This window comes from Nelumbo lutea, chromosome 8 (genome assembly GCF_056320005.1).
Source record: "Nelumbo lutea isolate HS-2025 chromosome 8, American lotus-T2T, whole genome shotgun sequence".
NCBI classification, from domain to species: Eukaryota; Viridiplantae; Streptophyta; class Magnoliopsida; order Proteales; family Nelumbonaceae; genus Nelumbo; species Nelumbo lutea.
The window spans coordinates 21,437,105-21,557,715 of record NC_142691.1 but is presented as its reverse complement, the minus strand read 5'-3'; the positions used below and the strand labels follow the sequence as shown (position 1 = coordinate 21,557,715).

At 40.4% G+C, this 120,611-nt stretch overlaps 1 protein-coding gene, 1 long non-coding RNA gene and 2 pseudogenes across 3 annotated transcripts; 2 read left to right on the top strand and 2 right to left on the bottom strand.

Annotated features, from left to right (window-relative positions):
• Positions 1-19,386: 19,386 nt before the first annotated feature.
• Positions 19,387-75,949, top strand: LOC148843284 (cation-chloride cotransporter 1-like). The gene is made up of 14 exons (XM_088959388.1): positions 19,387-20,019; positions 25,047-25,224; positions 25,527-25,676; positions 26,106-26,193; positions 30,204-30,295; positions 39,070-39,184; positions 40,032-40,132; positions 40,317-40,378; positions 56,613-56,837; positions 63,396-63,426; positions 68,502-68,720; positions 69,447-69,847; positions 71,324-71,485; positions 74,699-75,949. Coding segments are annotated over exons 2-14 (2,739 nt in total). The 5' UTR covers positions 19,387-20,019; positions 25,047-25,222; the 3' UTR covers positions 75,790-75,949.
• Positions 75,950-76,968: 1,019 nt separating this feature from the next.
• On the bottom strand, positions 76,969-78,773 carry LOC148843283 (uncharacterized). The gene is made up of 2 exons (XR_016103485.1): positions 78,457-78,773; positions 76,969-77,567 (listed from the first exon to the last, which is right to left on the bottom strand). It is a non-coding gene; the product is annotated as an uncharacterized LOC148843283 (long non-coding RNA).
• An 18,317-nt stretch (positions 78,774-97,090) lies between these two features.
• On the bottom strand, positions 97,091-103,077 carry LOC148843282 (cinnamoyl-CoA reductase 1-like; annotated as a pseudogene).
• Positions 103,076-106,369, top strand: LOC148843281 (nicotinate N-methyltransferase 1-like; annotated as a pseudogene). Its single transcript, XR_016103844.1, has 2 exons — positions 103,076-103,201; positions 105,670-106,369. The product of XR_016103844.1 is annotated as a nicotinate N-methyltransferase 1-like (transcript).
• The last annotated feature ends 14,242 nt before the right edge of the window (positions 106,370-120,611 follow it).

Here is a 120,611-nt window from a genome sequence, read left to right as displayed (position 1 = left end):
ATTGTCCAATTTGGTTCATATCCGTTCAACCCGATCTGAATCCGACCTAGTTCGATTTACTTCTTTTGGCCTGCTTTAGGCCAATCAGTTCGGCCTTAAACCCGTGCACAAACCTGATATGAGCCGACCCAGGTCAATCCATCATTGATTGAACCAGTCCGGTCCAATCGGATTGACCCGGCTCGATCGGGGTCTGACTCGACCAAACTGAACCAGTACCAGTCCGATCGGGTTTTGTCCGACCATACTGAACCAGTTCAAGCGAGGTCTAATCCAATAGGACTGATCCGGATCTAATAGTTCAACCACTCTTGAACTTGATGTGATTACCTCGAAGACAATCCAATTAGATAGTTCAAGTTGGTTTGACCGGTTTGAACCTATGTGGTTCGTCAAATCCCAAACCCGAACATAGTTAAATGGGTTTGGACGAGCTGGATTGAATTAAAGCGGATTTGGGTTGAATCCAACCCATTTAATTTTATGTAACTGGGATTAACAGGTTGGCGGGTTAAATGGATTGGGTTGAAACTCAACCCAAACCAAAGCCAACCCAACCCAACCCGCCCAATTTCCACGACTAGACATCAGTTTTGACCATTGGGGGGATTTTCCAATAAAAACATTTTCTTGAATTTTCGTTTAAAGAACATGTTTTCATTTAATTGGTTATTTAATATCGTGTTCTATAAATCAAAAAACTTATATAATACAAAATATTTCTTGGTTTTAAAATCCATTATTTTGATGGCTTTAAAAACAGGTTTTTGCTTTTTTTTTCTGATGTGACAATTTAAAAAACAAATGAAAACAATAACGTTCTTGTAGTAGAACACCCCCCTTTGTACAAACATTTTCTAAAAATTACTTCCAGAAAGTGTGGAAACAAAATCCATTTTTTAACTTTTTTCCTAAAAAGTTTTCTTAGGCCTTTAGTCCGCTAAAGGGTTCTCACCAACCTTTAGCTTCAAATTTTCTAGGCCAAAAGAACCCATTAGAAAAGCCTCCCAAACACAGATTAAGAGGTCATTTGGACAATTTTGTTCTTTAACAACTTTATTTATTGACCATAAGCCTCACATAACTTTCCTACACAATATAACAATATAATAAATATCATCATATTTATTATATTCCATTCTATATTATGGAGAACATACAAAATATCTTATACAACACACTCAAATGTCATTTCAATTCTAATTTGAGCACAAATTTTCAAAGAATTTAAATAGAACATTTTACCGATTAAAATATTTGCTTCAAAAAAATGTGCATTTTGTAGAAAAACTATCATCTGTTATTTACATATGCTTTTGTTCCTAAGGGTGTGTTTGTTTGCAATGCAAATTTATTTGCATTGGCTCAGTTCGAAAAGAGTACAAATACAAATATGTAGAGTGCAAAAGCTTGTATTTTGTATATTGTATTATTTGTATGTATTTGCACTGTAAATATTTATATTTGTACTCTTTCCGGACTAAGCTATTAGTACAAATGCATGGGAGTACAAATGAAAAAAATACAATTTCTTGTTTAATTTTGTTTTGGGTTTTGCTTTATTCTGCTTCATGTCGTAATTTACTTTATTTGTACCTCAATCAAACAAAGTAAGCTAAAATTTGAAACAGAAATAAGTTAGAATTTACACTCAAATCATTTGCGCTGCCATGATTTTGCATTAATGCAAATTTATTTGCATTGCAACCACATACAGCCTAAGGATCAATTTGAAAAGAGTACAAATACAAATATGTATAGTGCAAATACATACAAAATACAAGGTTTTACACTATAAATTTGTATCTGTACTCCTTCTAAACTAATCCTAAGGTCAGTTTAGAAGGAGTACAAATACAAAGATGAAGAGTGCAAATTTGCATATTTTGTATTTGTATTTTATATATTTGTATTTGTACTCTTCTCAAGCTGAAGGCTCCATTTACTTGTGGTGCAAATTTTATCTGCACTAGTATAAATGCATGAAAATGCAAATGGACTAAATGTAAATTCTGGTTTACTTTACTTTTGTTTGTGGTGCAAATTTGAGCACTTATTTGCAATTGTGAGAAGTTAAATGATGTGGTCTCTAAGCTAATTTACATGTGAGGGAATTAAGATAGGAATAAAGTGGAGAAAATTTTGCATTAGGTAGGTTGTAGGGGAGAAGATCATAATCACAAACAAATAGATACAAAATTGAACCAGTTCAAAATTTGTGTCCAGTTCAGATTACATTGCAAACAAATAAAACATTAAAACAGTTTATTACAATAATATCTTTATGTAGCATATTTAATAATTTATGAGCATGGACCATTGTGTTAGTGGAATAAATCTAAGGTGCTGTTTGGGTAGACTTCTACTTTGGTACTTTTAGCAGTACCAAAGTATAAAGTACAATTTTTTTTTTTTACTTTGGTGTTTTTGCTTTGAAAACCGTTTGTGTAAAAAAAAATTGTCAAGTATGCTTTCTAGAACAAAAGAACTATTCCTTATTTGGTAAAAGCATGTTTATCCATGCTTCCGGTAATGGTTTTCGATAGTTTGGTGGTTGAGATCGGTGACGGCAGTGTAACTCCAGTAGTGGCAAACGGAGGTAGGGCCTAGAGTTGTATCAGACCACCTATTCGCACGAAAACAAAAGTATTATTTCGCTAAAAATCTGACTTTGTGTTTTTGGCGGGTTTTTGTATTTTTAAAAAGTATAAAAACAGAAACACAAAGTATACAATACAAACACTATATCATACTTTTCGTACTAAAGCACTTTATAAAAGTCTACCCAAACAGGGCCTATTTTTTCTATGCCATTAAGTTGTTGTTGAGATGGTCACTCACTCCTAATCCTTCCCTCCCAAAATATAGGCATGGGATCAAATCGGCAAAACTACAAGTTCACTGGTAAAGTTAATGGACCTCACTTGCACCATATTTTGTCTTCACCCCTAGTTCTCATACTGTTGAGAGAATTACGAAATTAAGCAAATTATAACCAAGTTTCAAAAATAGGGGAAATAATATTTTTCTCCCTCTTTGTGTGAATCCAAAAACGGAGGTACTGTTCGGGGACTCAGATCTCACAAACCAGTGAATCAAATCAGATCTCCATCGTTCAGATTGAAGAACCTTAAGTAACATGCCTGCAAAATTTCAACTCAATCGGACCACAAATGACATTCGATCGGAGCACAAGATGAAAACTGCGCAAACTGGAATTTAAAGAATCCGTTCCTTTTCTCTCTCCGTTTTTGCACGGGATTCTCTTCCTTTTTCTTCTCTTCTTCTCCCAATCTTTTTGGCAACCAACACCACTAAAAGGTTATTTCCTTTTCCTATTTTCATTTGAACAAGAATACCCTCATCCATGGGCTCAAAAATACCACATGGGCTTCTTAGGCCATCCTCCACATAAGAGGGAAACCCAACACATGCAATGTCTATTATGTAATATTAGAAAGAAATTCATTTTTTTTTATTTATTTTTATGTCGTAATGCCCCTTCAATATAGTGAGTATTCAATTAGGCTGGTGAGGGTTCCCAAATACATCCAATGTGCCAAGTCAACTATGGATCTAATGTGGACAAGGTCAACTAACAACATGTGGCAATAAATCCAAAAATGTTCTGATTATTAATGGTCTAGCTTGTCTAATCTCCAACACGCCAAATCAAGGATAGGCCCTTCCAAATTGAAACAAGAGGAGCAGGGTGTGGAAGAGGGTTCTGGATTATCTTGCATAAGTGAGATGGATGCAGTTAATTGCATGAGCAATCATGATTTCTCTAGGAAATTGACAAAGGGCATGAAAGAGCAGCGTATAGAGCTTAATTCATCTTTGAAATATAATGAGTTAATGATCCCGTGACTCCAAGCCTCTTTATTTAGGATTTGTTATTGCCTTTCAATTAAAGCTTAAATCTAAGAAAGGAGTTTAGTAATATTTATCAAATGTCAAACAAAGAAGTAAAGAGTTCAAAGCTTATGGTTGTAGATTATAATCTATACTATCTATAGAAGCGCAATGGAATTTTCATTGGAAAACAAATGCCTCCTCTCTAAATTTTGAATTGGAATACAAATAAAAACAAATTTGGTATTTTCATTTAGTGCTTATTTGATAAAAAGACACAAAAATATTTCTTTTAAAGTCATCAAAATAACATATTATTGGGGAATAAGTGATTAAGTGAGAGGACTCTCTACAAAAAGCAAATTATTTATAGCATAAACAGAGGCATTTCTTAAAAAAATAAAATAAAGGAAAAGAGATAAAGAGAGAAAAGAGTACCAGCTTTACCAATAATGGAGCTAAATGGAAAGTCTCCCTCCTTTAAAAGTCACTTATTTCAATATGAAGCCAATATAAGTGACATAGGTTCAAGAACTACCTCCCCACCAAATGTGTAAATATTAAGAGTTTATGACAAAATCTTTCCCCTCAAACATTACCTATTTCAGTCCAAATGCCAATATAGGTGATATAGGTTCAAAAGCTGCATCTTCACCAAACTCATAAATGTTAAAAGTTTATGACAAAATCGTTTCCCCCCAAAGATCACATATTTCAGTCCAAATACAAAGATAGGTGACACAAGTTAAAGAAGTTCCATGTATTCGATACTGAATAATAAATTATAATGACAAGCAGTCAAAGTTACATCAATCACTTCAATACACTAACTATAAACATAGAAATGAGAGAATCAACAACACTACTCATGATTACTTACTCCATCAAAATTCAAACCCTGTCGCAAAAGAATGCATAGTAAAGCATAGTAAGAGGGAAACTTACTTCAGCTTTCAGTGTTGTTAAGTCAATCCTTCACTACATATTAACAAGGGGAAGATCAATCCCTATTAAAGTGAATCTGTTTTTTGTATATCCTCTCTTACTTACTACTATTGTGTATTTATTGCATGATGCTAAGTTTTACACTCATCCATTTGTCTACACAATGACATGTGTTGGGTCTTAATTTTTTTGACTAGCATAATATTTCATGTTACACCCAGTGAAAATAGAAGGAAATAAGTCATTCCATAACATACACTTAGAATTTTGTGTTGATTTTTTTTTTTTCTGAAGCAGAATAAAGCAAAAGGCTTTAGTTAATGCCAATAAAGCCATGTGTTGATTATCCTATGACCTTTGAACATTGGACAATGGCATCCATTCCAAGAATTCTTGAAATTGCATGGGGATGTACTTACCAAGACATAACAATGAAACAAGAATTTCTTAGCCCCTTTGTTGGGAACACAATGGCAAGATCACTACAAGAGAATTTCAACATACTAATGGTGATAAAAAAAAGGAATCTTAAAGTAAAATGGACATGAGAATGTCACCCTACCAAAAGGCCCTCCTTGGTAATTGCTTGAGAGTCCGAATAAAGGTAATGTGATGGACAGATTAAACAAGAAATCTACCTAACCTACATAAAGGGTAGTTCATAAGAGTCGTAAATATAGTTAAACAACTATTGTGCCCTTTGTAGACCAGGTGTGTATTAAACACCAACGACACTTCAATAGCTACATGATACATGAAGAAAGGATATTATAGACCCATATATGAGACACAATGTCATGGAAGATTGGTCAAGCAAGGAGCATTCCAGGGGCCAAACAAATTATGCATTATTAACTTTATCGGTGTTATTTAGGAAAACAAGGGGGGTTCTTAAGCATAAAAGACAAGTGAATGAAAGGTGGTTCTTGTGTTAATTCACCTTTAAACAAGAAGTCCATGTTTCTCTTATTAACCAATAAGCTCCACACCATTGACGTGTATCATGAATTCATGGAAAAATTCTAGCAATGTTGTGAGAACAACTTTTTCCACTTTTTCGCTTTCTAAAAGTGATGCTATTGTGAGGATTCTATTGTTGAGAGTTCCTAAGTTGGGTTCAGCATTACATTAGTAACATAGATATCTTTTCGTTGTTTAAGGAAAGAAAAAGCAATATTCAAACACTTCCTTTCCTCTCTTTACCAAAAATTAAGATCTTATGGCTTTTCCATACAAGTGCATATCTATGATAAACTTTGGCTAATGTAAATCTGTGATGAACTTTAGATACACACAAATCTATGATAAATTTTAAACACACACATATTTGAAATGAGCTTTAGACACACACGGAGCTGCGATGAGTTCAAAGCCATTATAGAATCTCGACAAATGTAGAATCACTATAGACCAGGAATAAATATTAGTTACATGTGCGTCTTTAAATTATGCGAGTGATAGGATGTCGTCTGGGCCTAGTAAAGGCGTGCCCGCTAAATGATGATGTCACTCATGCCATGTCAGTTAAATGGGTCACAAAAAGAAGTAGCACACACGAATTATGAGAATCCTCGGACGAAAGAAAAGTTCGTCCTAAAGATATCTCGTGAGACATGTGGCGAAACCCAAGCAGTGTTCCCTAACAATTGTCAAAGAATCCATTATTTCCTTTCCTAGTGGGGATCAAACGCTTTTGGCTCATTCATTGTTGGACCTCAGGATCTCTCCTATAAATAGGGGTCCACCTCGTAATGAAGGGATCATCTTATCATACATATGTGCCTTAGCCTCTATCTTACCTCTTCCATCTGGTCTTCCTTTATCCTTCAAGGAGACCCTTGTACGTAGCCTCACCACGACACACACACACATTTAAACTATTTAAATTTTTATATAATAAATAAATTATATAAACAAGTTATATATTTATATACTTTGAATAAATATATTATTTATTAATTACCTAAAATAATCAACTGGTCAAATTCAAACCGAATCAAATATTAAAATATTTAATCGAATTCGAATATTAATTTTCAATATGCATCAAACATCAAATTGAATTCAAATATCGGATTTGAATTCAGATGCCTGATTCGATTCAAATTCAATTCATTTACACTCCTAGTTTTAAAAGGTCAAACATTGGTTTGGGTCGATTAAAGCCCACATCAAACCCGTTTTGTCATTTGATGTCTCACCACTAGGGGTGATCATTTCATCCTAGCCCGGCCTAGCCCGAGCCTGAGCCCACATTAGGCCTGCAAATTTTAGGGTTGGGCTTGTGCTTAATACTTCAAGCTCGGCCCGACCCGCATGTATTAAAACTTACACATTTTGTGTGTGTATATATATATATATATATATATATATATATATATATATATACATGTTATTTTACATTAGATTATATATTATTATAACATGACATATATAATTTATATTATATGTGATGTGGGGTGACCCAACCCAGCCCATTCGAGGCTGGGAGGCCCAGCCCACGAGTGCCAAAATAGGGAACGAGATCCACTACAACAGGGGTTACCTTGCCCTCACCGTACGGAGCCAACCGCGACGCACTCACATGTCCCTACCAAACCCGCTACAGGCCCTCGTACGGCTCCCATCTCAGGTATTCATCCCCACCTACCTCTAGGCAACTCAAGTATAAATAAGGATACCCCCCTCCAAGTAAAGGGGTTACAAACTCAAGAATTACAACCATTGCCATAATTGTCATTGCAATAACTGCTATTGTGACTTTAGTCTAGAACTAGCTACTAGGATCCTGTCCTGGTACTCTTCCTTCGTTCCCTGTACTAACTTGACCGTCGGAGGCTCTGCCTCTGGTTCTCACCCAGGGCCTCTAACGAGTTCTTGCCTTGTAGCAGTTCGGCCATCCACCCTCATTTTCTACCACACTCGGAGTCCACCCCACCTTGGCCTCCGCACCTCAACCTCAGAAGCGACCTCTCTAGGTCCTAAAAGCCTTTAGCCAGCCTTCAGAGTCCAGGGGAAAAATTACTTTGTTGTCCTCGACCATTCCGAGCACCAACAATTGGCACCGTCTATGGGAACGACACTGATATGTTCCCCAAAAGAACTATAGCAAGTTGACAAGTCCCCAAACTCCGACCAATCAACATGGTACGAAGAATGAGAAATACGCAAAATCTTATCACCAGTGAATAGTTCCAGGCCGTGCTTGATCGCCTAGAATATTTCACACAGCGAGTCAAGCAGAACTTCCCCCAGGCAGGAGGTCGCCCCCAAGGCGACTGCCCCGCCAAGGAGTCAGCATAGCTAGACTGGCATGGGTCCACCACCACCTAGTCGGCCCCTAGCTTCGGCCACACGCAGCAGGCCAAGCCCTCAGAGTCTAGCAGTAGTCGCCCAACCGACCCACGCTCCAACACCTTCAGACTTCCCAACCAAAGGGAGGAAGAACCAGAATAGTCAGAGGATAGCCACTGGCCCTTTGAGCAACACCACCGACACTGGAGGACCGACTTAAGGGATGAAAGCAGGCACCATGATCGCCCTAGCACCCACTCAAGGGACAAGGGCCAGCGCCGAGCCTCTTCCCTTCATATCTCGGACCTCTGGAACATCCTGAACAACTGCCGCACTAGGCGTGAAGCATGTGGCCTCAACTTCGAGCACTCTAGCATTCACGCCAAGCATCATCGCATCCACAAAGACTGGGATGGCGCCCAGGCCAAGCCTAACCCCATGTTCGCCAAGCTCAGTGCTGTCAAAGCCGAGCTCAAACAGGTCAAGGAGGGTCGAACCGACACCTCGGCCAGACATAGCTCTTGCCAAGAGAGAATGGATGCCTTCTCCCCTGATATCATCACCTAGCCTCTGCCCCCAAACTTCAAAGCTCTTGCCTTGGAGATGTACGATGGGAACACTAACCCCGGATGACCACCTGGAAAGCTTCAAGGCACTCATGATCCTATATGGGTATTCCGATGCCTTGACATGTCGGACTTTCCAAGCAACATTCAAGGGAGCCGCTCGGCAGTGGTTCTCAAGCCTCCCACCTCGGTCCATCAGCTCATGGGAGTAATTTTCCAACATGTTCCTCGTGTGCTTCATCACCAGCCAGCACCCTTGGAAGAGTGTCATCTCGCTAATGACTGTTAAGCAGAAGTGAGGGGAAAGCTTGCGGTCATACATTGACCGCTTTAAGAAAGAAGAACTTGAGGTCCTCAACCTTGATCCCCTGGTCTCCATGAATGTCGCTATCAACGAGCTTTTCACCGGCTCTACCCTCAAATGCTTCGTGGCCAAAAGCCAACTGAAGACGGAGCTAGAGTTCCTAGAAAGGGCCTAGAAGTATATTGCGAATGAAGAAGCCTCGGCCACGGATGCCCATGAGAGGGGCATAGAGCCCTCGAGAAGAAGAAAAAAATTAGGGACCAAAGTCGGGGCAACCGCAACAAAAGAAAGCCTTTGGCCCCGACCTCGTCTTACAATCAGTATACACCACTCAACTCCACCCGTACGCAGATTTTGATGTAGATCGGGCAGGAAAAATTCATGAAGTGGCCTAAAAAATTGAAGAAGAACCCTGTCGGGGGAATCCCAAAAAGTACTGCAAGTTTCACCAAGGTATGGGAAATGACACTGAGGACTGCTACAATCTCAAAAATGAGATAGAGTCCCTTATTCGTCGGGACCACCTCAAGTAGTATGTCGGAGGTGAGGCTAGCGCCTCGACCTCTCAGCAATAGCAGCAGCACCATCGGCAAGTTGCATGCATCATCGACATCATAGTGGGAGGCACGGCCTTGGGTGGGGCCTCCGCTTTGGCTTGTAAAGCCTATGCCAGGCAATTGAACATCCAGGGGCCGGCCCCCAAGAAGTTGAAACAAGAACCCTCTCCTTCACGGGCGAGGACCTAAAGGGGGTAGCAGTCCCCCATGACGACGCATAGGTGGTTTCGGTCGTCATTGCGAACTTCATAGTCAAGAGGATCCTAGTTGACAGCGGCTCCTCCACTGACATCCTCTTCTAGGAAGCTTTTGAAAAGATGAAGATAGCTCTAGAGCGCCTCCAATCGGTTGATGCCCCACTAGTTGGCTTCTTCATCAACATCATTAAACTAGAGGGCAAGATTTCCCTACCAATCACAGTAGGGGTGGAGCCCCAGCAGGTGACAAGGATAACAAAGTTCTTGGTAGTGAGGATTGGCTCACCCTACAACGCCATCATGGGGAGACCAACCCTTCACGCACTCCGGGCAGCCATCTCCTCCTACCACCTCGCTTTGAAGTTCCCTATCGAGCACGGCGTCGGAGTTGTTCATGGGGACCAAAACGTCGCCTGTCAGTGCTATGTGGCAGCACTGAAGGGAAAGAATAAAAAAACTCTGCCACTAGAAGGGCTCGACTACAAGGAGGAGCCAGCAAGCCGAGGCCAGCTGACTGAGGATCTCATCTCGATCCCCCTAGACAAGGACAATCCCAACAAAACAGTATGCGTCGGGTCCAACCTTTCCCCTGAGAGCCAATCCGAGCTGGTAAGTTTCCTCAAACTTAATGCCGATGTCTTTGCTTGGTCCACCACTGACATGCTTGGAATTGACCCCTCGGTCATTACACACAGGCTCAACGTGACCCGAGCTCTAGTCCAGTTCGGCAGAAGAAGATGAACTTTTCACTAGAACGTTGGAAGGCCATAGAGGAGGAAGTTGAAAAGTTACTCTATGCCGGCTTTATCCGAGAGGTACACTACCCTAACTAGTTGTCAAATGTGGTTATGGTAAAGAAAGCTAATGGGAAATGGCGAATCTGTATTAATTTCATAGACCTTAATCGAGCATGCCCCAATGACAACCTTCCTTTACTGAGGATAGACCACCTCGTTGGCGCCACTGCTGGGTATGAGCTACTCAGCTTCATGGATGCCTTCTTCGGATATAATCAGATAAATATGCACATAGATGATGAAGAAAATACCTCATTCATCACCGAACATGGCACATACTGCTACCGTGTGATGTATTTCGGCCTCAAGTATGCTGGGGCCACCTACCAACGCCTTGTTAACGAGGTGTTCAAAGAATAGAGGGGGAGGAACGTCGAAGCCTATGTGGATGACACCCCTGCGGACGGTGAAGGAGACCCAAAAACTCATTGGCTAAATAGCTGCCCTCAATCGCTTCATGTGAAAATCAGTAGACCGCTGCCTACCCTTCTTCTATGCCATCAAGAAGTTGAAAGAGTTCCATTGGATGGAAGAGTTCCAGCACGCCTTCGGCGAGCTCAAGTCATACCTTACCTCGCCTCCCATCCTCGCCTAGCCAACCAAAGGGGACACTCTATACCTGTACCTCTCGGCCAGGGATGAAGCAGTTAGTTCAGTCCTCATCAAGGATGATGGCGCACAGAAGCCAATTTACTATGCCAACAAGGTCCTCTGCGATGCCGAAACCAGGTACCCAGAGGTGGAAAAGTTATCATTTACCCTCGTAGTTTCAACAAGGAAACTTCGGTTGTACTTCCAGGCCTACACGACAGTGGTCCCAATGAACCAGCCCCTCAAAGTTGTCCTCACGAAGCCCAAGACCTCGAGACACCTGACGAAGTGGACCATCGAGCTATTTGAATTTGACATCCAGTACCAGTCGAGCCCTTCGCCAGCCCCTAGAAAATGTTGAGTGGGATAATGTGGACAACGAGGCTCAACCCTGACGAAAGCTTTTTGTTGACGGTTCCTCTAGCGCTAAAGGAAGCAGAGTGGGCCTCATCCTCCTTACCCTAGACGATGTCGCCCTGGAGTATGTGCTAAGGTTCAACTTTCCAGCATCAAACAACGAAACCGAGTATGAGGCTTTCCTCGCCGGTTTACAACTGGCCAGGGACCTCAATTTCTCATACGTCAATGCCTTCAACGGCTCCCAATTTTTGGTGAATCAGGTGAATGGAAAGTACGAGACTAGGGAACAAAGCATGTGCAAGTACCTTGTCAAGAACGCACTAGCCAACGCCCTTCCCAAGCTGGCAAGTACCTCGAGTGAATCCCCCGACTGGACTGTGCACGTCGAGAAGCTACTTTGGCACTCCATTGAAGAAGTCCAAGTACTCCCCATAGAGGCCGAACCTTCGTGAATGGACCCCATCGTCAACTTCCTATCAACTGGACAGATGTTAGTAGACAGATGACTCAAACAACAGGCAACCCACTATACCCTGCTAGAGGGAAAGCTATACCAAAGATCCTTCACCTTGCCTTACCTCCGGTGCCTTCATCCAGAGGAAGGCAATTGTGCTACAGGAAATTCACAAAGGCATCTATGGTAACCACCTCGGTGAGAAAACCCTATCCCAAAAAGCCTTAAGGCAGGGCTACTTCTATCCTACCCTTCACAAGGATGCAGCTAAATTGGTGCAAAAGTGCGACCCGTGCCAGAGGCACGCCAACCTATGCCACCAAATGGCCACCACTCTCTCGGCCCATAGCAGCTCATGGCCCTTCACCAAATGGGAAATGGACCTCCTCGACCCCTTTCCTCAAGCCATGGGGGAAGAAAGTACCTCGTTGTAGCAATAGACTACTTCACCAAGTGGGTGAAATCCAAGCCCTTAGCCATCATCATGGCGCAATCCATCCAGAACTTCTATCGGAAGAATATCATCTGTCAATTTGGCCTACTCCACATGCTTGTTACTAATAATGGGAAGCAATTCAATGATGCTAGGTTTCGGGAGTGGTGCACCTCCCTTGGCATCGGGCAACATTACACCTTGGTAAGCTATCCCCAAACCAATGGCTTAGTTGAGGTCACTCACGAAACAATATTTGATGGACTGAAGATCAGGTTGGACCGAGCAAAAGGCTTATGGGTCAAAGATCTAAGCAGTGTACTCTAGGATTACTGAACTACACCTCAGACAGCAATAGGAGAAACTCCCTTTGGCTTGACCTACGGCACAGAAATAGTAATCCCAATAGAAATTGGCCAGTCGAGAGCAAGCACAGATAAGGGTAGCTGCCTACCAACAACATGTGGCTTACTACTACAACTCCAGGGTAAAAGAAAGACACTACCAAGAGGGAGACATGGTCCTCAAAAAGGTCATGGTCCCCGAACCCGGAATAGGGAAGTTGGGCCCCAACTGGGAAGGCCACTACAAAATCAAGTGAGTCATTGGCCCTGGCACTTTCCACTTGGAGCACCTAGATGGAAGACCTATACATAGGACATGGAACTCAGAAAACCACCGGATGCACTACAAGTGATTGTAATATCTTTTATAACTGGTAGACAAATGAAGCAAAGTTCCTCTTTACCTCAGTGCTTGGTGCGTGTACCTACTAAGTCCTTACAACTCTTCAGGCTCGCAACCAGCAAGGGCACATGGCCTCCTCTGAGGACCATACCCCCTCGCTAGACTGACACTAGGATTTGATCAATAAGTAGCGAACACCCTAGCTAAAAACTTAACACGACATAATACACCAGGACAACCGAGGCCTCTTGCGCCTCAACACCCTGTCTCGGCAGCGGCTAACCTCCTGGACTTTCACACTTAGTGCTTACCAGCAAAAGAAGCCAACCTCCTTAGAGCGTTGCGCTCGACCTCATCGAAACAATCACATGGGGATATGGGAGCCAGGGGAGCTTTAGCTCTACCGGGGGCCCATGGAGCTAGACGAGCCTTAACTGTGTCTCAGCCATCCCCCAATATGGCAGGCCACCTCGGCCTCATCAAGGTTAATACGTGGGGATATGGGAGCCAGGTGAGCCTCTGTTCGACCTAGGCTCCACAGAGCAAGATGAGCCCCGGCTCTGTCTCAGCAACCTCTTAATACGACAGGCCAATTCAGCCCGCCAAAGCCAACACTTAGAAGATTGGGAGACATGTGAGACCCAGCTCAACCTTGGCCCCACTCTACATTGACAGGTCATCTTGCTATCTACTTAAGTAAAGGGAAGAGAGCCAAGTGAGCCTCACGCCCCGCTTCAGTCTCTCCCCATCACAAGCCTCTTCAGACTTGCCTAAGTAAATGCTTGAAAGGGTGTTAGGCCAAGCAAGCCCTGGCTCAGCCTCGGCCACCCCTTTGCCATGATCCTGACACACAAATGTAGAACAAACTAAAGGGAACCACACTTGTCTTATGCTGCGATTTTACTCTTTGAGGGGCAAGGACCCTTCGGCAACAAAGAAAAAGCATAAGTACAACGAAAATGCAAAAACATAAGGAAAAATAACACAACACACCACAAGTACACAGGAAGCAAACCATAAGTAAAAAAACGCCCACTAATATTCATTCATTATAAAAGTTTTGGCTTTACAAAAAATTATGGCCCCTTAGGCCGAATACATATACAAAAAAACAAAAAAAAAAGGAGAGAGAAAAAGTAGCCTGGCTTAAGCCTCGCCACTAGTTAGAGGAGGAAGTGCAGAGTCAGTAGCCTCTTCGGGAGTATCAGGAATCACCTTTAGGGATTCAAAGTTGAAGTCCAGAAGCATTGCTAGGAGTGCCTTCTTTGTGTCCTTGATCTCGTCCAACTAAGCACTTGAAGCGACGTTGGCCAACTCGTCAACTCACTTCTCTACTTCCTGGACCCTCTTCGAGACACCAACTGCCTTCTACTCGGCCTCGACAGCCCTCTTAGTTGCCTCCTCGGCTCTCTGCTCTACCTCGGTTGCCCACTTGTTTGCCTCATAGATCCCTTCCTTGGCTTGATGGAGACGCCGCTCGGCCTCGGAAACAAGGCTCTCGACCCAAGTCCTCTCAGTTTGCTCCTTGGCAAGGGGGTCTTACATCTTCTTTAGGTTCTCCTTGGCCTCCTTACGGAACTTTTGCTCATCCACAAAGAACTGCTGTATCTCACAGCGCTTCTCCATGGCGTTGGCGGCAGTTTGCTGAAGCTTGTCTTTCTTAGTCTCCAGCTTGTTCATATTGGCCAGTATCAACTTCAGCCGATCCCCTAGACCAATAAAATGAAGGCAGACCTGCAACAAGAAGACGATCACTACCCAACAAAAAGAACAAAAGAAAAAAGAAAAGCAAAGGGGAATAGATTGTTACCTCAGCTAGGCTCTGCAACCCCTGGTTATACAGCTTCTCAGGGGCCATCCCTAACATCTAGAAGCGGTACTGAGACAGTAGGGACCTGCTTACCAACGTCAAGCCAACTCCCGCATTGCAGATAGAGTCCCCCTCGCGGACCTCCCACTAAGGGTGAAAATTTTGATCAGACTGCTAGACAAGCTCCTCCAACAGCGTAGGAGTGGAAAATGGTCCCATTTGCTCCATGTAGGGCCTCCTCGGAGAATCACTGGCATAACTCCTAGTGCGGGCCAACTTCTGTTGCGGTTGACCCCCCATGGCCCACTCAGTCGGTCTCTTCTTCCCTGCCTTAATCCCGTCGATAGGTCCTCTCGGCACCCCGGTTGGATGATACGATACTTGCTCCTCACGCCTTGGTTGGCCCTCCTTGATGGGACCCTTCCCCTTCGCGGGGACATGTGGAGTGGCTCCCTTCGGGGGAGTTGTTGAAGAAGTCCTTTTAGCAGGGACCTGTGCTTTCGTCCCCTTGACAGGGACTGGCGGGAAGACCCCCCTTTTGCAGGGGCCAAGGCCTTCTCCTTCTGAACTGGCACGCCCCTAGTGGGCCTCTGAGGTGTCTATCCGCTAGCCTTCACCCGCTCCTTCTGCATCAGGCGGGCATGGTCCAGTATGGCCTTCCGAGCATCCCTTGGCACTTCTGCAAGCAAGACAACAGTTAGTACCATTACAAAATGACAAAGGTGAGGAAAACAAGGAAACAAATTGCGTGGCCTATCCTATTGAGGGGGGCTGCACTGAGTCCCACAAAAACCAACGGGATTTTCTCCTCCACCAAGGGCTGGGCTCTAACTCCCCCCATGTTGAGCAACCATGTGAGATTGTCACTTTCCTCACTTGTAAGCAAGGGGACACTTTTCTCCGCAGACAAGCTGGCCTCTCCCCACCTCGACCTGAAGGACCAGCCTTCGGGACAAGACAAAAAGAAATATTTACTCTTCCAGTTGTGCACGGAAGATGGGTTATCTACGGGCTTAGACTTGCAGGGCTGGAAGTAGAAGACACCATCTTCGGAAGAGTGCTTCCTCAGCACGAAAATCGCTCGGAAGATATTTGGAATTAGCTCCACTCATTGGAGCTGAGCCACCACCAACATCACCACAATGGTTCCTATCGCATTGGGCGCTAGTTGGCCAAGGGTAATCCCGTACACCCTTAGCAAGTTAGAGATCAACGAATGAAAGGGGAACCAAAGATCGAATTGGAGGAAGTGCTGATAAATGCAGATCTCCCTCTCCTTGAGAGTCCACAACCGATCACCCACCTCGGGCACCCTCACCCCATAGGACAAAGAGATGATGTATTGGCTCGTCAGGGCCTTGACTTGATCTCACTCCAGAGAACCTTTGAACTCTGGGCGAGAAGGATCAGCCTCAACCACAACCTTGACAATACTCTCTATCCTCGCCTCAAGGACGAGGCTCGGGTCTTGCTTCCCCTCGGCCTGGGGGGACCCCATGGCCTCCCTCAGCGTCATAGATGCGACACTCTCACAAGAAGGGTCATCACCTCGGCGGATGCACTTGGCTCCCCCAAGGGCTACCCTATCCTAGAGCGCCTCCACTTCATGCCGAAGGGGTATGAAGAGAGAAGGACTTAGGGGGGAAGGGGAAACATTCAGAAGTTCATAGCACTCAGGTCTAGAATTTGAAAAAGATATAATTGGAAATTACCTAGAAAGGGAGTGGAAGGAAAATGAACAAAGGTAGAGTGTCGAGAACTAGAGAATTTGGGAGCTGAGTTCACTCGAAGACGAAAACACTTGAGGCAAAATGACAAGAATTCTACTGTCGAAGCCACTATTTAAAGAAGAGTGAACGACCTAGATTTCTCAAGATCCAATGGCTGAGAAGCCACCACCTCCACAACCCAATCATGGCACACTACGTTGCACCCACCCACAGAAGACGAAATGACCCGCTGGCAGCAACTTAGATTATTGCAAATCCAATGGATGAGAAACACTTCCACACCTGCGATCCAACCACACTGCACTCCTGAGCGCTCACCCTTGGAAGACGAAACAACGCTCAAGACGGGCCAGCGAGTCCACCCAAAGCAACCTGTTCTAGCGGATGGGCACATCGGTTCGGCCAAAAAGCTATTTTGGTCATGGACCCTCGGGCCCCGTTTTGGGCCCCTTTGGCTCCACAGGCCCCCGACCTAAGCAGCCCTCGTCTCCACAGGTCATTGGCCTAAATAGCCCTCAGCCTCCCCCTGGCCCTCGGCCCAGACGACGACGCCCAAACATCTATGTTGACCGCGCCTTCCGAATCACCTGACCGAAGGAGAAGTGCTGTAGATCACTTGCAACCTCAGCCAGACTCATGAAGATGAACCAATTAGAGACACAAAAGAGGATGCCACTGCGAGGTACACCTCGACTGCTAGGCCCACTAGCACTCACCATTACTACTCCCATTGGCAGAAGCTAAATTCTTCTCCTCGGCCTCGGGAGTGGGGGGCAAGTGATGTGGGGTGATCCAACCTAGCCCATTTGAGGCTGGGAGGCCCAACCTATGAGAGCTAGAACCGGGAACAATATCCACTACAGCAGGGGTTACGCTACCCCCATCGTATAGAGCCAATTGTGATGCGCTCACATGACCCTACCAAACTCATTGCAGGCCCCCGTATGGCTCCCATCTTAGGTGTTCATCCCCACCTACCTCCAGGTAGCTAAAGTATAAATAGGGGTACCCATCTCCAAGTAAAGAGGTTACAAACTCAAGACCTACAATCATTGTCATAATTGTTGATGGAGTGCAATCCAACCGGTCTTAGCTATCAACGAACTCGCCTCTGAGCTAGAGCGTCGGGGAACCTGAAACGGGAAAGATGAGAACTCCGGGGGGAACCCGATGTGACAACTCCGAAGCTCAAGTCAGTAATCTCTCAAAGGCAAAGTGTAGACCAGATAGCGCAAAGTTCACATACCTTGTTCGTTGGGGGCAGGGGGCTCTTATAATCACTTCGCGCACTCGCTCCGAGGCCCTTGTCAGGTCGGGTATGATTACCCTTACGTTTGTCAATTCGGTCGTCGTCCTTTCGCTGGGACAGAACCGTCACTGCCTTACCGTCTCTCTAATTGCAGATGGCGGTGTCAGGTGGCAGTGGCCATTTAGAGTGCGGTCATCAAGCGTTAGATCCCAAGTTAGTCGGGTGCGGCGCCCTCGGGAACAGGCTTCCTCACTGTCAGGCATAGTACGGTTTGTTTGGTTTTGGTGCCCTGAAGGTGATGTGGAGTGGTGAGCGAGGCGAAGTCTTGAGTTCGGAGGTATGTATAGGGCAGGTCAGTTCGGCGAGGGGTATCCCGAGCTGTTACAAGGCAGGCCAGTTCGACGAGGTGTATCCTGAGCTGTTACCAGGTAGGTCAGTTCGGCAAGGTATGCCTCGAACTGTTGCAAGGCAAGCTAGTGGATTACTTTCCGGTTTGGGGCCAAGGGTGAGTTCGGGCCCCTAGTAGGGAGTTCGGTCTGCTGGTTTCTCCCCTTGGTGAAAATGCCTTAGGCTTGCTTTTGTGTCGAGCTATTGCTTTTGTCACGTGTCGCATAACTGTGAGGTTGGGCCAAATCATCTTTCATCAATTGCCATTGCAATAACTGCTATTGCGACTTTAGTTTAGAACTAACTAATAGGATCCTATTTTGGTACTCTCCCGTCGTACCCTGTACTGACTTGATCGTCAGTGGCTCTGCCTCGGGTTCTCACCTGGGGTCTCAGATGAGTTACTGCCTTGCATCACTTCGGCCATCCACACCTCGGCCTCAGCAGCGACCTCTCCGAGTCCTCAAAGCCTTCGGCCAACTTTCAGAGTCCAGGGGCAAAATTACTTTGTTGTCCTCGACCATTCTAAGCACCAACAATATGTAATGTTTTATATTATATAATGTATAAAATAAGTTTATGTGCATGTTATGTCATTTAATATAAAATATTATAGATATATAATGTTTTATATATGAAAGACATTGGCCCAAAATTAGGCTCGGCCTGGGCTTGTATAAAGCTGAGCTAAGGCTTATGTTTAAGGCCCAAAACCCTGAGCCAGGCCAAGCCCGGGCCTAAGCTATAACCCTTATCATGTGTAAAGCCCAGCCTGGCCCAGCCCATGATCACCCCTACTCACCACTCGTATGTTGGCCTTAGATTGATGGGAGTATCTTTGATCTACCTCAAGAAGATGCATCGTATAATTTGCGCCCTACATGATTGAGAGGCAACACGATCACGTGAATCTCGGCCGTCTGATCGTTTCTCGCTTTGAGCTTACTGGTAACATTGGAGTTTGGAATCAGCAAATCCATTACTCTCTTGTTCCGCTCCCGACTCGTAAAAGACGGCGCACGAAATCTAGAAAGCTGGGGATTTCCACGTCCACGGTCCAAAACCAAATTTAACAGAATTCAATTCCACCGAGGAAAGAAAATGCTAACCAAACAAGCTACTCAAATCCGTCCACAAATACGGATACGGGGTTTAACGAAAAAACAAACAGAATTCGGAGAATTCTTTTCCCTTTTGTGATCTGAGGGTTCCGTGGTGCTAGCATCTGCCTCGAAGACATTCAGCGAACTTGGGGCTTCGGGCTTCCTTCCTACTACCATGTGAATATGTGATGATTTATGAAGTCCGAAGTTTTCTTCCGAGTTCCTTCCGACGAAAACCTTTCACCGTTGAAGCTTCTAAGCGTCAAGACACGTCCAAAGATGACTCGCTGAGTTGAATCGGATTCAAAATTTACAGTTTTCCTTTTTTCTTTGGCTTCTTTCCTGACTCGATCATTTCTGTGCAAGATTTGTTTTGGACCTTTTTCTTTCTTTAACTTATCCAGAAGGAAGAAAAAACAGCATTTTTGAAGAGTCAGAGATCAATTTTCTTCAATGCGTCGCTAACTCCAATTTGTTTCCCGCAAGAAGGAAAGCCATTGAAGAATCAGAGATCTGTTCTCTTTTGCTAAGTACGTCCTTTCTACAGTGAGGATACTCTGGAGCTAGAAAGGTTGTCCGGGGTTAAATTGTTAAAGACAAGCAAATAGAGAGGAGTGGCGTTTGGTCTTGTTAATGGAGGTCTTCGCAGAACATGGGATTTCACTGTGTTAGGCGAGATCAGTCTTTGATCATATCACAGGTAACATCTAGTGGAAGCTTTCTTTTATCTTTTCTGTTGGATGTTCGTTCTTGTGGATACATTTGGGGATTGGATATGCAACGATTGAGTTCGGATCGAGTTGGATGTCTGGATTTTAACTCCATTCGAAGTATCCGCTCCGATCTGTTTAGAATCTACGTAAAAAATTATTTGTTCCCCTCAAAAAGTCCATCTATTCTTTTTTTTTTTTTTTTTTTTTTTTTTTTTTGTTCTGGATGCTATAACAAATAAAAAATCGTATCCTTCTCCATAATTTAGTACTCCCAGCGGCTAAAGAACACTGAAGCCAAGAAAGGATGCTCTTACAAATGAATATGAACGTATCCACGCAGAAACGTATGAGAACAAATAAGCACCATACTTTAAAAAATCTCATGGTAATGAAAGAACAAACAATCTGTGGATCCTTCATCTTTAGACATTGTTCGTCAATTAGGAATCTGAGGACTTCCATGCTAGAAGGGAAACGCATTAGAGGGAGTGAGATAGGCTAAGTTTACGGAGGACTCTCCTTTTGGATCCACTTTCCATGAAATCTCATCCATTTGCTTTGGAAGAAAATGGAGATATCTTCCCATTTTGAAGAAGGGAGCATGTGGCACCTTAATTGCCTTAAAAAAATTTGGAACCCAGTAATCCAAGATATTTTGGGTGATCAGTTTAGTGAGTGATGTTCACAAACCATATTTACGCCTTTAAATGTGAGTGACAAAACTAGAAATGATATGGTCAGAATGGGGACTTAGGAGCTCCTTGATGGGTGATGAAATTAGGGAAACTTGATTTAGATGGTTGGTACATGTGGATATAGGACCAATTATTTTACCAATAAAAAGTGGTTAATGCAAATTGAGGGGACTTGTTTCTGTCTGATCTAGACATGGAAGATAAAAAATTGGATATGTCTGTGAATTGTGATAACCCTAGGCCTAGGACGTGTAAGGTCTAGTTGGACTTTGAAATACCTTGGTTTCTCACAGGAACTAATCCTAGAGCTCTGTATCCTTGTTGAGAGAATTCAAAAGCAACTTACTTTGGGAGGAAAAAACTGCACATCCCTTGGTTTCTGAATCACCGTCATAAGGTCTGCCTTTACTAATTGCCCATTTTCTTCATCTTCATGTTTAACATCAAGGCCAAGGTAGTGGAGAGAGTGCAAAAGCTCACTAAGAATTCCTGTAGATCTAGGAAAACCTTAATGGATTCCACTTGGTAAATTAGAAAAAAAAGTGCAACCCAAAGGAGGTGGGAGTTATGGATATTGGTAGGTTCAGAGATAGGAATATCTCTTCCATGGCTGCAAATAGATCAGATTTGAATGGGATATATTCATATCCATTTATTGAGAAGAACCATAAATTCCAGATTTATGGTACAAGTCCTGGGACCAGGCATGCCCCAGTCCAACAAAGTTTTGTTGACTCTATAGTCTCTAGCAAATCTGCTAGACTGTTTTCTTATTTGGGGATCTGTTTGAGCAAGTGGTTCATAGTGGATACTAGAAGCTTGATTTCTCTTGTCAAATGTCTTAGGTTCCATGGACCTTTGATCTTCAGCTGCTACCAAATTAATCACTACTTGGCAGTCCCCTTCTATAGTTGGTTCAGTCCAGCCCATTATACAACTCAACCTGGGACCTTGGAGAAGTACTAACATTTCATCCTTCAAAGAATCCCCTTCTCCAGATGGTCCACAATAACTGAGTTGAAGTTTCCGTTCATGGTTTCTGAGCACTCCTCTGAATCTAGATAGTCCTGGATTGCCTAGGCAGCAACCATTGGAATTGAACTTCAGTTTCTCAATTTCTCTTTGAAAATTACAGATTACACAGTGGATGACATGTTGAGGAAGTGGGGTGAGATTGCAAACTGTACACAGGCCAGATCAGTAATGAGTGTGCCTTGGACCCCACCACCTGCTGGATTCATAAAATTAAACTTTGATGGGAGTAGTGGGGGAATCCCGGACAGTCAGGGATTAGAGGTGTCTTTAGGGATGAGAATGGGGTCATTTCTGCCTTGTTCTCAGGCCCAATTGGAGTGGGTGACTCTCTTAGAGCTGAGATCTCTGCAGTTATGGAAAGGAATTCAGAAAGCTAAGGAGATGAATATCAGAAAGCTTATAATTGAAGGGGATTCAGAGGTGGTGATAGGGTGGCTGAATAAAGATAGCAGTGGCTTATGGAATTACAGCAATGAGTGGAGAAAATTTAAGTAGCTGGTGCGGGAGATGGAAGTGAAGATGAATTTGGGTTAAAAGATCAGCTGATTCTTTAGCTGATGGATTAGCTAAACAAGGGGTAGAAAGGGACTTAATGTTTTGGGCTAAACTGTAACTTTATTGTTTCTTCCTTTCCTTTTCTTTTCTTTTGAAGGCTTAAGTTGTATTTGGGAGATAAGAGTGTTTGTCTTCCTCTTTGTAATTATTTTAATGATGAGTTAATGAATTTGTTATTGATCCAAAAAAAAAAAAAATTCTCTTTGAAAATTCATCGATTTCTCTCTTCCGTATGCCCCAAACAATTGCTGCTTTATTGCATAGCTACATTAGTTTTCCCTTGTGTGTATAGAGGTGGTTGTTGTGATGCAAATAATTCAAGCTTATTATGTGGAGCAACCCAAGTGTAGCAGAATAATTAAAAATAGTGTGTCCAAATTGCTGCTGGAAATGGGAAAGATAAAAAAAATGGTTGACACTCTCTCCATCTTTGAGGCAAAGGACACAAACATGAGGGTTTCTTTCTTTGAAGAATTTCCCTGGTACTGATGATCTTTAAGGATGTTTCCAAGCAGAAAACTTTGACTTTGGGAGGTTATCTATATCCAAATTTGATATTGTATACAATTAATAAATTAAACTAAAAATGATCAAAATATTGTATAATATGAATGAAATGAACAAGAATTGCCTTTGATCTTGTATATCTATATCATGAATAAGGTAATTTTTACGATAGTGAAAAAACTTTGACCAATCAGACCCCCTCCCCCCAACATTGATAAATACCAGTTGATTGGGTTGATTGGTGTTTACCACTTCTGTTATACCAGTTGATTGTTTATCAGCTTTTTAGGCTTCAAGCCTTTTCAGTATCATAGTGTGATTTGATGAATAAAACAACTTCTATGAGACTTGGACTTATGACTGCTTAGTTGGTAAGCATGCAAACATGCAATACTTAAACCAACTTTACTAACAGATGTATCCAATCCAATCATAAACTGATGAAATTGGATAGCCTTATTAGAGCAAGCTTGGGTTCAAATTCAGATGAAGGATACTATTTGCTTATGTTGTAAGACTTGGACCAGACTGGACAGTAGGACTGTGAAAACTGTTTAAAATTGGCTGGCTTTTAACAACCCAGCCAGTTTTGAATGACCCTCCCTGGTCACCTATTTATTAGAAATCATAAAATGGAAATGATGAGAATTGAACCTATGACCTCTCCCTTGCATAAATTAATACGCTACCATTTGTTTATCATGGTATTTGTGTCTATTTTTTCTCTTTAATATCTATATGCCCAAATATGTATATACATCTTTGAAATTTGAATAAATGTGAGTTAGAAGACTTGAAACCTGGTCACCTATATTAAAAACCAAAACAAAAACCATTCGACCACAACTAATACGTATATCATTACATGTATAATACTTTTATATTTTATAAATATGACATCGCAAGTTACTTGGTTGACCTAGCGGTCAGTCGATCTGTCTGACCTGTGACCTGGCAGCCTTTTCGGTTTGTGACTCTGAGTCTTACAACATTGCTATTTGCAGTCCTTGTCTCCTCTAGGAATGCCTTTGGAGATTCTTTTGGGAGCATTAAGTTTATGATAATCATCAGTGGTAGAAAGAGTAGAAAATCTGATAGTTGTGTTTGATATAAACTTTGTGAAGAGAAAAGAAGAAAGAGCTGAAAGGTTTCAGCAAGAAAGGAAGAGAAGAAGCCAAAAAGAATCAGTTATTGGGCCGATGTTAAGTTATTGGCTGCCCCCTTCCTTTTAATTTATATACTTCATAAAAAGAATGTACAAATACAAGAATACCCTTAGTAGGTCGGCTACTTGTAAGTAGCTGAAAAGACAACTTAACATAAACTAATGGGCCTAAGGCCCAATAACTTCCTAACTGAAAAAAGTAAATAAAATAAAACAAAGCTGGGCCCAATAACTCAACAGAAAGCTGGACCTTTTGATAGTGCCACTTTTCAGTGACCCTTGAAGGATTTTAGTTATGTTCTTTCCTTTACTAATTTTAATAGGAAAAGGTAACTTTCAATAGATTAACTTTAAAAACATTACAGAGGTTCAGCCCCATAGCATAGGGTACTAGAACCCCCAAAGACTTCATAATTACGGTTCATCCCTAAACAATTCAACTCTATTTTACCCCTTGTCTGGCTAACCCATCAGCCAAACTATTTGCTGACCTACTAACCCATATAAGAGAAAGGCTTCTGGTCTTCCTTAGGGTCTACCCGTAATTCCGATTCCCATACTGCCTGATTGTAACCATCCTATTACTATCTTTGAATCACCTGATTGTAACCATCCTATTGCTGCATGGGCCAGCCTCCAAATGACTACCTTTGACGTGGGAAAAGACTTTTGTAACTTGCACCAATATCTGACTCTTCTAATCCTTTACTTGTTTGAGGGCACTGATGTTCTTCTTTTTCAGCATCTTAAAAAATAATAATGATGGTGCTTTTGCTTTAAAATAATGTTTGTGAATTAATTCAGAACTGTACTTTTTTACTTAGTTCACATATTTCTCCATATTTTCTCTAAAACATGGGTTTCCAGCATGTCTTTTGTGTTAACAGAGCATATGATGGATCGCTACTCTAAATTTTAGTCAGAAACTATTACCTCACAATGTTTATATTATCGATCACTTTTGTCTAAAGCTCAGAACATCTGTACTATGTCAAATTTTCCTTTTGTGTTTTTATTATAGCTAAAGATGGAACATTTACAGTAATTGTTCATGCAGGGAAAATAAATCTTAAATATTCTTACCTAGTGGCAAAATGAGATCAATGATCTTGAAGTATTAAGCAGGTTCAATAGTCAAACCATTGAAGAGAATTGGCTGACGGAGTATATATTGAGAAAGAGAGAAAGAGCTGACTTTCAAGTTCTCTGGGGGGAAGTTGTGAGGAATTCATTATGTACGTTGATAAATACTTAGGCCTTTGGGTTTATTGTTTATATAGTAAATAAATTTATATTTCTATTTTTGTATATTTTTTTCTGTTTATTTGTAGTGACATATTGGTCTATGAAGTATTATATATAATTGTATGGTACTTGATATTGATTCTTATGCAGGTATATATGTATGTATTTGATTCTGAGCTAACTTTTTTTTTTTTTTTTCTGAAGTTCTACTAAATTATTTTACCTTTAAAAAAAGAGTTCTATCTCTATATGCTGATTGAAGTACTTGATATTGATTCTTGTGTCATGACAGGAAAATTGAAGTAGATTCTCAATCAAACATGGAGTCTGATGCAAGGGAGGAGTCATCTCCAACTCATACAGAAGTAAATGGTTCCCTCAGTGAGTCCAAATTGGAATTGTTTGGCTTTGACTCTCTTGTCAACATCCTTGGTCTTAAGAGGTAATGGTTTCTTGTATTTATTCCTCAACATATGATTCCAAATTTTTGTTTTTCTTTGTTGGCATGAGAAAGGCCATTGCCCAATGTTGGTCCCAGCTATTTGGGGTCTTGGGAGGGGTAGACCAGTTATGGTCCTAACCTTTGGCATTTTTTATTTTTGCAAAATGTGTCCGCCCTCAGACTTGAACCTGTGTTCCCATGCTTGCCAGTCTGAGATTTTACCATTACACCAAGTAATGGCTTCTATTGTTTTTCCTTGTTGGTACCATTCCAATTTTTCAACACCCTTGAACAGATTTTTTTGGGCTCTCCTTTATTTGGTCAAGTATGTAGTTATCCATTCTTGATCGTACAGAATTTATTTCTGTTGGGCAATGGATTTCAACTCTTGTGTAATTACTTAACGTCTTAATTGGATCTCTTTTCCAGTATGATAGGAGAACAAATTCCTGCCCCCTCTAGTCCAAGAGACAGGAGAGATGGGGAAGACGTTTCTATCACTCTTGGACGTCCAAAGGTATGACAATTTTCTTTGGCATGTTAATGTGACCTCCATAAATTTTGCCTCCTAATGTGCCAACACATGGTGGAAAATGATTGCAAGAAACCAATAACCATGGGCATATATATTGTTTTTGTTGTCCATAGAGGCTATTTGTTATTATTTTATAGGAATTCTTCTAAGGCCATTGAATGATAAAATCTTTCTGGAATTCCTTATCTAATTGATTATCTGCTGATTGGTGCTACTATATGACCTTGTAATTCTTTGATCATTGTCTCATGTTTAAGCAAACTAAAGCAGAAGAAAAACAGAAAAGGAGTTATGGTATTTGTTGAAAGTATGTATCTGTACCTTCCCTAGTTAACCCTAGAAATTTCTTAAAATACTCTCTTTGCATGCTTTTTTCTGTATGATAGTTATGACCAATTTACATTAAAGACCTTCAACCTGATCAATCACAGTTGTCAAGGTGATGCCTAGGCGGGCAGTTGGGCACCTAGGCGATACCTAGGCAACAAGGTGCCCTTTGAGGTTTGCCTCTCATAATCTCTAAGCAGTTTTGTATGTTGTGTTATAAATACTTTTACATTCTTTATTTTTTTTGAGATTATAATTATAAAATAGACATTAAATTAAAATACTCATTTTGTGTTTATATAATAATTTATTTTTATTATTTTCTTATTTGTTAGGGTTTAATCAACATAAACATTGCTAACTGCTGTATTGAACCCTCAAAGACTTCAAAACCAGAACCGATAAGAACTTAAAATTTTGTCTACTCAACACATTTTCTTCTTCTGCTTTCACCTTTTCTTTTCTACTTTTCCTATAACAAAAATAGGGGTTCAGCCCCTATTGTTTTTGAATTTTATTTTCTTTCTTCTTTTTCTTATGAATATGTTGATTTTCTATACTTAAACATGAAGTTCATACTTTTCTTATGAAAATTATGGATAATTATTAAGGAAGTATGGTTATGGAACCTGGGGAACTACCCTAGGGTGTATGTTTTTACTTAAAAAATCCATCACCTAGGCGACAAGGCGCCTCCCTATTACCTAGCCTTGCCTTGGCGCCTTGAAAACTATGTGATCAATCAGACTCCAGTACAACTCTCTCCAGTTAACCCCTTGCAACCTTGATTAGCTAGTCCATCGGCCATCACTTTTGCAGATCTAGGAGTCCACCTATGGGCTGTCCCCAAATGTGCTGCTAGATTTGATTTGATAGTTTTCCCATGGCATGTTTAAGTTTTCTAACTTCATTCTTCATTAACCAGCCTACAAGGCTACAACCACTTGTGAGTCCCTTCTACTAGTATGTTTCTGAAGTTCAAACAATATAACCAGCCTGAGTCCTGTCAGACATGCCATAATTTCTGCTTTTGCAGTGTCACCTGTGCCCATTGGGCCTCAGTATAGCAGTATTGTATATATTTTTTATCAATAGCAATGAACTTTTATAAATAAAGATTGAGATAATCAGAGTTACAGAGGCGGGAGCTAAAGAATCTTAACTCCCAACTACCCAAGGTACATTCTGACCATGAAGCAATTACAATTACAATTACAAAGCAGCCCAGAACATAGTATTTCTGTTTACCCCTTGTTTAGCTAGACCATCTGCCAATGCATTTGCAATTCTCTTTATCCATGTACAATGTATTTCTATGTCCTTGGTGAGCCACTTGAACTTCCTCTTTTCATTGCTGTATTTCCAGAGCATAGAACTGTCCTCTGTTAGCCAATTCACCACAATTTCAGAATCACCTTCTATAATCAGCTTTTTAATACTCAGTTCTTTGGCCCTTTGTATCCCTTCAATAGCTCCTAGGACCTCAGCCCTCAAAGAGTCTCCTACCCCAATCGGACCAGAGTACATAGCCAACAAATTTCCTGCTTCATCCCTTATTACTCCCCCTATTCCAGAAGGTCCTGGATTGCCTATGCTGCTACCATCGAAATTCAGTTTGGTGAACCCATGAGGTGGAGGTGTCCAGCAAAAATTTAAGTTCTTCCTACTTGAGCCTGATTCTGCAATCTCCTTCCAGCTCCTTGTCAATTTCAATGTTCTCAGCCAATGTATCATCCTGATGTGGATAGTCTCAAGGATTTTATCCATACTTCTCTCCTTATCTGAGAATATCCTTGAGTTTCTCTCCTCCCAAACAGTCCAGCATATTGCAGCCCTACCGCATCTCCACATGATCTTGGCCCTTTTGGTTGGCCAGTTGGGCATGGAAGTAAATAAGCTTTGCACATTCAAAGAAGGAGTCCACCTGCACCCAAACAAAGAAGCAAACCATTCCCAAATAACCTTAATAAACTGACAAGAAATTAGTAAATAGTATCCAGACTCACCATCAGATTTACAGAGAACACACCTGTGAGGAGACAAACAACTGTTGGGTCTTTTTCTTTGGAGTAGATCCCCTGTATTAACTCTTTCCAGAAAGGCTTCCCAACAGAAACTCCCAACCTTTGGAGGTATAGGTCGACACCATACATCTTTAACAGGAAAAGACAAACCAACAAGAGGAGAGGGTAACAGTGCTCTAAAGAAGGAGGCACAAGTGTAACTTCCAAAGGCTCCCCCACTCCTGAAAGTCCAGGGTTCCCAATAGGCCAATACTGCACTGATCAAAGTTAAGTTTTATTGTATTAGGTTATGGAGGGTGCCAAATGAGTAATGTCAACGATTTTGCCACTGAAGTGGAGGTCGTCTGCTGCCAATTCCTAAGTATAGCATCTTTTGTGTATTAGTGAAATGCTTCTTCTGTTTTATCCCAATGAGTCACATGTAATGGAATATGGAAGCTAATGATGGTATTATCAATCTGAAGCTATGAGATTTAGGCCCTCAGACCCACTGTCCTTTTGTCATCTCTTCAATTAAGTTCTGATTGGCTCTCTTGATGATCTTCTTCAATTCTCCTATTTTTGGTTTGAGGAATTGAATGCCTTGTCTTTTGGACAAAACCCTTCTAGAGAAAATATGAAGAATCCTTTAACACAAGATCCACGGATTCTGTTTCCTTTGGAATGGAAAAAGCAGACAGTGTAACTGCAGAATCTATCAGGTGGTTGAAGAGGGTGAATGTGATGTTGGAAGAGGTCTTGGAGAGGGAAGCATTCTGTGTCCCTCTACTGGTGTCTGGTAGGAAGATTCACATTGGTGTACCCTGTTGAAAAGATTGGCAGGTGGGTCTTGATGGGTTAGAGATATGAATCTCAAATTGTGGTTATCTTGGAGTGTTAGCATACTGTGAGACTGAGTCTGCTTTGGAATCCTGAGGTGTGTTAGTTATTTTGAGCTATCCTGCTATTTGAAGCATTTTGGACATTTTGGGATGTTGTTCATGAAGTGTTGTTTTATTTTCCTTTAAGTATGCTCTCTCTCTCTCTCTCTCTCTCTTTCTCTCTCTCTCTCTTTTTCTCTCTCTCCCCCCCTTTCTCCGTCAATAAATTTCCATTATCAATTGATAAAGTTCAGATCTGTATATGCTTCAGTTTCAGAATAAAAGAGGAGAAGAGAGAAGAGAAGAATAGTTAGAAGGAAAGACTGGTTTGAATTAGAGAACCCTCCTCTCTCTAGTTGGCCAGATTTATTTATAGTTTTCTAAAAAAACACAATTACTATTGTGCCCCCACTCACATCACTTAACTTAGAATATAATAGTAATTACATCTAGTACATAACATAAAGTAAAAAGACTAGACTGCCCTTCTATAGCCGACTCTAACACCAATAAAACATAGACTTTCACTAGTGTATTGACATTCAAGAAAAGGTGGTTTATAATTTCAATTGTTCCACAAAACACAAGCATGATTGATGCATGTTGCTTCTTTTCTTTTTCTTTTGAGATTTAAATGCCTTATCACCTCGGAATGTGGTCATGTTGCTTCTTTTTCTTTTGACAAACATGGTTTATCTTCGGTTATAGTTGTTGAGCTTCTGCTGCATTTTAGATGCCTTACCATGCTTCTGATGAAAAGTAATTTTGATTTATCCTGCAGCCAACTGGTGTTAAACTGGGGACAATGATGGGTGTGTTTGTCCCATGCTTGCAGAACATACTGGGAATTATTTACTATATCCGATTTTCTTGGTAACACTTTTCCTGCTCTTAATTTGCTTGCGTCTCTCTCTCTCTCTCTTTTTTTTTTTTTATCTTTTCATTGGTAATTGTATTTTTGTTTGTAGATAAATGAGAAAATAAGTTTTACCATAGTTCTACATTTCTGTTCTGGCTCTATTGAAAGGAAATTCTATGCAGTTTATTGCCAAAAATAGTTGAAATTTGAAGATTACAGCTCAGTTTGAGTTCAACATTTATGGTGTTTTCAGCTCCAGTCATGGGCAGAAATTTACTTGCATCTTTTCTCTTTTTAGTTATTCAGATTATGTATGACTCAAATAATAGAACAAACTCAACAAATCTGGAACACTTTATTACCGGTTGGCAGTAGGATAGGTCCTCTGACCTAACAGAGGTGGGATGCATTGTGTGGCTAACAGCTTATAGGAATTAGGAACTTAAGGGCCCTTTCCTTGTGTTATGTAGATTGTTCCTGTAACATAATTAGCTAAGGCCTTGGATTGTTTTGTATTAGATTGCGGGGTGAAGATGTTTCGAGATAGATCTCTTCAGAGAGCTCAGGGAGGTGGGAGGAGATGGGAAGCTAGCAACTGGTACAGGGGTGTAGAGAAGAGGGCGAGGAGGAGACCGAATTTTTCTTACAGTAAGGCAGTTGCGGTTGGAGTTTGGCCGGATTTTGGGCAGTCTGAAATCAAGAAGGTGGAGGAAAGATAGGTGATAGTGACAGAGTGATAGAGCTCCAAGACGTTGAGGCTAGAAGGAGATTCCTGCGAGGTTGCTTGGTGGGGAGATTTCAGCGGAGGGTAGGATTTCAAGAAGTGGAAAACTGGGTAAGCAGATGCTGGAAGGAGGTGGGGGGAGTGAGAGTGAAGAAATTTGCTGATGACCTCTTCCTGTTCATATTCCCATTGAGATTAGCGGTGGCATGGATCCTCAATCAGGGCCCATGGCAAATGGGGAGAATCCATCTCTTTCTCGACTGGGGGGGGGGGAAGTGCAGGCTGCTTCTATCCGGAATCAAGCGGAGACTCTGATTGTTCGAAAACAATCTGGGTTAGGGTTTATGGTCTTCCTCTGTTACTGTGGTGTCTGAGTGTGATCAATACCATAGGGGATGCGTGTGGTGGTTTTGTGGAAACCGATGACTCCCCTGAGGAGCTATCAACTTGTGAGTGGGTTCGAACGAAGGTGAGAAGGACCGGAAATATTCCTGAAAAAGTGGAGGTTGTTGTGGGGGAGTCGATGTTTGAAATCTGCATCTGGCCTGAATCTCTGCCGACAGTTCGAAGCTGGATGTAGGAGAATCATGTGAACAGTCAGATCTGATTGCAGGGAAGGAGCTCGGAGATTTCAAATACTGTGGTCTTAGAAGACGAGGGAGAGAGTTCGCTGCTGCAAGATGTTCAAAGAAGCTATCTGAGAATCAAACTGCCGTTTAGATGCTTGTTGGAGTTCGACGGAGGGGAAGAAGATGGTCGTGGGATGAATCTGGTCTGTCCACAAGTAGTCTCTTTGGACGGCCAAGATTGTCCTTAGAATGATATTTTCGAGTCTTGTACGCCAGAATTAATGAAGGGAGGATGTGGGGGATTCTCGAGGGTGGAGGAATTAAAAGGTCTCATCAAGCAGTGCATCAAAGAGATGCACGCGGAGCCAGATGTTGAGATCTCGAGGAGTAAGGGGTGGGAGGCTCGACAAGGGGCCGGTTTGGATTCCAAGGGTGATGAGGTGGCTCAGATTCAGACTCAGGATCTGGGTCAAGCTAGACTTAATATCCTGTCTGCCTGCTCCAGTCAAGTGGTTAAGAAAAATGAAGTTAAAAATTTTTTTAGTGAGCCTCGGTGGCCCACTGGAAGACAAACAGCCTATAGCCCAGTTCGATTGGAGCCGACCTGGGTCAGTCTTCCGTCTAAACAGCTGATGAATCCAAGTGTTGGTTATCCTTTGGTCCAGATTCCCAGTTCTGAAGAAATGGAGCTAGGAGGCCTGAGTCAGGCTGCTACATCTTCCCCAAAAGTTCGGTCTTCTTCAAAAGGTTCGTGGGAGATGGATACTAGGCGGCAACAAATTCAAGATCTCCCTCTGGTGCCAGTGGAAGAGACTCCGATGGTGGTGACCCCTATTGCAGTGTTGGGTAAGGAGGTTCAAAGCGGGAATGAGGGAAACAGCCTTGATCAATCCAAAGAGTTGGGGAATAGTGGAGGAAGCCCTGGGCCAATGAGGAGAAGCAATGGAGAAGTCTTGATAGGAAACTAGGGTAAATTAAGTTTATCTACTATGGAGGTAGGTAAGGATAGTGTGTCTGAAAATAATCATTCTTCTTGGGTGCCGTCAGAACTTCTGGGGTTGGGGAATTTCCTGGGAATTTCGATGGAGGGGATGGAAGTTGAAACTATCAAATTTTTGGAAGGGATTGAACAAAGAGTGCTTATGGAGAGGGGAAAATTGGCGGCCAAAAAAGGGGGAATAAAAACAAAGAGAAGTAGAGAAATGATGAGATTAACGTGGGGTCTGAATGATAAGGCGGGGAGCAATGAAGGGGCTGCAAGGGGGTCTAGGAAGTTGTGAAGTGTGGGTCCTTGTCATTAGTTAATTCTTATGGAAGTGAGAATACTTTCCTGGAACGTTAGAGGGCTGGGGTTGGGAAGGAGGATGATGATGGTATGTGATTCCCTGAAGCAATCGAAGTCTAAGATAGTCTTGCTCCAAGAAATTAAGCTGGAGAATCTTGATGCTGCTACGGTTCGAAGTGTTTGGGGGGAGGGTCAGGTCAGATGGAAGGCCTTGGTTGCTTCAGGGAGTGCTGGTGGCATTGCGAGCCTTTGGGACCCTACTTTCTGTTCTCTGGTTTCTAGCAGAATTGGTAATTTCTCAGTCTCTCTAAGGCTGAAATTACAAGATGGGAAACTTATTCAAGTTACAAACATATATGGTCCTGTTGATTCTGATCTTCGGGCGGCTTTTTGGGAGGAATTAACAGACCTGAGAGACCCTCAGAATTATCCTTGGGTAACCGGGGGTGATTTTAATGCAATTATTTCGGTGGATGAGAAGAATACAAGGGGTAGAAGAACTGGTTTGATGAACATGTTTGCTGACTTCATTAATAATATGGAATTAATGGATGTTCCGATTCAGGGTAATAGATTCACTTGGACTAATAATCAATCTGTCCCAACCTTGGACCTTGGTAAGGCTGGACAGATTTTTGGTATCTTTAAACTGGGATGAATTTTTTCCGGATTTCAGGCAGTTTTCCCTTCCTAGGCCAGTGTCCAACCACAGCCCTATTCAGGCAGCTTTGAAGAAACTGGATCAGAGTTTGTGTTCAGACCCCTAAGTTCTCCATCTTAGTTAATGAGCAATCAACGGGGTTTTTTGGAAGCACTAGAGGTTTGAGGCAAGGTGACCTTCTCTCTCCCCTACTTTTCATTTGTGTCATGGAAATTCTAACTCTTTTTAGCAAGAAGACTGTTGAGAATGGGCTTTGGGATGGCTTTGCAATTGCACCGGGCAAGGAAAAAGTTAATATTCTTCAATTTTCTGACGACACTTTATGTTTTGTTGATGCTTCACCAAGTCAGCTAGAGGTGGTGCTTGGAATTTTGAGTTGGTTTGAGGTGGTGTCTGGCCTCAAGGTAAATTTGAGTAAATCTCAGATCATCCCTGTAGGTCATGCTACAAATCTAGAGGATTGTGCAGAAGTTATGGCTTGTTAGACTGCCCATCTTCCGGTCAAATACTTGGGGCTTCCTCTTGGAGCTAAATGTTCTTCCTCTGAGACTTGGATTCCAGTAGTTGAAAGAATGGAGAAGAAGTTGGCATCTTGGAAAGCTAAATATCTTTCTTTCGGGGGGAGAGCTACATTGATTAAGAGCAATCTTTCTAATCTGCCTACTTATTTCTTCTCCCTCTTTCCTTTTCTTCCAAATTTGCAAATAGATTGGATCAAATACAGAAAAACTTTCTTTGGAGAGGTTGGGAGGAGGAGAAGAAGGTTCATGTTGTAAATTGGGACCAAGTGTGTCTTCCTAAGGAAGTTGGTGGGTTGGGAATAAGAAAATTGAAGAAGTTTAACTCTGCCCTCCTGTGTAAATGGTTTTGGAGATTTACAAATGAAAGTAATTCATGGTGGAGAGCTGATTGTGGACAAATATGGAGTGGATTGGGGTGATTGGAGATTCAAATCTCCTATTTCAAGAGGGATAAGTTCCATTTGGACAGGTATTTTGAAGAACTCTATTTTATTTAAGGAAGGAATCGGATATAAATTGGGAAATAGGGAAAGAATTAAAATTTGGAAAGATTCTTGGTGTTCTGAAGTGTATCTAAAAGATGCCTTTCCTCTCTTATATCAAATTTTTGTAAATCAAGATTCCTCGGTGGCTGAGAATTTCAATGCCTCTGGTAACTCTCAGTTGGAATATATTTTGTAGGAGGTGCCTCTTTGATTGGGAAGTTGAAGAGTATGCAAATCTGTTGGGCCTGCTTCATAACCAGAGGATTGACTCGAACAAGGAGAATGCTTGGAGATGGAAATGGGAGGCTGATGGCAGGTTCACTGTAAAGTCTATGTTCAGTAAGTTGATAAGTTCAGGTCAGGGGAACTTTCCGGCTAGGCAGGTTTGGAACTCAATTAGTCCTTCTAAAGTGAAGTTTCTGCTCTGGACAATGGCTTTAAATAAGTGTCTAACCAAAGTTAATCTAGTGAAACGTGGCATTCAGATTTTGGACATGTCATATGGCTTGTGTGGTGGGGCAGCAGAAACTATTGAACATCTTTCTTTACATTGTCCAGCCTCGAGTCATATTTGGAGGCATTTCCTTCAGGCATTGGAAGTCAGTTGGGTAATGCCAAATTCTGTGAAGGATCTGCTGTTTTGTTGGAAAATTGAGGGTCTCAGCAAGAAAGGAACCTTGGTTTGGTGAACTATTCCGGCTGCAGTGCTTTGGACTATCTGGATTGAAAGAAATAACAGAAATTTTCAGGGCAAAGCTAAATCTCCAGAGGAAACGGTGCAGAAAGCTGTGGGTAAACTACTGTCTTGGGTGTTGGCAACGGAGGACTTTAAAAATCAGAATTTGAGATTGTTGTTTAGTTCTCAGACTTGGATGCATTTGTAGTCTGAGGTGGCTCTAGGCAGCCTTTACTGGCCTAGGCTCCTTTGTACTGTTATTTGATTTAATAAAATACCTTACCTTTTACAATAAAAGAAAATTGTTTTGTATTAGGGGTTATAACCAATCTATAATTGACTGCAATAGCACCGAAGGCTTAGATCAGAGAAGTTATAACTATAAACAATGATAACTTCTGACAGAGGAACTTGGAGGAATTCCAAGGAATCTATTGTTCCATGGGAAATCCCTCCATGTGCATGATTTTTCTGATAAGCGTCCTTTTTATGTAGTGTTGGTTGACTCTTTTTTCTTTTGATCCTTGTATCAGTGTTTTTTTTTTTCTTTGCTTTTGTGTTTAGTGCCAAGATAGTTTTTTTAATTATTATTTCCATCCTGATAGAGGATAGTTACTTCCTCAAACATTATGTTTAGCTACTGTATCAGCTGATATATAACAAGACATTTATTAGTGAAACTGAAAGGAAGAGGAAAGATCCAATGAGTAACATGGGTCACAATATGCCACAAGGGATCAATGAAAAAGGTCTTTTGACTGTTTGACAACCTATAAAATTGTAAGCCAGTAATAAAAATTATATGCCAGTTTGAAAGTTGGTTCACTGTGGGCTGTGGCTTATGTCATGGACAAAGAACTGCATTTGTTTTGGAAGTAGAGTTGCTCTAGCTAAATCTGCTTCATAGTGGTGTTAAAGTAGGCTGTGATTCCTAACTAAGGATATGCTCATAGTCACAGATGCAGGAAATGGGATACACTCTCCATTTCCAGGATTTACAGAATTTTTTGTAGGATAATTTGTTAAAACATACCATCGTACAAATTTTTAAGAAGTATTGATTCAGTGAAGTATACCTAGAAGTATCCAAGTGGTGTTTGGTACTGTATAAGACAAATACCATATCCAACGCCAGTATGCTAGGCATATACAGGTACCTGGGTATAATGACTCCTAGGAGGTAAGTTCGAGATTGGTGAAGTTCTAGGATGTTGTGATAAAATGATTCTTTAAGAACAAATCAGTTTCCAACTTCCTTTCTTCTCTTGCCGAGGGTTTCGAGCTTGATTGGGATCTAGGTTTCAGAAGGAGAACAAGGGATTCAGATTTAAACAGCCTTTTGTCACTTCATATCTTGCAAGGTGTCTGCTTGGACCCTGTAAAGGAGGATTCACGGATTTGGACCCTTTCTCATTTCGATTTTTCTCCTGTGCTTCCTTCTTTAGAGCCTTAACAGTTACTGATTTTGTTGGGCAATCCTTTCCGTTTAAAGAAGTTTGGGGTAAACTGATTCCACCTAGACTTGGGGCTTTTTGTTGGGAAGCCTCCTTGGGAAGGATTAACACTGGTGGAAGTTCTCACTGTCATGGCTAAAGTGATTCTATGGTGCATTTACATGAAGGGGAGTTGGAGAGATTGGGAGCCCTTAAGGAAAAAGAAAAGAAAAGGAGAATGAATGCATAGTTACTAGTGAAAATGACAAATTGACTGCGGCGTTGGAAGGTGAACATGAAGGCTGTCTGGATGTGAAGAGATTTGCAGATAGGGATGTGGAGGTTGGTAAGGCTTTGGGCTCATTTTTCTTGGGTGGAGAGGCTTTCTCTAGAAAATATTTTGAAGAATTTGAGAAATGTAGGGAGGAGAGACACAAGAAGACCATTCTGAGGGAAGGGGGAGAGGTGTAGGTCAAGGGAGAAGTTCAGGAGGAGGATCTTGACGGAGATGAATTATCTTGTCTTTGAGAGGAGTTGTTTTTTGTTTTGATCTGTGAAAGAGATGTCGAGTGATGCAGTGGTGCTGTTTCTTTGAGTTGTTTCTGCATGGTCGGGGTTTTTGTAGGTTGTGAGTGAGTAGATTATGATGTTGGGCTTGTTCTTTCTTCTCTCAGGTGATTTATTATCAACTTCCTCTTGTACTTTCATTTTGTTTTAAAATTTCAACTTTTTATCAAAAAAAGACTTTGTATTTCAACATATAACCAAAACCCTTACTGCCAAAGATAGACAGCAATGGAAGTACAAAACAGCACTTGGATGACAAAGAAGGGAAACATTATATGAGCAGACTACAGATTACAATTCATCCCTTCGACCCAGCATTCCCCAATGAAAATGCCTGCCTTGCCACACCAGATTTTGCAAGACTGTCAGCCTAAGAGTTGGCAACCTAGGTATCCACATGAACAAGCAATTCAAGCTTCCCAAAGCTTTAGCTTCTCTAACAGAGAATTGAAATGGTCAAGGAGGCACCTCATATGTAATAACCATGAAAAGACAACTTGGCAGTCTCCTTCCACTACACATTTCTCCAGTTCTGACTTGCCACCAGTTTTAGCCCTTCAGTTACAGCTTTCATTTCAACTCTCAACAAATCACCAAACCCTATTGGCCCTTGCTTCCCTCATCAAGTGGTTTAGGAGCAAGGGCCCTTCTGCACTTGTAGATAACCATCCTATAATAATCAAAATTTTCCATTGTGATGAGTAGGCCAGTTTTAAATCCATCAACATTGAGTCTTATTCTTCCCGATTCCAGTGCTGTGATCTTTTTTGTTTTGCTATTGTACCTATCACTAAAAATTCCAGATCTAATAATGATAAAAGAAGCTGTGGCTGCATGAGCTGTGCATTTTTCACTTTGACGCATGAGCCTATTGGGCTGTTCCTTGAGGCATTACCTGTGAACCTCACATCAATGCAAGTTGATATTGACTGCTAACACCAATGAATTATAGTGCTTAGGAAAGCTCAAGTAACATGGAGCTAATTATTGACCTAATTTTGGGAAACTGCTGTTATATTGTGTATTTTGTGATAACTGGTTACTCTTTATTAATTAATTAGCTTTAGTTAATTATTACTTATTTGTGGCATGGGGCATTGTAAAATTACTTGGTCTGGACTATGTGCTCTTTTGAGTTGTTTTGACTGTCTCTGATGGGATTTGTGTACTATTTATCTTTGTATTGAAATCTTTTTTGTTCTCTCCAATCATTAATACAACTTCTGTCACTTGTAAAAAATGTTATTATTAACACACCACCTTGCAATTGAGTTGTAGAATCTGGTAGGGAATGGGTGTGGGATTTTATTTTATTTTATATTTGATTGGAAACGGTAACTTCATTAAAATTAAAACTATGATAAGGTACATCTGTCAACTCCTAAGGAGAAGTTGACCCAAGTTACATACTCATTACAGCACTGCCCAAAACATGTTCTCCCTTACAGTCCCTTGTTTTGCTAAGGTATCCGCTAGCCCGTTAGCTGACCTTCTTGTCCACTTAAAGCACACACCAATCTCCCTCGTTATATTCATTGTTTCCCTTATCATCTATCTATATTTCCATGCTCCCAAACACCAATCTCCCTCGTTTTATTAGTTTCTCTTTTTCTACTTCTATTGATAAAGCTGGGTACAGGTGATGTTTTTTGTAAGGGATTTGGTGATGTTTGTTTTTTGGGTATGTTGGTGATATCATCTTGCCTGAGATTGTATTCTCTTCCTTTTTTAATAAGTTTTATTTATTACATAAAAACCACCTTGCAATTGATGTGCAGTGCACTAACAGTTAACTGTTGGCTCGGATCCTGTACTTTATTGTTTTAAAATTTTTAAACATGGTAATGATTGAAATTTCCTCTTGCAGGATTGTTGGTATGGCAGGCATAGGTGAGTCACTGTTGCTGGTTGCTTTTTGTGGGTTGTGCACTTTCCTTACTTCAATTTCATTAAGTGCAATTGCGACTAATGGTGCAATGAAGGTATTGCAGATGCATATTTTACTTCTAATTATTGCATTGCATTTCTTCTCCTTAACCTTTTGTGTGACTGCTCAAGTAGAAATGGATTGATAATTGACAAAATGCAAGACCCTTTGGGAATATAATCTTAGTGCCTTAGTGGTGGCCTTGTTTTGGATGATGATGGTCAAAAGGATCTTCACCTGGAATTTTTTTCCCCAAAATAATAGCTTTTTGTTTCTTAATATGTGTATCTTTGAAGGCATCTGGTAGGATTCAAAACCATATTTATTGATTTCTTCTTGACATCTGCGGGATGTTTTTCAAATGGATTTGTTAATCATTTCAATTATTTCTGTTTGTGCAAGAATTAGTTCTTGTTGGGAATCCTTGCATCCTTCTTTATGACTCTAGGTATTTGATATTTTTGGAAGGAAAGGAATTGTTTCTTAATACACCATTTTGGTAATTAAATACCACAATAAATCTCATTTCTTGACACACCCTTTCTTGTAAGGCTATCCGTTACAGAATTTGCTGAGGACCAAGAGGAATGGGGTATTTACTCTTGGTGCCAAAAATCTTATAATTTAATAGTATAGCCTTCATGGTGCTCTAAATCCTTTTCTATTACACTGATCCAGATGGTTATGGGTGCCTTGTCTGGGTCCTGTATTCCAGTGTTGAGCTAAGCATCAGTCAGTTGAATGGTTTCTGGTTCAATTTGCTTACAATTTTGGGGAAAATGGGTAACTAGCCTGACTGGGTCCTTGTTCCCAGGTCAATGATGACCAGGCTAGTTGGGTACCAAATTGTTAGATTATGAGGGTTAGATATCTATTGTTCCTCTGTTTTGTCTTACTTGTAGGGTGGAGGACCATATTATCTCATTGGTCGAGCCCTTGGTCCAGAGGTTGGAGTTAGCATTGGGTTATGCTTCTTCCTTGGGAATGCTGTTGCTGGAGCTCTGTAAGTGCAGATTCTACCATTTGTTAGTGTGATAATTCTAATGATAACATCATTAAGGATGGTGGATCTAAACTCCATAGCCTCCGTTATGTTCCCTTCTTAATATTTCACATGTAGGCATTACAAAAAACGTTGCACTAATATTTTTTGTCCTTGCATGGGCTCAATTTGTTTGTGCCTCCAGATATGTTTTGGGAGCTGTAGAGACCTTCCTAGATGCCGTGCCAAGTGCTGGGATATTTAGAGGTAACTTTTGGTAATTTGCCCCATTTAACATGACAGGCTTTTAATTTTGTGTTTATGAATATATCCTTTGTCAGTAGGTGTTCCAAGTTTATATTTTGTCAAGCCATTACTTAACTGACTGAGAAATCGACAGCAGTATTCGTCTTATGTAATTTCTTTCCATACTCTCTAGGTGCTTGTGATAAGTCTTGCTGTTCTTATTTTCACTTCTTTGGTAGGGATAGCTGGATAGGCATAGTGCGTAGGCTTGATTATAATGTACTATAAATACCCTAAGAAAGAGATTTATCAAAAAAAAAAAGTCCTAAGAAAGAGATTTCACATATTTAATGTACACGCAAGGATGTAGAACATCCATGCTTTCAGAACTAAGTAGTTTGTTTCCTGATAAATGAATGTAGCAGTACTCATAGTGTGTAATATTTTTTTTGTAGGTAAAACAGAAATTTATTAAAATAAAATAATACAAGAAAGGTGATAAGAAGTCACCTGAGAGAAGAAGAAAAAGCACCCTTCTCCCAGCTACCCCCTTACATCACACCCTCTACATTACAACCAACAAATACAAACCTGACCTCGAGCTCCCCAACCTAGAAGACAGACTAAAACATCCCATCAGACCCTTACAAACTGCCATCCCGTTGAACTTCCAACCTACTACTCGATGGGCCAACCCCCTATCCAACCCAAATACTCAAAAATCAAACTCCCAACACATGACGGAAACCCAACAGCTATTAAACGCTAGATTCCCACTCATCACCAAAAACAAAATTCTGCTTGGCTACTCAGCTTCTCCAATAGCTTGAACAGGAGCCTCCTTTCTTTTCTTGGCACCTCTCCTTGTTTTCTTCACCTTTTTGATTGGTCCAAACCCAAACAAACTTCCTTTCAATGTGGTGAAAACTTTCAAAACATGCAATGTCGGATGGTTCTTCTCTAACTCCAACACCACATTCTTCTCAAGTGTATTTTGCAATTGCCCCACCATCCTCTTTGTCAACATCCTCAGCAACTTCAAAAGATTTCCCACTAGCTTTAACATCTTTTGACCCTAAATTATCTTCAAAAAAAAAAAAAAAGAAAAGAAAAGAAAAAGCAGACCCAATGTTTTACTCTCCCTGACTTCTATATTCACAACCCCCTCTCTTAGCCTGCCTTTAATACTGTTTGTGTTTTACCAATTATCATTTGCTTATCTGTAGAGTCGGCTGAGTAGGGGTAGTTTTGTCTTTTCATGATATATTAAGTTGTGCTTTTTCAGTTTAGTTTTATTTTAAGTTACATGTCCCATACTTAAGTAAGAACATATTGGACATTGTAATCTGAATTGATAAATATATATACTTGTGGTCAGTTGGGAGAGTTTTCTCTTTTCTCTAGTTCGACAGTTTTCTCTCCTCTTCTTCTTCTCTTCTTTCTTTCTCTCCTTTGAACTGGAGTTGACTGAACCATTAAAACATGGTTTCAGAGCCATAAGCAGGAGGAAACAGAACTTCAATCTCAACTTCTTGGCGCTGCGGTCAATCCTTTTCTTTTTCTTCTTTTTTTCTGGGCTGTTATCTGGGTTACAGGTGATAGAAGGCTGCGGCAACCTATTCTGGTGCTCCCAGAACTGCTGCGATTTGGGTTACAGATAAGAGAAAGGTGCAGCAGCCCTACTTTGGTGTTTCCTGGACTGCTGTCACCATGTGTGACAGCCTTAGTGGTTGTGAGGTGATTTCTGTGGTGGTTTGAACCCTCTACTGAGCAGTTTCAAGAGGGCTTTCTGTGGTGGTTGATGGTTTTTGTTGCTAGAAGAAATTGTGACCTTTTTTTTGTGATGGAAAAAGTGGCCAAATGCATCTGAGTGGTATCCCATATGTATTGTCATGGTGGTTGGATGAGAGAGTGCTGTGAGGTGGTGAGTGGACTACTGTAGTGTTCAAATAACAGCAGTAGTTTTTTTCTTTTTTGGGTCGATAATTAGATATTAGGAAGGGCAGTGACAGTTTCTTGAGTTGAGAACATGATGGCAGCAACTGGAGATGTTGGTGGTGAACAGAAATCTAGTGTGATGATTCCCTTGGATTTTCCAAGTTTGCAGATGACATCAATTAAACTCAATGCTGAAAATTATTAGGAAGGGCAGTGACAGTTTCTCGAGTTGAGAACATGATGGCAGCAACTGGAGATGTTGGTGGTGATAAAAAATCCAGTGTGATGATCCTTCCGATTTTCCAAGTGTGCAGATGGCATCAATTAAACTCAATGGTGAAAATTATGTGCCATGGGCCAAGTTGGTGGAGGTTTTTTTAGGGCTAAGAAGAAAGTAAAACATGTGGAGGAGGAGAAACCATAGGCTGAACCCCTGGGGTTTAGTGATTGGGAGCAAGAAGATGCTTAAATTATGACATGATTATGGAATAGCATGGGACCCAAGATAAGTCTAAACTTTATGTTCTTAAATACAACTAAGGAAATATGAGATCATGCTAAGAAACTTTATTCTAGACAGGGCAATACTACAAGAGTAATTCAGTTCTATTAGGAGTATTTTAGTTTGTGGCAGGGAAATCAGGCCCTTGAAGAGTATTATGCCTGTACGAGAAATCTTAGAAATGAACTTAATGTCTATCATCCCTTAACCTTAGATGCCAAAATTTAGCAACAACAGAGGGAGCAACTTGATGTAACCAGGTTCTTGGTAGGCTGAAGTCGGAGTATGAACCAATCAAAGCACAAATATTGGGTAGATTTGCCTTTCCTACTCTTGAGGAAGTGTTTGCTCATCTCTGTAGAATTTCTTTAGGACCCATAGAGAGTACTAGAATCTCTGATAGATCAGTGTTTGTTGTAGCAAGAGGAGGAGGTCGTGGAAATAAAGGGGGAGGTTGTGCAATTCAAGGAGGTCATGGTACCCCCATGTTTGGTTGTGGTGGTGGAAGTGGTGGAGGTCGTGACTAGACCTGTTCATGGGCCGGGCCGGGCCAGGCTTGGGCCGGTCTTTCACTCTGTATTAATAGATTTTTCTAAGGCCCGAGCTCGAGCCCGGCTCGACCATCGGGCCTACAACTTGGGCCTGAGCCCGACCCTCATAAAAAGCCTGAAGCCCAGGCTTGGGCCCGAACCCGAAATTTAACCCATGCTGTTACTATTACTGAAGTGGCTGAATAGAGAGAGAGAGATTATAAAGAAAAAAATAAAAAATGTATATATTAAATTATAAATATATATATTTCAATAAATATTATATTATTTATATATTTTATATAATATATAAAATACACATTATGTATTTTATAAAATATATAGTGCTGAATCAGGCCGGGCTTGGGCCGGGCTTTTTTGACAAATCCCGAGTCTGGCCTGAAACACAATCGGGCTTACTGTGTTAGGCCCGAGGTCAGGCCCGCGGGTCTAATTACATGACCAAGCCCGATCGAGGTGCGGGCTGGGCTGGGTCGGGCCATCAGGCTACCCAGCCCATGAACAGGTCTAGTCGTGACTTAGGGGGAGGCCGCGGTAGAGTAAGAGGTAGCACTACTAGAAAGTGTACACGTTGAAGATGATCAAGATTGCTATCAGTCTTGGAATTTCAGGTTCGAACAGAAGAGAAAGTGAAGAAGAAAGAGGAGAAAGATTAGTGAGAGAGCAATAGAACACAGGTTTGAAAGGAAGGACAAATTCTAATTAATCTGCCGCCGCCACTTCAACTTAATATTTATATGTTATGCTAGTTACATGAAAGGACACATCTGCCCTTGGTGTTTACATCATAACACTTAACAATATAAAACTGAAAAGTAAATAACAACTAGAATAACAAAAAAACATAACAAATAGACTAGGTACATTCTACCCTACGGACAGAGTGGCCCCACAGCTATGGGGCCCACATCAGTTTCTCTACACTCCCCCTCAAGTTGGGAGTAAATGTTTATCATTCCTAACTTGGATAGATCCGCTTCTAGCTTCTTTCTTGATACGACTTTAGTGAGGATATCTGCTAGTTGCATACTGGAAGTGATGTAAGGGAGGCATACTTCTTGAGATGAGACCCTCTCTCGTACAAAATGCCAGTCAACTTCAATGTGTTTGGTTCTGTCATGCTGCACTGGATTATGTGCTATATTAATGACTGCTTGATTATCACAATACAACATCAGAGACTTCTCATACTCAATACTCAACTCCTCAAGTAGAGATCTTTTAGCCATAGGATTTCAGCCACTCCGTTGGCCATGGACCTGTATTCTGCTTCAGCACTAGGTTGGGAGACAACACTCTGTTTCTTACTTCTCCAGGAGACAAGGTTTCCTCCCACAAGGGCACAATATCCTGAGGTAGACCGTCTGTCATCAACACTCCCAGCCCAATCGGCATCCGTATAGACCTCCACCTTCATGCGGTTATTGTTCTTGAACAGTATACCTCTACCCGGGCATCTCTTCAAGTATGCTAGTGTTCTTTCTGCTACTAGAAGGTGCGTAGTTCTAGGAGAATGCATGTACTGACTGACAACACTAACTACATAATTGATATCTGGCCGAGTGAGGCACAAATATAGGAGCTTTCCCACTAACCGCTGGAACATAACTTTGTCTTCAAGCAGCTCTTTACTCTCTGCACTAATCCTGTGGTTCTGTTCAATGGGTGTATCTGCAGGTTTGACACCCAACTTTCTAGTTTCAGCCAACAGATCTAAAACATATTTCCTCTGTGAGACAAAGATCCCCTGTTTAGATCTAGCAACCTCAATACCCAAAAAATACGTAGTGGACCCAGATATTTCACCTCAAACTCTTGATGAAGGAGCTATTTGAGGGACTCAATCTCATGGTTGTCATTTCCTGTCACCACAATATCATCAACATATATTGCAAGTAGTGTCAATGAAGACTCCACCCTCTTGATGAACAGTGTATGATCTGACTGGGCCTGTACATAACCGAACTTCCCAAGAGCTAGTCTGAATCTGTCGAACCAAGCTCTAGGTGACTGCTTCAAACCATACAATGCCTTATTGAGCCGGCAGACCTTCTTACCTGTCTCTGTATCATAGTATCCAGGAGGCAACTGCATGTAAACCTCTTCCTGCAAGTCCCCATTCAGGAAAGCATTTTTAACATCCATTTGGTACAAAGGCCAAGTGTGGCTTGCTGCAAGAGATAATAGAACCCAAATGGTGGTCATCTTGGCTATCGGGGCAAACGTCTCCAAGTAATCTATGCCATAAGTCTGAGTGAACCCTTTTGCAACTAGCCGAGCTTTGTACCTCTCAATGGAACCATCCGCATTGTGCTTTACAGTAAATACCCATCTGCATCCAACTGGTTTCTTTCCTTTGGGGAAGTCAACTAGCTCCCAGGTATTATTTTTCAACAGAGCATCCATTTCAACTTGCATTGCACCTCTCCACTCCGGGACTGATAGGGCCTCTTGCACTATTCTTGGAATAGGAACATTGGAAATGGAACTAAGGTAGGACCTGTGGGTAGGAGATAGGCGATCATAGGATAAAAAATGGGAAATACAGTGGGCTGTAGATGTGGTACAATGTCGTTTCCCTTTACGGACTGCAATCGGAAGATCAAGGTCATCTGTAGGAGGTGAAATGGCAACAATAGAAGAAGTCTCTGTGGGTCCTGGGACTGTAATGCCTGGACCTGGAGCCGCAAATGAGATTGGAGCTGGCCTGGACTACTGATGATCGGGATCAACCTGTCTGCACCGCCTGTGATAGACTCTCAACTCCTGATCCCTCTGACCACCCTCACCATTGCAACTCCCCCTCAACTCCTGATCCCTCTGGCCACCCTCACCATTGCAGCTCCCATCACCCAATGGAATAGGTAAAGGAACTACCCCACTCTCACTGCTCTCCCCCTGAAGACATGGACCTAACCCCTTACTCTCACTACTCTCCCCCTGAAGACAAGGACTTAATCCCCTACTCTCACTACTCTCCCCCTGAGGAGAAACCCGAGGATAATAGGGTGTCTCCTCAAAGAAAGTGACATCCATGGAGACGAACTTCCTCCCTGAGACAGGATCATAGCAGCAATACCCCTTTTGAGTTCGTGCATAACCAAGGAAAATGCATTTGGAGGCCTTGGGTTCAAACTTGGAGTAATGGGGTCCGAGAAGCTGAACAAAGCAGGTACAACCGAATGTCTTAAGGGGAATAGAAAACAACTCCTCATGTGGGTATAGAAGGGAAAAAGGAGATCGCAAATCAAGAACCTGGGAAAGAATCCAATTAATAAGATAGATTGCCGTGAGGATAGCATCACCCCAGAAGCGAATAGGGACATTGGAGTTAAACATAAGACTTCTAGCCACCTCCAAGATGTGCCTATTCTTCCTTTCTGCAACCCCATTCTACTGAGGTGTATGAGGGCAAGAGCTTTGATGGATAACCCCATGAGTAAGAAGGTAAGATGCCAATGACTTAGCAAAGTACTCTTTTGCATTATCAGATCTAAGAACTTTAATCTTGGCATCAAATTGGGTTAGGATCATTTGGTGAAAGTTTTGGATCGAGGCGGGAACCTCATCTCGTGAACGCATAAGATAAACCCAAGAAAACCGGGTATGGTCATCAACAAATAACAAAAAATATCTGTACCCACCCATAGAAGGAATGTGATATGGCCCCCAAACATCCGTATGCACAAAATCAAAAGGACGACTACTCGTTTTATTACTCAATGAATAAGAGTTTCTACAATGTTTAGCAAACTCACAACTTTCACATTGCAACTGGGACAACTCAGCAGACTCAAACAAAGTAGGAAACAAACTCTTTAAGGATCGAAAAGACGAATGACCCAATCGGTTATGCCAAAGCATAACCGAACTCACACTTTGGGAAACAAGTGACCTCTTACCCACTGACTCTTCCTGACGAGAACTCTCCCCGAGCAGATAGATCCCATTCGTCTCACGGCCAGTCCCAATCACCTTTTTCGTCTCCAGGTCCTGAAAAACACACCAATCAGGGAAGAAAACCAACTAACAAACACAACAATGGCTGTCTGTAGAGCTCTAACCCCTTTAAGAGAGTTCGAAAACCCCAAAATACTCTGAAAAACAGCTTAGAAGGAGGTCTGATTTGCCTTTGCAGAATTAGGGTTTTAATCAGTCCTTAAAGTGATCAATTCAGTTGCACAATCTAATCAGTACTTTATAGATAGACTTGCAGTAGGGTTAATATGAAACCCTAGAATCCGATCAATGCCAACAATAAACTTGAGGACAGCTCTAGGTAGATCACAAGGTTCAGTCCAGCACTAGGGCTTGCCGCAAGATCACTTTCAAACTCTAGTGCAGAAGGAAACAAGGCTGAGACAGTTCGGTGTAAACCAGTAGGGTTTTAATCACAGTAGAACAGTAGGGTTTGCTGTAAAACCCTAGTGAATCGAAGAGATGAAAACCTAGAATGGTTCAGCCTTTCTCTCCAGATAGGTCCAACCTATCTTTTCTTAGAAAAGTAAATAACTTACAAGAAAAGAATTGTTCGCTGCCTTCTAGGGTTACCCGAACCCTAGTCTTCTCTAATCCTTCCTGACCACCAATACTCTGCAACCATAGCAAAACTTCCAACAGCTGCTAGCACTTCTGGCGATCTCCAAGAATCAGTCTGCGAACTCCACCTTTTCAGCTTCTAGTCCTAGGAGATTCTCATGTGGTCGGCTGGTATTAGACTCACATAAGAACCCCTAACTTGGCTCTGATACCATGAAGATGATCAAGACTGCTATTAGTCTTGGAATTTCAGGTTCGAACAGAAGAGAAAGTGAAGAAGAAAGAAGAGAAAGATTAGTGAGAGAGCAGTAGAACACAAGTTTGAAAGGAAGGACATATTCTAATTAATCTGCCGCTGCCACTTCAACTTAATATTTATATGTTATGCTAGTTACATGAAAGGACACATCTGCCCTGGTGTTTACATCATAACACTTAACAATATAAAACTGAAAAGTAAATAACAACTAGAATAACAGAACTAGAATAACAGAAAAACATAACAAATAGACTAGGTACATTCTACCCTACGGACAGAGTTCACATCAGTTTCTCTACACACGTTGTGGAATGGAAGGACACACAATTAACTTATGTTATGATATACATGGCCCACCATCCACATGGGCTAATCATGCGGTTGCTAGTGGTGGTGAAGTGGGTGATACTTAGCAGATTGGTCAAACACCTTGGCTTATTTGGCATCAAAACCTTCCCATTGGATTATTGATTATGGAGCCTCTGATCACATGACCAGGACTCCAGGTGTGCTTTCTTCCCTTTCTCAAGCCTCCACATCACAAATTGTTACCTTAGCCAATGGTTCCACTTTCGCCATTTGTGGTGTTCGTAATGTTGATATTGCATTCTTTCTTTATCCTCTTTTTTATGTGCCCAAAAGTTCATTCAATCTTATGACTATTAGTAGATTAACCAAGCCCCTTAATTGTTCTATCACTTTTTACCCTTCCTCTTATGTTTTTTAGGACCTCAAGACAGGGAAGAAGATTGTTGGAGGGCATGAAGTTGGTGGACTGTATTATCTTGACGGTGGTGGAATTACAGTTGCAATTCAAATTTTCTTGACTCCTCTCCAGTGGCATTGCGGGCTTTGTCATCCATCTCTCAAGGCTCTCAAGCTACTTGTTCCTTCATTAAGTCGCCTTTCTTCTTTGCAGTGCGAGTCATGTCAGTATGGGAAATGATAGCTATGAATATATAACCCTAGCAAGTGCACCAGTTATCAAGTAGTATAATAATATCGTTTCCACAGGGATTTAACAAAATAAGTATTAGAATCACAGTTTTCCCTAACTATTTGGACAATTGAAATTTAGGATTGAGCAAGAATTACTGAAAATAAAACTGGAATAAAGAAAATAAGGGTGATCACTAATCGAATATGCAAATGATGAAATTGCTAGGACTTTTGGTCTGCCTAACCAGTGTAATGAATATTGATGGGTCCGATTATCCAAGACTAATTGTCATTCCCATAAGCTGAGATTTTCCCAAATTTATTTAATATTCTCTCTTGAGATATACTAAACCTACACCCATTAGGTAAGCCTTCGATCTCTCGAGTAGATCTCTCAAGATGGAAGTGCATTAAGTCCAAGAAAACCATTAAATTCAGATGAATCATGTATATATATCTCTATATACCATTCAATTCACACTATGAATTATTTTGTCAATTATGTGAATTCCTCTCTCAATTCATTCACATAACCCAAATCAATTAAGAGGTGGCCAAGCTCTTAATTGCAATAAGCACAATAATTCATAGACTATATGGAAATCACAATCTAGGATAAATCAAGAAGATAAAAATATATTCATTAACATGGTTAGGCTTTCAATAGCCCTAGCAAGAAACAAATCAGTTCATGATGGAAGAATTAAAGCAAACAAAGGGGAAGAAAGAACTCTTGAATTCGCCCATGGTGCTGAGATCTCCTCTTCTTGCCGCCACCTTCTTCTTGAAGTTTCTTGAATTCTTGAACCTTTCTTGAATCCTTCTTGACTGATTGCTCCTTGCTTCTTGATTCAAATCAGGAAGTGAGTGATGCTAAGGCTGGTCCTCCCCCTCCTTTATTATAGCTTAAAGGGGTGGGGGTGGTCTCCTACTTCCTCTTGAAGTTTATCTTACAAGAATAGAAAGTCCTATTCTAATCCTACTCTTATTTCTTTATCTAATGAACTCAATCCCTTTATCTTTCTAAGATTACATCAAGAATTTAGATCTGAAAGGACTCCTCTTAGTTTCTTGTTCTTGGATTCGTATTAAACCTCCTCTGCGAATTGGGCTTCAGCCAGGCTTTTCTGCGAGTTGGGCTTCAGCTGCGGATTGGGCCTTCCTATGAAATTGCCCTGACTTTGGGCCCGGATTTGACTTCGATGCATGCCGAATCAGCGAAAGCCCAAAATACGAAAGTTGTGGCTTTTTCTCTTATCTTTCCATTGGGTCTTGAATCAGCTCATTCGGAGTTCGGAGACACGAGTTAGGCCCATATCACTGAACGATGTCGAAACTGTGAATAATCATCCGATTTGTCTTTCTTTTCTCTTGATGCCTTCTTTCATGCCCTGAACATAAATATGAGTCCAATTAGGTGCTAATTCAGTATAAAAGACAGAGTATTTGGGGATAAAAATATAATAAATTCTCCTCTCATCAGGAAACAACATCGGGTTTCCTTTAGTCCTATGGTTGATAGTCGTATGTTGAGTCCTTTTGTCATTTTTGTTGATGACTGTTCCGGAATGACATGGATTTATTTAATGAAAGAAAGGAACGTATTATTGTCTATTTTCCAAATATTTCATGCTGAAATACACACAATTTGGTGTTCCAATAAAAGTTCTTTGTTTAGGCAATGGCAAAGAATACTTTGTTATTTCATTTCAACAATATTTGGAGCAGCATGACATTATTCATTAGACTTCTTGTGCATCCATCCCCTAACAAAACGGAGTGGCTGAAAGGAAGAACTGACATTTACTTGAAACTACTCAGTCCCTCCATCATATGAATGTTCTTAAACAGTTTTGGAGTGATGCTGCTTACAACTTGTTTTCTCATTAATTGGATGCCCTTATTCATCCTTGGTGGTCGTTCTCCTTTTTCTATTTTGGTTCTCACTTTGTCTCCATATTCTTTTGACTTCCAGGATCTTTGGGTGTGTGTGTTTGTTCATAATCTAGGTCCTGATTTAGACAAGTTAGATGCATGTTCTTCTAAGTGAATATTCCTTGGCTATTATAGGACTTAGAATGTGTATAAGTGTTATTCCTCTTCGTTTGTTTGTCCTGATGTCACAATTTTTGAGTTAGTGCCATTTTTCTTGTGTCTTGATGTGTCTCCCTCTTCTCCTGTGGTCCCTCTTCTAGTTGATGATCCCATTTTGGCTGCACCTGTTGCGATTGAGCCTTCACTTCCTCCAATGCAGAATCATACTAAACAACCACATATCCGGCAAGTGTATACTCATGGATAGGCACCGACACCTCCAATTTCTACTTTGATAGCGGATCCTGTAGTTGCTCCTACCTAGTGTTGTCTCCTTTTGAACTTGATCTTCCCTATACATCGCGGAAAGGTAAACATGGTTGTACTTTGCATCCCATATCCAATTATATTTTTGTTTCTCATTTTTCCACTTCACATCACTAGTTTGTTTCTCTGTTTTCATCTATATCTATACCTAAGGATGTCCAGGAGGCTCTTACCTCATTGGGGTGGTGTCAAGCTATGGAAGAGGAATTCTCTGCTCTTAAACACAATCACATGTGGGAGCTCACCGGTCTTCCTCTAGGTAAGCATGTTGTTGGTTGTAAATAGGTGTATATTATTTAAATATTTACCAGATGGTAGAGTGGAATGGTTGAAAGCCCAACTAGTTGCTAAGGGTTATTCTCAGTTATATGGGATGGATTATATGGAAACCTTCTCTCCTATTGTTGAGATTGGTTCTGTTCGTGTCTTGATTTCATTAACAGTTATGTATGATTGGCTACTGTTTCAGTTTGGTATTAAAAATGCCTTCCTCCATAGCGATCTTCTGGAGGAAGTTTACACAGAGCAAGCACTAGGGTTTGTTGCTCAGGGGGAGGATGGTAAGTTGTGTAAGCTCAAGAAGGCAATCTATGGGCCGAAACAGTCTTCTCATGCTTGGTTTGGCAAGTTCAGTGAAGTAGTGAAAGATTTCGGAATGAGACAATGTCAGGTTGACCATTTAGTGTTCAACTATGATGCTAAAGCTGGGAAGATTTTATTAGTGGTTTATGTGAATGACATATTCATAATTGGAAGTGATAGATTGGGGATTGATAGGTTAAGGCCTTTCTACAAGATCACTTTTAGACAAAGGATCTTGGGAAGTTGAAGTATTTCTTGGAAAAGTTACTAGGTCAAAGCAAGGTATAAATTTGTGCAAATGGAAATATGTTCTTAATCTATTGGAAGAAACGGGATAGGTGGCAAACCACCTGAAACACCCATGGAACCAAATGTTAAGTGGAGTGGTGGTGCAAGTGAATTGTTTGATAATCCTGGAAAATATAGATGATTAGTGGGAAAGTTGAACTACTTAACTATTACTAGACTATTTATCTCCTTTGTTGTTAGTGTGGTATCCAATTTATGCAAAGCCCCTCAGTCCCTCACTTGGATGCAATTCTTAGAATTGTGCGGTATTTGAAGGGAGCTTCAAGTCGCGGGTTATTGTACAAGCTAGGAGGAAGTCTTGAAATAGTTGGCTGTACGGATGCAGATTGTGTAGGCTCGGTGTTTGACATGAGATCCACTAGAGGTTATTGCACCTTTCTTGGAGGAAATTTGGTGACATGGAAGAGTGAAAAGCAAATTGTTGTGGCAAGGTGTAGTGCTGAAGCTGAATACAGGGCCATGGCACACACTACATGTGACATTTGAGTTAGTATGGTTAAAAAATCTTCTACAAGAAGTTTGATTCTCAATGAACAAACCTATTAGTGTACTGTGACAACCAAACTGCAATGCACATCTCTTCTAATCCAACTTTTCATAAGAGGACAAAACACATAGAGGTTGATTGCCATTTTGTAAGGGAGAAAGTCATTACTAGAGTAATAAGCACAGAGCATGTGAATTCAGGTGATCAATGGGCAAACTTGTTTACAAAAGGGTTGAGTTAAGGAAGAGTGAATTATATATGTAACAAGCTAGGACCATATGACATGTACTTTCTAGCTTGATGGGGAATGTTAGAGTCAGTTGAGTAGGGGTGGTTTTGTCTTTTCATCTTATATTAAATTGTGCTTTGTCAGTTTATTTTTTATTTTTAGTTACATGCCACATACTTAAGTAGGGGCATATTGGACATTGTAATTTGAATTGATAAATATATATAATTGCGGTCGATTGGGAGAGTTTTCTCCTCTCTAGTTCGACAATTTTCTCTCCTCTTCTTCTCTTTCTCTCTTTCTTTTAACCGGAATTGACTGAACCATTAAACCATTATGTAAACTTTTACCCCTGCCTTTTCAAAACTCTTTTCCTCAATCCCTTCATCATTAACCCCTTCTACCTTATCACCAATGATCTCACCCTCTTTTTTCTGTCACACAACACCTAAACACTGACTCACCACCAACACCCCATCTGATGCCCCAACAGCTGCCTCGCTTACCAATAAAAGTTGAACCCCTTCTTCTCTACCCCCTCCACAATCAGTTCCTCTTGAATCTCCTCCTATATATCCCTTCTGTCCTCAACCCCACCCTTTCTTTTAAAAATTCCCATACCTCCTTCCCTTCTGCTCCCTTCTTTCTCGCTCTCACAACCCAACTCAATAGAGTTCTTGCTCGCCTCTTTTGAACCCTCATTGATCACTTCCCTATCATTCTCCTCCCATTCGCCTCTTACCATGGATTGTGCTGTGGTGTTGGGTGGCTTTAAGGACATGGGCAGATCCAAAAAAAGATTAGGATGAGATAATGTAACATTGATTAGGCTTTTTCTCAAGTCCCTGTAGATTGGTCTGATGCTCCATCCCATGATTTAAACATCTCTAAAAGTCCTGACACTAAGAATGAAGAAAATAATGGGCAAAATAATTTCCTATTCTTAAGGGGCATTTGTGGAGGGAAGTTAAATTTTGGATGGTGTTTCTTTTTTTTTTTTATTTTTTTTGATCAGCAACACAAATGATGATTTCATTCATTAATTTAAAAATGATACAACAAGTTGTTGCGAGTACAAACAATGAGAAAAAGTTACAACCTTAGCTTTCCCACCCACCAATACAATTTACATCATGGTCCAAAAAAGTTACTGTCTATTAACTCCTTGCTTAGCCAAGTTATTGTCCAAGTCATTAGCTGATCTTTGAACCCATTTAACTTCAATCCACATATACTTCGAGAACCATTTGAACTGCCTAATTTCATTCCTAAAGCACCAAGCAGCATTTGCCTCCTCCAGCAGCCACCTGATAGCCACTTGGGAGTTGCCTTCAACAATCAACCTTTCTGGCAGTGTGGGAGTGTATCCTAAATAGAGCCATATATTGGGAAGCTGTGGCAAGAAGTTCTACTGCAAGGAATAAACCAGTGATAGCTTGGGAACCTCCAGGTGAAGGTTTTATCAAGTTGAACGTTGATGGAAGCAGTCTAGGGAACCCAGGACCGGCTGGTATAGGAGTATTCAGGAATAATGAAGGACACATTGTTGCTGTATTCTCAGGCCCAGTTGGAATAGGGGATTTGGTTTTATGGAGTGCCAACAAGTCTTGCAAGGAGTACTTGCTAGACGACTAAACTTTGACAGGCTGCTCATTGAAGGTGACTCTAAATTGATAGTAGGGTGGCTGAAGGAACCAGAAACAGTGATTTGGAAGGATAAGGAATCTATGAAAAAGTTCAAATGGCTGGTTAGAGATATGGCAATTTTTGTTCAATGTTGAAAGTAGTCAGCAAATGGGTTGGCAGATTACTTTGCAAAATGGGGGTGCATAAGTTTGAACTTTTTTTTCTTTTTTTTTTTTTTGGATCAGTTGTAATTTGTGTTTTTTTGTTTGGGTTCGCACCTTGCATCTCTATTGGGATGTTTTGTCTTGTAAAACAAGTTTTGCACCCCTAAACTTGTTGTCATCATCTTTGCCCTTACAGAGTCCCCTTCCCCTATTGGGCCTGAGTACATTGCTAGGATACCTTCATTTTCATCCCTTATTACTCCTACGATACTGGATGGCCAAGGGTTGCCCATACTACTACCTTTTGGCAATGAGCTAATTGACTAATTGACTCAAAGCAATTAGCTAATTGATATCTCCACACCATCCTTTTCAATGGTGCTTCATATGGAAGATTTAAAAGCTCAAGAGGGTTGAGAAAAGGAGAATCATTTTTATGTGTGATGGAGGCACTATGTAGAATGCCACATAGAGAAGTTGAAGGTGGCTTTATTGAGAGCTCAAGTCGGGTTAGAATTTGGAGCAACTTCCTACCCTCTAGTTTGCAGATGATACCCTATTCTTTTGTGTTGCATCTCCAGATCTTTTGTTTTGTTTTTTTTTGTTTTTTGTTTTTTGTTTTTTTTTTTTTTTATTTTTTTTTGAGAAGAGGTGACATGTATTGCTCATTAAAACAAAAGAAAGGGGGATGTAGAAATTGAGCACAAAAGGAACAAAACAAAGCTAAAGAACCACCCAAATTAGAGGATGCACAAAACAAAACAAAAGAAAGGGGGGATGTACACATCAGCTCCCTTGGTATCCATCTAAAAACACAAGGAGGAAAATAGCTAGCTGATTTCATTGAAGAGGTGACGAGTGACCCACTATAATCCCAAAAAGATTACCAGTCCTGTTCAGAATAAGATTCTCTGTACCAGTCCATAGAGGATGGTTCAAACAAATTGTGAGTCATATTGTAAATTGTAAAATTTTGTTGGATTTAAACATAAGATTTGTGGGATTCAAACAAAAATCTTATGATTTTTGTGGGAAAGGATTTAAACATAAGATTCAAATTGAAACCCTTGGGATTCATTATTCTAATTTTGAGTCGTATTGTAAATTGTAAAATTTTGACAACACTGGCTGTAAATGGTAGAGGAAAGGTTTTGGTGGTAGATGCCAGCCCAGATCTGATTGATGCTTGGCATGTTTTTATGTAGCTTATTCTTTATTTCATAACCAATAAAAGATAACTGTTACCAATAAAAAATGATATACAATATCAAATTCATTTTTAGTTTATTTCATTAATAAGATATAATATTCTAAGCCTTTTAGTTTAACTATCAATTGTATTCAATATCTGAATTGATCTAAATCTAATGGATACAATTTGATTCAAATTTGCATTATTAATGAATCAAATCTGGATCTCGGTATATATGATTCAACCTAATTCGTTTGCAGCCCTAATCTTACACCAGATATCTGGGATATTGTATGGGTGATCCACAGAATGAAACCCACCACAATTCACACATTGTTGTAGATGATAATATAAGATACATTTTTATCCCTTACAAAATAAACAGTTCGTGTCCTTCATATTACTTGTGCCTTTTTGGAGATTGCCACTTGCATTCAGACTTGTGATACATCTATTATTAATGTTTCTAGTTATGATAATTTACTGGAGGTATTTTTGAAACATGTTATTTTAAGGATATATGAAGTCATTATCTTTTAAAATACTTTTATTCCCTGATTTTTTTTTTTCAATGCAGAGAATGTGACGCATGTAAATGCCACTGCATCTGCACAGATAGAGAGCCCAAGCCTACATGACCTGCAAGTTTATGGGATTGTTGTGACTATCCTCCTGTGTTTTATTGTATTTGGTGGTGTAAAAATAATCAATCGGGTGGCACCTGCTTTCCTTATTCCAGTTCTGTTTTCTGTGTTCTGCATCTTTGCTGGGATTCCTTTGTCAAAGAATGGCGATCCTTCACGTGAGTAATGCATGTTTATACCCTTTCACCCCTGTTAGTGCATACATTTGCATTTATTTTTTTTGATTTTTGATGAATTTGGAACTACATTAACTTAATGCTAGTTATTATAGGGTAACCATAAATGAGCTTCTATTTGGGCGGGGAGGTGTCAGGGTAATTTTCATTTTCATGAAATTGCCCGTATGATGACACTAGCCTAAGTGTAAATCTGTTCCTTGGCTGGTCTTTTACTTGGTCTCCTTTATTCCATAATCTTTGAAATGAACTGGGCTTCTGCTGTCTTTTTGACAAAATCCCATGATTATTGCTGCTGGGAAAACACACACACACACAAATCCAAGTTAGGTACAGCTAAACCCAAGAATAACCTGGATAAACCTAAGGATCTGGTAAAAGATTTACACATTTTGTGCACGGATTATGTAGCACCTATATTTTCTCCACTACTTGGAACAAATTGTCTTCTAACTACTTCTATAAGGTTCTGAAGTTTGGTCTTGATAAGTGGTAACATGGTTGTATTCAAGCCACTATGGTTCCAAGTGACACCTCTCTTGGCTGAGATGAGCACAACTTTAGGCATATTAGGCTATGAGTAAGAAAGTATGTTCTAGTAGTAGGGTATTCATTTAGGGTCATGTTCTTCATGGTCATTGAAAAGGAACTATTGTAGACCTATAGATGTAAGACTAATATGATTCATAGCTTTGGATTTGTGGGCCTACAGGCAAGTTTTGGAAGGCGGATGAGTTTATTTATTTATTTTTAAGGCTACAAGGCTGTATGATTCAAGTAGGAAACTTGGAAGTTTACCTAGTGTTGAAATTCTTGCAATATGCAGAAATCTATAAAGAGAACAAAAAAAGTAAAATTTTAGTATCTTGAGATTGGAATGGTATTAATTCAAATTGCTTGAAAGGATTAATTTTTTGATTGATGTTTTTTTTTTTTTATATTGGTACTTTATAAACATTAAATGCACAAAGTAATATACATTGTTGAATAGAAGATAATTCAAACTGCTTTATAGTAATATGCATTGAGATTGGAATGGTAGTAATCCAAACTGCTTTAAAGGAGTGTTTTTTTTTTTTTCTGATAGATAACTTAAATTTGCTTCATTGGTACTTCAAACATTAATGCACAAAGTAATACAGCCCAAAATTTGACTCCTACCCATCCCTTGTTTTGCCAATTTATCAGCCAAAGCATTGACTGATCTTTGAACCCATTGCACATGCCCCTGCATTCCTCAAGTTAGCCACTCTAACTTCTTGATTTCATTACTAAAACTCCACATAGATTCTTGTTCTTCATTCAGTCCATGACTACTTTGGAGTCCCCTTCTACAATGATCTTTTTAATCTTCATATCTCTTGCTTTTTGTATTCCCTGAATCCTAGCCATCCTTCTGCTCTTAGTGAGTCCCCTTCCCCTATTGGCCTAGAAATAGAGCCTCAATAATGCCCTTCTCATCTCTAAAACTCCCCTTATGCCTAAGAAATCCAAGTTCCCCATACTACTTCCATGAAAATTTAAATCTAATGAATCTCTCCTTTGATGGTACACACAGCTTAAATATTTTCTTGTTTTTGTAGCTTGTACCTATCACTTTCTCCATCTTCTAACAATATCATCAGATGAGTAAGGGGAGAAGAGGTCATGTGATTTTACCCAATGAACCACTTCAATAGTAACACACTCAACAGCTACCTCCAATTAACAATTATCTTTCTGTCTCTTTGAAAATTCTAGCATTTCTTTCCTCCCATGTAGTCCAAACAATTGTTGCTTTGGTCACTCTTACCATCACTCTTTCTCTTTTCTTTGGCCACCTGAATATTGATGGATTGAAAACATCCCTTTGTTGGCTCATTCCACCTGCACCTAAACAAGGAGAAAAACCTCTCTCAAACACGAGAGACAAATTAACAGGAGATTAGTAGATGGTAGCAAGTCTTAATGCTAGCTTTGTAGAGGATACACTGTTAGAACTTCGGAGACAAACACCGAGAGGGCCTTCTTTTCTGTAATCATCTGAGGTGTTAGTTATCTTATGATAAACCTCCTAGCAGAAAGTGTAACTTTTGGAGGAATAGGTTTGCACCAGATTTCTTTAATGGGGGAAAAAGTGAGGAAGAGGAGGGGATAAAGTTCCTAAGGAGGGATGCATTGGAAAAGGAACCCAAAGGGTTATGAATCCAAAGGTGACCGTTAGGAGAAGAACCAAAAAAGCCCCACTAAAAATATTCAATAAATTAATGACATATGGAAGTTCCAACTCCCTTACCCCTCTTCTAAAATCCAAGTCCCACTCCCAAGTCCCAACCAAGAGATGTAGAGATGCTAGAAAATTTGGATATTCCTTCCCCTTCGAAGGTTGACAACTGAAAGCAACTAGGAAAACTCTCTTACAGAGGAGATTCTCCCAACCAAGTATCTTCCCAAAATAGGATGGAATCATTGGAACAAACATCATTCTTGATACAATCGAGAAAGTGTGGAAGAATCTTGTGAATTGCCTCCAAAGGTGATGCTTGTCTACTCCTTGTAAAAACTCCAGCATCCCATCTGTTTGTCATGAGCCCATGAATGCTGGTCACCACCTTGTGCTAGAGCTTGTCTCTCTCCAAGGAGAGTCTCCACAGCCATTGCTCCAATAAAGCTCTATTTTTCCTATCAATATTTCCTAGCCCTAAAGGAGTATTTTTCCTATCAATACTCCAATAAAGGAGTATCTAGAGTATTTTTTTTTCATTCTAATACAATAATACTTTATCTTCTCTAAAAAAGGAGTATTTAGAGTAATGGACCCAAATAATGAGGCATTCTAAGTAAATCCTGATTTTCACTAAACTAGGAATGATTTAGAGAGAGAAGTCTTCCTCTAGAGATAGTGTGTGCGAATGTTGGCAAGTGAAGGGAATTGAGAGAAGACTTACATAGATCAATTTCATCCTTTATTTGGCGTTGAATGAAAGTTTTTGATTGCCTTTCTCAAAGTCTTTAATGGATATTAGTAGATAAACTCATAAAACTTGGGATGCATAGATAGCTTGAGAGGGAAGGAGGAAATGAAAGTTGGATGCACAATTGAGGAATTTGGATGCGTTGTGGTATGTCCTGATTTCAATGGAGGTTCGTCGTGGTTATTGCTGTATCTTCAATGACTATTCTTATTATTTGTTTCTATTGTTAATCTTCATACATGAGGTGAGTACATGGAGCTATACAGCCCATGGTTTAAAGTTTCAAAAATACAATGTGTATCGGAGAGGGAATTTTAAGAGATGTATGAAGATATGCTTTGGATACACATGGATACCGAGTGAAATATCGGGATTTGGGGCATAATTGGAAACGACTTAAAAATGATAGAAGAATTGAAATGTGTGTGTGTGTATACATACACCTTAGTTTTTAAACAATCAATATAATTTGTATTAATATTTATTAGCAGATATATATTTTAATAATGATTTTTAGATTTTATTGACACCCATCAACTAAAAAGAGAGTTAAATTAATAATTAAAATACATATTAATATGCTGAACACTTAGGGTATGTCATAGTGGTAGACTTTTAGTCATTATAAACTAATGACTAGGGTTCAATCCCTTTGTCCCCTATGTGTGATTTTTATGCCCTGTTCGCTTTTTGGTAAGTCACCCGGGTAAATGCACTTACCTGGGCAAGTGTTTCCTAGGAAAGACTTACCTGGATAAGTGCATTTACCCATGTTTTTTTTATTTCCCATGTAAATAAGGCAATGACAATCTTAGCCATAAAAGTTCCATTATTAAAAGGGGCATTTTTGTCCCATCCAAGTATTGGCAACTTTCCCCAAGATGGGAAAGTTAATTTACCCACCTAGGAGATGGGTACCCAGGAAAATAACAGGAAATTAAGTTTTAAATGTTGCCAAAATTAAATAAGAAAGGGGAGTAAATTAAATTCAAATTGTATCAACTGATACATACAGCGTCTTGGACTGTATCAGGCTTGCATCAGCTGATATAGAGCCAACCCAAAATGGTCCGATACAGTCCCGTATCAGACCGATACCAATGAAAATAAACAAAACATACAAATTCTGTATGTTCTGTGTATCGGCCCCTTGACGAAACACAATGTATTGGCCAAGATGGACTGATAATGTTGTGAAATTGCAAACCTTGATACAGCCATACAAAAGGTGTACTGCTTATATAGAGTGTGATCACTATTCACTTATTTACAATTTCAATAGAAAGAATTCTCTCCCATTGATTTAAGAAGTGCTCTCTTTTCATGCCTTTGAACTCCTGTACACTTTGCCCATTCAAGACACCTCTCAATCTTTCTGGTCAATTTCTCTGGCTCTTCCCCAATTTGATTAGATACTTGTTATTGTACTCCAGCCATATATGGCCCAATGCAAAGCCAGGAATCAGCTGTATCTATCAAAGAAAAAAAAAAAAAAACAAGGCCAGGAACAAGCTGCCATAATCTCCTTCAACTGTTGCCAAATACCTTGGTCCTTGGATGGCCAAGCCACAATCAAAGAAGCCAGGTCCCTTGCATGACCATGACTACCTTGAAGAGCTGAAAGAAAAGGTACCAAATACAGTAGTAGATGAGATGCATCTTCCACTTCTGATTGGCATGAGGCACATTTATTATCAATGACCAAACCCCTTGATGTGAAATGATCTGTTGTAGGAATTCTGTTGAGGATTGCAGTCCACCAGAAAAATTTCACCTTCAGTGGGTATTTAGCTTTCTGAATCCATGACCAAGGGACAGGTTCAACCAAGCTAGGAGCTAAAGATTAAAAAAAGATGATCTATCTAAGATTCTGTCTGAAGACTCCAGGGTCCATCACAAGCTATCCTGCCTCTTAGGGTCAATTTTAGACTGCTGCAACATGCCTAACGACCTCAAAAAATTCAAGGCTTCCCAAACGTTAGATTTCTTCTCAAGTGTGGACTCCACAATACCTGGTTGCCCAGGATCTCATAATAGTCTCTAATTGATGCTTTTTTGTTCTGAACCAGCAGATGTAGAGAATGGAAGAGTTCATTGAGGGGCTGAGTCCTCAGCCATGGGATTTTCCAGAAAGCAATTTGTTCCCCATTATGTGGTTTGAACATTACGTTGCTCCAGAAGGACTGATTGAGTTGTGATGCCTCTCCAAATGCAACCCCATACCTGTGGGCCAGCCTTGATTTCCCTCCCCATATTTTGTCTTGGGGAGAGTTAAGAGTGTTTACCTCTACCCATTTTCTTTATTGTATACTTTTTTTATCTCATTAATGAAGTTTCAGTTATTGATAAAAAATTGCTTTATTACAAATATCCTTTAGAACTAAGAAAACATAAATTACAAAATTGTGGCTAGAATACTTTGACTCCATGAAATTGACTACCAAGGTACTTAACCGATTTTGAAATTTTAGACATGACTGAACCACTGACTGGAAAATCAGACTACTAGGCTGGGCCCCACAGAGGACATATAAAAACCATAGTACCTATTCTGTCTAAATATACGCACACATAAAAAGTTCAAAATAATTCCAATTTAGACTTGTTTGCACTGAATGGCTCTTGTTTTGTGGATATTGCTACCAGAAAAAATTGTTTTCTGGATGGTATACAATCTCAACTGAACTCCTACCGCTTTTCTTTTCTACTTCTCGTAAAATCACTTTTCTTTAGTACATTGTGATGATATGAATGTTGCATAGACATGGACACAGGAGTTTGACATGTGTCCGAGAGTCTGACTCAGCCAGTGATTTAAAAGGCACACCTAGGTGCACAGGCGAGGTGCATTTTAGGGCCTGCACCTCTCCCACCTTGCCTAGGCCCAGGTGCAGCTCCTTTGAACAGGTGCATGCCTAGTGCACCTAGGCATGCACCTGGTGCACTTTGTGCCTCAGCTCAGGCATACACATTTGTTAACTCTTGCACTTTTTGTGTTTTTTGAAGTATGATGGCTGGGCTGGAGGCTCCACCCCCGGACCCCTGAGTCCCTGATCAAGCCCCTTGAGGCAAGTTCAAACAAAATGTTAGTGTTGTAAATTCTTAATTCCTACAAAAAAATGATTGTATAATTTTAATTGTCTTTTCGATATCCTTTATTAAGAAGAATGAAAGAACTACATTAGCAAATAGGGGGTTCTCAGAAAAAGGGATGAGAGCCATGCACAGATTTTAATTTTTTCAGTTACCTTTCAAAGACAAAGTTAAGTTTCAATTGGAATAGTTGGGTTTGGATGAATTTTTAAATTTTGATTAAAATGATTGCAATCTTTGTTTATCTTGATAACTACTGTCAAGGAATTACCTGAGCAAACTGTTCTGATTATTATCCAGTGATGCCAATTTCTGACATAGATTGCAGTATTGGATAAACTAAATGATATGTTGCTTTCTTCATGGATTTTTGCTCTAATAGACTGTTCTTACAATTGATTACAACTATGCTAAATTTTGTCATTACTTAGTCACATCTCATTTTTTTGCTATGAGCTGCGGATTGACTCTTTCTTCTCGATCCTTGACACAGCTGGAATCACAGGATTGATACACATATCTTAGTTTGGTATGGGTAGCCTGAAAAAAAGTATGATTTGTGACTTCATAGGTATACTTTTAAAATTTCAACTTTTATTTTTCAGTAATTTTTATCTGATATGCACAAGTAATGGAATGCTTGTTGGAAAATAAATCAATGCAATAAACATTAACCAACAAAATTAATTTATAACTGATCATACTAAATTACCAGAAGTCAAGAAGGGCATACAAATCAAGGCTGTACATTGGGTCAACACAATGAGGCTGTTTGGAGAATTTTCAGTTGATATTGGATGTAACATGGGCAATCCAGGAGCATCCTGAATAGGAGGAGCCATTAGAGATCACAATGGATCATTTTTGCACTATTTTTTGGGCCCATAGGGGTGGAGAAATCGATCAGGGCTGTGTTGTTAGAAGTTCTACCAGGCCTAAGATTGGCAAGGTTCTCAACTTGAGGAATACTATAGTGGAGAGGGATTCAAAGGTGGTGATGCAATGAATGCAACAAAACAAACAGGGCCCGTGGTGATATTGGTACCATTTGATGAGCTGAGAACCTACGCTGCTGAAGTAAATGGAAGTTTTACTTGGACTTTTTCATTAGTTAAAGTGCTAGCTGATGCACTGGCTAGACAAGGGAATCACACTTATTTGCGATGCTTGGCATTCTTAAAATTTCTGTACATTTTCATTATCTTTCTTAATATTAATAAATTTCAAAATTACCAATAAAAATCATACTACAATTCATGCCCAACAGTTACTGACCATAAATATATATATATATATATACTTAAGAGTTTTGAGGTCTTTTAGTCATGCATTACAAATTTTTTGATCAGTATCATGTATTATGGATTTGACAAAGAGAAGAGTCCTCTCAAGTATTGTTTCTTGGTTTTAATATATTGTCAAATGTGTGGTGCCTATTTTGAAGTATAGAGTGAGCTATTTGATCAATAACTGGCTTATGCTCAGAGGGTATCCGATGCATGTTAATAACATAATGAGTTTGCTTAGTGTCTTAAAAGTGGGGCACAACTAAGGAACATTGGCACAAGGGGTTCCTAGAGCATGGGATGTAAAGTTTAAGGCAAATTGTGTGCCTGAATCTAGTGATGTTCAATTATTGGATAAGTAAAAGAAAAAGAATAATATATAACAAAATGTAAATCAAAATTCTGAAATAATGAAGTCATGTTTGTTCAATTGGTTAGAGTGTTGAGGTATCAAAACAGATGTTGTAGGTACAGAGCCTTTATAGGCTAAATTAGTTAAGTTCTAAATCATAGGTACAATCTATAATGTAGTAAATTCTCTATTCAAACATCAAATTCAAGGTTAATTCATCAAAAGCTTAGCAAGAAGCCTAGTGTGGGGCACCTACCACCTAGGTTCAGTTAAAGCATGCCCTACAAAATAAGCCTTGAGTGTGAGAGTAAGTATGCCTTTTGAAACATTGTGTTTGGTAGTTGGGTCATTCAGTGAACTTCCTAGGTGATCCCCGAATCTTCATCTAGCAATTTAATTGGAGATCACAAGGTAATACAATTTGGCCCTAACATCCTCGGATTAACCGGCTATTACAGACGGTTTATAAAGAACGACTTGATGGCAGGCCCATTAACACAACTACTTAGAAGGAACGCTTTCCGCTAGAACAAATAGGCCCAAAAGGCCCTCGAAGCCCTCAGACAGGCCCTATCCACACCCCCATCCTCTCCCTACTAGATTTCTCATAGGAGTTTGTAGTGGAGTGTGACGCCTCCAACTCAAGTGTGGGTGTGGTTCTCATGCAGCAGGGAAGGCCTATCACCCAATTCAGTAAAATGCTATCCCCCCAGGCCCATTCGAAATCCACCTTTGACAAATAACTGATGGTGGTCGTTCTCTTAGTTTTGAAATGGCAATCCTACCTACTGGGTCATCAGAGCCTCAAGCACCTATTAGAGATGCCAGTCCACAGTCCAGATCAGCAGAAATTGTTGTACAAGTTGCTGGGGTTTGATTACAGGGTAGAGTACAGGCCCGACCCAATGAACAAGGCAGCGGATGCTTTGTCTCGAACTCACAAAGTGGCAATCTTGAGTGAGTCCAAGCCCAGTTTTCCCTTGCTATCTAAGTTGAAGGAAGAAACCTAGCAGAATGAAGCCTTTCAGAAAGTTGTCCAGAAAATTAAAGAGGACCCCGCATCAGCACTTGGGTTTTGTTTAGTGAGCCCAGATCTCTTTTTTAAGGGTTTCTTGGTAATTGCAGCCCATTCCCAATTCTTGCCGGAGTTGCTACAACTATTCCATTGGTTGCCCCTAGGAGGCCATTCTGGATTACTCCAAACCTACTGGAAGGTGAGTCAGCATTTATTTTGGAAAGGAATGAAGAAGGCCATACAACAGTATGTGGGCCAGTGCCCCACTTGCCAATGGAACAAGTATGATAACCGGTCACCTGATGGACTGTTACAACCTCTCCCGATTCCAGCTCAGGTATGGGAGGATATAACTAGATTTCATAATGGGTCTGTCGGTGCCCATGGGAAAGTCAGTGATTATGGTGGTGGTGGACAGGCTGACCAAATACAGTCATTTTGTTGGGTTGGCCCACCCATATACAGCAGCCCAGGTGGCATGCACCTTTGTGCAAGAAGTGACACGTCTTCATGGGACACCCCGTTCTATCTTGACTGATAGGGATCCAGATTTTGTGAGGCACTTCTGGACTGAATATTTCAAGGCCCAAGGAACCCAGCTGAACCACACTACTAGTTACCACCCCCAAGCGGATGGTCAATCTGAAGTTGTAAATAGATGTCTGGAAACCTACTTGAAGTGCTTTACAGGGGAGAGGCCCAAACAATGGGTACGTTGATTACTGTGGGCCTAATTGTGGTATAACACCACCTACCATTCGTCACTAGGGATGAGCCCATTTAAAACACTATGGCACGGAACCTCCCTTAATTCTACCCTATGAAGTTGGCTCCACATCCGTGGTGGAGGTCTACAAAGTGTTACAGCAAAGGGATGAAATTCTGAAGTCATTGAAAGAGCACCTGGTTCAATCCCGACAACAAATGAAGGCCCAGTATGAAAAGAAGCATAGACCGGTATCCTATCAGGTAGGAGAATTTGTGCATCTGAAGCTCCAGCCCTACCGCCACGTGTCAGTAGCCCATTGACGGTGGCCCAAGTTTGCACTCAGATTTTTTGGGCCATTTTGTATAGTGGGCTGAGTGGGGGAGGTAGCCTATGGATTGGACCCTCCTTCGCCCTTTTGCATTGACCCTGTTTTCCATGTCTCTTTGCTGAAGAAAAGTGTGGGATCTAAAGTGGTTGCTAGTCCCACTTTGCCCAGGTTTGACGATGATGGACGTCTGCAACCATAACCATTGGAGGTTCGAGATCTGATGTGGGTCAAGACAGGAAAAACATTTAACAAGGAAGCCTTGATGGTTTGCAAGCACCTGCCGTAGGAAGATGCCTCATGGGAAGATTGTGACACTCTTAAGAGGCTATTCCCTGATTTCAACCTTGAGGACAAGGTTGTTTTGAAGGGGGCACAAGCTGTTGAGCCTCCTGCCCAAGTGACAGTCTAGGACTAGACTATTATGCAGCCAGAGAGCCAACCCAGCCTACAGTTTGAGGCCCATGATCAGCCTGGCCCGATTACTGAAGCCAAGCACCCTCCAATTTGTTTCCTGTACACAGGGATGACACATCGGCCATGAACAATGCCATGCACATGTCTCATGATATCCTTGTAAACACTATAAATATCTGAGAATAAAGGAAATAAGGCAGATCTAGCTTGTCTCATTTTCCTCTTCTATCGCTTAGGAGGTTAGGTCTCTCTTGAAGAGACCTCTGTGGTGGGCAGTATCCCATCAGTATGCACCTTGCCTAGGCCCCAGGCGCAGCACTTTGAAAAGGCACGTTCCTGGTGTGCCTAGGGATGCGCCTGAGCTGGACTTTTAAATCACTGATTCAAAAAAAAGGCAAGGCTTGAGATGAAGTGCAGCCTTGCTGGTCCCCCAGGCATAGCAGATGTGTGCCATGTCTTTTGCACATGCCTGAGCTGGACCCCAAACCAAACCCCTTGCTGCACAGTGCAGCTCCGGTGTTTGACTTTTTTGAAAAATTTGGCTTTTTTTTTTTGTATTTTGAGCCTTGCTTCAAAAAGGCGCTCACCTTGCACCTTTGGCGCAAAATACCCCTTACACTTTTTTTTGCACTCTTAAAACACTGCTTTGAATGGCTAATATTATTTGTAAAGGGCACTGAGATAAGGTGGGGTATATGGCTAATTGGACTGTAAGATTGAACACGTTGATAATCCAGTGGGTCTGCTATCTAATGAACAATCTAGATAGATCAGCTGCTAGATTCCTCAATGTAGAAATAATAGGTGGGCTTTGTGGGTAAGTTCTCTAAGTGACCCAATTAGGAATCCTTTTTCATATATATGGAGGCAAAATCTATGGTGCATTTGCTGCATCGTGCAGAAAAAGACGTGATTGATCGAGTGTGATGGTAAGTACACCTTATTAAATGTGAAAATATACTTTGTGAAATGTGAACTGTTGAAAATTAAGCCGACTTTAACATGATTGGTTGAGATCTGGATTGAACATGCAGCCAATATTAGCAAATGCACCATAATTGAACTTATAGATGGAAATATATTACATGGTTTATCTCCTTCAGTTGTGACATTTTGGGATTTAAAAAGTTGTGACATTATGACTTTATAAGGGTTTGTATACTGCTTATAGCAGTGGCATGATCAACTTAATTAGTACCTGAGTTTTAACTCTTCTCATTTTTCATGCATACTAAATCACTATTGGAAATTTGGAATGTTGAAAGGAAGAAGCCTATGGAAACTCTCAAATTCTTTTCTTCACTTACAATCACTATCTGATTTCCTTTGTTTTCCTCTTTATTGATTTCTTAATCATCATTTCAATTGGTGTTTAATGGTCACCTGGATAACCTTTTCTATGTTAGTGATCCTGTTAAATTGTAAGACACATACAGTTGCTATTTCATAGATGAGTTTTGGATGGGTTTATCTTTTTGATTACCCCTACTAAAAGTGAGGTGGTTCCTCTTGGTCTCAGTGCGCTGGTTGGCCTTTTTTTCCCTGCCGTAACGGGAATTATGGCAGGTTCAAATCGCTCTGCATCACTAAAAGACACTCAGCGTTCAATTCCCATTGGAACACTGGCTGCAACTCTCACAACTTCTGCTCTATATCTAATTTCTGTGTTATTATTTGGAGCTATAGCAACAAGAGAGGAGCTTTTGACGGACAGGTATTTCCATTTAGGTTACTACTACTTTCATATATGAGTGGACTTATTTCTCTTAAGTTTTAACTCCAATTGACCTTTCCTACCATTTTTCTTGTTTTGTTTTTGTGTCCTATATATATATATATATATTTTTTTTTTTTTCTGTTAGTGGACTACATTATTATGCTTTGGTATCTACTTCCCCTTTGTTTGTATGGTACCGTCATCTGTCTCTTGTCAGCATGGTCCTGTTGAAGTATTGATAGTATTTATTTGTTTGGCACATGACAAGCAGTTTGTGAGTTCATCAAATTGGATCATTTTGGGGCTAGCAACAAGTACTCATTCAAGTATTCTTTCTAGTTTTTCATGGGAGCATGCCTTGTCATGTCACTATTGTTTCCCCTGAATTACACTTTTCTAAATATTTACAATGTCTTTAATCGATTAATGAGTTTTTTTACCAAATATTTTAAGTCATTCAAATTGATCCTGAGTCATGATATTTGGAACTCTGATGTTGAATGCTTTTGTGCTGAAGCTTATCTATCCTAGTGTCCCTTTTAGATTTGGAAAATGTTTTTTTGCAGTGGCAATGTAAGTCTATGATCCATGTTTTTGAAACATCGGGTCTCAAAGGTCCATATTTGTTGACAGCCTATGACCTAGATCATGAAGAATGTAAACCCTTTGTGCCATAAATGCAGTAATTTGAGTTTCTTGTGCAAATTTGAACATCCTATGCAGGCTACTTACGGCTACGGTGGCTTGGCCTTTTCCAGCAATAATTTATGTCGGGATTATCCTATCCACTCTAGGTGCTGCTCTTCAAAGTCTGACGGGGGCTCCACGCTTGCTTGCAGCAATAGCCAATGATGACATCCTTCCTGTTCTTAATTACTTCAAGGTTGCAGATGGGAGTGAACCCCACCTTGCTACCCTATTTACAGCATTCATTTGTAGTGGGTGTGTTGTTATTGGGAATCTGGATCTTATCACTCCGACCGTAACCATGTTTTTCCTTCTCTGCTATGCGGGTGTCAACTTATCTTGCTTCCTTCTGGATCTTCTAGATGCTCCCAGCTGGCGTCCTCGGTGGAAGTTTCACCATTGGTGTTTATCTCTTCTTGGAGCATCACTTTGTATTGGTATGCAGCCTTATTTTTGTCATTGTTTTACTTGATCTTAGAGTTTTGTCATCACTGTATTTGTCTTATTGATGCTTGAGGTTGGTGCATATTTCTGTCTGCTGGGGAGTCAGTCCAACTCTGGTCTTGTGAATTGATTATCCAAATTTTTGGATCATCATAGGGCATAAACTAAAAGCAATTTAAGATTTAGGGCTGCAAATTGATTGGAAATCTGATTTGGATTCAAATATGGTTTGTTTAGGTTGGATGGGGATATTTGTTTAACCATAACCAGATCAGGTTGGACTTGAAAAGATGATCCATTTATTAATTAAACTAAATTTTGGTATTGTTTCATCAAACTAAATTTAAGTAAGATATAGGTAAACTTATTTTTGTCTATTTACAATATATAATTTCTTGCTTTATATTTGATTTTGTAGATTTATGCTAGATTTGTATAGGTTTATTGAATTTTGAATTGAATAGGATATCTGGATATTTGAGTTGAACTTGAATCAATGTTTAACATATCCGTTGGCTATTGAATTGAATTGGGATATCTTGGGTTCCTATTGGATTGGATTTGGATGTACCCATGGTTCAAAGTATCGATATGCCTCCATGTATCAGCAGAGGCGTATCGGTACTTAGAAACACATGGAAATACTTTTTTTTTTTCTTTTTTTTTTTTTTCAAATTTTGGTTTTTGGGGAGCTAAAAATGGTTTTTATTAAAAAAGGGTGGGGTGACCCAAAAGATACGATACGATATGCCCGATACGGGGCGGATCATATCGATTTTTTGAACCTTGGATGTACCCCTATCTGGATTTAATCTGATCCATTTGCAGTCACTTAAGATGAGAGTTGTGAGGCTTGAATTTTCACATCTTATTTATTTGCATGTGAAATAGTGTATTAGATATTATATAATGCAGCTCAGGTCTAGCACAGTTTCTTGATCTAACCAGACCAAAGGTTTGAAATATCAGCATGTTTCTTTGAGTTGGTCATGTTTAGAAGTTCAGCCCCTTTTTACCATACTTGAGTAGGTCAACTAAGTTCATTCTTGACCTGATTGCTTTGTCCTCAATGATCCAAGTTCTTAAATTCTTTTGAATGGTAGATAAAGATATTGGGGTTGATTGGGAGAAAATGAATTTAGATGATAGTTTGGGATTGTGTGATTAGGTACCATATTTAGATATCCTGGTTTAAAAAAATAGAATGGTGAATGATATCCATGATACGTGTTCCTCTTTACTTCTGTCACTCTGCACCCCAGTATGTAACTGAAGTTCTTGTTGACTGTGATACACATTTAGTGCACTTTTTGCGTATGTTTATCTACTTTAAGAACATCAGTGCACAGTGCAGGTAAACCTATGTCTTTGAATTATTCATTCTTATTACTGTTATGCCAACTTATTGTATACATAAATGTTCAATAAGTACCATATCTTCTTACTTGCTGTTTTTGTTATTGGTGCAGTTATCATGTTCTTGATCTCTTGGACATTCACTGTAGTGTCTCTAGCCCTTGTGAGTCTAATATACTATTATGTGTGCATAAAGGGGAAAGCTGGGGACTGGGGTGATGGCTTCAAAAGTGCATATTTCCAACTGGCCCTCCGCAGTCTTCGATCATTAGGAGGTATGTGTATACATCCTTGAAATGCTAAAAATGATAATTGCTACCCTGAATAATTCTCTTTAAATAGAATGACAATTATTTGAAAATTTTCAGAAAATAGGTTTATCTTTAAATCAGACAACTTTAGATACTTGGATGTGGATGCTCTATGCCTGTGATTTGTTTGGGTTGGCACACTGGCTGAGACTGTTGTACCATGTTAGCCACCCAATTTGAACTCTGTTGTAATCATAATTTGAGGCACTTGACAGGGATGTGGACTAGTTCACATCTATTAGGTATTGAACAATTGGATAATAATAGTGTAGCTGAGTGCTGGGCCTCATTCGTCTGTAATCTGTGTTGAGAAATGCACTATATTTTCTGGTTTATGCGGAATTTGAGTGTGAGCAGGAGTATATTTGATATATGTCTCTTACATGTCTTGGGGGCTGATATATTTTCTGTTTTCCTTGTTTATTTTAAGACTGTTATTTGCTGTTATAGGGGAATGCAAGACAAGGGGTATAGTGGTCATTTCAGTTGTATAGAGGAAAGGGGCTATACGCTTGATTCTTTTTCCCTCTCAAATCAGTTTCTCTTCATTCTTTTCTTCTCTGTTTTTCATCTCTTCTCTTGTACTTCTCACTTCTATCTAAATAAATAATATGAATCTTATGCTTTTGAAAATTTCTATTTTATTTTAATTTTACATGTACAAAATTTTCTACCTAAAGTCAAAGGATAAATGAAACCACCGAATGAGTGCATGCTTGGGTGATTTGGTTTTCATGAGTTCATATGACCACAACAATTTCTTGCGACCATCCAATAAAACACTAACATGCTATTATCAGTCAAATAAAAAACTAACTCAGCGAAGGAATGCCTACTATTGCTACTCCAAATGATACAAGAACAATCCACTATCATACAAAATAGAGACTACCTCTAGGGTATAGTACCTACTACCTAACTATGGCGATCAGATAATGTCAAGGTGGATTAACATGTAAACTGACGTCTATGCAATAAAGCACTCATGGAGGGTTGCCTGCTTAACTGCCAAGTTATTTTTACATGGTGCTGTTGATTATTTTATATAATTAAAATTTTGAGATTATAATAATAAAACAGACATTATTAAACTAAATTATCCAGTTTGAATTAAATACTAGTTTCTTGTTATTCATTTTCTTATTTGTTAGGGTTCAATGAAGATGTATATTGTCTTGAACCCTTGAAGACAACAAAACCTGAAGTAATAAGCATGGAACTCAAAATTTTGTCCAGTCAACACATTGATCTTCTTCTTCTTCTTCTTCTTCTTCTTCTTCTTCAATCCTCTTGTTTCTTTTCTTCTTCTTCTTCCATTCTTTTTATTAATATATTGGTTTTCTATGTTTTAAATAAAGTTTTTCCGTTCTGTTGTGAAGATCATAGACAATTAATAGTGAAAGATGGTTGCTGCTTGCTACGGAACCTAGGGAATTATCCTAGTTTTCATGGTTTTTATTCAAAAAAATCCCTTCACCTAGGTGCCCACCTAGGAGATTGGTATCACCTAGCCTTGCCTCAGTGCCTTGAAAACTATGATTTATATCTATACTACTATTAAAAGTACAAATCAGCTTGTGGAACTTTTCTTCTTTACTAAAATACCCCTATTTATGAATTTGTTCCCTCTCTAATTATTAGGGCATAAAGTGTAATTTGAACTACTACATTTCACCTCATTCAAATCCTTTTTATCAAGTCTTATATCTTATATTTAGGGTGTTAACTCCCATTCTCTCTCATAGTCTCATTAAATCCTATATTTAAGGTATTTTTTTCTCACCAATGAATTCTACTGATCAGCTATATCCAATATTTTTAACAATCTAAAACCCATGTTTTCTACAACTGACCCCAAAACAAAACTGTCCTGTCTAGGTGGTGGTAAGCAATTGAACCATCTGGGTCAACCCATGATGTCATAGTTAAATAATAAAAGTTTTAAGACAGAAATAAATACAAAAAGCTACAAAAAATAAATTAACCGTAGAAAATTTTGGCCACATCTCCAATATTTTGTATTCATCATATTAAAGAAAAATAAGTATGATAAGAAAGATGGTTTCTATTGATGATAGGAATAACATACAAAATTAAAAATCAACTTTTCCTGTTTGGTGGCGAGTCAACAGTTCAATCTTTCAGGTCAAATGTATCAACCATTGATGTCATAATTAAATAATAAAGTTAAAAAGATTAAAACCCAAAAGGCACAAAAATTTCATTGGAAACATTTGAGTACATCTCTAATATTATATATTCATCATATTAAACAAAAATAAGTGCAATAAATAAGAAATATTTTTATACATATAGAATATAAAAAAATTGTAGAAAAATTTGGACACATTATTACTATCATTATCATCATCTAAAATTTCCATGTGCAAAGCATGTGTGCAATTGCTTTTTGGCTAAGAATATTTAATCTTGTTAAGCATTATTATCAATATCAAATATGACCAGAAATACCGAAAAAATAAATATTACCAGAAGACATCTTTTCCTATTCTGCTGTTCTAGACTGGTTGATGTTTTTCCTCAGGAAAAATAATGATCTGAAAGGTTGTTGATACTTAAGGAGACTTATGATCTATGATTTCATTTCAAGCAGTAAACAGAAATTGTGGACAAATTCTTGCAACTAGCTTCAGGCTTGTCCAAGTTGCAACTTGCAAGGACACTTTGGACTGTAATTAAGTAATTTATATTCAATACTTAAAACAAAGAAGTGGCTGATAATTTTCTCATATTTTCAGACTGTATTACTGCAAGTTAGACATGGGTTAACAGATTTAACTCCACCATATCATTTGGCATGCAATGGACATGTGTATTGATTATCGTCCATGTCATATATCCTCACCAACCATCCCCCTAATCCCCAACTAAAGATTTCAGACAATCAGATATTCCTTTCCAGTGTCATTCACCTTGTCACTAATTTATATTTGACTTCGTTGATGACTTGGAGTGGCTATGATATACTGCAGAGGACCATGTAAAATATATGTTTTAGACTATAAAATACAACTGTTGGCCCATTTATCACATGAGTTGGTTAAATAAACGTGAATGCCAAATCATACGGGTTTTAATGCAATTTGTTGTTGTTTCTGCTACTGTTGATTTCCTCGCTAGTTTTTAACGACTAATCTATTTGACCATCCCTTGCAGCAAGCCAAGTTCATCCTAAGAACTGGTACCCAATCCCTCTTATTTTCTGTCGGCCATGGGGAAAGCTACCAGAGAATGTTCCCTGTCATCCAAAACTTGCTGACTTTGCCAATTGCATGAAGAAGAAGGGCAGGGGAATGTCTATCTTTGTCTCTATCCTTGATGGAGACTATCATGAATGTGCTGAGGATGCAAAAACTGCCTGCAAGCAACTCAGTACCTACATAGATTACAAGCGCTGTGAAGGTGTTGCTGAGATTGTGGTGGCCCGCAACATGTCCGATGGCTTCCGTGGGATTGTCCAAACCATGGGCCTTGGCAACCTCAAGCCTAATATAGTGGTGATGCGGTACCCAGAGATTTGGCGTCGGGAGAACCTGACTGAGATTCCAGCTACTTTTGTTAGCATCATCAATGACTGCATTGTTGCCAATAAGGCCGTTGTTATTGTGAAAGGTCTTGATGAGTGGCCTAATGAGTACCAGAGACAGTATGGCACCATCGACTTATACTGGATTGTTAGAGATGGTGGTCTCATGCTTCTCCTCTCTCAGCTCCTTCTTACCAAGGATAGCTTTGAGAGCTGTAAAATCCAGGTCTTCTGCATTGCTGAGGAGGATGCAGATGCAGAGGAGCTCAAGGCAGATGTAAAGAAATTCCTCTATGATCTCCGGATGCAAGCCGAAGTAATTGTCATAACTATGAAATCATGGGAGGTCCATGTTGAAGGTGGTGCACAACAGGATGAATCAATGGAGGCTTTTACTGCAGCTCAGCGACGAATATCTACCTACCTAGAGGAGATCAAGGAGACAGCCCGAAGAGAAGGGACCCCGCTAATGGCTGATGGAAAGCCTGTGGTTGTGAATGAGCAGCAGGTGGAGAAGTTCCTTTACACGACTCTGAAGTTAAACTCCACAATACTAAGATATTCAAGGATGGCGGCAGTGGTGCTTGTGAGCCTTCCACCCCCACCACTCAGTCACCCGGCATACTTCTACATGGAATACATGGATTTATTAGTGGAGAACGTGCCAAGACTCTTAATGGTTAGGGGATATCGGAGAGATGTTGTGACCCTCTTCACATAGCAGCAATGTTTCATTTCCAAGGAGCTCAGCACTTGTTTTTCTTTTGTCCTTATATTTCATATTCTTTCTTCTTCGTTTTTTCCCCTTAACTTCTCTCTGGAATGTTTATAATTGTAGACGTTTAAATTCATTCTTTTTTTTACGGTTTCTCTTGCCAAAAGCACGAGTCATCTCTTTGTCTGCCTCCATCTGTGTAGCCCTTTGGTTTAGGCATTGAGCTTTAAAAGAAACAAGACAAAAAAAAAAAAAGAAAAAAAAAGAAAAACGGAAAAGAGGAATGTTTGGAGATTACTGCTTTGGAAAATATATCTACAAGGGTTTATTTCCAGCTTCGAGGAACTGTTTTGGCAAATCCAGTGCAATGCAAAAAATTTGCACTGATGCAAAATTATAGCAGTGCAAATAATTTGAATGTAAATTCTTACCTATTTTTTGTTTCAAATTTTAGTTTATTTTTTGATTAAAGTACAAATAAAGTAAATTAAGACACGAATTAGAATAAAGGAAAACCCAAAACAAAAATGAACGAGTTTGCATTTTTTAATTTGCACTCCCATGCATTTATACTAGTGCAAATAAATTCGCACTGCAACCAAACACAGCCCTAATGATTAACCTACTCACTCGCGTATACTACAAACTATTTTGGGCATTGTTCATTTTAGACCCCTAGACTCTGTCTAGGGGTGACGGCTCCATGCATCCAGATAGCCTACAAGCAATGTTTGGTGAAAACGATGGTGGCTCAGTTGGTGGGATCTCTAGCTGTTTATAGCAGAGGTTCGGGAATTTGGGATCTAATTTCGCTGCATCATGGTTTGGGGGCCCCTTGTGATTCTAAGAACGCACTGAGTATCCCCCAAAAAACGAAGCAATGTTTGGTGAAAGGCTTCAGCTATGATACTGGAAAACCTGTAATCAATCCACATGCATAATAAAAGTCAAGGTTTTTAAAAACGAACCGGAAACAGAATCGGTCAGGGGACCGGTTTCCTGTTAAGCGGTTTAACTGTCAAGGTTGAATGGTTCGGCCTGTGACATAATAAATAAATAAAAAATAAAAAATATATTTATAATAATAAAAAATATTATAAAATTAAATAAAAAACAGAATAAAAGTACAATAAACTACAAAAAATAAAACTATCTAAACAAAAAATAATACAGTACACAATACATAAAAATATAAAAAATAAAATTTAAACAAATTAAAAAATACAGAAAAAACACAAAAAAAACAGAAAAATAAAACCATAAAATTTCAACAATAAATCTCTCTCTCTCTCTCTCTCTCTCTCTCTCTCTCTCTCTCTCACATTGGATGGTGGAGTAGCTATGACTAACCACTGTGAATCTTCCATCTACTTCGTCTGAAGCAAGAAATAGAGCAGCCTCTGCTATATGGGTGGGATCGAGCCGCATATCTTTCTCTCCACCATAGCCCAACCTGTGTGCTTAATCATTGATGCCACCCCTCGCACATTGGTGAGCATGGTGTTGTCGAACTTTTCCATATACATCTCTAAAATGTTGCTTAGAGAACCCAAGATCCTTGCTGATTGTTGCAGGTGATTGCCGTTGCAAGTGGCTCCAACTGTTACTGCTGCTAAAAACCCTCACCTGTCGCTGCAAACTTGCCGGTCGTTGCTGCAAACTTGATCGCAGGCAAGCTCGCCGTCTGCCGCTACAAGTGCTAGCCGCCGCAAGGCCTGCAACTCTTACTACTGCTTGCAAGTGCTGCCTGCTGCCTACAAGCTTGCCGTTGGACGCCGGAGGTACTGGCCATCATAGGTGGTCAGTTGGGTGTGAGGAGGGTTGAGAGGAGGGAGCTCGGGAAACCCTAAAGCTAAAAGGACTAAACATTTGAACTGGGTTGGGAGAAGGTATTTTATTTTTTGTTTTTTTATTTAAAACATTGAAAATAAAAAGAGTAACCCGCGAACCACTGCCCGGGTCAAACGATTCAGTGGTCCGACCGCCCGGGTCAACAATTTTCTGACTTTTTCGATGGTTTTTAGAAATTTCTGGTTTTTAATAAATCAGACCTGGGGGCTGACTGGTTTCCGGTTTTTTTGATCCAACTGTCCGGTCCGGTTTTGAAAACCACGATAAAAGTGGTAACCAAGGTTGAGAATAGCACAATATATTGTAGTATCTTATGTATGCATTGTTCACGGTTCAAAATATCAATGTGCTTGATGTACAAAAATTGTGCATAAGATGTTTCGAGCTGACATTGTACTCAGTTTAAGAATTTATTAAGTGTTGATTTCAAGACATTTTCAAGGCCACCAATAAGCAAAACACTTTTAGGCTGATTCAATACATTTAAATTGTAATGATTGTCCGTCTGTATCTAATACACATACCTTTTTCCCTTGATGAAACCTCGAAAAGCACATATTAACTGTCTTTGCCAATTGAGGGGTGGCTCGGTCGGTACTTTGGACAGGGGGTTATTAGTGTGGTGCTGTGCTGGTTGAGGATTCGGGCGTATCATCAAATACCCAAAAAATACTATCTTCAAGCATATTATATAGGAAAAAAATAACTTTTCCATGAAACTTCTTTTAGTGGCTTCTCTAAAGCAATTCAACTAGAACTGGTGTGGAGGCTTAAAAAGTTTTAAGTATATGGAAGAATAAGAGAGAGAAATTCTGAGCTTACTCCATTAGAAGAATCACACTTATTGATATCCTCAATTATGAACTTGCTCACCTTGTAGATTGCAGTTTTGTCTACATCATCAACGTGCGGGCTTCAATTGATGAATCCTGTTGGAGCATAAGAAAACAAAAGAGAGTGGGCCAAGACACTTGCACAATCTCTTAATATGAAACCAGAGAACTCATTTATGACCCAAGAAGGTTGGAGTCCAAAGTGAAGCTATTCCTCATATAATCTAAATGTGTTTTTTAATAGACTAGAGGGGCTCTATTTATATTGAGGCCTCTGGTGTGCAGTGCTACAAAATTTTGCTGTTCAAAAGGAAGAACCCTTTTATGCCGAGAATTTATCAACCACCAGGACCTATTCAATCTCTTGGATCAAGGGACAAGTGTCCCATAGACTAGGATTATTTTCCCAGAATTTATCAACTACCTTGCCTAACTTTGACCATTCCAAGTAATTAATATGCTGACATGGCAATAGTTTGTTTAATTATAATAATAACAATAACTGATAATGAAAGATAGGAGATAAGACAAACATATTTATCCATTGGTGTAGGATATGCCATCAGCCATAGGATTTATCGATACACCAAGGTTATTCTGAATCGAGGGTATTTAGCCACTCAGATCAACATCAATGTGGGATTTAGTGTTATTAGATTTGGATGATTAGATGATAATGGGGGCTTCTAATTGAATGAGACGTGCATGTAGAGTGCAAGATTCTGATTTTTCATTGATTCTTTCAGTTAGGTCATTTTAATCATGGTTTTCAAAACTGAACCAGACCGGAAAAATCGGGAACCAGTTAGGTGATTGGCTCCGTTTTACCTCAGAATCATTATTTCCCTCAAAACCGATTATTTGGTCAGCAAACCATTGACCCGGGTGGTTAAACCGTTATTTCCCCCAATACTCTTGTGTATTTATTCATTCACAAGTAACCAAACGTCTCCCAACAATAATGTTTTCACATGGACAACAAATAACATATTCAAATTTTTCGACGATAGCATTATCTAGTGATGATTTTACTTTACAGAATGATCTCAAAAATACATAAGAAGGATATTTTTTATATTATGAATGTTTAACTGACAGAATACTAACAGATGAACTCAAATGTCTATTTTTGAGAGTTCAAGGTACTCAAGGAGTTTTTAAATCCATAAGTGCTCTAAAAGCCCTTGGTCTTGATGGAATCCCAATTTTGAATTACTAGGAATTCTAGTGGGCAGGACTTTTTTGAATTTGTTTGTGAATTTTTCAGGAACAAAAATTTGTTGGGATGATAAATCGAACTTTTATTGCCTTAATCCTGAAATGTTTTGATCCTCATAGAGTTAAGGACTTTAGGCCTATTAGTTTCTATATATAACGTGTGCATAAACTTATTTGTAAAGTTTTGGCTAATAGAAAGAAACCTCTAATGCAGAAGTGTATTTCACCATTTCAAAGAGCTTTTGTCCCACAATGACAAATTCATGATAATATTGTAATTTCTCAAGAATCGATACTGATGAAGGAAAATTTGGCCCGACCTCTTTATTATGAGACACGTGGCAGAAACGACAACTCGGCAAAAGGGGTCAAGCCTAGGCGGCAAGAGCACACTCCGCCGAACTAACCCACATTGTAACAGCTCGGGATAGACTTCGCCGAACTGCGTCTTGTAATAGCTTGGGGTAGACTTCACCGAACTGCCACCTTGTAACAGCTCGGGGTAGACTTCGCCGAACTGCGCCTTGTAACAGCTCGGGGTAGACTTCGCCGAACTGATTGCCTTGTAACAGCTCGGGGTAGACTTTGCCGAACTGCGCCTTGTAACAGCTCGGGATAGACCTCGCCGAACTACCTTGTAACAGCTCGGGGTAGACTTCGCCGAACTGACACCTTGTAACAGCTCGGGACAGACTTCGCCGAACTGACCCACCTTGTTACAGTTCGGGATACCTCCGAGCTCAAGACCGCCTCGCTCAGCACTTCACATCATCTTCTAGGCACCAAAGCCAAACAAGTCATACCACGCCTGGCACCAGAGAATTCCGTGCCCAAGGGCACCACGCCTGACTGACTTGGGATCTGACGTTTGGCAGCTGCACTCTAAACGGCCACCTGCCACCGCCACTGATGCCGCCATCTCTAGTTGGACAGTTAAGCAGTGACGGTTAGGCAGTGACGGTTCTGTCTCAGCAGAAGAGACGACAGCCGAGTTGACAAGCGCCAGAGTAATCATACCCGATCTGACAAGGGCCTCGGGGCGAGTACGCGAAGCGACTATAAGAGGCCCCTGCCCCCCCGATAAGAGAGGTATGCAAAAACTTTGCGCTATCTGGTATTACCTTGCTTTTGAAAGATTCTAACTTGAGCTTCGGAGACTCTACACCGGGTTCCCCCCGGAGCTTTCCCATCTCTCCCGTTTCAGGATCCCTGCTACCTCGTTCGAAAGCAAGGCAGCGGACAGCTAAGACCAGCCGGATCGCGCTCCATCAATTGGCGCCATCTGTGGGAAAACGCTTCAAAAAGCCTCCCTCCAAACTTCGATACCCCCCTTTCTTGTTTAAAAATCCCAATACTCATGGCCTCCTCCAGCAACACCGGACGCAGCACGGAGACAAACGCCACCGGGGAGCAACTTCAGGTCCCCGTGGTATGCGTTGGACAGTTCACCATCCCCCTTTCGACGGATGGGATCCCCATCCTGAACACGCCACAAGCAGTGGCACCCGTAAACCCTCCTACCACAAACGTCCCCTTTCATCTCCCCATTGAGACAACTTTCACTGAACCAACTGCCGTCCCCTTGGCAGCTAGCCAAGACCGGTTGGAGGACCTGGTGCAGTGCATGCGGGCAATGCAAGCCCAAATGCAACAGTTCCAACAACACCAGCTTCACCAGCACCAAGTGCTGCACAACATCTCCCAGTATCACTACCAACAGCAGTTCCCCCAACTGCCACTGAACCAACCACTACTTCCACCTCACCACCCCGCTCCGAGGCCGGTCAAGGCCTCCCCGCAGGATGGGCGCCCCCGCCAGGCGAAGGCCTCCTGGCCCCAAAACCACCCCAACAACCAGGCCTCGTCCCCAGGCCGAAGAGAGAGAAATGTCATCCCCGCCTCGCAACCCGCGGGTGGGTCGGGAACCTCGCCCGCGAGGTCGGCACCCCGGCGCTCCAAGCCCAAGCTCCCGCTCACCGAAAATCGATTCAGCGCCCTGGCGGCGGACTACCAGCACTCCGGGCCCATCGAGGTCGGTAACACGGAGGCCAGCAGTGCCAGCACAAGGCCCGCTCAATGGCGAAGGCGCCGGCGAAGCCGCCAGACCGCCACCCGCGACTTGTCGGAAGTTAGAGGCAAAGCCACAAGCTCGGACGAGGTAGGGGCTACCCCGGCTCTCTCCGTTCCTTCCCCCCTCGCATCGAAACTCCTGGCGGTCCCCTTACCCAGAGACTTCAAACTCCCACCTCTAGACAAGTACGACGGGTCCTTCGACCCCAACGACCACGCTGACGCCTTTCAGTCGCAAATGCACCTCGCCAGGGCTAGCGAATCGTGCATGTGCGTGGCCTTTACCACCACCCTCAGGGGGGTAGCCTGCACTTGGTACAGGAACCTGGCCCCCGGGTCGATAAAGTGCTGGGCCCAGTTCGTGCAAGTCTTCACCACGCACTTCGTCACCAGCTGACGGTGCCCCAGAACAGAGGAAAGCATCTTCGGAGTGGTCCAAAGAGAAGGAGAGTCTATTCGGGGCTACATCAAGCGGTTCAACGAGGCATGCTTGCAAATACCACGGTTGGACCCCGCAGTGCAGCTCGCGGCGGCCAAAAGAGGGGTGGCGCACAAAGAGTTCAAATGGCACATGGTGGCCAACCAGCCCGCGACCGTGGCCGAATTCCTCAAACTCGTGGATAAGTTCATGAGGACCGAGGAAGAGATCAACCAACGAACCGAAGGCGGGAACGAGAAAAGAAAGAGAGAAGGCGAGCTCCCCAACCCGGTGAGTAGAAAAAACCCGATCCGGGAGCCGAAGCCGAACCAGTCCTTCCGGGCCCCCTTAGCAGTTCGGACGGACTACACGGCGTTGAACACGAGGCAGACAGAGATCTTAATGACGATCAAAGACGCTCCGTACGTTAGGTGGCCACCTCACCTGAAGGGAAATCCGAACGATAGAAACAAGAATTTGTATTGTAGTTTCCATAGAGACCATGGTCATAGCACCGAACAGTATAATAACCTCCGCGACGAGATAGAGGGACTCATCCGTCGCGGATACTTGAGAAATTTTGTATAGCACAACAATAACAATAAAGCAGGTCGGCAAGGGGAGCAAGAAAAGGATGAACCCGAGTCTAGCAACAGACCTGCCGAACCGTTGCAGAAGCAGCCTCCGGAAGAGAGGCCAGTTCGGGGAACCATCCATGTAATAGTGGGAGGATCCGTAGTAGCGGGGTGTACCTCGGCAGCAGCCCGGACTTCAGTTCGTGAAGTGGCCCTCGAAGAAAGGAACCCCCCAAAGAGGCCAAAGACCGAAGAACCAATCTTTTTCACGGAGGATGATGCGCGAGGAGTCCACTACCCCCATGATGACGCGCTTGTCATTAAGCTAAGGATTAGCGATTTCGAGGTCAGGCGCATGCTCGTAGATTCGGGCAGCTCAGCGGACATCCTCTTCAAATCGGCATTTGACCAGCTGCAGTTAAAGAGGAGCGAGCTGAAGCCCGCGAACACTCCCCTGGTAGGTTTCAGCGGAGAGGAAGTTAGGCCCCTCGGGAAAATAACTGTCCCTGTGGAAGTCGGCACATGGCCTTGTGCGGTCAGACTCAACCATGATTTCCTGGTAGTCGCGACCCCCTCCCCATACAATGCCATAATAGGGCGGCCGATCACGCATGTCCTACGGGCGGCGGTCTCCACCTACTATTTGGCCATGAAGTTCCCTACGGACTTTGGTATGGGGGTAGCGCGGGGCGACCAGCTCGAGTCCCGCAAGTGCTACGTTGCCGCCCTAAAGGGAAAAACCAAGACGGCCGACAACCTCGAGCTGGAGCGGCCGGTGGAGCAAAGTGAGGAGCGAGCTTCGCCCACGGAGGAAACAGTCGCAATCCAGGCTTCAGCTACGGACCCAGCTCGCACACTAAGCATCGGAGCTTCCATCGAAGATCCCCTACGAGCCGAACTGGTAAGTTTTTTACTCCAAAATTTAGATATTTTTGCCTGGTCCGCGGCCGACATGCCCGGCATTAGCCCCGGACTGATAACTCACAAGCTTAATACTGACCCTGTAGTCAGACCCGTTAAACAGAAGAAACGCAACTTAGCCCCAGAATGCTGGAGAGCGGTCGACGAGGAGGTTGAGAAGCTCCTCGCAGCAAACTTCATAAGGGAAGTCCACTAACCGAGCTGGGTGGCCAACCCGGTGTTGGTAAAAAAGGCAAACGGCAAGTGGCGCATGTGCATCGACTATACCGACCTGAACCGAGCTTGCCCGAAAGACTGCTTCCCCCTCCCCAGAATTGACCGCCTAGTGGACACGACCTCGGGAAACGAGTTGCTAAGCTTCCTGGACGCCTACTCGGGCTACAACCAAGTTAGGATGGACCCATCCGACGAGGAAAAAACCAGCTTCATTACCGAGTTCGGCCTGTATTGCTACAAAGTCATGCCCTTTGGACTAAAAAACACCGGGGCAACCTTCCAAAGACTTGTAAATAAGCTGTTTTGGCCCCTGATTGGTACGAAGGTAGAGTGCTATGTAGACGACATGGTCGTCAAAACTCAGTTTTCACAAGAGTTAATACAAGACTTAGATTCTGTTTTCCAAATCCTGCGACACTTTAGCATGAAGTTGAATCCCAACATGTGTGTCTTCGGCGTCACCTCGAGCAAGTTCCTAGGCTACATTGTCAATCGGCGCGGTATTGAGGCCAACCCGGACAAAGTAAAAGCCGTTCTAGATATGAAACCACCTCGAAAAGTAAAAGAGGTCCAGAGGCTAAACGGCCGCATAGCCGCTCTAAGCCGCTTCTTATCCAAGTCAGCAGACCGCTGCCTACCCTTCTTCAAGGCAGTCAAAGGCAAAGGGTTCGAATGGACCCAGGACTGCTAGTTTGCGTTCAACGAACTAAAAGGTTACCTCGCTAGTATACCAACCTTAGCCCGGCCCGAGGTGGGTGAGGTCTTACAACTGTACCTCTCGGCGAGCGACGAGGCGGTCAGTTCGGTACTAATAAAGGAAACAGACCGGGTCCAACGACCCATAAATTATGTTAGTAAGATTTTGCAGGGAGCAGAGGCAAGGTACCCGGAGATAGAAAAACTAGCATACGCCCTAGTAATAGCAGCTCGGAAACTCCACCCGTACTTCCAGGCTCATATAGTCATCGTCCTAACTGACAAGCCTCTCAGACAAGTTTTACTCAAACCCGAAGTCTCCGGTCGACTGACGAAATGGGCCATCGAACTCAGCGAGTACGATCTCCAGTACAAACCGAGAACCGCTATCAAGGCCCAAGCTGTGACAGATTTTATCGCCGAGTGCACTTTCAGCCACGAAGCCCCGCAGGTCGAGCCCGAGGTCCCCATTTACGGCGAACCCGGAGCTCCTGAGCCCATAGAGTTCGAACCCCATGAAGTAGCATCCAGTGTGGCATCTCTCCTGATCAGGCGAAGAGCGAATTGGGATGAGGAGCCCTGGATCCTTCACGTGGATGGTTCCTTGAACCGGCAGGGCAGCGGAGCTGGAATAGTCTTGTGCGGCCCGAGCGGCACAAAAGTAGAGTACGCGCTACGCTTTGAGTTCGCGGCATCCAACAATGAGGCAGAGTACGAAGCACTAATTGCCGGGCTGGACCTAGCGTGAAAGTTAAAGGCAAAACACTTGGTCATCTGCAACGATTCTCAGCTCGTGGTTATCCAAGTTACCGGCGAGTACGAAGCACGCGATCTCTCCATGATCGCATATTTGGCCAAAGTAAAAGAAGCCCTGCTCAACTTCCGGTCACACATCATTAGGCAAATCCCGAGGTCCGAAAACACTGAGGCCGATGCCCTGTCCCGGTTAGCCAGCACGAGTCACAACAATATGAGAACCGTGTACATAGAGGACTTACCTCGGCCTAGTATTCTCGGGGGGACAGAGGAGGTCGCTCCCATCTTAGAAGCAGAGCCGAGCTGGATCGATCCACTCGCGAGCTTCCTGATAGACGAAACCCTCCCTGTAGAACGCAATGCCGCCAAAAGGGTGCAGCGCCAGACGGCCAAGTATGTCATAATAGACGAACGGTTATACCGACGGTCGTACACGCTCCCCTATTTGCGGTGCCTGCGACCTACCGAAGCCGAGTTTGTACTCCGCGACACTCATGAAGGCCTGTGCGGCGGACACTTGGGGGGCAGAGCACTCGCCCAAAAGGCACTTCGACAAGGATACTATTGGCCAACGATGAAGGCAGAAGCTGTCGAGCTCGTCAGAAAATGCGACGTGTCAGAAGCATGCTAACATCCACCATCAACCTGCCTCCGACCTCAAATACCTCGCCAGCCCGTGGCCCTTTGCACAATGGGGCATCGACCTCCTCGGGCCATTCCCACCAGCAGCAGGCGGGCGAAAATTCTTAGTTGTTGCGGTAGATTATTTTACGAAGTGGATAGAAGCCGAACCTCTGGCAACTGTTTCGGCCCGAAACATACAGAACTTCTTTTGGAAGAACATAGTATGTCGCTTCGGATTACCTCGAGTTCTAATTTCCGACAACGACAAACAGTTCGAGGATATCAAGTTCCAAGAGTGGTGCCAGGACATGGGGATTCGGCAAAATTTCACGTCAGTCGCGCACCCACAGGCAAACGGTCAGACGGAAGTAATGAACAGAGCCATCCTACGCGGACTGAAAGCACGTCTAGATCGAGCTAAGGGATTGTGGGCCGAAGAGCTACCAAGTGTCTTATGGGCTCACCGAACGACCGAAAAAGCAGCCACGGGAGAAACCCCCTTCAACCTCACCTACGGCACTGAAGCGGTGATCCCGACGGAAATCGAAATACCAACGTTGCGATTAGAAACATACAACGATCGGATGAACGGAGACGAGTTATGCACCAACCTCGACCTACTGGATGAGGTAAGGGACCTCGCGCACATCCGAACAGCGGCATACCAGCAGCAGGTAGCCCGCTACTACAATAGCAGAGTAAAGCGACGAAGCTTCCGAGTCGACGACCTGGTCCTCCAGAAAATTATGGTGCCCGAACCCGGCGTCGGCAAGCTTGGACCTAATTGGGAAGGTCCCTATAAAGTAAAAACAGCGCTCGGGGGCGCATATGAACTCGAAACCTTGGAAGACAAACGAGTACCCCGAACGTGGAACATCGTGAACTTGAGGCGATACTACCTATAAACCACCTAGCGTAGTGAACGAAGTCAAGCCGTGCCACAAGGCAAGCCGAGGAACTTCAGCACATTATCAGCTCGGCAAAAAATCAGTTCGCGGCATAAAAGACCACGGAAATCTAAAAACCCGGCAAAGAAACAGCTCGGGGAAGATGAGCAAGGGGAAAAAGACACTCCATTGCAAGAAACAGTACATTGGCAAAAAAAAAAAAACATTTACATGCCCGGAGCTACTTCTTCGCCATCGGAAGGCACTTCAACAACACCCGAAGGCCCTGCCTCTCCTTCAGAGTCCGGCTCGCCATCGACAGCATTGGCCATCTCCTGAGTTATGCACGAAGTGGTTATGGCACTTACATCGAGGTCGGGGTATGTATTCCGGATCATCCACCGGCTCAACTTGAACCCCCTCCTGTAAGAGTCCACCATCAGATCGTCAAAATGCGGGGAGGCAATATAGTCTTCAACTGCCTTCTTTTTGGCATCTTCAATGCCTTGGGAGAAAATCTGTGTTCTCTCCCTAATGTCCTCCTGAAGATACTCGACTTGATGCTGCAAATCCAACTTTAAGTCCGCCATGTGCTTGACAACTACCCCCATGGCCTCGGCGTCACGCTGAGACCTCGCCTGTCTGGCCATCGCGACGCGAGCAGCCTTTTCAGCAGCGTAAGCAGCCGCCTCAGCAGCCCGGGTATTTTGCCTTCTACAAATTTGTATTTGTACTCCTTCCAAACTGATCATAAATAAATTAGCATTACTTATACAAATTTGTAGGGTGCATGTATTTGGGCAACCACTAGCCAACATGTATTTTGGTTTGGAGGAGAGTATCCCAACTGGTCCATTATTTCCATGTTTTCTGGCTTTTTTTTTATCAAAATTCCAGTCAATCCTCCATTTTTTTTTGCTTAGGCTCAGTTTAGAAGGAGTACAAATACCTCTACAGCACGGAAGGCCTCTTCAGCCGCATGAGCAGCAGCCTCAGCAGCTCGCGCCTGTCCTGAGCTCCTCTCCACTTGGGCAGCCAAGGCATGAATTGAAGAATTCACCTACCAAAAGAAACAAGTGAGCAAATAACAGCAGAAGCAACAGAATAAAAAAGGAAGACGGCATCTCACTTACCACCATGGCATGTGTTACGGCGCGGCAAGCGACCTGATTCAAGGGAAGATCGGTCCACGCCGTGACCTCCTCGGGGAAAGTAGCATCCCTACTCTTTTGAAGAGCGTAGTTCGGCATCAACACGCTCCTAAACTCCCCTTGAGCTCCCGAGCCTGAGGGCCCAGCCCGCGTATGAGCAGACCCGGAGTGAGGAGCACTTGAGTACGCAGGAGCGCCCGTATGAGTGGTTTCAGCGAAAGGCGCCCCGACAATCTCGTGCACCGGTGGAGTCACTTTGGGCTCCCTGGGCAGATCCTCTGTCGTATGGTCTGGGGCATGGGGCTCCTCATCCAGGGGCAGCTCGGTACGAGTTCGCTTGGCGACCCGCTTCCTCCTCTTCATACCTTGGAACAAACGCCCGCCGCGAGTTCTCCCCGCATCCATCACACCTGCAGAACGAGTTCGACATCAGAAAAAACGAAGGAACAGAGCATGCAAGAAACCGCATAGCCAGAAACCTACCCGAACTCAGGCCGGCTGCAAAAAGCTTAGCCTCCGTTAAGTAGTGGTGGCACTTTAAGCCTTGCCGTGCCCACTGCCAGAGACCCTTCACCGTCTCTTTATCAAGAGTTACGCCCGAGTCGGGAGCGGCCTCACCCCACACGGTCTGAAAGGGCCATCCTTGTGCACTTCGCACACCGAAATAGTCCCGCTTCCACGCCGGGACCTTGTTAGGGAGATCGTGCAGAAGCTTAAAACCCTGGCGAGGAGTAAGGTAATACGCCCGTCTCCCCCCAGGAAGAGGACTCGCCTGTCTCTTGAGCATCAAGATAGAGGAGAATATCTCTAAGTCCAAGGGGAAATTCTGCTCGCAAAAAAGGGATATCGTCCCCACCAGGTTCCGAATAGAGTTCCAATGAAGCTGGCCAATGGTGACACCAAAGTGGTTTATGACTTCGACGAGGAGGGGATGGAAAGGAAGTCGCAACCCTGCGGCGAGCTGCTCTCGAAAAATCATGATCTCGTCGGGACCGTGTTCCCAAGGAAAGCTACCCGAAGGAATGAAATAGGTGTACCCCCGAGGAAGATTGTAGGACGGAAGTATGGATTGAAGCCCCTCAGGCGTCATGGTCGAAGGACCAAACCTGTCTAGCATCCGACCTCGGCGGGAGGTAGACGCCAAACTGCCCGAAGCAACTCGGCCCACTAGTTCATAGTCTTCAAGCTCCACCTCGGGGTCACTGAGGCAATTTGGGGACACGGCTCGGTTGGTGGAACCTACGTCGGCCCTACTCGAAGAATCGTCTGAGCTATCAAAGCTAGACATTGGGGAAAAGATAGATTCAAGAAAGTACTCACCGGAAAGTTTGAAGAACAAGCTAAAGAACCGTGAAGACTGTATAACCATCCTCGACGCGAGCTGGAAGAAAGACGCGAGTTGGAAGGTTGGACGCGAACTCGATAGACAACCGTAGAAGTGACAAACCAACCAGGGTCCCCCACTATTTATAGCTACAGTAACCAAGAATCGACCGTGTAGACTGAAGACGATCCGACGGCCCACGTTCTTACCAACCTTGCAACCCTTAAAGTCGAGACGTGATTGGCGCACGTCTTTCCGAAAAAAGCGGAATGTCAGCACGTCTTTTTGAAACCAACGTCGCTTCGACACGCGTCTTTTCGTATCTGACGCGCCGCACGTCTCCCTGACAGTCGACGGCGTACGTACAGCAGTGGCGTGCCTTTTTGAAATGACCCGTTGTCACGTCCCAGCGGCGCGATTTGGTTTGAAATTTAAAATGCACGGTCACAACCACCAGCATTTTTGAGTTAAGCACGTTTCCAGCCTTCTCGAAAACCGAAAAAACCCTAGCAAAAGCATCTCGTACAGTGAAGGTTTGGAGGACGGGAGAAATCTACAACCACCTCGTGAAAACTCCCCGCACCATGGCAAGGCCCTCGGCGCAAGGAGTGGGGGGCAATTGATGAAGGAAAATTTGGCCCGACCTCTTTATTATGAGACATGTGGCAGAAACGACAGCTCGGCAAAAGGGGTCAAGCCTAGGCGGCAAGAGCACACTCTGCCGAACTAACCCACCTTGTAACAGCTCGGGATAGACTTCGCCGATCTGCGTCTTGTAACAGCTCGGGGTAGACTTCACCGAACTGCCACCTTGTAACAGCTCGGGGTAGACTTCGCCGAACTGCGCCTTGTAACAGCTCGGGGTAGACTTCGCCAAATTGACCGCCTTGTAACAGCTCGGGGTAGACTTCGCCGAACTGCGCCTTGTAACAGCTCGGGATAGACCTCGCCGAACTACTTTGTAACAGCTCGGGGTAGACTTCGCCGAACTGACACCTTGTAACAGCTCGGGACAGACTTCGCCGAACTGACCCACCTTGTTACAGTTCGGGATACCTCCGAGCTCAAGACCGCCTCGCTCAGCACTTCACATCATCTTCTAGGCACCAAAGCCAAACAAGTCGTACCACGCCTGGCACCAGGGAATTCCGTGCCCGAGGGCACCACGCCTGACTGACTTGGGATCTGACGTTTGGCAGCTGCACTCTAAACGGCCACCTGCCACCGCCACTGACGCCGCCATCTCCAGTTGGACGGTTAAGCTGTGACGGTTAGGCAGTGACGGTTTTGTCTCAGCAGAAGGGACGACAGCCGAGTTGACAAGCGCCAGAGTAATCATACCCGATCTGACAAGGGCCTCGGGGCGAGTACGCGAAGCGACTATAAGAGCCCCCTGCCCCCCCCGATAAGAGAGGTATGCAAAAACTTTGCGCTATCTGGTATTACCTTGCTTTTGAAAGATTCTAACTTGAGCTTCGGAGCCTCTACACCGGGTTCCCCTCGGAGCTTTCCCATCTCTCCCGTTTCAGGATCCCTGCTACCTCGTTCGAAAGCAAGGCAGCGGACAGTTAAGACCAGCCAGATCGCGCTCCATCAGATACACTTTGCCGAAAAAAAAAAGGATTTGGTGCTTAAGTTGGACAACTCTAAAGACTGTAGCACGTTGAAATGTGATTATTTGTTTTGGGCTTTGAAGGCATTAGGGTTTAGTCAAGACTGGTGTGAAATGACTAATTAAGAGTTGTATTGATTCGGTGAATTTTTCTTTTCTTATTAATGGGGTTCCGGAAGGTCATTTTGGGGCCTCACGCTGATTAAGGTAGGGAGATCCTTTATCTCTTTATCTATTTGTAATTGCAATGAAGTGTTTAACTAAATTAATCCAAAGAGCTAATAATGAAGGAAAGAAAGCTTAAAATAATAAAGGTAGCTAGAGGAGCCCTAGATCGAGATTTCACACCTCTTATTTGTTGATGATGTTCTGCTATTTGCAAGGCAAACAAAGAGGAAGCTGCATATTTTGTAGGCGTTCTTTAAGGAATTTCAAGATTTGTTTGGATTGCAAATAAATTTTCATAAGTCTGGCCTCTGGTTTAACTGGAATGCCCCTGTTAAGGGGCAAAGAATGATAAAGAGGATGTCCCTTTTTTATCCATATTATAAATGAGTTCAGATCTGTGCCTCACAAGGGGGCGCCCCGCAACGTCCCACAATACATCCTCGCCGTATATTAGAAACATCTCCTAATGATGATATCATCAATACTAATACTATTATCGAGAGATGTTTTCAATACATGGCGAGAATGTATTGTGAGACGTTGTGGGGTGCCTCTTGTGGGGCGCAAATGCAAACTCATTGTAGATACCATAGATTCCCTCTTCCGTGAGGAAAGAAAAAAGCACAAATCTTTAGAGTTTGTTATAGAGAAGTTAAAGGGCAGACTAGTACTATCGAAGACTTGTCTTTCATATGCGGGTAGGACTTTGGTTCACTCAACACACAATTCTTATGTACTGTATGACTGTAACTCAATTTCCAAAGTGAATTCTAAAGGTTTTGGAGAAGACCCAATTGATTTTTTGGTGGAAGGGTTCAGACAATAAATTAGGCATGAGGTGGGCTAGCTGGGATACTTGTTGAACACAACCTCTTTGATCTGTAAATTAGGGTGGAGGCTTCTTACGGAAAATAATGCTTTGTGGCTAAAATTATTAAAATGTAAATAGCTTACAGATATATAATGAGATTATTTCTCGTAGATGTCCTAAATCAGCTTCAATATCTGGAATGTGTTTGTAAATCTCTTTGGACCTTGTTTCTTGATTTGGGTGTTCATGTTTAAGAGTAATATTAATGTATGGAAATTTCCCCGGGTTTACCATGATAATAAGTTCCACAACCTTCTTGGTCCTCCCAATAAGACTGATCATCAATGTGTGTTTAAGTTAAAGACTCAATGGACAGTTCAGGTTCTTGGAATAGAGAAAATCTCAGTCAATTGTTTGTGCTAGCTGATGTTTAGGCAATTCTAAGAACATTTTACCAGAAATATTGTTGCTGATAGGTTTCTGTGGTTGGGTTCTCTTAAGGGTAGTTTTAGGGTTGAGAATTGCTGTTAGGACAAAATTTTTAAAGTACCTTTATGGTTTAGAAAACTGACTAAATCTATCTTTATTATTTATTTATTGTCTTAAAGTATTCTTATTATCGTCAGAAAAATGAAATGTCAAATTTATCTTTCACTATTCCTCGAATTTTTAAAATAAAATTCAATTGATGAAAATTTTCAAAAAAAGAGTTAGATAGTTTGGGTGAGGTTAGATGAGTTTATTTTGCATCTATCGACTTGCTAATTAATTTGCTATTGCAAACTATTTGCAAGGTGGAAGGCTAGAGTCCATCAGACCCCCAGAAAAAGAAATCAAGTGCCAGAATCAGAAAGACCAAAGGAGTGACCTCTATCTAAAAGAAAGGCCTTCAATAGTTCTCTTGATCATTGAAACAAGGAGAAGTGATAGAGATGAGACTTACAAGTATGGTCTACAGGAATAGGGTCGGGTAGGGCTTTGTATATGTATCAACAAAATATACTCAGGCCCGAGCCCTAGCCCAAGCTCGGCCTGACAATCGGGCTTAGGTCTTGAGCCTGAGTCCAGCTCTCATATAAAGCTTGAAGCTCAGGCCTGACAAAAAATTTGAAATTGGATATTTTTATTTAATAAAAAAGTGTTTTATTTATATTAAATCCCTCAAAACTCAAAAATAACAAACATTTCACTATTACTTGGGAAAAAAGAAAAGAAGAACAAAGAAAAAAATATTGTATATATATTAGTAAATAAAATTATTTTTATTATTTAATATATATAGTTTCAAGTCGGGCTCGGGCCTTGCTTTTTTTAGAAAACCTGAGCCCAACTAGAAAAAAAATGGGCCTGATGCTTTAGGCCCAAGCCCAAACCCGTGGGCCTAAACTTATAACGGGTTGGGCCAGGCCAACCCATCGGGAGAAGTTATGGCAAAAAAAAAAAAAAAAAAACAATGGTAGGGGTGTTCATGGGTCAGGTTGGGTCGGTTTGAGTCATTTTTTTCAACCAACCCGACCTAGTCGGTTTAGTCTGCTTTTATATATATTTTAAACTAAAATATATATATATATATATATATATATATATATATATATATATATATATATATATATATATATAAGTTCATTTCCTTTTAGTTTTTATGCAAAATTGATTTTTTTGTCAATATATATTTAAATTTATACAAAACTGAATTAAAAATTGTATCATTGTATTATATTTGTATTGATTTTACATTTTTAGTTTTTATCATAAAAAACCAATTTTTTTTCAAAATTCAAACAAAAACAAATAAAATATATCAACAATTAACATATAGGGTAGGAACTAATTAATAATTACTTAAAAATATAGGATCAATTCAGTTCAGTTCAATTTAGTTTCGAATTCCATGCATAAAAACCAAAACCAAACCGATTTTTTCATACAAACCTAATCAATAATTTTAAAAACCGATCAATTCATGTTAGATCGAATTGGCTTAATCGGTTTGACATTTAATGTGAACAGCCCTAAACAAGATTTGACACATCTCAATTGCCGTCGTCTTCGCGGGAGATTCGTTGTAATCATGGACAAAGAAAGCTGCTGGATTCAAAGCAGCAATTAATGGTGTTAAGTAGCATGGGTTTGTAATTGAATTGTTGAATTGGGTGTAAATCAATGCAAGGGCGATTTCTTTTTATTTTCTTTGTTTCATGCATGAGAGAAGTGGTGACGAGTGAGATTCGGTGTGGTTGGTCGGTGACGGGATCTGCTCCTCACAAATGGGCGTCTAATAAGTATATTTTCTGTGCATTGAGAATATTTTTTGTGAATAATAACAAATAAGTATGGAAGATGTTTCCAATGCATAATGGAATGTGCGTGTGAGGCGCCAATTGTGAGAAGAAGATCCAGTCTCGGTTGGACGTGGCCCTGGCTGAATGTATCAGTGGCTACTGCATTAGTCGTACACTTGTAAGAACTGAACCACTTTGCCTCAACGGGAAGTGGTTCAGCTAAAATGACGTCTATGTACTCGTAGTCCCTCGCTGGGAATCGTTTCATTTTCTCACACCGTGACTTGTGCAGACCTGATGTTGTTATACTCATAAAAAGGTATTTCAGTAATTTTTGAAAATTATATCGGCCACGTGATATTATATATAAATGGAGTCAGGTGAAAAGTTAATGGTAAGGGAGGTTTTAAACAATTATCAGAAAATTTAAGAATACTTTAAAACGAATTCAAATCAGTCCCCACAAGATTGCCCCCTATAACGTCTCACAGTCCATCCCTACAGTGTATTGGAACATCTCCCAATGATAATTCAGACTCCGTTTATATGTAAGAAATGATGATGTCATCATCGGGAGATGTCCCCAATACACGACGGGAATGTGTTGTGGGATGTTGTGGAGGATAATCTTGTGAGGGGCTGATTTGGTCTCTTTTAAGACAATATATTAACAGTATGGGTAGAATTAGTTAATTTCCTTAACCATAGGGGTATTCATATGTGGTTGAATTCCTATTTGAGGTTGGTTGAAAGAGGGACAGTTGAAACTTATAATAAAATTTGGAACCTGAAGATTCCCCTAAATATAAACTCCTTGTTTGATGTTTGGTGAGGAATTTCATTGATACTAAAATTCATGTTGGAAGTTTTTGGTTTGAATGTGGATGTGTTTGTTCTAGCAAGGTTTAGCTGAATGCTTTATTGTTCAGTGGGCTGTGAAACCAATGATAAGGTGGGGTCCAGAATTTATTACTAGCATGGAATCTCATCATTGGTTCCACAGCCTGTTGAGCGCTTTATTTGTTCTCTGTCAACTATGCAAAGGGAATCATTCCATGTTGTTTTTTGCCTGTTTACTAAGGCAGTTTTATTTGGTTTCAAAATTCATGATTCAAACTTTTCCTCCTTTGTTGATTTTCCAACTTATACTTTCAGGCTGTGTTTGACTTGAAGGAAAAAGTGGGGAAAGGAAAAGAAATGTAGGAAAATCTTTACAAACCTTGGATAGGTTTTCTTATATTTCCCTTCCTTTCCCTACCTTTTCCTTCAAACCAAACATAGCTTTAACGCTCTTTTGAATAGTGAAGATGATATCCGCAGTTGTTCAAGTTGGATTTTTATTGCTTTTTATTTTATTTAGTCATCCAAGAATTGTACAATTTTTAATCATGAAATTAAATCAGTTCACTTGGAACCTTAGCAACATCATTTCATATTGTTTATAGATGAAAGACAAAGTGGAACTTGGTGTCAGTTTACAGCACGTGTATAGGAATGCAAATCAAGCGGCTGACTAAATTGCAAATAAAGCTATATATATCTCCCGTGGATGGGTTAATTTCTTATAACCCTTATAGTATTTGTAAGGAGTTTGATTTAATTTGCTTATGGGATGTAGCTAGAAAAATAAATTTCTTTACTCTGGAATGCTCCTTTTAATAATAGATTTTTATGGTTTAAAACGGTCATAATTTATTTATTTGGGAAAAAAAAGAATCTGGGTGAATGTAGGTAAGTAACTTATGGAAAAGTGAATGGAGTCTAAATGTCTCATGCTTATCCTACTCTTTATATAAATTACTTTGCAGGCATATATGCAAAAGTTGCAAACTACAGTGTAGTCCAGAATTCTAAGCATTAAAGTTAGGGGTGGCCACCAGTTGAGATTTTCATGAGCTGTTCGAGTTTGGCTCGACTTGGTCTAAACCGAGTTTCGAGCGTGTGACTCATACGACCTGAAAATTGAATCGTTCTGACCACCGATTTTCGAATTGACGGTTTGACTGTTTGATTCGAACAGATGGCCTGTTCTAACAACAAAAATTAAAAAGAAAATGAAAAACAACTAAAAACCATTAAACGGATCAACGATTCCATTTCAGCCCCTGCGAAGTAGGGCACCTCTGCTAATAATGTATGAATACCCTAACAAAGCCATTTATTTTATTATTTTTGGGTTATCTTAATTTAATGTTATTTTTTGTTATGTTGAATGATTTTATTCTTTAGTGCTATAATATGATTCGTTGAGATGAATCGGGGTGCCATTAATAATGGAGTTAATCCCGTTATATGCATGGAGCCATGAATTAGACATGAGACTCATTTTCTTTACTCTGGTAGAATATTGGACAACCATTAACCAAAACAAAATAAGGACTTGTGTGAGAGACCATGAAGTGGCATAACTCTGAATCATTCTGAGTTTTGTCAATGACTTGGCAGTTGAGATGGTTATTTGGCCTCCCTCCCCAAAAAAGCAAGTGTCAGGGCTAGTGGGCCTCGCACCTCGCACATTAGTCTTAGCAATCACTCAGTAGTTGAGATGGTCATTGGTTCAACTGCTTAAATCGAATAATTTTTTACCACGTCAATGGTATTTGGTTATAACTTACAAGTTGATTGAAGAAAAACCAGACCCAAAATCACAAATGGATGACAGTTCAAACGGTTCAACCATCTGGATTGAAAAAGCTACTGGATCGATAGAGATATTTGGCGAATGGAGGTATATAAGTGCAAACATTCCAATCCTCGTTTGTGAATATTGGAATATGAAATAAATAATACATAAATACATTTATAGCTAAAAGGGTTTATTAAAGTAATTAAACCCAAGTAATTTAGATGAACATGATACATAGAAGGAGAAATTCTTGTATGACAATCACAATTCACAGCTTTGGATGGGGAGCCGCATCAAGAACAGATGGTGTAGAAATGTTGAATTGATGGACAGAAAGGTGGCCCTTCTCCTGTAGGCTCTTAACGGTGTCATAGACACCTTGTTTCACTGGCGTGAACTTAATTCCCATTTCTTTTAGCTTCTGGTTTGAGAACTTGTATGGTTTAACCCTAGGATTTGTTTCATCTGAACACCTGCAATTAAAATAAAAATGTTAGAAAAAAAAAACAAGGAAATATGTATACATGAATCAGAAATTGAAACTGAAAATCCATATAAATTGAAAATAATTAAGAAAAAAAGTATAAAATTAATTGAATTTACCTGACAAGCAAAATGGCTAGCTAAAAAGTAGAAGAGAAGAAGGAGATTGGTTAATTGTTAGAATGATTTTCACACCACCATAAGCCAATAAATGAGCAAACCCATTTTACTGCAATGTTGTACCACGAAATCAAAGCCTTCAATTAATGTATTGTTGCTATGGCTTCACATGAGATAATGATGGAATTATAACAATACATCAAAGGCCATGATTTGACACCACCATCTCACCATGAGATCCGAATTAGAAGAACAGATGATAGATATAAAAGAAAGGGAATTTGTCTAAAATTCACCATGAGTTTTCAGTATTTTTCTTAAATTCATCATAATTTTTTAAAATGTTTAAAACTCACTATGTCAATAAATTTTTATTTTCTAAAACTCACTTTTCATTAGTGCATGCATGTTAATGCTTCTTAAAAGTGGTGCCCATGTCAGCATAAATAAAACTTTTCATGACCATATTACCCTTGAATGGCGAGTTAGAGGAAAAGGGTCTTTTCAGTTTTCAATTTTCTTTTATTTTTTTGCTTTTTTAGTATTTTGTTATAATTTTCAATGTTTTTATAATTTCTGTTTTTTTGACATTTTTCTATTTTATACAATCTATAAAATTTCCTGTATATTTTGTTATTTATTTGAAATTTCTGTGTTCTATATTTTTTGGTGTTTTTTCTACAATTTTTATTTTCTGAAATTGTTTTTCAATTTCTATAGTTTCTATAGTTTGAAAATAATTTATTATTTTGCTTGCAATTTCTATATTTTTTACATTTTTTTTGTAATTTCTGTGTTTTTATGTATTTTATATTTGAAAATATTTTTTGAACTTTTCCTTTTTTTATGTATAAATATTAATATATGTATATATTTTATATTTTTGTATGAGAGTTAAAATGGTAATATAATAACACCCGTTAATGTGTTTAACGTCAAATTAGTGACATGATGAGTTTTAGACATTTTGAAAAGTTGTGGTGAGTATAAATATATATTTTATTAATAAATAATGTATAAATATGTTTTAGATATATTATATGTATTATTTTATATTTAATTTTTGTTTTTAATTCAGTTATTTAATTTTTATTTATAAAAATATTAAAAATTGCATTTCGGGCCAAAAAAGGATGTTTTTTTGCAAGAATAGTAGGGTAAGACACCTACAACGCCTTGGGACACAGAGATCTTGAAAAGTTACAAAAAAAAAAAAAACACCCCAATCAGATATTGGAGTGCAAAAGTTATGGCCTCCGAAAGTTTGTATACATTGAGTATGCAACTTGTGACCCTATCACTAGGTCGAATGGATCAACGGTCGAATTGACTGGGTCGAATGGTTCTTGACCAAGTCAACAGTTTTTTAATGTTTGGTGGGTCTTGACTGAATTGGCCTCAAAATCCTAACTAGGTAACAATTCAAACAGTTTGATCCACTGGGTCAACGGAGAATTGAAAACATTGATACAGCTAGCCTTGGCAATTGGGTTGGGTGGGTCGGGTTCCAGTTGGGTCAAGATACTTCGGGTTAATTTGAGGTCAGGTTGGGTTATCAAATGCTAGACCCTAACCCTAAATGTTCAGGTTAGGGTTGACCCATGGGTCAATTTGGGTCATCCCAAAAAATAATTGAAATTTAAAAAATTAAAGAAAAACTACATGAAAATGCCAAAATTAAAGGAATTAACCTTAAAATTCCAAATATAAAATAAAAAAAAAACTTGAACACTTACAATTTAAAGAGTAATGACTAAATAGGAAAAACTAAATAGTTCCAATTAGACTTGACAATCGGGTTAGCGGGTTGACCCATGACCCAACCCAAACCAACCCAGTTTTTTTTTTAGTTGGGTCGGATCATTCTCACATTCAGGTAGTTAAATATGAGACCTTAACCCTATTTTTACGGGTTGAGTTGGATCTACTTTGCGGGACGGGTCAACCTTCTGCCAGGTCTAGATACAGCTATACCCAGATTCAGTCCACCCCAATGACTAGACAAAAATGTCCCGACACAAGACCAATCCAAATAATACGGCTGCCAATGGATCGAATCATATATGCAGTTAATTGGAAAAACTGAGCATTCTGGTTTTTAGTCCGGTCTAAGTCTTACAATATTGATTTAAAACTTAAAAAAAAATAAAAAATCAGATCCAATAAGGATAGATACATAATTGATCCAAGGATCAAATTCGAATCAATTGGCAAGGATACCATTTACGGCGCCCTACGTCCAACAGAAGCAAGGACACCTTCTAGCTAGTGTGGAATTAAGTGTAGAGATGTAGCAGCATTAGTATTAGTGCAGTGACTTGGTTGGGATGGGATAGTGAGGGAAGAAGTCTTTCAGTATTTGAACAATATCTCTGCGATGGAGCACAGATTCAATGCAGAGGTAGCGTCCTGTTGCTGAGGGTGTCTCGTAGACGAGTATGTGAGCCAAGGCAACGTCCCTGACATGGACGTAACCCTGTACAGCGTTGATATAAGTCTTGTTAACGCCATTAAGGAACTTGAGTATGTGACTAATGCTTGCATTCACAGTGGGTTGTCTGCTCAACCACCACCTTCCCATAACAATACCAGTCCTGTTTCCCAAAGCATTATACATTTAATTGTATTATTCTAACAATTAAGTTATAATCTTTTTAGCTTCTGACTTGGCTCACATACTCGTCAATATTATGACTGGATTTGATTTTTAATCCAATCCAATCTAATAACGGACCATTATAGATGAATCAGATCCAATCCAATCTGATGAATATTTTGGACTATTTTAGACCAGTCCAGTTGAATGTTTGGACTGTCCGACGATCTATTCAATTTGGTTTTAATTTAAATTTTTTCCAATCCAAACTTCATCTATACACCTGTATCCTTATCTTCTACCAATCGATGGGATATTAGTTCAATCTGGCCCAATTCAATATAAATTCATGTTTTTAAAACTGACCCGGAGATCGAATTGGTCAGGGGTCCGGTTATTGGGTTGAATGGTCGGCCCGTTTTAATAAAAAAATAATAAAAACGGTCAAAACCGTTCAAATGGTTTGTACGGTTAACCGCCCGGATCAGCGGTTTGCTGACCAAAATCAACGTTTTTTAGAGAAAATCCAATTTTAGGGAAAAACAGAACCGGTCACCTGACCAGTTCCGATTTTTTTGGTCCGATCGTTCGGTCCAATCTGATTTTGAAAACCATGTACAAATCTACTATGGATAGATTAGGTCCAATTCAACATGTCATATTGGTCTGTCCCAAGGTTCAAAGTATCAGAAAGAGAATTTATAGAGATGTACTGGAGAAAAATTAAGATATATATGGGCGCTTTATAAATACTTCAATAAATCATAAAAGTACATCAATAAGATTAAATATAAAATCACAATGAGGTTACATACATTAAATTAATATATTTTAATGGGTTTGTAAAGAAATATATCATACTCAATTATAATTTTTATTAAAAAAACCTTATGCTTAACTATAATTTATAAATTATAACTCTTAAGTTTTAAGGAATGGGAAAAGTCCAACTATCCTATATAATTAATCATAAAATATGCATTAGCACAACTTCTAAGTGAAAATATAATTAATATTTATTTCTTATTTAAATAATTACAATATATTTTTTAATTCTAAATAATACAAAAAACAAAAAGTAAATAAAATATTGTTCAATATATTAATAATAATAATTATTAAAGAAGAAATTTTAATTACTTTATGGATAAGATAGATCATCCATAGATCTACAATATATCCAGTCCTTATGATTAGATCATAAAAATATAAATAATAATTATTTATTTTTTAATTCTTGGATATAAAAAATTAAAATAATTATTGAAGAAGAAAATACAATTTCTTTACGGAAAAATTACAAGAAAATGTAAAAAATTATTTTTTCCGTTTTCTGTCTACTTTTTTCGTAGCATATGGAACGATACACTAGCTCCCAATACATCACTGGTACGACTGATATACCACCAATATGGGTACAATGTGGTGGCCAATTAACAGGTGTAAGTCCAACCCAAAACTGCACCTTAATTGACAGTACCCCTAGCATTAAGCATCAACTGCCCTTAACCCTCTTGCAGTAATCGAGATCACTCCAGCATGTCTCGTCCACGACCACGTCTGGGCCCCGATTAGGGTTCATATGAACTGCTCCGATCGTAGAGGTGAAGATGATACGCCTAACTCCGGCTTCGGCTGCTGCATGCATTACGTTCTTTGTTCCAGCCACGGCCGGTGCCAAAACTTTTTCCTTTGATTCAGATTCGCACAAGCAAGAACAAGAATAATGAAGAAACCATGCGTGTCATCAATTAATGGACAAACCAGCTAATTACTAACAGCAACGTAACGATAGAAATGATCAGAGAAGAAGAACTCAAGTACTGGATCTGGTGTGACAGGACAGGTGGTGTGGAAAACTCCATGGCAACCTCTGAATGCCCGGCGAAGGCTATCGTAGGCGACAATATCGGCTTTGCAAAGAATTAATCACTCTTTAGCTCCTTGAAGCTCCATTAAATGATAATTCTTAGCATCATCTATATATAATAAATACATACAATACTAATTATGGAACAAATTAAAAGAAAGAAACTCAATAATTCTCCGTTAATTAAACTAAATATTAATTAGGGAAAAGTACAAATCAGTCAACTCAGAATTTATTAAGTCCAAAGTTCAGGGAGAATGCATCCTGACAGTGAATTGATGTCAAATTTACGGGCAAGATGTGGTTTATAAGGGGGATAGGGCTAATTGTAGGGGGGCTGGAATTCAGAATTCTGCATCGTGTGTCTCGCTATTTTTTCCTATAACAAGTAAAGAAATGAAGAAATAATAAGTAAACGAGTAGTGATGGGATCTTAATTAATTACCGGGGTTTCTTACTGTTCCTTTAACAGTGTAACCTTTCTCTAGCAGAAGCTTGACAAGCCATGAAGCTATGAACCTCCAGCACCCGTCACGCAGACAATTTTAATTTGAACTATACTAGCTCGCAGCTAGCTTAGCTATCTCAGTGATGATACAGATGTATACCCAACTACTCTATTTATGCTTGTACCATGGCTAGCTATTAGTCACAACACCCACAGGCCAATTGCGATTTCATTCAATATATATACAATTATTAATGTTTATGAAGCTCGAAGTCTGTGGGCGGGCGTGGACTTTCAATAATAAATGAAGGGTTTCTACTAGATACGGGCAACTTATTGTCCTTAAAATCATTAAAAAATATTATTTTTATATAATAATTAAAATAAAATAATTTTTTTGAAAAACTATAAAAAAAGGGCACTGTCATTCGTCTTCCTCCTCAATATTCGTGGTAGGTTAAGGTTGTCGACGACAATTATGCCCACGGTGCAACCAATATAACAGCAAATCCCTTCTATACGTTGCCGGAGATTGCCAAACAAGTCAAAGACTCGAATATGGCCGCCGGTTTACTTTATGAGATCCGAGATATATATAGACATGAGAGGTCGACCTATGATACTCCGTCTTTTCTAAGCTTATTAGGTTGATTGAAACAAATAACCAATCAGTGTAGTTACATAGTATTACTCCCTCACTTCTTTATCAAAAACTAACAAGTAGAGCTCTACGGCCATGGCAGATGAGACAATGGAAACTCGAAACAATGGCAAACTGGCCATACTAGAGCTCGCCAACATGATCAAGAGTCCCGATGTCCTTCAACGCCATCATCCACCTCAAGGTCCCCGATGCCATCTTGTTACGGTTTGACACAGGTTTAGTCTTGCCTACGCTTGGCAGGCTTACGTTAGGGACATCATCATCATTTTCCCCGATAAGATCTTTGGGAGAATTCGATGTTATCTTCAGGCAGACCACCAAAAGCTTAACGTACTCTTTGAGGAGGGGTGGTCGACCTCCTTGGGTGCCTAACCTTGGCACTCTTAGACCATCATCCTCTTGCGGGGCGGCCCTAGTTAACAGCTAGCATGGCTACCAGGGTTCCTCATGGGCGCACACATGCTCATGGGGACAGTGTTGGACCAGCACTACGCTACCGACACTCAAGGGAGGCTTGGCATGCAGGCCTGGCTCAAGCATGACCCTTCACCACGCCAGTCCTTTGCCCAAGTTGAGTGAGCTACCCCATTGCCTCTAGCACACGGGTGTGTTTCGGCCCAAGCGGTTGCCTATCATCATGGCACACAGGTGCCTATCATCATTGGCATATATGAGGCCCTTCACACCGGTGCCAAGTCACCTCCTCGGCGCCCAGCAGCCTTGCATTATGGTTGTCCCCCTTTAGCACGTAAGCGATGCCTCCCATGGACCGGTCTGAGCCAGCCGAGTGCCCCGGCCATTGTACTTGAGGTCATGATCCAGTGCTACTGACCTTGGTGGAGTCATCTCATCAGGCAACTCCTAGCCTCTAAGCGCATTAAGGCTTGCCCTGGCCTACCTTGGCCTGGACGCCGCACGGGTTTCTTCCGCTGTAGAACTACCCCCGTGACAATTGGTATCAGAGCGAGCTAGCCAATTGCTACCGTAGTTGATTTTCAGTAGATTAGCCCAGAGCCAGTTGAAGCGGTCATCACGACAAGCAGCACATTGTGGGGTGCGGTCCCTAGGCACTTCCACCCAGGATCGAGCAGAATTCTTATCAGGCTTGGCAAGAGGCCATTCGTTGTTTGTGTCCCCATTCCAATGACCCTAAAACAGCTTCCCTTGCGGGGGCAGACACATTGGTTGTTGTCCTCATGCGGGGGCAGACGCGCGAGTCTTGGAGCATGGTGGCCCTACATCGGAAAAGTATCAGGTGGACATGCTCAGTTCAAACAGGTGGATCATTCGCAGCAGCAGAAGCGCATCAAAAGGCGAGTGCATGTTCGACAACTCATGGGTAAAAGTTGCCACACTCACGTTCAAAGCGGTCAGATCTCCTTGAGGCAGCAGCAGTGGGGCCCCCTCGGAGTGAAGAGGTAGCCCGAGTCAGCGAGGCGAAGCGTAGTTTCGAGGGCCAAGAGAGCATAAGCCATGGCTAGGTTTGAGTAACCTGAATCAGCGAGGTGAAGTCTGCAGGCCAGCATGGTGAAAGGGTACCCAGGTCATCGCCAACATGAGGAGTAGACCTATCAGTGTGTTCGGTAGCATCACTGAAAAGCTACCAAGAAGACGATTGAGCCTTGAGGTAAGATGATACATGGGGCGGACCTCCGCGAAGCACCACACACATTTCTTCGAGGGCCCTTCTTTTACAATTCCACGGCATAACCATTGCGCGGTTTGAGTAACCTCAACACTAGGGGTGAAGTCCAGGCAGGTCGGCATAGTGAAATGGTTCTGTCCCCATAAATAGACACCAACATAGGCAAGACTCGAGCTAGCCAGATGAGCCCTGGAACTAACAGACAAGTGGATGGCGCGGGACACAGACGCCCATTCACGAAAGGAGTCATTGTCGAGGACGACAATGAATTGAGTGGGGGAGCCTGTTACAGTCTGATACAAGCTTAGCCTTGCCTACGCTTGGCAGGTTTACGTTAGGGACATCACCGTCATTTTCACCTGTAAGATTTTTGGGAGAATTGATGTTATCTTCAGGCAGACCACCAAAAGCTTAATGTACTCTTTGAGGAGGGGTGGTCGACCTCCTTGGGTGCCTAACCTTGGCACTCCTAGACCATCATCCCCTTGCGGGGCGGCCCTGGTTAACGGCTAGCATGGCTACCAGGGTTCCTCATGGGCGCACACATGCTCATGGGGACAGTGTTGGACTGGCACTGTGCTACCGACACTCAAGGGAGGCTTGGCATGTGGGCCTGGCTCAAGCATGACCTTTCACCGTGCCAGCCCCTTGCCCAAGCTGAGTGAGCTACCCCGTTGCCTCTAGCACGCGGATGTGTTCCGGCCCAAGCGATTGCCTATCATCATGGCACACAGGTGCCTATCATCATCGGCATACAGGAGACCCTTCACATCGGTGCCAAGTCATCTCCTCGGCGCCTAGTTGCCTTGCATTATGGTTGTCCCCCTTTAGCACGTAAGTGTTGCCTCCCATGGACCGGTTTGAGCCAGCCAAGTGCCACGGCCATTGGACTTGAGGTCATGATCCAGTGCTACTGACCTTGGTGGAGCCATCTCATCGGGCAACTCCTAGCCTCTAAGTGCATTAAGGCTTGTCCTGGCCTACCTTGGCCTGGACGCCGCACGGGTTTCTTCCGCTATAGAACTACCCCCGTGACAATCTGGCAAGGTGGTTCCAACGTCCCTCTCTCCGGCTCCGAGATCCTAGCATGTGTCCTCCCAATCAGTGATCCCGAAAACTTCCAGCACATCCGCCAAATGCTCAACAACTATGGCATCTTCTCAGAGCACATCATCGACAACTCCTCGGAGCACAAGTATTCTCGGATGGAGATTGGAAAGACCCTGGTCACCAACAGGGAGGGTCTATCCTATGTTGCATACATTTTGAAGCACCACCAAGACGCACTAGTGAAGGCATGGCCTATCTTGCACGAGGCAATGGTGGACCTAGAAGAGGAGCTGCTCGTGAAGGCGAATGGTGAACCGGTGCGCTCGTATTACGGAGACAAGCCAAAGATGAACGAGCTAATGCAGAAGGCCATATCGGGGGTATCTGTGTCATTCATGAAGACAATATTGAAGGGCTATGATGGGTTCAAAGGGGTGGAGCGCCTGATGGATGTGGGCGAAAGCGCCGGAGATTGTTTGCGGATGATACTACAAAAACATTCCATGTCCAAAAAGGTGTAGAAGGGATTTATAGTTATAAATTTATGAGACTAAGAAAGCATTTCTAGTTATTACTTGGCTGGAATGTTATGATCCATTCGCATGTATACAGAGAGCAGAGGAGGAAAACGAACAACAGTGCCCTTTTTTGATATTAAGCCACTTCATCTATCATGCCTGTCATTGATTATGACACTGTATTTACATACACTGTTATTGATTATCACACGTATCCACTCAACCCTTTCATCTATGAGTCTCCATCACTACCTCTTTCGTGCACGTTTTGTTTCTAAATTTAAAAATGACAACCCAGACCCGGCCATTTTCTTTTCTCTTTGTCCACAGCTAGAATCTCTCTCTCACTCTCACGAATCACTATATCTCTTCCCGATCCCCATACACCATACACCAAATCTATGTTCGAAAACTATACACTTACTCTAATAAGAAAAATAAAAGGAAAGTAGCAGAAATTTATTATTGCATAGACCCAGGAAACCCAGAAGCCCTTTTGTTCTTTTATTGGAAAGTTTTCCATGGGGACAAACGAACGCTGAAACACAAACTAAACCCGAAACTGAAACTCATAGTTGCCGGATAAAACGGGGCGATGACTAAGAACCCTCGACTTAGATTATACGATACAGAGAGATAGAGAGAAGGTTTCACAATCTAACATGGTTTTAAATCAGAACCCTGACCGAAATTAAATTTCTTTTCGTTGGGAAAACAAACCCCTTCTCTTACTCTTGCCTGGGATTGGAAGGCTTCAATAAAATAAAATAGGAAGAAGTAGAAAATGATAATGATGTTGAGCTATGAACAAGGCGAAACCAATCATGTTTATTTGGTTTTTTTAATCTGCATAGAGTTGCTTCAAAGACAAGTAATTTAAATAATTCAATTGAACCAAAGATCAAATCCATATAGGTTACTTTTCTCTAAATCATCCATCTAAAACTAACCCCTCTAGCTTCTTTCTTTTTGCTTCCAATTAATCTGGTTTTATCATTTGTGGGGGTTTTTCTCTCAGGAGTTGAACTCGTTGGAAGAAGAAGACTAATATATACATAGAAATTAAGAAGAATGTCTAAAATCGGTGGAGAATGGAGGCGGTGCAAAATGTAGTCGGTGGAAACTGTATAGTAATATGGTGAAGGACGAAATACCTTTACACATTATTTACATAGTAAATGAAAAAAGACAATATATACTTCATAGCATTCCCACAACCTCATTTGCTATTAGGGGTGGATTCTAGCTGAATCGAGCTGAATAATATCAGGTTTGAGATGCGCACGATTCATGTCGCCCAAAGCTAACACCCTTCTTGTTTTAATATATATAATAGATATTATAATGAAAAACAAAGGGGCTGTTTGGCAAGTACTGAGGTCTTGTCTTTTAAGACTGTTTGGTTCGCATCATGATCTATTGGATTGTTATAAATAGTTGGGAAGGCTATCTTTAGTGCAAAAAAAGATTAAAAAGCTTCATTTGAAGCTTCCTTCGCTTTTTTGGTCTTTCCATTAGCTCATCTTTGGGTCGTTCAGTGTATGCCAGACCAAATGAACGAAGAAAAAAATTTATAGTCTGTTGAGCTAATTCCTCCTGGAAAGACATGCCAAAGACCACCAAAACTAAAACAAACACACATAAAAAAAAAAAAAAAAAAAATCTCAACAACAATAAACTTTAGCACGAACCTTTGGAGAGAGGGAGAGAGATAAATGGAAATTATTAGAAAAAGAGAAAATCATGATTCCAAAAAGATATGATATCAAGACCGATCACACCCCGTGATTTTTGTGAAAGCTCAACTAATTGTTACCAAGATTTAAAATTTTGATACGATACACTCTATATTAGGCATATTGTATCGTATCGTATCTTTGAAAAATAAATATGGAATATGCATGGAAATCAGTCGTCTCGTCTTTTTTCATGCATATCGGACCCGTATCAGGGTGTATCAGACTTGTATCGGGGGTGTATCAAGGCGTATTGAGGGCGTACCGGGGGTGCACCAGGGCATATTGGTAGCGTATTGACAAAAAAGATACAATCAAAAACTAAAAAAAAAAAGAATAACGGGGGAAAGCAAGATTCTTTTCCCTAAAATGAGCATTCTTTCACCCTCAAATGATCTAAAACTACAAATATTATTCTTAGAGTGCTAGATTTGCAAAAATTTGCAAGAAACAAGTGTGAATCGTTAATTTTTTTTTTGAATATTTTCCAAATTTTAAAAAATGTGGCAAAAATAGGTACGCTTTTTAAAACTTTTATAATATCTTGTGATTTCTTTTTTTTCTTGAATGTTTAAATTTATGTTGATCTAAATTTCTTGCATTCAAAATCACAATTTTTTTGTGCTATCAATAGATTTATGAAAATTTCATGAAGATATTTGGGGAAAATATAAATTAACAAAAAGTTTGAAAATGTGATTTTTTTTTGCCTATAATTAGTTATATTTTATCATTTGATCATAAAAATTGAATATATTATAATTTTATGGATGATCTATCATATCCATAGACCAATTGAAATTTTGTCTTTAATAATTATTCTTTTCATTTTTTTTAGAATTAAATAATAATTAATTAATTAATTATATTTTATCATTTTATCGTAATGATTGAATATATTATAATTGTATGGATCATCTATCATATCCGCAAAGCAATTGAAATTTCTTCTTTAATAACTGTTTTTTGAATATATTATATAATATTTATTTATTTTTATACTTTTTGGAAATAAATAATAAATAATTATTAATTATATTTTCACTTAAAAGTTGTGCCAATGCATGTTTTATGGTTGGATAGGAGAGTTGGGTTTTTCCATTCCATAAAATATTAAAACTTAAGAATTATAATTTTATAAATTATAGTTAAACATGGGATTTTTAATGAAATTATAATTGACTACAATATATTTCTTAATAAAACCATTAAAATATATTAATTTAATGTATATACACCTCATTGAGGTCTTATATTTAGTGTTATTGATGCATTTTTATGATTTATTAAAGTATTTATTGTGTTTCCAAGCGCATCTTAGTTTTTCTCCGATATGCATGTGTATCAAAGGCATATCCTGATACATCTCTTAAAATTGTCTTTCCGATACACTTGGTGTTTCCGATACTTTGAACATTGACTGTTACTACTTTATCTCATCACTACTAACCCTTGGAAAAATTTTCACAAACAAATAAAAAACATGAGTGGAGACGTCTTGTGTCATGAATGGGCCGATACCAAAGGATGAATCAATAGGGGGATAGAGGATCTAACGCCATTTCATCCTCCAACATGTTAGGATGGGACGCCATTTAATTTATGACATTTGATTTATTAATATATAATAATTTAATAATTTACTATCATTTTAATTAAGGTAATATTGTTAAAAATAGAAGAAAAAATTCTCGATTAGTACCCTGTACTTTGGGCCTAGTGCCACTTTGGTACCCGAATTTCAAAATGTGACAATTCAGTACCCGAACTTTCAAAATGTGTCAATCTAATACTTGTCATTAACCAATCTGTTAACCAGTCATTAAGTGATATTTGAAAAGACACAAATGCCCTTTAAATTTCATCTAATTTTCTTTATTAACCATCCATATGTTGATAAAAAATTAACATTCTCAAATCAACACCTCTTCTATTTAAGAAAGTTGGGGTTATGTCTCAGTGGGCATTTTGGTGATCCCAACTTTCATGAATAGAAGAGACAAGAATTTGAGACTTCATTTTTTATCAACGTTTGGACGATTGACAAAAAGAATTAGATAACACTTAAAGGCTATTTGTGTCTTTTCAAATGACTCTTAACAACTGATTAATGACAGGTACTAGACCTAGATTATTAATTAGGACGGACTGGACACCCTTTCCCAAACCAAACCAGACCTATTAATAGCCTTAATGCTGGCATTTGTCTATCCAAAATACTAAAACTTTTTATAACAAAACAGACATGGCCTTGCCTTGTAGTGTGGATTGGACCATTTCATCTTTTGTTAAGGCTACGTTTGGTTGTAGTACAAATATTGGCAGGATGCAAAAGAGGGACTAAAAGTATTAGGGGGATCGAGGGCCAATTAGGAGAGCTTTTACACGGGGATTTTGGCTTTGCAAGGTGGGCTCAACACACACATATAGCCTATAAATAATGCTAGATTAAAAACCCTGAAAACCTACATTTATTGCCTTTAGTGAACATTCATTTTAAAGTAATTAAATGGGGGCAAGTAAGTTGGTGGGTCACAGAGAAATTAAAGAAACCTACACTTATGTTTTGGTATCAGTGGATTCTATGGAAAATAACTATTATCGAGCGGCTGATTTACCTGAATAAGTACCACCCTTCTGAGACTTGGGAAAATCACTTTCCCACCCATGCAAAAATTTACGGGACAATATTATTCCTTCAATCATGACATTTTACGAATAAAACGGTCATTGTATAATTTTACTTGGAAAACAAAATAAGACTAATAAAGTGCATCTCTCTAACCAAGTATTTTCTAGAAAATATTTGCTCAAGTAGGTGCATTTACCCAAGAAAAAGAAAAACTATTAGTATGTTATTCATAACATCGAATTTAGGGTGGCAATTTTTCACCCAACTCACCCACTATCTAACCCGTCCATTTATTTGGCAGATTGTGTGATCAACCCATCACCCAACTCACTTATTTAAATGGGTTGGGTTGGGTTGGGTTGGGTTGTGGATAGCCATTGGATTAACTGTTATAGACATAAGTATTAATTCCTTAACCTTTTTTTATTTTCTTCATTTGAATTAAATAATTTATAATTAATGCATTAGTTTTCTATTAATTATTAACTAAATTTAATTTTGTCTTGAATCAATACACTTCACCCAACATAAATCCAAATCAATTTGACCCAAGTTCAGACCAGTTCAACACGGTTGAGCTTCAACCCAAACTAAACCCAACCCAACCCAACCCAACCAATTGCCACCACTAATGAAACCTACCTAGAACAGTATCCTAACATGTAACTGGTGTGGAGAATTAGGCTCTGCTTGGTTGAAGTGGGAATTGCATTTGCATTGGTATAAATTGATAGGAGTACAAATGGATTGTGTAAATCCTGGATTACTTGTGGTTCAGATTGGACTTTTTTTTTCTTTGTTTCTAAGAATTTAAATGGAAAGTAAAATGATATGGTCCCCAATTCATATAAAGAGAAATGAGGAAGAATGGGTTATTTGTTGGGGGGAGTAAGGTAGAATGCAAATTGATGTGATTCCCATTTTATACGAGAGAATTAAGACTAGGAGGGAGTGATGTAAATTTTGCATTAATTTTTCAGGTGTAAAATTCACACAGTTAATGGATGCAAATGAGACAAAAAAAAAAAAAGAGCAAATTTTGCATCAGAATGCTAATCATAGTGACAAACAAATAAATGCAAAACTAAACTAGATATAAAATCCAGTTCAGATATGCATTGCAAACAAACTTAGCCTTAAGATTTAGTGAAATAAAAATCACTTGCAAGGATATATCTTACAAAACAACAAGCTTGGATTAAAAAATTTTGACCGTTTTTGGTTTGATAAAAAATAAGAGAAATAAAAAGTTTAGAAAAAATTCTTTAAGTGATTTTGTAATAAAGAGAAAGGTACAGATGGATTGGATCATGATTTAATCTGATCTGAAATCTGATCTTATTTGGTCGAATTTGGCTGTATATAATCATTAATCACCTACCTATACAAGGCAATAAAAGATGTTTACATTGACACCCTACATAATGCGCCCCACATACACCTCACAGACAGCCCCGTACAGCGTTCTCCACATGTACATCAGCCCACAAGGCATTTAATAATGGGTCATGCTTTGCATCGATTTTAAACAAAAGGAAGAATGCAAATAACGGGTTACATTGCGAACCCACTTTGCATTCTTGAACTGGAAAGAGAATATTTATGCAATATAAATATTTGCGTTTGCAGCGCAACCAAATATAGCCTATCAGACAAAAAACGTTCATCCAAATTTCTGTATCTATCACATAAGGTGGGGAGGACCACATTTTTTACTTCTCACAAACAATCATGGCAAAGCCATATCTAAAGCAAAACCAAACCAAATTTTGTAGCATTCCCCAACATTTACATTAAAGCCATATCTAAAGCAAAACCAAACCAAATTTTGTAGCATTCCCCAACATTTACATTAGTGAAAATGGAATTTCCATTGCAAATAAAGCCCTTTGCAGCAAGGAAATAAAACCGACCCAGAAACGGAAGCATTCTGATCATTGGTTTTTGGGTCAGCAGTTCGATCATCCAGGTCAAATGGTTCAAGTAATTTAGTCTTTTATTAAGAAAAAGAGACAATATCTGTTTTTGGCATTCAGTTGAGAAAGAAAGAAACAAAAGAAGGAAAGATTTGAAATCATTCTTCAATCTCTTCTGCCTCCTTTGTTAAACTTTGAACTGCTGTTTGAGTCGAACGAGTTGCTAGTTTGACCACCTGAGTCAATTGTTCTTTGACCAAATCAATGGTTTCTAACCCAGGAGCGGGTTAAGGATGAAATAGAACTAGTTGTCTGGATGATTTCCGGTCTGAATGGTCTGACTGTCCGAATCAACAACGGTTTGAAAATACTGCTTTGCATACAAACCTGAATTAATTGGATACAAATTTGACACAGCAATTTTGCATCTATTTGTTTATTATTATAATTTGTACTTCTACCTAATACGAAATTTCTGCTTCTTGTCTCATTTGTTTATTACCTAGAGGAACTTTTTACAAGTGATGTAAAAGTATAAACCCCTTCTTCTTTTGGCAGGAAGTTTTACAACTCAGAGATCTAAAAGTATAAACCCTTTCGCATGGCCAAGTCCCATTTACTTTTTGAAAGGGGTACGTTTGAAAATGAAGTTGGAGGAATGGTTTCTTGTCATTTGAAAGAGGAAAGGATAAGGTCGGTCACCACAAGATTTGTGGTTCAAGACTTTGAAATAGAGGTGTGATATGAAGCAAAATTAAATGTCTCATGTCGAAGTCCTTTGTATATTATCTTTTAATCCCAAATTTTACACCAAATAGAGGGGTGACCACATTAAAATTTTATTAATCCTTATCAACAAAATGAAAGAAAATTACAGAAGATGGCTTAACCCGCCTTGCCTCAAATCCAAACAAAACAAAAGAAGATTGAATCAATTAGGCCCAAACTCACTTAGAGTGGAAATTTTAACCCTAACCCATTTGATTCATCCATTTGAAATCCACCCATACCTAGTTGCCTACCCATTCTAATAGTGGGTCAGTATGGATTTGAGTGACCCATTTGGGTCAAGGGATAATTGTTAGGGTGGGTTGGGTCGAAATCTCACAGCATGTCCTGGCCACACATTGGGAACACCTCTCATAGTTAGGATGTGGCTTTGAAGTCGGTGTAAGACACATTCTATGAGGAGCAGATCCCAATTCCGTAATCACCAACTCATGCTATGTCTCATCATTTAGGGTAGAACCTTGAACATTACAGAGATGCTTTTCTATAACTCCACCTATTTGTAATTGCAAAGAAGAGAAAAGCTTCGAAGCGTATGTCCCGCTCTTCTTCCTCCTCTTTAACTCCTTATTCTTCTCATTATCAATCAATCTCGATTTTGGTGTGTCCCACTCTTCCTACTCCTCCTTTATTCCCTCATCTTCTTATTCTTCTCATTGCTGGTAACTTGAGAATAGGATAGGGGTTCATGTAAGTCGGTCAAAGATACCCCAAAACCCGTGGTCTGATCCAATTTGGGTTTGACACCATCTGATCCGATTAAAATTCAAATCCAATTATATTATAATATTTATTGATTTTAATATATATATTATATAATTATATTTAAAATTATAAAAAATATATTTTTATATATTATATTATATATGAATTTATATATAATAAATTTATTATCTATATTTCATTAATTTATTATACATAAAGTTGAAAAGAATTTTTTTTTTTGTATTTTAAAAATTGAAGTAGAGCTAGATTAAATGTAAATTCGATCTGAATATGTTAGGATTTTAATTCAAAATTGAGGTCTTCAAATTGCATCGAATCTTGAATCAGATTTGGATGCAAATTTTCAATAATTGGATTGAATTCAAATTTGGCAAGATTTGGTATTCACCAATTTGGGAGCATCCAATAGAGGGCGAGGTAGAATTATGAGCAACGGGGTTATTGACACTCAACAGTCAAATGGTTTGATTTAGATGACATTGGGCCACATCTATGATGAGATGGCTGGAAATAGAAACTACAACAGCGGCGTTGGTGGTATCTACTTGGCCGAAAGCCTATCTACTTCTATCAATTTTTCCATGGAAAACTCTGCAAATATTATGCACTTTTATGAATTTTCTACAATTTCTATCAAATTTTTATTGTTTTTTTTTTTTTAGATTTTTGCAAGTATTCACTTGCACAAGAGTTATGGGCCTAAAGCCCCATTTATATTTGTTCATTTGATTGAACGTTGGCCCATGTAGCCAGCCCCAATGTTTCTTCGCTTAGTCCAATCTCTCCTAGTTGGGACAAATTTTCTAAGGTGTGGGTTTCTTCCTAAGAGCTTACCACTAACCCTTGACTAACCTCTATTGATTTGGCAAGAGTTTTGTCAACTCTGTTTCTCCATATGATTGAATTGAAACACATACATATTAATATAAAAATCTATTTATTTTAAATATAAGAAAATAGAAAATATTAAAAGCAAACTATAATTCTCTACTAAGTACTAACAATAGTCATATTAAGTAACAGTACAAGAATGCAGCTGCGTGATTAAGTAACAGTACTAACATAAAGGTTTTGTTTTCAAAAGCAAATGAGATGTACAAATCAGGTACCTGTTGAAAAATTTACACAACACCCGGCCCGGGTCCAGGCCCACTCAAACTTTGACAAATACTCAACATTGTCGAACACCCCTAAGATGTACAAATCAGGCCCATACAAACTGACAAATACTCAACTCGAGTCCACCCAAGTTGCAGCCGTAAGATGGGCTCATAATGGTTTTAAGCTTCATTGTTTTCTTTTAAAGTGGAACCTAGAAGTCACTACAAAGAAATATAAGAAAAAAATATAATATGAAAAGAATCGCAACAAGTTTGACATGAAAACAAATAATTCTAACTCAACACGACAAATCAATATTGACCATGGATTGTTTAATATTTCATGGAGAGAGAGAGATATCACCAGACTAAGCATCCTAAAGAAAACTTAATTCAATAATCTCTATATATTCAAGTTTCTTGACAAGTGAAAATCATGAGAAATATTCCAATTATGTGGGTGGATGTTGTATTCTCAGAGGATATGTACATGATTTTTGCTTTCAGGAGATCTGTGTTCCCCTACTTGACCCATTAGAAAACATTTTTGTCCATTTTTGCAAAGAAAGATGTACACATAATACATAAATAAATATGTATGTATATACAGTTTAATGTGAATGCGAACCATTAGTACACAATGAACTACATCAGGTTCATATATTTTAGAAAGTTAGGTAAAGGGCATATAAGGAACTTAGTCCCCGTTTGATTGGTGGGAATAGGGGTCTGGAACCATTCCGATTCCAACTATTTAGTTGAAAAGAATCATAATCCTATTCTCATTCTTGCTGGAATGGCATTCTCCCATTTGAGGAAATGATCATTCTCTGTCATTCTTTTTGAAATGAAATCTCATTCTTGTTGATTTCAATTCTCATCTTCATTCTTGTTTGAACCAAGCAGACTATGGGAATAGGTCATTCTAATTCAAATTCAGATTCAGATTTTGACTGCCAACTAAACGGACCCTTATATCAAGTAATGTCAGTGGCTCAGGTTAAGTGATAAACCCACATTGACCCAAACCTTATTGGGTTAGGGTTGGTTGGCTATGTATTGGATTGAGGTAAACCGGTGCTAAACCTGACGCATTGACATTGCTGCATAGCCTGCATTGAAATATCTGTAAATATAAACTTAGATGGGTTGGGTATGATATCCTGGGCCGACCAGTAAGCATCCCTATTCAAGGTTTTTAAAACCAAATCGGTCAGGGGTCTGGTTATCGGTTTGAATGGTTCGACTGTTTGACTTGAACGGTCAGCCCGTTCTGACAAAAAATTAAAAAAAATTGAAAAATGGTCAAAACCGTTCAAACGGTTAATTGACCGGTTCAGCGGTTTACTGACCAAAATCAATGATTTTGAGAAAAAAAAAAGCAGGTTTAGAAAAAAACAGAACCGGTCAGATAACCAGTTCCCGGTTTTTCCGGTCCGGTTTTAAAAACCATGTCCCTATTTATGGCTATAAAATGTACGGTTCGACAAGAGAAGCAAAGCAACTGCTGGAGGTTCTCACACAATCACACTTAGCACTCATACAATCCCCCTCTATTTACTATCATCCCTTCGTCCTTTGGTCACGTAGGTAGTTGCTTAGACTCAGTTTGGAAGTAGAGTGCTCCGTCGAAACTGAAACTAAGGCAGCATTTGGTTGCAGTATAATTTTATTTGTATTAATACAAATGTATGGAAGTGTAAATAAAAGTAATGTAAATTCTAGTTTAATTTTGTTTTAGGTTCTATTTTACTTTATTTATACTGCAATCAAATAAAATAAGATAAAATTTGAAACAAAATCAAAATCTGCACTCAAATCTTTTGCATTACCATAATTGTGCATTGGTGCAAATAAATTTGCATTGCACGCAAACACAGCCTACGGCTCAATTTGAAAGGAGTACAAATACCAATATGTACAGTATAAATGCATGCAAAATAAAATAAAATATAAGACTTTGCACTGTATTGTTTGTATTTGTACTCTTTCCCAAAACAAAATATGACTGAACTAGAAAATTTGTGAAGGGGAAAATAAACCAGCAGAGTGGGCAAGCATGGTTTGACGGAACGTACGTTCAATTTTTAGACTTGTGCATTCTCCGGCCCATATCAATCCCAGAATTGGCCCAGCCCAAGGAGTACGGATCTATAATACATAAATCTAATATACAAACGACTAGTCAAGTAGTCATTAGTGTTGGCCCAAATAAGACGTTCATACTTCATACCTCTAGGTTTAGTTCTACTTCAGAACCGACCATCACTGGGATTCCTTGAGCCACTCTTTGCCTTTTGAGTACTGTGGCTAGGATATAATTCAGTCTCAGAGTGCGGATCTGCTACCCACATGACACCAGAATCAGTGATGATTTAGCCTTGAGTCGCAACCCGCAAGATGCTATCAGCCGCACATCTAGAATCAGTTCCATCAATCAAAATGAATCCGGATCAACTTTCATTTGTAGCTTAGATTCTATTTCTTTAGGCTCAGTTTGGGAAAAAATATAAAACAAAGAAAGGTCTAAAAATACATTATACAAAATTTTGTAATGTACATAATGTGTATATTTGTATTTATGTTGCTAACTGCCACCTTTCATGTAGTGAATATTAGAATAATGACGATGGATATGCAATGGAATTCTGGAACTGACATGCTACATCACACGACAATGCCAGATCAAGTCTTTGGAAGAAGTAGAAAAGTAAATATGTAGAGTGCGAAATCTTATATGTAAATTACATATATTTATACTGTGTATATTTGCTGAGCCTTAACTAAGAGGAATACATTATTACAAGTTAGAAGCAAGGTTGCCAATTGTGGAAAATTGGGCTACTTTTTTTTACATTCTACTTATTATTATTTTATAATATACTATTTTCATAAAAGGCACCCAATGCATGAGACTCCTGCCAATGTACATAGCCTTACCCTGCATATATAGGGAGGTTGTTTTTAAAACTTCGACAAATTCCTAAGTTCTGGTATGAGGAGAGGTTTTCAATATAAATTAATACCCGTTTTGGAGGGCTTTCACGCAGCAGCTTATGGCTTTGCAAAATGGGTTCTCTAAGAAAAAGCCTATTAGCTATGTTTGATCAAAAACTAGAAATGTCCAAGTATAGTCCTATTGGGTCAAGAAAATGAGTTTTCCGTTCAACTATTTTTAGTAGTTTCTTCAAATCAGTTCAACCGAAGCTTAAGCCCTCCCAAATGATCATAGTTCTTTTGCAAGTAAGAACCTTGCTCACATACCATCCAACCACACATTGGGATTATCTCCCATACATTGTATGTTAAATTCATCTGGAGATGTTCCCAATGTATGGTTGGGTTCCCATGTTTCAGAGTTTGTACAGAAATTTTGCCTGCAAGGAATTCTGTCACCTCCCAAATGAGTTCAAGCTTAATTCCAAGGTGAATTTGATTTAGTTCTAAGGCAGAAGCTGGACCTACCTTGTAGGGGTCAATTTTAGGTTTTTGGAACCAAAACCTATGGAACATGTTCTTTCTTTACCACCACCACCCTAATTATCAGTATTACTCAAGGTTCAAATATTGATACGCCTGATACGTTGGTAGGGGCGTATCGGGCGATATCTATACTTTTTTATTTTTTTTTTCAAAACTGGTTTAGGGGGCCGATTTAAGGCTCCTCCACCCCCTGAACCGGTTAGAACCTTGACACACCCACTGTAGGGGTGTATCGAGGAGGTCTTGGAACAATACATATCAGCCGATACGTATCGATACATTGAACCTTGGTAGTACTACAACAACAATATGGTTAAAAACTTGTCAGAATAATTTAAATTTTGTAAATTTTACCTGTCAGAATAATATTACTACAACAACAATCATATCACTAAGACCAATGGTCAAATGATACATCATCATTATAATCATAAGTGCTTGGATTCAAATTTTTACATCATCAAAATATTTTAAGAGTTATTTCAAGATAAATTTTCCCAGGCCCATTCAACCATGGCCAATTCCACTAAGACCGAAGAAGATTGATTCTCAAATCAATTGGGGTAGGATTAATCCCTAGGCCCTGAAACTAATGATCAAAATTTTGTTACGTATCGATCGATATGTATCATATTGAAACCTTCCAGTTATACTTTTATAAGAAAATTTTCAGATCGCCAAATGGTTCAAAGGATAAACCGGTCTTAAACCAATTCATCTGAATCAGTTTCGAAAAATAAAAATATAAAAACAATACCGATACAAGAATCGATTATCCAAACCCTACACTACGTGGTTCGGTATCAGTTTCATTCGATTGCGGGTAGAATCTATTCTTTTACTCATCCCAGCAATTCGAGGGACAGTCCAAAACCTAATCCAATTATAATGTTTGCATGCACACGTTGAAGTTGAATGGTGCATAGTGCATACGATAGGTTGACGAGACGCTGGCGTCATGCGAAGAACATATAACCAAAAGGATACAATGCCCACCTCAATTACTCGATCTATGCAATCTGCTCCCGACCCCACTCTTCAGTAACCAGTGTAACTCTGTACATACAAAAACAAAAAAACAAAAAAACAAAACAATAGATATGATGCTTCCTGTCTCATCATGCCTTAACCTACTCAGATTTCAGAAATCGATTTAGAATATATTGATTCCAGCGGAGAGGGCCTGATTCGTAGAGGCCGTAATGGAACCGTCGACCTGTCGATTCGTTGATTTAGTCTCTCGTTAAAAATTGTTGAATTGGTTAATAATTTATTGATTTGAGTGGTTGAATCGTTAACTTGTTTAATGATTTTTTGTTATTTTTATATTTTTTAATTGGGAATTGGGAATCATTCAGATAACCGGTTCTCTTTTATCCTAATCTTAATCTATGGCCAAAAATTGTTGAATCATTCAATAACCCATTGACCTAGGCAATTGAACCGTTGACTCGTTCAATGGTTTTTTCTTCTTTTTTATTTTTTTTAATTTTTGTTGTCAGAACGGGCCATCTGTTCGAACTGTACAGTCGAACTATCAACCCGAAAACTGGTGGTAGGAACGGTTCCGTTTTCAAGTCGTATGAGTCACACGCTCGAATGACATAACATGTATGGTATTGCTTAATGGACCTCATACACTCAATTTTTTGTTTGTACTTCTTTTTGTTAGAACGAGTTGTTCATTTTTTATTTTTTAATTGGGAACCATCTAGGCAACTAGTTCCATTTTACCCCAACCCCAGTCCCTGGCCAAAAACCATTGAATCGATCAACGACCCATTGACCCGAGTGATCGAACCGTTAACTTGTTGACCCGTTCAATGGTTTTTGGCCTTTTTTTATTTTTTATTTTTGTAGTCAAAACATGCAGTCCATTCAAAACGGACAGTTGAACCATCAACCTGAAAACCGATGGCCGGAACGATTCTATTTTCAGGTTGTATGACTCACACGCTCGAATGGCATAACACGTATGGTACTGCTTATTGGACCTAACACGCTCAAATTTTT

Excerpts from the sequence above, each read along its gene's own strand:
- LOC148843284 (XM_088959388.1), top strand. Across the intron at positions 26,194-30,203 it reads TCACTCTTGGACGTCCAAAG|CCAACTGGTGTTAAACTGGG; the intron begins GTATGACAATTT and ends TTTATCCTGCAG. Across the intron at positions 71,486-74,698 it reads CAGTCTTCGATCATTAGGAG|CAAGCCAAGTTCATCCTAAG; the intron begins GTATGTGTATAC and ends CATCCCTTGCAG.